The following is a 121,166-nucleotide window of genomic DNA, read 5'->3' as shown; positions in this document are numbered from 1 at the left end:
AACTGAGAATGTACATGACTGTAAGGTGTCTCTTTGTTTTTCTCAATCACTCTCCATCTCTTTCTCCTCTTCCGTCAGTCTGGAGTGCTGTTCCATCTGTGGCCACCAGGTGGAGTGAGAAGATCATGTAGAAACACATAGAACACCAACCAGCGCCATTAAACAACACACATCTTTCAGTTTAAATTAAATGTTTATTCTGTGATTCTCCTCATAGTTTCGACAATAAAAATAAAAAGAAAATAAACAGAAATGTCTATTTAGCTTTGCAACATAAAGGTATAAAGACACTGACACACATCAGTTCACGTTGATACAGCCTCCCTATGCTATGTGGTGTAATCCAGGCAGTATTATGTGGTGTAATCCAGGCAGTATTATGTGGTGTAATCCAGGCAGTACTATGTGGTGTAATCCAGGCAGTATTATGTGGTGTAATCCAGGCAGTATTATGTGGTGTAATCCAGGCAGTATTATGTGGTATAATCCAGGCAGTATTATGTGGTGTAATCCAGGCAGTACTATGTGGTGTAATCCAGGCAGTATTATGTGGTGTAATCCAGGCAGTACTATGTGGTGTAATCCAGGCAGTACTATGTGGTGTAATCCAGGCAGTTCTATGTGGTGTAATCCAGGCAGTACTATGTGGTGTAATCCAGACAGTATTATGTGGTGTAATCCAGGCAGTATTATGTGGTGTAATCCAGGCAGTACTATGTGGTGTAATCCAGGCAGTATTATGTGGTGTAATCCAGGCAGTACTATGTGGTGTAATCCAGGCAGTATTATGTGGTGTAATCCAGGCAGTACTATGTGGTGTAATCCAGGCAGTACTATGTAGTGTAATCCACACAGTACTATGTAGTGTAATCCAGGCAGTTCTATGTGGTGTAATCCAGGCAGTTCTATGTGGTGTAATCCAGGCAGTATTATGTGGTGTAATCCAGGCAGTATTATGTGGTGTAATCCAGGCAGTACTATGTAGTGTAATCCAGGCAGTTCTTTGTGGTGTAATCCAGACAGTATTATGTGGTGTAATCCTGGCAGTACTATGTGGTGTAATCCAGGCAGTATTATGTGGTGTAATCCAGGCAGTTCTATGTGGTGTAATCCAGGCAGTACTATGTGGTGTAATCCAGGCAGTATTATGTGGTGTAATCCAGACAGTATTATGTGGTGTAATCCAGGCAGTACTATGTGGTGTAATCCAGGCAGTATTATGTGGTGTAATCCAGGCAGTATTATGTGGTGTAATCCAGACAGTATTATGTGGTGTAATCCAGGCAGTACTATGTGGTGTAATCCAGACAGTATTATGTGGTGTAATCCAGGCAGTACTCTGTGGGAGGGGGACATGAGGGAACAACACCACTGCTTTGTTTCAGTGTTATTGACAGCCTTTATTTATATCTGTTAAGTAGAAACAGCAGTAACAGGATATTAATAAATAGACCTTGACAGATAATATAAACAGGAGACAGTTCAAGTTTCAAGTCAGAAGAGGTGTAGAAGTGTTCTCAAAGGAAGAAATGGTTTAAATATAACATAAAAATATACACATTGCTATAATACAGTACCAAACTAATTCCTGGGGATTTTGACTCTTTATATGAGAAGAGAGACGGTGATGAGAGAGTTGTTGAGGCTGCTGGCCTTACAAGTTAGTATGTTGTGTTATACTACCAGTATTCAACTGTTGAGAGAGTTGTTGAGGCTGCTGGCCTTACACTTAGTATGTTGTGTTATCCTACCAGTATTCAACTGATGAGAGAGTTGTTGAGGCTGCTGGCCTTACAGTTAGTATGTTGTGTTATACTACCAGTATTCAACTGATGAGAGAGTTGTTGAGGCTGCTGGCCTTACAGTTAGTATGTTGTGTTATACTACCAGTATTCAACTGATGAGAGAGTTGTTGAGGCTGCTGGCCTTACAGTTAGTATGTTGTGTTATACTACCAGTATTCAACTGTTGAGAGAGTTGTTGAGGCTGCTGGCCTTACAGTTAGTATGTTGTGTTATCCTACCAGTATTCAACTGATGAGAGAGTTGTTGAGGCTGCTGGCCTTACAGTTAGTATGTTGTGTTATACTACCAGTATTCAACTGATGAGAGAGTTGTTGAGGCTGCTGGCCTTACAGTTAGTATGTTGTGTTATACTACCAGTATTCAACTGATGAGAGAGTTGTTGAGGCTGCTGGCCTTACAGTTAGTATGTTGTGTTACCCAGTATTCAGCTGTGTATTTATAAAGGGTACATCCTGAATGGCACCCTATTCCCTATAGGCCTATAGGGTGCCATTTGGGACTCAAAATACTATAAAGGTGGGTTCAGTCAGCACTCACCTTGCATTGTATCAGATAGAACACATATTCCCCTTAACAACAGGTGTTTTACTGAGAACAGATATTCCCCTTAACAACAGGTGTTTTACTGAGAACAGATATTCCCCTTAACAACAGGTGTTTTACTGAGAAAGATATTCCCCTTAACAACCCTCAGAATCAGGTTATAGCAAGGATCTTATTGAAGACATTTACAGTTGAAGTCAGAAGTTTACATACACCTTAGCCAAATACATTTAAACCCAAGCTTTACCATCCTGACTAATGTCTTGAGATGTTGCTTCAATATATCCACATAATTTTCATTCCTCATGTTTCCATCTATTTTGTGAAGTGCACCAGTCCCTCCTGCAGCAAAGCACCCCCACAACATGATGCTGCCACCCCCGTGCTTCACAGGTGGGATGGTGTTCTTCGGCTTGCAAGCATCCCCCTTTTTCCTCCAAACATAACGATAGTCATTATGGCTAAACAGTTCTATTTTTGTTTCATCCGACCAGAGGACATTTCTCCAAAAAATACAATCTTTGTCCTTATGTGCAGTTGCAAACCGTAGTCTGGCTTTTTTATGGCAGTTTTGGAGCAGTGGCTTCTTCCTTACTGAGCAGCCCTTCAGGTTATGTTGATATAGGACTCATTTTACTGTGGATATAGATACTTTTGTACCTGTTTCCTCCAGCATCATCACAAGGTCCTTTGCTGTTGTTCTATGATTGATTTGCACATTTCGCACCAAAGTACGTTCATCTCTAGGAGACAGAACGCGTCTCCTTCCTGAGCGGTATGACGGCTGCGTGGTCCCATGGTGTTTATACTTGTGTTCTATTTTTTGTACAGATGAATGTGGTACCTTCAGGTGTTTGGAAATTGCTCCCAAGGATGAACCAGACTTGTGGAGGTCTACAATCTTTTTCTAAGGTCTTGGCTGATTTCTTTAGATTTTCCCATGATGTCAAGCAAAGAGGCACTGAGTTTGAAGGTAGGCCTTGAAATACATCCATAGGTACACCTCCAATTGACTCAAGTTATGTCAATTAGCCTATCAGAAGCTTCAAATGTCATGACATCATTTTCTGGAATTTTCCAAGCTGTTTAAAGGCACAATCAACTTACTGTATGTAAACTTCTGACACACTGGAATTGTGATACAGTAATAAGTGAAATAATCTGTCTGTAAACAATTGTTGTAAAAATGACTTGTGTCATGCACAAAGTAGATGTCCTAACCGACTTGCCAAAACTATAGTTTGTTAACCAGAAATTTGTGGAGTGGTTGAACCTAAGTGAATGTAAACTTCTGACTTCAACTGTACATAATGAAGGAATTCAATAAACTCTTTGGTTATTCCATACCTCTTTTTGCACTAATCTGTACACAATCTCTTTAGGTGTTACAAACATGTACAGTTCATAGTTTGGAGTTGGAACCAGTTCACACAACCTGTCTGCATTTTGAGATGATCATATATTTGATCTTGTTTAAGTCTCTGTTTTACCTTAATGTTGTGTCTGATTGGTGACCAGTCTAGTAACTCCTCTACCACCTCTAACAGGTCTGATTGGTGACCAGTCTAGTAACTCCTTTAACACCTCTAACAGGTCTGATTGGTGACCAGTCTAGGAACTCATTTAACACCTCTAACAGGTCTGCTTGGTGACCAGTCTAGTAACTCCTTTAGCACCTCTAACAGGTCTGCTTGGTGACCAGTCTAGTAACTCATTTAACACCTCTAACAGGTCTGCTTGGTGACCAGTCTAGTAACTCCTTTAGCACCTCTAACAGGTCTGCTTGGTGACCAGTCTAGTAACTCCTTTAACACCTCTAACAGGTCTGATTGGTGACCAGTCTAGTAACCCCTTTACCACCTCTAACAGGTCTGCTTGGTGACCAGTCTAGTAACTCCTTTATCACCTCTAACAGGTCTGATTGGTGACCAGTCTAGTAACTCCTTTATCACCTCTAACAGGTCTGATTGGTGACCAGTCTAGTAACCCCTTTAACACCTCTAACAGGTCTGATTGGTGACCAGTCTAGTAACTCCTTTAGTACCTCTAACAGGTCTGATTGGTGACCAGTTGTAACGCCTGTCGTCTTCCTCCTCCTCGGACGAGGAGAGGAGAGAAGGATCGGTGGACCAATACGCAGCGAGGTATGTTGACATAATGAATTTATTGAAAAGACGAAGACTGACACGAAACTATACTTGACTTATACAAAATGACAAACAAACAACGTAGACAGACCTGATCATGGAACTTACATAAAACACGCAGAACTCACGAACAGGAACAGACTACAATAAACGAAACGAACGGCCAAACAGTCCCGTGTGGTGCGCAGACACAGACACGGAAGACAATCACCCACAAACAAACAGTGTGAACAGCCAACCTATATATGGTTCTCAATCAGAGGAAAACGTAAAACACCTGTCTCTGATTGAGAACCATATAAGGCTGATTACCAGACCTAAACATAGAAACACAAAACATAGAAATGCCCACCCACACTCACGCCCTGACCGACTAACACATACAAAACAACAGAAAATAGGTCAGGAACGTGACACCAGTCTAGTAACTCCTTTACCACCTCTAACAGGTCTGATTGGTGACCAGTCTAGTAACCCCTTTAACATCTCTAACAGGTTTGATTGGTGACCAGTCTAGTAACTCCTTTAACACCTCTAACAGGTCTGATTGGTGACCAGTCTAGTAACTCATTTAACAGCTCTAACAGGTCTGATTGGTGACCAGTCTAGTAACTCATTTAACAGCTCTAACAGGTCTGATTGGTGACCAGTCTAGTAACTCATTTAGCACCTCTAACAGGTCTGATTGGTGACCAGTCTAGTAACTCCTTTAACACCTCTAACAGGTCTGATTGGTGACCAGTCTAGTAACTCCTTTATCACCTCTAACAGGTCTGATTGGTGACCAGTCTAGTAACTCCTTTAACACCTCTAACAGGTCTGATTGGTGACCAGTCTAGTAACTCCTTTAACACCTCTAACAGGTCTGATTGGTGACCAGTCTAGTAACTCATTTAACACCTCTAACAGGTCTGATTGGTGACCAATCTAGTAACTCATTTAGCACCTCTAACAGGTCTGATTGGTGACCAGTCTAGGAACTCATTTAACACCTCTAACAGGTCTGCTTGGTGACCAGTCTAGTAACTCCTTTAGCACCTCTAACAGGTCTGCTTGGTGACCAGTCTAGTAACTCCTTTAACACCTCTAACAGGTCTGCTTGGTGACCAGTCTAGTAACTCCTTTAGCACCTCTAACAGGTCTGCTTGGTGACCAGTCTAGTAACTCCTTTAACACCTCTAACAGGTCTGATTGGTGACCAGTCTAGTAACCCCTTTACCACCTCTAACAGGTCTGCTTGGTGACCAGTCTAGTAACTCCTTTAGCACCTCTAACAGGTCTGATTGGTGACCAGTCTAGTAACTCCTTTAGTACCTCTAACAGGTCTGATTGGTGACCAGTCTAGTAACTCCTTTATCACCTTAAAACAGGTCTGATTGGTGACCAGTCTAGTAACTCCTTTATCACCTCTAACAGGTCTGATTGGTGACCAGTCTAGTAACTCCTTTATCACCTCTAACAGGTCTGATTGGTGACCAGTCTAGTAACCCCTTTAACACCTCTAACAGGTCTGATTGGTGACCAGTCTAGTAACTCCTTTAGTACCTCTAACAGGTCTGATTGGTGACCAGTTGTAACGCCTGTCGTCTTCCTCCTCCTCGGACGAGGAGAGGAGAGAAGGATCGGTGGACCAATACGCAGCGAGGTATGTTGACATAATGAATTTATTGAAAAGACGAAGACTGACACGAAACTATACTTGACTTATACAAAATGACAAACAAACAACGTAGACAGACCTGATCATGGAACTTACATAAAACACGCAGAACTCACGAACAGGAACAGACTACAATAAACGAAACGAACGGCCAAACAGTCCCGTGTGGTGCGCAGACACAGACACGGAAGACAATCACCCACAAACAAACAGTGTGAACAGCCAACCTATATATGGTTCTCAATCAGAGGAAAACGTAAAACACCTGTCTCTGATTGAGAACCATATAAGGCTGATTACCAGACCTAAACATAGAAACACAAAACATAGAAATGCCCACCCACACTCACGCCCTGACCGACTAACACATACAAAACAACAGAAAATAGGTCAGGAACGTGACACCAGTCTAGTAACTCCTTTACCACCTCTAACAGGTCTGATTGGTGACCAGTCTAGTAACCCCTTTAACATCTCTAACAGGTTTGATTGGTGACCAGTCTAGTAACTCCTTTAACACCTCTAACAGGTCTGATTGGTGACCAGTCTAGTAACTCATTTAACAGCTCTAACAGGTCTGATTGGTGACCAGTCTAGTAACTCATTTAACAGCTCTAACAGGTCTGATTGGTGACCAGTCTAGTAACTCATTTAGCACCTCTAACAGGTCTGATTGGTGACCAGTCTAGTAACTCCTTTATCACCTCTAACAGGTCTGATTGGTGACCAGTCTAGTAACTCCTTTAACACCTCTAACAGGTCTGATTGGTGACCAGTCTAGTAACTCCTTTAACACCTCTAACAGGTCTGATTGGTGACCAGTCTAGTAACTCATTTAACACCTCTAACAGGTCTGATTGGTGACCAATCTAGTAACTCATTTATCAGCTCTAACAGGTCTGATTGGTGACCAGTCTAGTAACTCATTTAACACCTCTAACAGGTCTGATTGGTGACCAGTCTAGTAACTCCTTTACCACCTCTAACAGGTCTGATTGGTGACCAGTCTAGTAACTCCTTTACCACCTCTAACAGGTCTGATTGGTGACCAGTCTAGTAACTCCTTTAACACCTCTAACAGGTATGATTGGTGACCAGTCTAGTAACTCCTTTAACACCTCTAACAGGTCTGATTGGTGACCAGTCTAGTAACTCATTTAACACCTCTAACAGGTCTGATTGGTGACCAGTCTAGTAACTCCTTTAACACCTCTAACAGGTCTGATTGGTGACCAGTCTAGTAACTCATTTAACACCTCTAACAGGTCTGATTGGTGACCAGTCTAGTAACTCCTTTAACAGCTCTAACAGGTCTGATTGGTGACCAGTCTAGTAACTCCTTTAACAGCTCTAACAGGTCTGATTGGTGACCAGTCTAGTAACTCCTTTAACAGCTCTAACAGGTCTGATTGGTGACCAGTCTAGTAACTCATTTAACAACTCTAACAGGTCTGATTGGTGACCAGTCTAGTAACTCCTTTAACAGCTCTAACAGGTCTGATTGGTGACCAGTCTAGTAACTCCTTTAACACCTCTAACAGGTCTGATTGGTGACCAGTCTAGTAACTCCTTTAGTACCTCTAACAGGTCTGATTGGTGACCAGTCTAGTAACTCCTTTAACACCTCTAACAGGTCTGATTGGTGACCAGTCTAGTAACTCATTTAACACCTCTAACAGGTCTGATTGGTGACCAGTCTAGTAACTCCTTTAACAGCTCTAACAGGTCTGATTGGTGACCAGTCTAGTAACTCCTTTAACAGCTCTAACAGGTCTGATTGGTGACCAGTCTAGTAACTCCTTTAACAGCTTTAACAGGTCTGATTGGTGACCAGTCTAGTAACTCATTTAACAGCTCTAACAGGTCTGATTGGTGACCAGTCTAGTAACTCCTTTAACAGCTCTAACAGGTCTGATTGGTGACCAGTCTAGTAACTCCTTTATCAGCTCTAACAGGTCTGATTGGTGACCAGTCTAGTAACTCCTTTAACAGCTCTAACAGGTCTGATTGGTGACCAGTCTAGTAACTCCTTTAACACCTCTAACAGGTCTGATTGGTGACCAGTCTAGTAACTCCTTTAACAGCTCTAACAGGTCTGATTGGTGACCAGTCTAGTAACTCCTTTAACACCTCTAACAGGTCTGATTGGTGACCAGTCTAGTAACTCCTTTAGTACCTCTAACAGGTCTGATTGGTGACCAGTCTAGTAACTCCTTTAACAGCTCTAACAGGTCTGATTGGTGACCAGTCTAGTAACTCCTTTACCACCTCTAACAGGTCTGATTGGTGACCAGTCTAGTAACTCCTTTAACACCTCTAACAGGTCTGATTGGTGACCAGTCTAGTAACTCCTTTATCAGCTCTAACAGGTCTGATTGGTGACCAGTCTAGTAACTCCTTTACCACCTCTAACAGGTCTGATTGGTGACCAGTCTAGTAACTCCTTTATCAGCTCTAACAGGTCTGATTGGTGACCAGTCTAGTAACTCCTTTAACACCTCTAACAGGTCTGATTGGTGACCAGTCTAGTAACTCCTTTAGTACCTCTAACAGGTCTGATTGGTGACCAGTCTAGTAACTCCTTTAACACCTCTAACAGGTCTGATTGGTGACCAGTCTAGTAACTCATTTAACACCTCTAACAGGTCTGATTGGTGACCAGTCTAGTAACTCCTTTAACAGCTCTAACAGGTCTGATTGGTGACCAGTCTAGTAACTCCTTTAACAGCTCTAACAGGTCTGATTGGTGACCAGTCTAGTAACTCCTTTAACAGCTCTAACAGGTCTGATTGGTGACCAGTCTAGTAACTCATTTAACAGCTCTAACAGGTCTGATTGGTGACCAGTCTAGTAACTCCTTTAACAGCTCTAACAGGTCTGATTGGTGACCAGTCTAGTAACTCCTTTAACAGCTCTAACAGGTCTGATTGGTGACCAGTCTAGTAACTCCTTTAACACCTCTAACAGGTCTGATTGGTGACCAGTCTAGTAACTCCTTTAACACCTCTAACAGGTCTGATTGGTGACCAGTCTAGTAACTCCTTTAGTACCTCTAACAGGTCTGATTGGTGACCAGTCTAGTAACTCCTTTAACAGCTCTAACAGGTCTGATTGGTGACCAGTCTAGTAACTCCTTTAACACCTCTAACAGGTCTGATTGGTGACCAGTCTAGTAACTCATTTAACACCTCTAACAGGTCTGATTGGTGACCAGTCTAGTAACTCCTTTAACAGCTCTAACAGGTCTGATTGGTGACCAGTCTAGTAACTCCTTTAACAGCTCTAACAGGTCTGATTGGTGACCAGTCTAGTAACTCCTTTAACAGCTCTAACAGGTCTGATTGGTGACCAGTCTAGTAACTCATTTAACAGCTCTAACAGGTCTGATTGGTGACCAGTCTAGTAACTCCTTTAACAGCTCTAACAGGTCTGATTGGTGACCAGTCTAGTAACTCCTTTAACAGCTCTAACAGGTCTGATTGGTGACCAGTCTAGTAACTCCTTTAACACCTCTAACAGGTCTGATTGGTGACCAGTCTAGTAACTCCTTTAGTACCTCTAACAGGTCTGATTGGTGACCAGTCTAGTAACTCCTTTAACAGCTCTAACAGGTCTGATTGGTGACCAGTCTAGTAACTCCTTTACCACCTCTAACAGGTCTGATTGGTGACCAGTCTAGTAACTCCTTTAACACCTCTAACAGGTCTGATTGGTGACCAGTCTAGTAACTCCTTTATCAGCTCTAACAGGTCTGATTGGTGACCAGTCTAGTAACTCCTTTAACACCTCTAACAGGTCTGATTGGTGACCGGTCTAGTAACTCCTTTATCAGCTCTAACAGGTCTGATTGGTGACCAGTCTAGTAACTCCTTTAACACCTCTAACAGGTCTGATTGGTGACCAGTCTAGTAACTCCTTTAACAGCTCTAACAGGTCTGATTGGTGACCAGTCTAGTAACTCCTTTAACACCTCTAACAGGTCTGATTGGTGACCAGTCTAGTAACTCCTTTAGTACCTCTAACAGGTCTGATTGGTGACCAGTCTAGTAACTCCTTTAACAGCTCTAACAGGTCTGATTGGTGACCAGTCTAGTAACTCCTTTACCACCTCTAACAGGTCTGATTGGTGACCAGTCTAGTAACTCCTTTAACACCTCTAACAGGTCTGATTGGTGACCAGTCTAGTAACTCCTTTATCAGCTCTAACAGGTCTGATTGGTGACCAGTCTAGTAACTCCTTTACCACCTCTAACAGGTCTGATTGGTGACCAGTCTAGTAACTCCTTTATCAGCTCTAACAGGTCTGATTGGTGACCAGTCTAGTAACTCCTTTATCACCTCTAACAGGTCTGATTGGTGACCAGTCTAGTAACTCCTTTAACACCTCTAACAGGTCTGATTGGTGACCAGTCTAGTAACTCCTTTATCAGCTCTAACAGGTCTGATTGGTGACCAGTCTAGTAACTCCTTTACCACCTCTAACAGGTCTGATTGGTGACCAGTCTAGTAACTCCTTTATCAGCTCTAACAGGTCTGATTGGTGACCAGTCTAGTAACTCCTTTATCACCTCTAACAGGTCTGATTGGTGACCAGTCTAGTAACTCCTTTATCACCTCTAACAGGTCTGATTGGTGACCAGTCTAGTAACTCCTTTATCAGCTCTAACAGGTGCTAAAGGAGGAACAAAAGTTACATGCAAAAATAACATGCAAGAAAAAAAGAGGAGGGGCTTATAACAGAACCTGAATGACGGGTTGCTACTACACACACACACACACACACACACACACACACACACACACACACACACACACACACACACACACACACACACACACACACACACACACACACACACACACACACACACACACACACACACACACACACACACACACACACACACACACACACACACACACACACACACACACACACACACACACACACACAGGCAGCAAAGCTTGCAGATCATCCAATCATCTTCTCACACGGCCTCATACAGATCTACACGGACATCGAGCACCAGAAAATAGAGATTACATTTATTTTAAAACACCAGGTACAGTAAAAACATTTTATGTGCTTTTTTGTGATCTGGTCTGTCTTTACTAAACACGTTAGATCTAGTCTGTCCTTACTAAACAAGTTAGGTCTAGTCTGTCCTTACTAAACAAGTTAGATCTAGTCTGTCCTTACTAAACAAGTTAGGTCTTGTCTGTCCTTACTAAACAAGTTAGATCTTGTCTGTCCTTACTAAACAAGTTAGATCTAGCCTGTCCTTACTAAACAAGTTAGATCTAGTCTGTCCTTACTAAACACGCTAGATCTAGTTTGTGATGTATTTTTCGTAATTTTCTCTCTAGGAAGGAATATGCCCGAATCTAGCTCACAATTAACAACTTGATACTTTATTTGATCTAATCTGAGTTCATCTAGGTCTGCTCTAATCTGAGTTCAATCTAGGTCTGCTCTAATCTGAGTTAATCTAGGTCTGCTCTAATCTGAGTTAATCTATGTCTGCTCTAATCTGAGTTCAATCTAGGTCTGCTCTAATCTGAGTATATCTAGGTCTGATCTAATCTGAGTTCATCTAGGTCTGCTCTAATCTGAGTTCAATCTAGGTCTGCTCTAATCTGAGTTCATTTAGGTCTGCTCTAATCTGAGTTCATCTAGGTCTGATCTAATTGAGTTCATCTAGGTCTGCTCTAATCTGAGTTCATCTAGGTCTGATCTAATCTGAGTTCATCTAGGTCTGATCTAATCTGAGTTCAATCTAGGTCTGCTCTAATCTGAGTTCATTGAGGTCTGCTCTAATCTGAGGTCATCTAAATCTGATCTAATCTGAGTTCATCGAGGTCTGCTCTCCAGTCTTGAGTTGTTTATGATCAGATACAACAACAGTTGTAATCAATTATATATATATATATACACTGAGTGTACAAACCATTAGGAACACCTTCCTAATATTGAGTTGCACCCCCTTTGTCCTCAGAACAGCTCAAGTCACCGGGGCATGGACTCTACAAGGTGTCAAAAGTGTTCCACACTACCCGACCCCGTTCAGAGGCACATAAATATTTTATCTTCCCCATTCACCCTCTGAATGGCAACACATACACAATCCATGTTTCAATTGTCTCAAGGCTTAAACATCCTTCTTTAACCTGTCTCCTCCCCTTCATCATCACACTGATTGAAGTGGATTTAACAAGTGGCATTAATAAGGGATCATATCTTTCACCTGGATTCAACTGGTCAGTCTATGTAATGGATACAACAGGTGTTCTTAATGTTTTGTCCACTCAGTGAATATTTATATCCTTTTTTTACATTAAGTTTTTCCAGAATAATAAAGCAGTACTATCAAAATGTATTAACATTTAATAAATTGACATTACCTGAAACCTGACAGATTGTGGTTGAAAATATATAGAGTATCAACCCATTTTTTCTGCATTAAAACATGGTACGGTAAAGGTGACAGATTTCCCCTTCTGTTTATGACGTTCACTTTTAACTTTAACAGGTATACTGTTTTGTAACTATTTAAACCTCGCATTCATTGTCATGTAGTTAAATATTTTCTTCCCCTTCAGTTTCATGTTCCTGGATCCTTCAGGAGATTACATTTCAAACTAACACTTGACTCATCCAGGAGTGGTCCCAAATGACACCCTATTCTCTATTGGGCCCTGTTCAAAAGAAGGGCACTATATAGGGAATAGGGTGGCATTTGGAACTCATGTACAGTATATTGTCTCTTGATGGATGTGCTGCCAAATGAAAATGTGCTCAAACCTGCTGGGCTGTTCATGTTGATGACGTTTCATGATAATCGTCAAGAGGGCTCACGTTACTAGGTTACCACAGTTGTTTTAGTCCAACGATAACAACTGTCCTACTGTCACTAGTAGAAAGAGGAGGAAGGGAAGCGCTACTAAGGTACACTATAGTACATTTTGGTAGATAGAAGGTGCTCTTTGGTAAAAGGGGTGAATTGGTCATAAAATAGAAAGGAGGACCAAGGCACTCTTCATATAATTCATTAAAATGCCTTTATTTGTATAGCATGTTCAATAGAAACAAAGTTTTAAAAATCGACATGTTTCGGCTGCATGGCCTTCGTCAGGGAGTATGGCCTTCGTCAGGGAGTATGGCGTCCGTCAGGGAGTATGGCCTCCGTCAGGGAGTATGGCCTCCGTCAGGGAGTATGGCCTCCGTCAGGGAGTATGGCCTCCGTCAGGGAGTATGGCCTCCGTCAGGGAGTATGGCCTCCGTCAGTGTGTATGGCCTCCGTCAGGGAGTATGGCCTCCGTCAGGGAGTATGGCCTTCGTCAGGGAGTATGGCCTCCGTCAGGGAGTATGGCCTCCGTCAGGGATTTGATTTCGTCTGATTTTTTAAACTTTGTTTCTATTGAACATACCATACAAATAAAGGTAATTTAATTAATGATATGAAGAGTGCCTTGGTCCTCCTTTCTATTTGATGTCCTATTGTCACGTTCCACAGCAAGAAAACCAAATATGTCACTGAAACAGAAGGGGGAACTAAAAGTCAATGACAACAACCAAAACGACACGGCTGGGGTTTTAGGAGGGGTTCTGAGAGACACTCATGGTGTCCACTGAACGTTGACTAGCAACAACAACTGGATCCTAAAAGACTTCCACCATGAGACCCACTAAATTCACCAAGAACAGGCAAACAAAATGAAAACACACACCAAACATAAAGACATGAAGTAAACCACAACTAAAGGAGTTAACCCTCCACATCTATCAAGACAACTAAAGGAGTTAACCCTCCACATCTCTCAAGACAACTAGAGTAGTTAACCCTCCACATCTATCAAGACAACTAGAGGAGTTAACCCTCCACATCTATCAAGACAACTAGAGGAGTTAACCCTCCACATCTATCAAGACAACTAGAGGAGTTAACCCTCCACATCTATCAAGACAACTAGAGGAGTTAACCCTCCACATCTATCAAGACAACTAGAGGAGTTAACCCTCCACATCTATCAAGACAACTAAAGGAGTTAACCCTCCACATATCTCAAGACAACTAGAGTAGTTAACCCTCCACATCTATCAAGACAACTAGAGTAGTTAACCCTCCACATCTATCATGACAACTAGAGGAGTTAACCCTCCACATCTATCAAGACAACTAGAGGAGTTAACCCTCCACATCTATCAAGACAACTAGAGGAGTTAACCCTCCACATCTATCAAGACAACTAGAGGAGTTAACCCTCCACATCTATCAAGACAACTAGAGGAGTTAACCCTCCACATCTACCAAGACAACTAGAGGAGTTAACCCTCCACATCTATCAAGACAACTAGAGGAGTTAACCCTCCACATCTATCAAGACAACTAGAGGAGTTAAACCTCCACATCTACCAAGACAACTAGAGGAGTTAACCCTCCACATCTATCAAGACAACTAGAGGAGTTAACCCTCCATATCTATCAAGACAACTAAAGGAGTTAACCCTCCACATCTATCAAGACAACTAAAGGAGTTAACCCTCCACATCTACCAAGACAACTAGAGGAGTTAACCCTCCACATCTATTAAGACAACTAGAGGAGTTAACCCTCCACATCTACCAAGACAACTAAAGGAGTTAACCCTCCACATCTATCAAGACAACTAAAGGAGTTAACCCTCCACATCTATCAAGACAACTAGAGGAGTTAACCCTCCACATCTACCAAGACAACTAGAGGAGTTAACCCTCCACATCTATCAAGACAACTAGAGGAGTTAACCCTCCACAACTATCAAGACAACTAAAGGAGTTAACCCTCCACATCTATAAAGACAACTAAAGGAGTTAACCCTCCACATCTACCAAGACAACTAAAGGTGTTAACCCTCCACATCTACCAAGACAACTAGAGGAGTAAACCCTCCACATCTACCAAGACAACTAGAGGAGTTAACCCTCCACATCTACCAAGACAACTAGAGGAGTTAACCCTCCACATCTACCAAGACAACTAAAGGAGTTAACCCTCCACATCTACTAAGACAACTAGAGGAGTTAACCCTCCACATCTACCAAGACAACTAGAGGAGTTAACCCTCCACATCTATCAAGACAACTAAAGGAGTTAACCCTCCACATCTATCAAGACAACTAAAGGAGTTAACCCTCCACATCTACCAAGACAACTAGAGGAGTTAACACTCCACATCTATCAAGACAACTAGAGGAGTTAACCCTCCACATCTACCAAGACAACTAGAGGAGTTAACCCTCCACATCTACCAAGACAACTAAAGGAGTTAACCCTCCACATCTACCAAGACAACTAAATGAGTTAACCCTCCACATCTCTCAAGACAACTAGAGGAGTTAACCCTCCACATCTATCAAGACAACTAGAGGAGTTAACCCTCCACATCTATCAAGACAACTTGAGGAGTTAACCCTCCACATCTACCAAGACAACTAGAGGAGTTAACCCTCCACATCTACCAAGACAACTAAAGGAGTTAACCCTCCACATCTACCAAGACAACTAAAGGAGTTAACCCTCCACATCTCTCAAGACAACTAAAGGAGTTAACCCTCCACATCTATCAAGACAACTAGAGGAGTTAACCCTCCACATCTATCAAGACAACTTGAGGAGTTAACCCTCCACATCTACCAAGACAACTAGAGGAGTTAACCCTCCACATCTACCAAGACAACTAAAGGAGTTAACCCTCCACATCTACCAAGACAACTAAAGGAGTTAACCCTCCACATCTCTCAAGACAACTAAAGGAGTTAACCCTCCACATCTACCAAGACAACTAGAGGAGTTAACCCTCCACATCTACCAAGACAACTAAAGGAGTTAACCCTCCACATCTACCAAGACAACTAGAGGAGTTAACCCTCCACATCTACCAAGACAACTAAAGGTTCAGTTCTAATTGACTCAACGGACAAAAAAATCTTAACCAGATGTAATTCTTCCCAAATGTTCAATACAGCTCCTTTCAGACATAACATCTTTCCACCACAAATATATATATACTCCAATGTAGGCACTCCTCCTTCTCTCCAATCCTTTCAACTTTTATGGTTTAACAGGAAGACGAAGTGACAGAGTAATAAACCGTTCCGTCTCCCTTAACCCTTAAGGTGACCTGACCTCAACCCACTTGATGTCTAAACCAAAGGTCTCCACCCATAGTTAGTTACTCACCTATAGTTCTCCCGTGACTTCCCCCCGTCCACCCAGCACATTCCTACAGATAACCATTAACTTCTGATGTAAAACCAGTCTCTATCCCCCCCCAGATACTATAGTATTACTGATGTAACAACCAGTCTCTATCCCCCCTCAGATACTATAGTATTACTGATGTAACCAGTCTCTATCCCCCCTCAGATACTATAGTATTACTGATGTAACAACCAGTCTCTATCCCCCTCAGATACTATAGTATTACTGATGTAACAACCAGTCTCTATCCCCCTCAGATACTATAGTATTACTGATGTAACAACCAGTCTCTATCCCCCCTCAGATACTATAGTATTACTGATGTAACAACCAGTCTCTATCCCCCTCAGATACTATAGTATTACTGATGTAACAACCAGTCTCTATCCCCCCTCAGATACTATAGTATTACTGATGTAACAACCAGTCTCTATCACTCCTCAGATACTATAGTATTACTGATGTAACAACCAGTCTCTCTCCCCCCTCAGATACTATAGTATTACTGATGTAACAACCAGTCTCTATCCCCCCTCGGGTACTATAGTATTACTGATGTAACAACCAGTCTCTATCCCCCCTGAGATACTATAGTATTACTGATGTAACAACCAGTCTCTATCCCCCCTCAGATACTATAGTATTACTGATGTAACCAGTCTCTATCCCCCCTCAGATACTATAGTATTACTGATGTAACAACCAGTCTCTATCCCCCTCAGATACTATAGTATTACTGATGTAACAACCAGTCTCTATCCCCCCTCAGATACTATAGTATTACTGATGTAACAACCAGTCTCTATCCCCCCTCAGATACTATAGTATTACTGATGTAACAACCAGTCTCTATCCCCCCTCAGATACTATAGTATTACTGATGTAACAACCAGTCTCGATCCCCCTCAGATACTATAGTATTACTGATGTAACAACCAGTCTCTATCCCCCCTCAGGTACTATAGTATTACTGATGTAACAACCAGTCTCTATCCCCCTCAGATACTATAGTATTACTTCAACCAGTCTCTATCCCCCCTCAGATACTATAGTATTACTGATGTAACAACCAGTCTCTATCCCCCCTCAGATACTATAGTATTACTGATGGAACAACCAGTCTCTATCCCCCCCCAGATACTATAGTATTACTGATGTAACAACAAGTCTCTATCCCCCCTCAGATACTATAGTATTACTGATGTAACAACCAGTCTCTATCCCCACTCAGATACTATAGTATTACTGATGTAACAACCAGTCTTTATCCCCCCTCAGATACTATAGTAATACTGATGTAACAACCAGTCTCTATCCCCCCTCAGATACTATAGTATTACTGATGTAACAACCAGTCTCTATCCCCCCTCAGGTACTATAGTATTACTGATGTAACAACCAGTCTCTATCCCCCCTCAGGTACTATAGTATTACTGATGTAACAACCAGTCTCTATCCCCCCTCAGATACTATAGTATTACTGATGTAACAACCAGTCTCTATCCCCCCTCAGGTACTATAGTATTACTGATGTAACAACCAGTCTCTATCCCCCCTCAGATACTATAGTATTACTGATGTAACAACCATTCTCTATCCCCCCTCAGGTACTATAGTATTACTGATGTAACAACCAGTCTCTTTCCCCCCTCAGATACTATAGTATTACTGATGTAACAACCAGTCTCTATCCCCCATCAGGTACTATAGTATTACTGATGTAACAACCAGTCTCTTTCCCCCCTCAGATACTATAGTATTACTGATGTAACAACCAGTCTCTATCACCCCTCAGATACTATAGTATTACTGATGTAACAACCAGTCTCTATCCCCCCTCAGATTCTATAGTTTTACTGATGTAACAACCAGTCTCTATCCCCCTCAGATACTATAGTATTACTGATGTAAAAACCAGTCTCTATCCCCCCTCAGATACTATAGTATTACTGATGTAACAACCAGTCTCTATCCCCCCTCAGATACTATAGTATTACTGATGTAACAACCAGTCTCTATCCCCCCCCCCCAGATACTATAGTATTACTGATGTAACAACCAGTCTCTATTCCCCCTCAGATACTATAGTTTTACTGATGTAACAACCAGTCTCTCTCCCCCCTCAGGTACTATAGTATTACTGATGTAACAACCAGTCTCTCTCCCCCCTCAGGTACTATAGTATTACTGATGTAACAACAAGTCTCTATCACCCCTCAGATACTGTAGTATTATTGATGTAACAACCAGTCTCTATCACCCCTCAGATACTATAGTATTACTGATGTAACAACCAGTCTCTCTCCCCCCTCAGGTACTATAGTATTACTGATGTAACAACCAGTCTCTATCCCCCCTCAGGTACTATAGTATTACTGATGTAACAACCAGTCTCTATCCCCCCTCAGATACTATAGTATTACTGATGTAACAACCAGTCTCTAACCCCCCTCAGATACTATAGTATTACTGATGTAACAACCAGTCTCTTTCCCCCCTCAGATACTATAGTATTACTGATGTAACAACCAGTCTCTATCCCCCCTCAGGTACTATAGTATTACTGATGTAACAACCAGTCTCTATCCCCCCTCAGATACTATAGTATTACTGATGTAACAACCAGTCTCTATCCCCCCTCAGATACTATAGTATTACTGATGTAACAACCAGTCTCTATCCCCCCTCAGAAACTATAGTATTACTGATGTATCAGCCAGTCTCTATCCCCCCTCAGATACTATAGTATTACTGATGTAACAACCAGTCTCTATCCCCCCTCAGGTACTATAGTATTACTGATGTAACAACCAGTCTCTATCACCCCTCAGATACTATAGTATTACTGATGTAACAACCAGTCTCTATCACCCCTCAGATACTATAGTATTACTGATGTAACAACCAGTCTCTATCCCCCCTCAGATACTATAGTATTACTGATGTAACAACCAGTCTCTATCCCCCCTCAGATACTATAGTATTACTGATGTAACAACCAGTCTCTTTCCCCCCTCAGAAACTATAATATTACTGATCTAACAACCAGTCTCTATCCCCCCTCAGATACTATAGTATTACTGATGTAACAACCAGTCTCTATCCCCCCTCAGATACTACAGTAATACTCATGTAACAACCAGTCTCTATCCCCCCTCAGATACTATAGTAATACTGATGTAACAACCAGTCTCTATCCCCCCTCAGATACTATAGTAATACTGATGTAACAACCAGTCTCTATCCCCCCTCAGATACTATAGTAATACTGATGTAACAACCAGTCTCTTTCCCCCCTCAGATTCTATAGTTTTACTGATGTAACAACCAGTCTCTATCCCCCCTCAGATACTATAGTATTACTGATGTAACAACCAGTCTCTATCCCCCCTCAGATACTATAGTAGTACTGATGTAACAACCAGTCTCTTTCCCCCCTCAGAAACTATAATATTACTGATCTAACAACCAGTCTCTATCCCCCCTCAGATACTATAGTATTACTGATGTAACAACCAGTCTCTATCCCCCCTCAGATACTACAGTAATACTCATGTAACAACCAGTCTCTATCCCCCCTCAGATACTATAGTAATACTGATGTAACAACCAGTCTCTATCCCCCCTCAGATACTATAGTAATACTGATGTAACAACCAGTCTCTATCCCCCCTCAGATACTATAGTAATACTGATGTAACAACCAGTCTCTTTCCCCCCTCAGATTCTATAGTTTTACTGATGTAACAACCAGTCTCTATCCCCCCTCAGATACTATAGTATTACTGATGTAACAACCAGTCTCTATCCCCCCTCAGATACTATAGTATTACTGATGTAACAACCAGTCTCTATCCCCCCTCAGATACTATAGTAATACTGATGTAACAACCAGTCTCTTTCCCCCCTCAGATTCTATAGTTTTACTGATGTAACAACCAGTCTCTATCCCCCCTCAGATACTATAGTATTACTGATGTAACAACCAGTCTCTATCCCCCCTCAGATACTATAGTATTACTGATGTAACAACCAGTCTCTATCCCCCCTCAGATACTATAGTATTACTGATGTAACAACCAGTCTCTATCCCCCCTCAGATACTATAGTATTACTGATGTAACAACCAGTCTCTATCCCCCCTCAGATACTATAGTATTACTGATGTAACAACCAGTCTCTATCCCCCCTCAGATACTATAGTATTACTGATGTAACAACCAGTCTCTATCCCCCCTCAGATACTATAGTAATACTGATGTAACAACCAGTCTCTTTCCCCCCTCAGAAAATATAATATTACTTCTGATCTATCATGTCTCTAATTCACGTATAACACAGAATCCAACAGTGCCAACCCTCCACATCTATCAAGACAACTGAAGCACTTGGCCAGCCACTCTTAAATAGGACCTGGGCCAGCCACTCTTAAATATCACCTGGGCCAGCCACTCTTAAATAGCACCTGGGCCAGCCACTCTTAAATAGCACCTGGGCCAGCCACTCTTAAATATCACCTGGGCAAGCCACTCTTAAATATCACCTGGGCAGCCGCTCTTAAATATCACCTGGGCCAGACGCTCTTAAATATAACCTGGGCCAGCCACTCTTAAATATCACCTGGGCCAGCCACTCTTAAATATCACCTGGGCCAGCCACTCTTAAATATCACCTGGGCCAGCCACTCTTAAATATCACCTGGGCCAGCCACTCTTAAATATCACCTGGGCCAGACTCTCTTAAATAGCACCTGGGCCAGCCACTCTTAAATAGCACCTGGGCCAGCCACTCTTAAATATCACCTGGGCCAGCCACTCTTAAATATCACCTGGGCAGCCGCTCTTAAATATCACCTGGGCCAGACGCTCTTAAATATAACCTGGGCCAGCCACTCTTAAATATCACCTGGGCCAGCCACTCTTAAATATCACCTGGGCCAGCCACTCTTAAATATCACCTGGGCCAGACTCTCTTAAATATCACCTGGGCCAGCCACTCTTAAATAGCACCTGGGCCAGCCACTCTTAAATATCACCTGGGCCAGACGCTCTTAAATATCACCTGGGCCAGCCACTCTTAAATATCACCTGCGCCAGCCACTCTTAAATATCACCTGGGCCAGCCACTCTTAAATATCACCTGGGCCAGACGCTCTTAAATATCACCTTGGCCAGCCACTCTTAAATATCACCTGGGCCAGCCACTCTTAAATATCACCTGGGCCAGCCACTCTTAAATATCACCTGGGCCAGACTCTCTTAAATAGCACCTGGGCCAGCCACTCTTAAATATCACCTGGGCCAGCCACTCTTAAATATCACCTTGGCCAGCCACTCTTAAATATCACCTGGGCCAGACTCTCTTAAATAGCACCTGGGCCAGCCACTCTTAAATATCACCTGGGCCAGCCACTCTTAAATATCACCTGGGCCAGACTCTCTTAAATATCACCTGGGCCAGCCACTCTTAAATAGCACCTGGGCCAGCCACTCTTAAATATCACCTGGGCCAGACGCTCTTAAATATCACCTGGGCCAGCCACTCTTAAATATCACCTGGGCCAGCCACTCTTAAATATCACCTGGGCCAGCCACTCTTAAATATCACCTTGGCCAGCCACTCTTAAATATCACCTGGGCCAGCCACTCTTAAATATCACCTGGGCCAGCCACTCTTAAATATAACCTGGGCCAGACGCTCTTAAATATCACCTGGGCCAGCCACTCTTAAATATAACCTGGGCCAGCACAGGTGAAGCACCTTCTAATTAACGAGATGGACAAGCCAGCACAGGTGTAACACAAACTGACTAACGAGGTGACACCAATTGGTGCGTTCTACGTGCTAACATCCAACCTCGAAATAGAAAAATAAAATTAAACAGCCTGTAACACTTTTGCCAGTGTAGTGATGTAGGGAACAGCCACATTAGTGCACTCCAACGCCATTAAGGTCCAGACCTCTTAGCAGAGGCGTATACTGTATATGGAAGGTAACTTAACTGTATCATCGTGAACTGTATTGTTTAATGCTGTCTGTTTTCTCTCTCTCCCCCTCTCTATATCCATCTTTCTCCCTCTCTCTCCCCCTCCCTCTCCCTCTCTCCCCCTCCCTCTCCCTCTCTCCCCCTCCCTCTCCCTCTCTCTCTCCCTCTCTCCCTCTCTCTCTCTATTCATCTCTCTCTCTCTCTCTCTCTCTATTCATCTCTCTCTCTCTCTCTCTCTACCCATCCCCCTCTCTCTCTCTCCCTCTTTCCCTCTCTCTCTCTCTCTCTCTCTCTCCCTCCCCCAGGGGTACCATGGTACGAACATTGAACAATATGGAGGAGCTGAGAGGTTCTGGGTTTGGTCGTCCCTGGCCGAGGCACGGACTCAAGCTCCTTTTCTGGTTCGCCAAAGATTACATCGTCATCAAAAATGACAACCAGATAGTTGCAAATTACAACCCCAACAAGGGAGACTTTGGTTTCCATCACTTCCAGAACAGACTTCAGTGTGACAACAACATCTGCAAGAAGCTGCTTCCTGATGGTGGCTACCCATTCTATGAGGTGGGCAACCTCCACCTCCCAGCATCTGATTCCATGCCTGAGTATGTCAGGAAGGGTTACACTCATCACATAGATACCAGCAACATGGACCGCCTCATCATCAGTATGCGTCCAGACATGATAGTGGATAAGGTCTATGTGACCCAGCACGAGGACCTGAGGAACTTCGCCCCACTCAACACATATTGCATCAGCAGGGAGTTGCTCATGATCATATGTGGCCATCCATTGAGTAACTTCCTGGAACAGGCGGGCTATTCCACCCATGAGCAAAATGTAATTATGTATCAGGGCATCGCCCCCAGGGAGTCTGGGGATACCAAGATTGATATGGAAGGTGGATCCAGAGCTCCACCCAGAGCTCCACCCAGAGTTCCACCCAGAGCTGCACCAGGCTTCTGGGAAAGCTACTGTACCATACTGTAACCAGGCTTCTGGGAAAGCTACTGTACCATACTGTAACCAGGCTTCTGGGAAAGCTACTGTACCATACTGTAACCAGGCTTCTGGGAAAGCTACTGTACCATACTGTAACCAGGCTTCTGGTAAAGCTACTGTACCATACTGTAACCAGGCTTCTGGGAAAGCTACTGTACCATACTGTAACCAGGCTTCTGGTAAAGCTACTGTACCATACTGTAACCAGGCTTCTGGGAAAGGTTTGGGCCAGATCTATGTTCATTTTCACTAATACATTTGGTCATTTATCAGACACTCTTATCCAGAGTGATTTCAGTGCATTCAACTGAGGCAGATAAACAGCAACATACTGTATCACAGTCAGAGCAAGTCAACTGTTTCTGTTACCATTACTGAGAGGGTTGTTGCTGGTGGGGCCTGCTACTGGATAATGTACTTCTGTATTTGGTAGTATTTGGTAGTTTATTTTTCAAAGATTGATCTTTATGTTATTTTTTGTTGTTGTATTTTGACATTTTTCACCTTCCCTGGTTGTAATCAATGTAGTTTCCTCTTCACTTTAACCCAAAACATAAATGTGATGACATTAAATCAATGTGGAAAGCTGATTGGATTTGCAAATCAACTACGTAAGAACATTTCATCTAGTGGCCGACAACGAATGCAACAAGTAATCATTCTCAAATTCTTTAGAGGCTAATTCATTGAGTCTATATACCAAATCTAGAGTCAATCTGATCTATGGTTCATGAGTAAATGTTTAAAGTATGTTTTAGCATTAGCATGTGTGCTAACATGCGTCTATAGGTAGAGTGCGGCCATATTTGAATGTAGCAACTATTTTTTCTCAAAACTATTAAAGACAAACATCTGAACTGAATCTGATGTATGGTTCATAAAGGAGAACATGATTCCAGATGGTTTTGAACATCAGTTGTAAATAATGATTTGTTAATAGTTTCCATGTTTTTCTTTTAGAGATCTCAGTACAACATTCAGTGTGGTTCATCTTAGAGACGTCCATCATAGTGCTGACAAGTTTCAAGTTGATATGCCACTGTGGAGTGGATTTACAGGGATTTAAATGGCCACGTAAAATCAGCTATCTGTTGATCATGTCGTACCCACAGCAACGATAAAAACATTCCCAAACCAGAAACCGTGGATTGACGGCAGCATTCGCGTGAAACTGAAAGCGCGAACCACTGCTTTTAACCAGGGCAAGGTGACCGGAAGCATGACCGAATACAAACAGTGTAGCTATTCTCTCCGCAAGGCAATCAAACAGGCTAAGTCTCAGTACAGAGACAAAATCGAGTCGAAATTCAACAGCTCAGACACAAGAGGTATGTGGCAGGGTCTACAGTCAATCACGGATTACAAAAAGAAAACCAGCCCCGTCGAGGACCAGGATGTCTTGCTCCCAGACAGGCTAAACAACTTTTTTGCCCGCTTTGAGGACAATACAGTGCCACTGACACGGCCCCCTACCAAAACCTGCGGGCTCTCCTTCACTGCAGCCGAGGTGAGTAAAACATTTAAACGTGTTAACCCTCGCAAGGCTGCAGGCCCAGACGGCATTCCCAGCCGCGTCCTCAGAGCATGCGCAGACCAGCTGGCTGGTGTGTTTACGGACATATTCAATCAATCCTTATCCCAGTCTGCTGTTCCCACATGCTTCAAGAGGGCCACCATTGTTCCTGTTCCCAAGAAAGCTAAGGTAACTGAGCTAAACGACTACCGCCCCGTAGCACTCACTTCCGTCATCATGAAGTGCTTTGAGAGACTAGTCAAGGACCATATCACCTCCACCCTACCGGACACCCTAGACCCACTCCAATTTGCTTACCGACCCAATAGGTCCACAGACGACGCAATCGCAACCACACTGCACACTGCCCTAACCCATCTGGACAAGAGGAATACCCATGTGAGAATGCTGTTCATCGATTACAGCTCAGCATTTAACACCATAGTACCCTCCAAACTCGTCATCAAGCTCGAGACCCTGGGTCTCGACCCCGCCCTGTGCAACTGGGTCCTGGACTTCCTGACGGGCCGCCCCCAGGTGGTGAGGGTAGGTAACAACATCTCCACCCCGCTGATCCTCAACACTGGGGCCCCACAAGGGTGCGTTCTGAGCCCTCTCCTGTACTCCCTGTTCACCCACGACTGCGTGGCCATGCACGCCTCCAACTCAATCATCAAGTTTGCGGATGACACTACAGTGGTAGGCTTGATCACCAACAACGACGAGACGGCCTACAGGGAGGAGGTGAGGGCCCTCGGAGTGTGGTGTCAGGAAAATAACCTCATACTCAACGTCAACAAAACAAAGGAGATGATTGTGGACTTCAGGAAACAGCAGAGGGAGCACCCCCCTATCCACATCGACGGGTCAGTAGTGGAGAAGGTGGAAAGTTTTAAGTTCCTCGGTGTACACATCACGGACAAACTGAACTGGTCCACCCACACAGACAGCGTTGTGAAGAAGGCGCAGCAGCGCCTCTTCAACCTCAGGAGGCTGAAGAAATTCGGCTTGTCACCAAAAGCACTCACAAACTTCTACAGATGCACAATCGAGAGCATCCTGTCGGGCTGTATCACCGCCTGGTACGGCAACTGCTCCGCCCACAACCGTAAGGCTCTCCAGAGGGTAGTGAGGTCTGCAGAACGCATCACCAGGGGCAAACTACCTGCCCTCCAGGACACCTACACCACCCGATGTCACAGGAAGGCCATAAAGATCATCAAGGACAACAACCACCCAAGCCACTGCCTGTTCACCCCGCTATCATCCAGAAGGCGAGGTCAGTACAGGTGCATCAAAGCAGGGACCGAGAGACTGAAAAACAGCTTCTATCTCAAGGCCATCAGACTGTTAAACAGCCACCACTAACATTTAGCGGCCGCTGCCAACATACTGACTCAACTCCAGCCACCTTAAAAATGGGAATTGATGGAAATTATGTAAAAATGTACCACTAGCCACTTTAAGCAATGCCACTTAATACAATGTTTACATACCCTACATTACCCATCTCATATGTATATATACTGTACTCTATATCATCTACTGCATCTTGCCATCTTTATGCAATACATGTACCACTAGCCACTTTAAACTATGCCACTTTATGTTTACATACCCTACAGTACTCATCTCATATGTATATACCGTACTCTATACCATCTACTGCATCTGCCATGCCGTTCTGTACCACCACTCATTCATATATCTTTATGTACATATTCTTTATCCCTTTACACTTGTGTGTGTGTGTAAGGTAGTAGTGTGGAATTGTTAGGTTAGATTACTGTTGGTTATTACTGCATTGTCGGAACTAGAAGCACAAGCATTTCGCTACACTCGCATTAACATCTGCTAACCATGTGTATGTGACTAATAAAATTTGATTTGATTTGATGTGTTTCTACATGATCTTCTCACTCCACCTTGTGGCCACAGATGGAACAGCACTCCAGACTGACGAAAGAGGAGAAAGAGATGGAGAGTGATGGAGAAAAACAAAGAGAGATATGAAGACGCCGACACACATCAGTTCACGTTGATACAGCCTCCCTGTGCTATGTGGTGTAATCCAGGCAGTATTATGTGGTGTAATCCAGGCAGTTCTATGTTGTGTAATCCTGGCAGTACTATGTGGTGTAATCCAGGCAGTATTATGTGGTGTAATCCAGGCAGTACTATGTGGTGTAATCCAGGCAGTACTATGTGGTGTAATCCAGGCAGTACTATGTGGTGTAATCCAGGCAGTATTATGTGGTGTAATCCAGGCAATACTATGTGGTGTAATCCAGGCAATACTATGTGGTGTAATCCAGACAGTATTATGTGGTGTAATCCAGACAGTATTATGTGGTGTAATCCAGACAGTATTATGTGGTGTAATCCAGACAGTATTATGTGGTGTAATCCAGGCAGTACTATGTGGTGTAATCCAGGCAGTACTATGTGGTGTAATCCAGGCAGTATTATGTGGTGTAATCCAGGCAATACTATGTGGTGTAATCCAGACAGTATTATGTGGTGTAATCCAGACAGTATTATGTGGTGTAATCCAGACAGTATTATGTGGTGTAATCCAGACAGTATTATGTGGTGTAATCCAGGCAGTACTATGTGGTGTAATCCAGGCAGTACTATGTGGTGTAATCCAGGCAGTATTATGTGGTGTAATCCAGGCAATACTATGTGGTGTAATCCAGACAGTATTATGTGGTGTAATCCAGACAGTATTATGTGGTGTAATCCAGACAGTATTATGTGGTGTAATCCAGATAGTATTATGTGGTGTAATCCAGGCAGTATTATGTGGTGTAATCCAGGCAGTACTATGTGGTGTAATCCAGGCAGTATTATGTGGTGTAATCCATGCAGTACTATGTGGTGTAATCCGGGCAGTGCTATGTGGTGTAATCCAGACAGTATTATGTGGTGTAATCCAGGCAGTGTTATGTGGTGTAATCCAGACAGTATTATGTGGTGTAATCCAGGCAGTACACACATTCCCCTTAACAACAGGTGTTTTACTGAGAACACATTCCCCTTAACAACAGGTGTTTTATTGAGAACACACATTCCCCTTAACAACAGGTGTTTTACTGAGAACACATTCCCCTTAACAACAGGTGTTTTATTGAGAACACACATTTCCCTTAACAACAGGTATTTTATTGAGAACACACATTCCCCTTAACAACAGGTATTTTATTGAGAACACACATTCCCCTTAACAACAGGTGTTTTATTGAGAACACACATTCCCCTTAACAACAGGTATTTTACTGAGAACAGACATTCCCCTTAACAACAGGTGTTTTATTGAGAACACACATTCCCCTTAACAACAGGTGTTTTACTGAGAACACACATTCCCCTTAACAGGTGTTTTACTGAGAACACATTCCCCTTAACAACAGGTGTTTTACTGAGAACACATTCCCCTTAACAACAGGTGTTTTACTTAGAACACACATTCCCCTTAACAACAGGTGTTTTACTGAGAACACATTCCCCTTAACAACAGGTGTTTTATTGAGAACACATTACCCTTAACAACAGGTGTTTTACTGAGAACACATTCCCCTTAACAACAGGTGTTTTATTGAGAACAGATATTCCCCTTAACAACAGGTGTTTTACTGAGAACACACATTCCCCTTAACAACAGGTATTTTATTGAGAACACACATTCCCCTTAACAACAGGTGTTTTATTGAGAACACACATTCCCCTTAACAACAGGTGTTTTATTGAGAACACATTCCCCTTAACAACAGGTATTTTATTGAGAACACACATTCCCCTTAACAACAGGTGTTTTATTGAGAACACATTCCCCTTAACAACAGGTGTTTTACTGAGAACACATTACCCTTAACAACAGGTATTTTATTGAGAACACACATTCCCCTTAACAACAGGTATTTTATTGAGAACACACATTCCCCTTAACAACAGGTATTTTATTGAGAACACACATTCCCCTTAACAACAGGTGTTTTACTGAGAACACACATTCCCCTTAACAACAGGTGTTTTACTGAGAACACATTCCCCTTAACAACAGGTATTTTATTGAGAACACACATTCCCCTTAACAACAGGTGTTTTATTGAGAACACATTCCCCTTAACAACAGGTGTTTTACTGAGAACACATTACCCTTAACAACAGGTATTTTATTGAGAACACACATTCCCCTTAACAACAGGTATTTTATTGAGAACACACATTCCCCTTAACAACAGGTATTTTATTGAGAACACACATTCCCCTTAACAACAGGTGTTTTACTGAGAACACACATTCCCCTTAACAACAGGTGTTTTACTGAGAACAGACATTCCCCTTAACAACAGGTGTTTTACTGAGAACACATTACCCTTAACAACAGGTGTTTTACTGAGAACACATTCCCCTTAACAACAGGTGTTTTACTGAGAACACATTACCCTTAACAACAGGTGTTTTACTGAGAACACATTCCCCTTAACAACAGGTGTTTTACTGAGAACACATTACCCTTAACAACAGGTGTTTTATTGAGAACACACATTCCCCTTAACAACAGGTGTTTTATTGAGAACACACATTCCCCTTAACAACAGGTGTTTTACTGAGAACACACATTCCCCTTAACAACAGGTATTTTATTGAGAACACACATTCCCCTTAACAACAGGTGTTTTACTGAGAACACATTCCCCTTAACAACAGGTGTTTTATTGAGAACACACATTCCCCTTAACAACAGGTGTTTTATTGAGAACACATTCCCCTTAACAACAGGTGTTTTATTGAGAACACACATTCCCCTTAACAACAGGTGTTTTACTGAGAACACATTCCCCTTAACAACAGGTGTTTTACTGAGAACACATTACCCTTAACAACAGGTGTTTTACTGAGAACACATTCCCCTTAACAACAGGTGTTTTACTGAGAACACATTCCCCTTAACAACAGGTGTTTTACTGAGAACACATTCCCCTTAACAACAGGTGTTTTATTGAGAACACACATTCCCCTTAACAACAGGTGTTTTACTGAGAACACATTCCCCTTAACAACAGGTGTTTTATTGAGAACACATTCCCCTTAACAACAGGTGTTTTACTGAGAACACATTCCCCTTAACAACAGGTGTTTTACTGAGAACAGACATTCCCCTTAACAACAGGTGTTTTACTGAGAACACATTCCCCTTAACAACAGGTGTTTTACTGAGAACACATTCCCCTTAACAACAGGTGTTTTATTGAGAACACACATTCCCCTTAACAACAGGTGTTTTACTGAGAACAGACATTCCCCTTAACAACAGGTGTTTTATTGAGAACACACATTCTCCTTAACAACAGGTGTTTTATTGAGAACACACATTCCCCTTAACAACAGGTGTTTTATTGAGAACACATTCCCCTTAACAACAGGTGTTTTACTGAGAACACATTCCCCTTAACAACAGGTGTTTTACTGAGAACACACATTCCCCTTAACAACAGGTGTTTTATTGAGAACACATTCCCCTTAACAACAGGTGTTTTACTGAGAACACATTCCCCTTAACAACAGGTGTTTTACTGAGAACACATTCCCCTTAACAACAGGTGTTTTATTGAGAACACACATTCCCCTTAACAACAGGTGTTTTATTGAGAACAGATATTCCCCTTAACAACAGGTGTTTTACTGAGAACAGATATTCCCCTTAACAACAGGTGTTTTATTGAGAACACACATTCCCCTTAACAACAGGTGTTTTATTGAGAACACATTCCCCTTAACAACAGGTGTTTTAGTAACTCCTTTACCACCTCTAGCAGGTCTGATTGGTGACCAGTCTAGAAGCCCCTTCAGGACCATTTAAGGTGTGTGTGTGTGTTGCGTATTGCTTTTTGTATGTGTGTTGCGTGTTGTGTTTTGTGTGTGTGTTGCATATTGCTTTTTGTGTGTCTGTTGTGTGTTGTGTTTTGTGTGTGTGTTGAGTTTTGTGTGTGTGTTGCGTTTTGTGTGTGTGTTGCGTTTTGTGTTTTGTGTGTGTGTTGCGTTTTGTGTTTTGTGTGTGTGTTGTGTTTTGTGTTTTGTGTGTGTGTTGTGTTTTGTGTGTGTGTTGCGTTTTGTGTGTGTGTTGCGTTTTGTGTGTGTGTTGCGTTTTGTGTGTGTGTGTGTGTGTGTTGCGTTTTGTGTGTGTGTTGCGTTTTGTGTGTGTTTTGCGTTTTGTGTGTGTGTTGCGTTTTGTGTGTGTGTTGCATGCTGTATATGTGCACATGTGTGTTGCTGATAATTTACTTCCTGGCTGAGCATCTGTTTATCAAGCGCCCCTCTCATTCATTCATCCCTCCATCCTCTCCTCCTCTTCTCCTCGTGCATCCGTCACATAATACTGCCTCATCACAAGGCCATGAGAGGTCAGTAGCATCCTATGATGTCATATCCTGTCCCAGTAGTTCAAAGTCAAAAAGCTTAATGTCCAACGAAGGGTTACACAAAGTAAATGTCCCAAATGGCACCCTATTCCCTATACAGTGCACTACTTTATACCAGGGCCCAATGGCACCCTATTCCCTACAAAGTGCACTACTTTTGACCATGGCCCATAATTCGGCCGGCATTTGGGACGCAAACAGACAGCCTCAAACACAATCCGATCCCCACATCAGCCCTACGTCATTCTCATCCCTCTTCTGTCTTCAAGCTTCACTCCTCACAATCCGATCCCCACATCAGCCCTCACAATCCGATCCCCACATCAGCCCTACGTCATCCTCATCCCTCTTCTGTCTTCAAGCTTCACTCCTCATATCCTTTCACAAAATATATTTTTTTAAATGAAAGGAGTTTTATTTCTGTAGCTCTTTGTCTTTAGTAGAGTATTTACTCCCCTGGTGTCTCTGGCCGTTTGATCACTTCTGGCCCCTCCAGCCCTGGTGGTGGGGAAGGGGTGACGTGGCTGGGTTTACCCGATTCAGGAGCCTCCTGGCTGGGGAGGGCTCAGACCAGGCCAGCCTCCCTACACATCAGGTAGAACTGACCTCTCTCTGAGATGAGGTTGGAGGGAGAGTCCATCTCTGTGATCAGACCTCGGTCCATCACTATCACCCTGCAGAGAGGGAGAGGGAGGGAGAGAGAGAGAGGTTGATGTAGAGAGAGAAGTAGAGGGAGAGAGAGGGAGGAAGGGAGAGAGAGGGAGAGAGAGAGAGTGAAGTGAGGGAAAGAGAGGGAGAGAGAGAGGGGAGAGAGGGAGAGAGGGAAGAAGAGAGAGAGGGAGAGAGAAGTAGAGAGAGATACCAGTCACTCTGATGTGTGTATGTATATATATATATATATATACACTGAGTGTACAAAACATTATGAACACCTGTTCTTTCCATGACATAGACTGACCAGGTGAATCCAGGTGAAAGCTATGATATCTTATTGATGTTACCTGTTAAATCCACTTCAATCAGTGTAGAGGAAGGGGAGGAGACAGGTTAAAGAAGGATTTTTTGCCTTGAGACAAATGAGACATGGATTGTGTATGTGTGCCATTCAGAGGGTGAATGGGCAAGACAAAATATCTAAGTGCCTTGAAACGGGGTATGGTAGTAGGTGCCAGGCGCACCGGTTTGTGTCAAGAACTGCAACGCTGCTGGGTTTTTCCACGCTCAACAGTTTCCCGTGTGTATCAAGAATGGTCCACCACCCAAAGGACATCCAGACAACTGGACACCACTGTGAGAAGTATTGGGCCAATATGGGCCAGGATCCCTGTGGAACGCTTTCAACACCTTGTAGAGTCCATGACCTGACGAATTGAGACTGTTCTGAGGGCAAACGGGGTGCAACTCAATATTAGGAAGGTGTTCCTAATGTTTTGTACACGCAGTGTATAGAAGTGTATATTACCTGGTTTAGTCCATGATAGTATTGAGTCTGTGTATATATTACCTGGTGTAGTCCATGATAGTATTGAGTCTGTGTGTATATTACCTGGTGTAGTCCATGATAGTATTGAGTCTGTGTATATATTACCTGGTGTAGTCCATGATAGTATTGAGTCTGTGTATATATTACCTGGTGTAGTCCATGATAGTATTGAGTCTGTGTGTATATTACCTGGTGTAGTCCATGATAGTATTGAGTCTGTGTATATATTAACAGGTGTAGTCCATGATAGTATTGAGTCTGTGTATATATTACCTGGTGTAGTCCATGATAGTATTGAGTCTGTGTATATATTACCTGGTGTAGTCCATGATAGTATTGAGTCTGTGTATATATTACCTGGTGTAGTCCATGATAGTATTGAGTCTGTGTATATATTAACAGGTGTAGTCCATGATAGTATTGAGTCTGTGTATATATTACCTGGTGTAGTCCATGATAGTACTGAGTCTGTGTTTATATTACCTGTTGTAGTCCATGATAGTACTGAGTCTATGTATATATTACCTGGTGTAGTCCATGATAGTATTGAGTCTGTGTATATATTACCTGGTGTAGTCCATGATAGTATTGAGTCTGTGTGTATATTACCTGGTGTAGTCCATGATAGTATTGAGTCTGTGTGCGATGGTCAGGACAGTGCAGTCATCAAACTGGGTTCTGATGGTGGACTGGATCAGGTTGTCTGTCTCCAGGTCCACAGCAGCCGTGGCCTCATCCAGAACCAGGATCTTCGTCTTCCTCAGGAGGGCTCGGGCCAGACACACCAGCTGGCGCTGACCCAGACTGGAGAGAGGAGAGATGTTTATAAAAGAGGAGAGAGATTATGTTAATGAGAGAGAGGGAGGATGTTAATGAGAGAGAGAGGGATGATGTTAATGAGAGAGAGGGAGAGAGAGAAGAGAGAGATATTATGTTAATGAGAGAGAGAGAGAGAGAGAGAGAGAGAGAGAGAGAGAGAGAGAGGTGGAAGGAGGTGCAAAGAGAGGAGAAAGGGAAGAGAAGAGAGGTAAGAAATGAGGAGAGAGGGAAGAGCGGAGGATGAGAGGAGAGAAAGAAGGAGGGAAGAAGCGAGGGAAGAGAGAGATGAGAAAGTTAAGATGAGAAGGAGAGAGGGATGAGAGAGAGAGGACCAGATGACATCACAAGGAGGAATCAGGGGGGGTGAGGAGAAAGAGAGTAACAGATATAGGAAAGTTAAATAGAGGGATACAGAGGTTTGTGTACCTGAGGTTCTCTCCCCCCTCTGAACACTCGTGGTTGAGTTTGTCCGGTAGGCCCGACACAAAGCTCTTGAGATGGGAGAGCTCCAGGGCTCTCCACACCTCCTCATCAGAGTAGCCATCGAAGGGGTCCAGATTCATCCTCAGAGACCCAGAGAACAGCACTGGGTCCTGGAGGGGGGAGGGAGAGAGAGAGGGGGGGGGGGGGAGAAGAGAGAGAGAGAGAGAACATTGCCAAGCATACCATAATTATCTCAATGTTAAGGGACATCACAGAAGGCTTGTAGTAAGTGTTTTTACCTGGGGTGTGTGTGATTATTATATGTGTGTGTTTATTATGTGTGTGTGTGTGTTACCTGTGGTATGATGGTGATCCTGGAGCGTAGCTCGTGCAGTCCGATCTGAGCGATGTTTATCCCGTCTATATAGATCTCTCCCTTCGCTGCTTCCAGAATCCGGAATATTCCCAATGCCAGGGACGACTTCCCTGCTCCAGTCCTGCCCACTATCCCAACCTGGAGAGAGGAGGGAGAGAGAGGAGGGAGAGAGAGGACGGAGAGAGAGAAGGAGAGAGTGGGAGGGAGAGAGAGGAGGGAGAGAGAGAAGGAGAGAGTGGGAGGGAGAGAGAGGAGGGAGAGAGAGGAGGGAGAGAGAGAGGAAGGGAGAGAGGAGGAGAGAGTGGGAGGGAGAGAGAGGAGGGAGAGAGAGAAGGAGAGAGTGGGAGGGAGAGAGTGGGAGGGAGAGAGAGAAGGAGAGAGTGGGAGGGAGAGAGTGGGAGGGAGAGAGAGAAGGAGAGAGTGGGAGAGAGGAGGAGAGAGAGAGAGAAGGAGCGAGTGGGAGGGAGGGGAGGAGAGAGAGAGAGAAGGAGAGAGTGGGAGGGAGAGAGAGGAGGGAGAGAGAGGAGGGAGAGAGAAGGAGAGAGTGGGAGGGAGAGAGAGGAGAGAGAGAGAGAAGGAGAGAGTGGGAGGGAGAGAGAGTTTAGAAAGAATGAAACCTAACATTATCTCACCATAACACCATCAAACTGAGGATGCTTCCCAAAGGACCTGGTCAAAAGTAGTGCACTATTTAGGGAATAGGGTGCTCTGGTAAACCAGTATCTCTAACCCCTACCTTATCTCTCTCCTGCCCAGTCCTATACCCTCCATTATCTCCCTATAACACAGTATCTCTAACCCCTACCTTATCTCTCTCCTGTCCAGTCCTATATCCTCCATTATCTCCCTATAACACAGTATCTCTAACCCCTACCTTATCTCTCTCCTGTCCAGTCCTATACCCTCCATTATCTCCCTATAACACAGTATCTCTAACCCCTACCTTATCTCTCTCCTGTCCAGTCCTATACCCTCCATTATCTCCCTATAACACAGTATCTCTAACCCCTACCTTATCTCTCTCCTGTCCAGTCCTATACTCTCCATTATCTCCCTATAACACAGTATCTCTAACCCCTACCGTATCTCTCTCCTGTCCAGTCCTATACACATATCATCCTAACAACCTCATTACTCCATTATCTCCCTAAAACACAGTATATCTATCTCCTACCTTATCTCTCTCCTGTCCAGTCCTTTATCCATATCATCCTAACAACCTCATTACTCCATTATCTCCCTATAACACAGTATCTCTAACCCCTACCTTATCTCTCTCCTGCCCAGTCCTATACCCTCCATTATCTCCCTATAACACAGTATCTCTATCTCCTACCTTATCTCTCTCCTGTCCAGTCCTATACCCATATCATCCTAACAACCTTATTACTCCATTATCTCCCTAAAACACAGTATCTCTACCCCCGACCTTCTCTTTCTCCTGAATGCTGAGGGAAATTCCTTTCAGGGCCCAGTCCAGTCCTTTGCGGTACTGCAGTCCGTATTCCTCCAGTTCTATGGTACCGTGGGTGGGCCAGGCCAGGGGGAGCATGCTGCCTTCTATGGTCCATGGAGCCTGGGCAGGGGAGGAGGGAGAGGAGGGAGACAGGTGATGGCATCCATAGAATTACATATTAAAACACATTCATTTAATGGGATCTCTGTGATGGCATCTATAGAATTACATTTTAAAACACTGGATCTCTGTGATGGCATCCATAGAATTACATATTAAAACACTGGATCTCTGTGATGTCATCTATAGAATTACATATTAGAACACTGGCTCTCTGTGATGTTGTAAGTCGCTCTGGATAAGAGCGTCTGCTAAATGACTTAAAATGTAAAAATGTAAATGTCATCTATAGAATTACATATTAGAACACTGGATCTCTGTGATGGCATCCATAGAATTACATATTAGAACACTGGATCTCTGTGATGTCATCTATAGAATTACATATTAGAACACTGGATCTCTGTGATGGCATCCATAGAATTACATATTAAAACACTGGATCTCTGTGATGTCATCTATAGAATTACATATTAGAACACTGGATCTCTGTGATGTCATCTATAGAATTACATATTAGAACACTGGATCTCTGTGATGGCATCCATAGAATTACATATTAAAACACTGGATCTCTGTGATGGCATCTATATAATTACATATTAAAACACTGGATCTCTGTGATGTCATCTATAGAATTACATATTAGAACACTGGATCTCTGTGATGTCATCTATAGAATTACATATTAAAACACTGGATCTCTGTGATGTCATCTATAGAATTACATATTAAAACACTGGATCTCTGTGATGTCATCTATAGAATTACATATTAGAACACTGGATCTCTGTGATGTCATCTATAGAATTACATATTAAAACACTGGATCTCTGTGATGTCATCTATAGAATTACATATTAGAACACTGGATCTCTGTGATGTCATCTATAGAATTACATATTAAAACACTGGATCTCTGTGATGTCATCTATAGAATTACATATTAAAACACTGGATCTCTGTGATGTCATCTATAGAATTACATATTAGAACACTGGATCTCTGTGATGTCATCTATAGAATTACATATTAAAACACTGGATCTCTGTGATGGCATCTATAGAATTACATATTAAAACACTGGATCTCTGTGATGGCATCTATAGAATTACATATTAGAACACTGGATCTCTGTGATGTCATCTATAGAATTACATATTAGAACACTGGATCTCTGTGATGTCATCTCCCATCAAGACCTCAGCAACAAGTGTTGGACTGCAACACAAGGTGCTGTTATTCATTTAAAGACATTTACTACATCAGAAACACAGACAGTTAATGAGAGCACAGAACAGTGAGATTGTGGCTAGAAATAAACACACATTTTCATTCATTAAAACTTTTTTTAAACTACGACTAAGTCACGACTTCCGCCGAAGTTGGCTCCTCTCCTTGTTTGGGCGACGTTCGGCAGTCGATGTCACCGGCTTCCTAGCCATCGCCGCTCCATTTTTCATTGTTCCATTTGTTTTGTCTTGTTCCCTGCACACCTGGTTTACATTCCCTAATCACACTGCATGTATTTATTCCTCTGTTCCCCCCCCCCCCCCCCATGTCTTTGTGTGAAATTGTTTTATTACATGTTTAGTTATGCGCCAGACTGGTTTTTCCCCCGGGTATCGTATTCTGACCCGTTGTATGTATTTATCATACATTTGTATATTTGCGAGTGTTTTCGCGCTTAATTACTTTTACCTGTGGCTGGAGGATTTTGGACGCTGTCTTTTGTGCTTCTGCCAAATAAAGTGTGCCTGATCACAACTGACTGCTCTTCTGCACCTGACTTCGTACCACTAGCGCACAACCTTGACAGACTATCCCATTGAGATAAATAATCTTTCATTCTTTAAAAGATCACATTTTCAAGTGGCAGCTGACCAGTGAACTAGATCCTCTCTTTGAGGGGTAGGATAGTATAGTTTACACCTGACCAGTAAACTAGATCCTCTCTTTGAGGGGTAGGAGGGTATAGTTTACACCTGACTGTCACGATCGTGTGGAGGAGAGACGGACCAAAACGCAGCATGAGGAAAATAAGCCATCTTCTTTTAATTAAACGAACGAAGATGAACATGAAACGAAAACACTATTACAAACAAACAAAACAACAAATGATCGTGAAGCTAAATAACGCAAGTGCCCAGACGAGCAACAAACGTTAAACAAGACAACTACCCACAAAAGCCTACTGCCTATGGCTACCTTAAATATGGCTCCCAATCAGAGACAAATGAATGACAGCTGTCTCTGATTGAGACCCAATCTAGGCAGCCATAGACATAACTAGACAACCTAACAATACTCTATCCCATACACATACAACACCCATAGACTAACCAAAACACACACAACATACAATGCCCACCCCAACTCACGCCCTGACCAACTAAACATAATCAAAATAACATAAAAATAGGTCAGGAACGTGACACTGACCAGTAAAGTATCTACTCTCTTTGAGGGGTAAGATAGTATAGTTTACACCTGACCAGTAAAGTATCTACTCTCTTTGAGGGGTAAGATAGTATAGTTTACACCTGACCAGTAAAGTATCTACTCTCTTTGAGGGGTAAGATAGTATAGTTTACACCTGACCAGTAAAGTATCTACTCTCTTTGAGGGGTAAGATAGTATAGTTTACACCTGACCAGTAAAGTATCTACTCTCTTTGAGGGGTAGGATAGTATAGTTTACACCTGACCAGTAAAGTATCTACTCTCTTTGAGGGGTAAGATAGTATAGTTTACACCTGACCAGTAAAGTATCTACTCTCTATGAGGGGTAGGATAGTATAGTTTACACCTGACCAGTAAAGTATCTACTCTCTATGAGGGGTAGGATAGTATAGTTTACACCTGACCAGTAAAGTATCTACTCTCTATGAGGGGTAGGATAGTATAGTTTACACCTGACCAGTAAAGTATCTACTCTCTTTGAGGGGTAGGATAGTATAGTTTACACCTGACCAGTAAAGTATCTACTCTCTTTGAGGGGTAGGATAGTATAGTTTACACCTGACCAGTAGAGTAGATCCTCTCTTTGAGGGGTAGGATAGTATAGTTTACACCTGACCAGTAGAGTAGATACATATTAGAATAGTAGGATAGTATAGTTTTACAGCCACTCACCTCCTTTGGTGTGTCGGCGTACTCCTTAACTCTCTCCACAGACACAATGTTGTTCTCTACATCAGTCCAGGACCTCACGATCCAGCTCAGAATACCTGTCACCTACACATTACATCACAGGTTACTGCTGTGTGTGTGTGTGTGTGTGTGTGTGTGTGTGTGTGTGTGTGTGTGTGTGTGTGTGTGTGTGTGTGTGTGTGTGTGTGTGTGTGTGTGTGTGTGTGTGTGTGTGTGTGTGTGTGTGTGTGTGTGTGTGTGTGTGTGTGTGTGTGTGTGTGTGTACGTACACACCTGTAGTGAGTGTGACACAGCCAGTCCTACTATACCAGGGCTCAGTGTGTCTCTGCCCATCACAGCCAAGGTGGCTGCTGCCAGCACCAACAGATTCCCCAGGAACTCTAGGTTCACCGCCAGCCACCTGCAGACAGCGCAGGACAGAGGTCAGGGGTTAAGATGACACAGGGTTCATAGCTCAGGTGCCTTATGTATCAAACATATCAGAGTAGTATCTAGGATCAGCTTTTTCCGTTTGGATCACAATGAAGAAGAATCCATGGACAGGAAGGGAACTGATCCTACACTCATAGAAAACAGGATTCCAAAAGGGCTTTTCGTCTGTCCCCATTGGGAAACGCCTTTTGGGTTCCAGGTAGAACCCTTTTTCAGTTCCAGGTAGAACCATCTGTAAAAAGGGTTCTACATGGAACCCAAAAGGGTTATACCTGCAACCTTAAAGGGTTCTTCAGCGGGTTCTCCTATCGGGACAGCCGAAGAACCGTTGAAGGTTCTAGATTAGCCCTCCTACTCTGAGATGCTTAGTACATACCACACCAGATTACAGTACTGCAGTTAGATAATACATACCACTCCAGATTACAGTGAATACTGCAGTTAGATAATACATACCACACCAGATTACAGTACTGCAGTTAGTTAGATAATACATACCACTCCAGATTACAGTACTGCAGTTAGTTAGATAATACATACCACACCAGATTACAGTGACTACTGCAGTTAGTTAGATAATACATACCACACCAGATTACAGTACTGCAGTTAGTTAGATAATACATACCACTCCAGATTACAGTGACTACTGCAGTTAGTTAGATAATACATACCACATCAGATTACAGTGACTACTGCAGTTAGTTAGATAATACATACCACATCAGATTACAGTGACTACTGCAGTTAGTTAGATAATACATACCACACCAGATTACAGTGAATACTGCAGTTAGATAATACATACCACATCAGATTACAGTGACTACTGCAGTTAGATAATACATACCACACCAGATTACAGTGACTACTGCAGTTAGATAATACATACCACATCAGATTACAGTACTGCAGTTAGTTAGATAATACATACCACTCCAGATTACAGTGACTACTGCAGTTAGTTAGATAATACATACCACATCAGATTACAGTGACTACTGCAGTTAGTTAGATAATACATACCACATCAGATTACAGTGACTACTGCAGTTAGTTAGATAATACATACCACATCAGATTACAGTGACTACTGCAGTTAGTTAGATAATACATACCACACCAGATTACAGTGAATACTGCAGTTAGATAATACATACCACATCAGATTACAGTGACTACTGCAGTTAGATAATACATACCACACCAGATTACAGTGACTACTGCAGTTAGATAATACATACCACATCAGATTACAGTACTGCAGTTAGTTAGATAATACATACCACTCCAGATTACAGTGACTACTGCAGTTAGTTAGATAATACATACCACATCAGATTACAGTGACTACTGCAGTTAGTTAGATAATACATACCACACCAGATTACAGTACTGCAGTTAGTTAGATAATACATACCACACCAGATTACAGTGAATACTGCAGTTAGATAATACATACCACTCCAGATTACAGTACTGCAGTTAGTTAGATAATACATACCACTCCAGATTACAGTGACTACTGCAGTTAGTTAGATAATACATACCACTCCAGATTACAGTGACTACTGCAGTTAGTTAGATAATACATACCACATCAGATTACAGTGACTACTGCAGTTAGTTAGATAATACATACCACACCAGATTACAGTACTGCAGTTAGTTAGATAATACATACCACTCCAGATTACAGTGACTACTGCAGTTAGTTAGATAATACATACCACATCAGATTACAGTGACTACTGCAGTTAGTTAGATAATACATACCACACCAGATTACAGTGAATACTGCAGTTAGATAATACATACCACATCAGATTACAGTGACTACTGCAGTTAGATAATACATACCACACCAGATTACAGTGACTACTGCAGTTAGATAATACATACCACATCAGATTACAGTGAATACTGCAGTTAGATAATACATACCACACCAGATTACAATGACTACTGCAGTTAGATAATACATACCACACCAGATTACAGTGACTACTGCCGTTAGTTAGATAATACATACCACATCAGATTATAGTGACTACTGCAGTTAGATAATACATACCACATCAGATTACAGTGACTACTGCAGTTAGTTAGATAATACATACCACATCAGATTACAGTGACTACTGCAGTTAGTTAGATAATACATACCACACCAGATTACAGTACTGCAGTTAGTTAGATAATACATACCACACCAGATTACAGTACTGCAGTTAGTTAGATAATACATACCACACCAGATTACAGTACTGCAGTTAGTTAGATAATACATACCACACCAGATTAAAGTACTGCAGTTAGTTAGATAATACATACCACATCAGATTATAGTGACTACTGCAGTTAGTTAGATAATACATACCACATCAGATTACAGTGACTACTGCAGTTAGTTAGATAATACATACCACACCAGATTACAGTACTGCCGTTAGTTAGACAATACATACCACCCCAGATTACAGTACTGGAGTTAGTTAGATAATACATACCACACCAGATTACAGTACTGTCGTTAGTTAGATTATACATACCACACCAGATTACAGTACTGCCGTTAGTTAGATAATACATACCACACCAGATTACAGTACTGCAGTTAGTTAGATAATACATACCACACCAGATTACAGTACTGCCGTTAGTTAGATAATACATACCACCCCAGATTACAGTACTGCAGTTAGTTAGATAATACATACCACACCAGATTACAGTGACTACTGCAGTTAGTTAGATAATACATACCACACCAGATTACAGTGACTACTGCAGTTAGTTAGATAATACCTACCACACCAGATTACAGTACTGCAGTTAGTTAGATAATACATACCACACCAGATTACAGTGACTACTGCAGTTAGTTAGATAATACATACCACATCAGATTACAGTGATTACTGCAGTTAGATAATACATACCACACCAGATTACTGTGACTACTGCAGTTAGTTAGACAATACATACCACACCAGATTACAGTGACTACTGCAGTTAGTTAGACAATACATACCACACCAGATTACAGTACTGCAGTTAGTTAGATAATACATACCACACCAGATTACAGTACTGCAGTTAGTTAGATAATACATACCACACCAGATTACAGTGATTACTGCAGTTAGATAATACATACCACACCAGATTACAGTACTGCAGTTAGTTAGATAATGCATACCACTCCAGATTACAATGATTACTGCAGTTAGATAATACATACCACACCAGATTACAGTGACTACTGCAGTTAGTTAGATAATACATACCACACCAGATTACAGTGACTACTGCCGGTAGTTAGATAATACATACCACACCAGATTACAGTGATTACTGCTGTTAGATAATACATACCACACCAGATTACAGTGATTACTGCAGTTAGATAATACATACCACCCCAGATTACAGTACTGCAGTTAGTTAGATAATACATACCACACCAGATTACAGTGACTACTGCAGTTAGTTAGATAATACATACCACACCAGATTACAGTACTGCAGTTAGATAGATAATACATACCACACCAGATTACAGTACTGCAGTTAGTTAGATAATACATACCACACCAGATTACAGTACTGCAGTTAGTTAGATAATACATACCACTCCAGATTACAGTACTGCAGTTAGTTAGATAATACATACCACATCAGATTACAGTGACTACTGCAGTTAGATAGATAATACATACCACACCAGATTACAGTACTGCAGTTAGTTAGATAATACATACCACACCAGATTACAGTACTGCAGTTAGTTAGATAATACATACCACATCAGATTACAGTACTGCAGTTAGTTAGATAATACATACCACACCAGATTACAGTGACTACTGCCGTTAGTCAGATAATACATATCACACCAGATTACAGTACTGCCGTTAGTTAGACAATACATACCACACCAGATTACAGTACTGCCGTTAGTTAGATAATACATACCACACCAGATTACAGTTAGTTAGATAATACATACCACACCAGATTACAGTACTGCAGTTAGTTAGATAATACATACCACTCCAGATTACAGTACTGCAGTTAGTTAGATAATACATACCACACCAGATTACAGTACTGCAGTTAGTTAGATAATACATACCACACCAGATTACAGTACTGCAGTTAGTTAGATAATACATACCACTCCAGATTACAGTACACCTACCTGGTGGCTACGAAGCGTGGGAAGTACGCTGTCTGGTTGTGGTCGATGCGTCCGTTAGCCTGCAGGATGAAGCGTTCCTGCTCTGAGAAGGCCCTGATCACACTGGCCCCCTGGACCGTCTCATTGAAGTGGGTGTAGATGGGAGAACGACTGACTGCCTCTAGCCGACGGAGCTGGCACGATGTAGCCACGTAAAACCTCTACAGGAAAGATGGCTGATATCTTAAAGTGCTGTACAGAAACGCAGCCTAAAACCCCAAACAGCAAGCAATGCAGGTGTAGAACCTGAAGTAGTACTAGTATTTAGTATTCGTATTTAGTAATAGTATTTGAACCCAGCTCTACTGTAATCCTTACCTGTATGAATGAAATAGTATTTGAACCCAGCTCTACTGTAATCCTTACCTGTATGAATGAAATAGTATTTGAACCCAGCTCTACTGTAATCCTACCTGTATGAATAAAATAGTATTTGAACCCAGCTCTACTGTAATCCTACCTGTATGAATGAAATAGTATTTGACCCCAGCTCTACTGTAATCCTACCTGTATGAATGAAATAGTATTTGAACCCAGCTCTACTGTAATCCTACCTGTATGAATGAAATAGTATTTGAACCCAGCTCTACTGTAATCCTACCTGTATGAATGAAATAGTATTTGAACCCAGCTCTACTGTAATCCTACCTGTATGAATGAAATAGTATTTGAACCCAGCTCTACTGTAATCCTACCTGTATGAATGAAATAATATTTGAACCCAGCTCTACTGTAATCCTACCTGTATGAATGAAGTAGTATTTGAACCCAGCTCTACTGTAATCCTACCTGTATGAATAAAATAGTATTTGAACCCAGCTCTACTGTAATCCTACCTGTATGAATGAAATAGTATTTGACCCCAGCTCTACTGTAATCCTACCTGTATGAATGAAATAGTATTTGAACCCAGCTCTACTGTAATCCTACCTGTATGAATGAAATAGTATTTGAACCCAGCTCTACTGTAATCCTACCTGTATGAATGAAATAGTATTTGAACCCAGCTCTACTGTAATCCTACCTGTATGAATGAAATAGTATTTGAACCCAGCTCTACTGTAATCCTACCTGTATGAATTAAATAGTATTTGAACCCAGCTCTACTGTAATCCTACCTGTATGAATGAAGTAGTATTTGAACCCAGCTCTACTGTAATCCTACCTGTATGAATGAAATAGTATTTGAACCCAGCTCTACTGTAATCCTACCTGTATGAATGAAATAGTATTTGAACCCAGCTCTACTGTAATCCTACCTGTATGAATGAAATAGTATTTGAACCCAGCTCTACTGTAATCCTACCTGTATGAATGAAGTAGTATTTGAACCCAGCTCTACTGTAATCCTACCTGTATGAATGAAATAGTATTTGAACCCAGCTCTACTGTAATCCTACCTGTATGAATGAAATAGTATTTGAACCCAGCTCTACTGTAATCCTACCTGTATGAATTAAATAGTATTTGAACCCAGCTCTACTGTAATCCTACCTGTATGAATGAAATAGTATTTGAACCCAGCTCTACTGTAATCCTACCTGTATGAATGAAATAGTATTTGACCCCAGCTCTACTGTAATTCTACCTGTATGAATGAAATAGTATTTGAACCCAGCTCTACTGTAATCCTACCTGTATGAATGAAGTAGTATTTGAACCCAGCTCTACTGTAATCCTTACCTGTATGAATGAAATAGTATTTGAACCCAGCTCTACTGTAATCCTACCTGTATGAATGAAGTAGTATTTGAACCCAGCTCTACTGTAATCCTACCTGTATGAATGAAGTAGTATTTGAACCCAGCTCTACTGTAATACTACCTGTATGAATGAAACAGTATTGAATCCAGCTCTACTGTAATCCTACCTGTATGAATGAAATAGTATTTGAACCCAGCTCTACTGTAATCCTACCTGTATGAATGAAATAGTATTTGACCCCAGCTCTACTGTAATCCTACCTGTATGAATGAAATAGTATTTGACTCCAGCTCTACTGTAATCCTACCTGTATGAATGAAATAGTATTTGAACCCAGCTCTACTGTAATCTTACCTGTTTGAATGAAATAGTATTTGAACCCAGCTCTACTGTAATCCTACCTGTATGAATGAAGTAGTATTCGAACCCAGCTCTACTGTAATCCTACCTGTATGAATGAAGTAGTATTTGAACCCAGCTCTACTGTAAACCTACCTGTATGAATGCGTAGAGCAGTGTGAGAGGCAGCAGAATCACCCCAGCAAAGGGCATGGCCACCAGAACGATGATGCAGACCTCTAGCAGTTTGAACAGGTATCCCAGCATCATCTTCAGACCATCAGGGATCATACAATCAATGGCATCCACCTAGAATAATTATTACAATACATGGTATTTAGCATACGAGTTACATGTACTTTGACGACTATCACTACTACTACTATTACTACTACTACTACTACTACTACTACTACTACTACTACTACTACTACTACTATTACAGCTACTACAACTACTACTACTATTACAACTACTACTAATATTACAACTACTACTACAATTACAACTACTACTATTACAACTACTACTATTACAACTACTACTACTACTACTACAACTACTACTACTACTACTACTACTACAATTACAACAACAACTACTACTATTACAACTACTATTATTACTACTACTACTATTACAACTACTACTAATACTACTACTACTACTATTACAACTACTACTACTACTACTACTATTACAACTACTACTACTACTACTACTACAATTACAACAACAACTACTACTATTACAACTACTATTATTACTACTACTACTATTACAACTACTATTACACATACTACTATTACTACTACTACTACTACTACTACTATTACAACTAATACTACTACTACTACAATTACAACAACAACTACTACTATTACAACTACTACTACTACTACTACTACTAAAATTACAACAACAACTACTACTATTACAACTACTACTACAATTACAACTACTACTATTACAACTACTACTATTACTATTACAACAACTACTACTACTATTACAATTACTACTACAATTACAACTATTACAACTACTACTACTATTACAACTACTACTACTATTACAACTACTACTATTACAACTACTACTATTACTATTACAACAACTACTATTACAACTACTACTATTACTATTACAACAACTACTATTACAACAACTACTACTACAATTACAACTACTACTACAAATACAACTACTACTATTACAACTACTACTATTACTATTACAACAACTACTATTACAACAACTACTACTACAATTACAACTACTACTATTACAACTACTATTACAACTACTACTACTAAAATTACAACAACACCTTTTACAACTACTATTAAAATTACAACAACAACTACAATTACAACTACTACAACTACTACCACTTTTACGACTACTACTATTACTACTACTACTACTACTACTATTATGACTACTAGTGTATTGGTGACCCCAGCTGGGGTGGAATCCACCTCTCTTGGAAAAGCTGTTGAGGAGGTTCCCTGAGGATGTGTCTTTGAAAAAGGCCATGGGGAAACTAAGCACACACACACACACACACACACACACACACACACACACACACACACACACACACACACACACACACACACACACACACACACACACACACACACACACACACACACACACACACACACTGAACCCACCTCCTTGGAAAAGCGGTTCAGCAGGTTTCCTGAGGGTGTGACCTCGAAGAAGGCCATGGGGGAATGCAGGACGTTGTTGAGGAGGTCTAGGTGGAGCTGACGAGAAGCGATTATCCCCCCCAGAGAGATGGCCACTGTGGTGCCAAAGATAGACACACCTAGATGGGGAGAGATAGGGAGAGGGGTTAGAGAAATGAAGGAATGGGGGGAGATATAGGGAGAGGGGTTAGAGAAATGAAGGAATGGGGGGGAGATAGGGAGAGGGGTTAGAGAAATGAAGGAATGGGGGAGAGGTAAAGGGGTTAGAGAAATTAAGGAATGTGAGAGAAATGAAGGAGTGGCGGGAGAGAGGGGGACCACACCTGTCTAACCACACCTATCTAACCACACCTGTCCAACCACACCTGTCCAACCACACCTGTCCAACCACACCTGTCCAACCACACCTATCTAACCACACCTGTCCAACCACACCTGTCCAACCACACCTATCTAACCTTACCTGTCCAACCACACCTGTCCAACCACACCTATCTAACCTTACCTGTCCAACCCACCTGTCCAACCACACCTATCTAACCTTACCTGTCCAACCACACCTGTCCAACCACACCTATCTAACCTTACCTGTCCAACCACACCTGTCTAACCACACCTCTCTAACCACACCTGTCCAACAACACCTGTCCAACCACACATGTTTAACCACACCTGTCTAACCACACCTGTCTAACCACACCTGTCTAACCACACCTGTCCAACCACACCTGTCTAACCACACCTACCTAACCATACCTGTCCAACCACACCTGTCTAACCACACCTGTCTAACCACACCTACCTAACCATACCTGTCCAACCACACCTGTCTAACCACACCTGTCTAACCACACCTACATAACCACACCTGTCTAACCACACCTGTCTAACCACACCTGTCTAACCACACCTGTCTAACCACACCTACCTAACCACACCTGTCCAACCACACCTGTCTAACCACACCTGTCCAACCACACCTACCTAACCATACCTACCTAACCATACCTGTCCAACAACACTTGTCCAACCACGCCTGTCCAACCACACCTACCTAACCATACCTGTCTAACCACACCTACCTAACCATACCTGTTCAACAACACTTGTCCAACTACACCTGTCCAACAACACTTGTCCAACCACACCTGTCCAACCCTGCAGATCAGGTACAGGTCTTTAGTGACATCATCATAACCCTCCTTGCCCCGCCCCTAACCCACCTTGAGCGAACCCCAGGGCTCCGAACACGCCCAGTTTCAGGTCTGTGTCGATCTGGGTGCCGTTGATGATTGGATCGTCGGCCCAGACGCTAAGCCAATAGTTGTAGGCGAGGGAGGCGGCCTGCTGGAATGCATACAGGAAGACTATGGGGATGATCAGAGCCAGACCGATGGTCCTGAAGTACTCCACATACATCTCTAGTTTCACCTAGAGGGAGAGAGGGAGAGAGAGAGGGAGAGAGGGGGAGAGGGGGAGAGGGGGGAGGGGGGAGAGAGGGAGAGGGGGAGAGGGGGAGAGGGGGGAGAGATGGGGAGAGGGACACAGTAATTACTTCAGTACTCACCTTTCCTATGTTAGCCTTGTCTGTAGTCTGTCAGTACTGTACTGCTCACCTTGTCTGTGGTCTGTCTGTACTGTACTACTCACCTTGTCTGTAGTCTGTCAGTACTGTACTGCTCACCTTGTCTGTAGTCTGTCTGTACTGTACTACTCACCTTGTCTGTGGTCTGTCAGTACTGTACTGCTCACCTTGTCTGTGGTCTGTCAGTACTGTACTGCTCACCTTGTCTGTGGTCTGTCAGTACGGTACTGCTCACCTTGTCTGTAGTCTGTCAGTACTGTACTGCTCACCTTGTCTGTAGTCTGTCAGTACTGTACTGCTCACCTTGTCTGTAGTCTGTCAGTACTGTACTGCTCACCTTGTCTGTAGTCTGTCAGTACTGTACTGCTCACCTTGTCTGTAGTCTGTCAGTACTGTACTGCTCACCTTGTCTGTAGTCTGTCAGTACTGTACTGCTCACCTTGTCTGTAGTCTGTCAGTACTGTACTGCTCACCTTGTCTGTAGTCTGTCAGTACTGTACTGCTCACCTTGTCTGTAGTCGGCCAGTACTGTACTGCTCACCTTGTCTGTAGTCTGCCAGTACCGTACTGCTCACCTTGTCTGTAGTCTGTCTGTACTGTACTGCTCACCTTGTCTGTAGTCTGTCAGTACTGTACTGCTCACCTTGTCTGTAGTCTGTCAGTACTGTACTACTCACCTTGTCTGTAGCCTGTCAGTACTGTACTGCTCACCTTGTCTGTAGTCTGTCAGTACTGTACTACTCACCCTGTCTGTAGTCTGTCAGTACCGTACTGCTCACCTTGTCTGTAGTCTGTCAGTAGGTATGTGTCAGTACTGTACTACTCACCTTGTCTGTCAGTAGTTATGTGTCAGTACTGTACTGCTTACCCTTCCTGTGTTGGCCTTGTCAGCCTCTGTCAGTTTCCCCAGGACTTCCTGTTCCTGGTCCTCTGTGTCTGAGATGGCCTCCATGGTCTGAATACTGGCACTACTCATCATGTCTCCACTGAGAGAAAGAGAAAGAGAGAAGATAGAAAATAGAGAGAAAAAATATATATATATAAAGAGAGAGAGAGAAGATAGAAAATATAGAGAGAGAGAAGATATAAAATATAGAGAGAGAGAAGATATAAAATAGAGAGAGAAAATAGAGAGAAAATAGAGAGAGAAAGAAAGAGAGTAGGCAAAAAGGAGAATTGATAAGACCCAGGGAGCTTTCTTGGAGCAGTGTTAAGCTGTCTGGCTCATGAACCTGGTACTGCCAACCACAAATACCACAGCTACTGAACCCTCCTGCTGCGGTCTCTCAGTGTGTTTGTTGAAGGTCAGGAGTTATACCTAATGAGCTGCTCCTGAGACAGATCTATGGAGAAGTCTGTCATACTCAGATGAGATACCGACTTCCTGGTTCCTGTAAACAACAACAACAACATGATGTCAGCACAGTTTAGACATGGGTCCTTCCTGCCTTTCAGATCACGGTTCAGTTTGGTTGTAATATCATGACAGAGTTTGGGCTAGGTAATGAAATGAGGAGCTCAGTTTGGTAGTAATATCATGACAGAGTTCGGGCTAGGTAATGAAATGAGGAGTTCAGTTTGGTAGTAATATCATGACAGAGTTCGGGCTAGGTAATGAAATGAGGAGCTCAGTTTGGTAGTAATATCATGACAGAGTTCGGGCTAGGTAATGAAATGAGGAGCTCAGTTTGGTAGTAATATCATGACAGAGTTCGGGCTAGGTAATGAAATGAGGAGCTCAGTTTGGTAGTAATATCATGACAGAGTTCGGGCTAGGTAATGAAATGAGGAGCTCAGTTTGGTAGTAATATCATGACAGAGTTCGGGCTAGGTAATGAAATGAGGAGTTCAGTTTGGTAGTAATATCATGACAGAGTTCGGGCTAGGTAATGAAATGAGGAGCTCAGTTTGGTAGTAATATCATGACAGAGTTCTTGGGCTAGGTAATGAAATGACGAGCTCAGTTTGGTAGTAATATCATGACAGAGTTCGGGCTAGGTAATGAAATGAGGAGCTCAGTTTGGTAGTAATATCATGACAGAGTTCGGCCTAGGTAATGAAATGAGGAGCTCTACTACACACCAGCTTCAAGGTTATTTTTTACATATATAGGATCTTAATTTGATCACTCTTTTGTTGCTGAGAATTTTTCTGCACCGCAGGACATGCAGATGAGCTTCATGATTTAAATAAATTCACCGAAAACCTGCACCAACACACGGTTATGTTAACAGTATTGGACTTTTCATGCAGCCTCATTTTGGCCAGCTAATAGCCTAACCACCAATCAAGAAAAATGATTGACTGAACGTTCAAATCCTTTTGTTGCAGGATTATTTTGCGGCGACAATAATGGTCAAATTAAGATCCTACATATGTAGTTTGTTTTGAATAAACTTCTACTAAACACCTCTCTAGCCAATGGAAACACTGCTTGATCACCAGGTGGTTGTAGCCTGTTGAGAGTGTTCCGTCTCTCTCCTCACCTCTGTGTGACCGCTCCTTGCGCTCGTTCCCGGCGAAGAGTCTGATGAACTCAGCGAAGGCCCCGTCACGTGCCATCAGTTCCAGGTAGGAGCCCCTCTCAGTGATCTCTCCCTCCACCATCACCAGGATCAGATCTGCCTGGGGCAGGAAGTTCAGACCGTGGGTCACCAGGACACGAGTCTGAAGGTTTAGAGAGAACACATGGTAGTCTGAAGGTTTAGAGAGAACACATGGTAGTCTGAAGGTTTAGAGAGAACACATGGTGGTCTGAAGGTTTAGAGAGAACACATGGTAGTCTGAAGGTTTAGAGAACACATGGTAGTCTGAAGGTTTAGAGAACACATGGTAGTCTGAAGGTTTAGAGAGAACACATGGTAGTCTGAAGGTTTAGAGAGAACACATGGTAGTCTGAAGGTTTAGAGAGAACACATGGTAGTCTGAAGGTTTAGAGAACACATGGTAGTCTGAAGGTTTAGAGAACACATGGTAGTCTGAAGGTTTAGAGAGAACACATGGTAGTCTGAAGGTTTAGAGAACACATGGTAGTCTGAAGGTTTAGAGAACACATGGTAGTCTGAAGGTTTAGAGAACACATGGTAGTCTGAAGGTTTAGAGAGAACACATGGTAGTCTGAAGGTTTAGAGAACACATGGTAGTCTGAAGGTTTAGAGAACACATGGTAGTCTGAAGGTTTAGAGAACACATGGTAGTCTGAAGGTTTAGAGAGAACACATGGTAGTCTGAAGGTTTAGAGAGAACACATGGTAGTCTGAAGGTTTAGAGAGAACACATGGTAGTCTGAAGGTTTAGAGAGAACACATGGTAGTCTGAAGGTTTAGAGAGAGAACACATGGTAGTCTGAAGGTTTAGAGAGAATACATGGTAGTCTGAAGGTTTAGAGAACACATGGTAGTCTGAAGGTTTAGAGAACACATGGTAGTCTGAAGGTTTAGATAGAACACATGGTAGTCTGAAGGTTTAGAGAACACATGGTGGTCTGAAGGTTTAGAGAACACATGGTATTCTGAAGGTTTAGAGAACACATGGTAGTCTGAAGGTTTAGAGAACACATGGTGGTCTGAAGGTTTAGAGAGAACACATGGTAGTCTGAAGGTTTAGAGAACACATGGTAGTCTGAAGGTTTAGAGAGAACACATGGTAGTCTGAAGGTTTAGAGAGAACACATGGTAGTCTGAAGGTTTAGAGAGAACACATGGTAGTCTGAAGGTTTAGAGAGAACACATGGTAGTCTGAAGGTTTAGAGAGAACACATGGTAGTCTGAAGGTTTAGAGAACACATGGTAGTCTGAAGGTTTAGAGAGAACACATGGTAGTCTGAAGGTTTAGAGAGAACACATGGTAGTCTGAAGGTTTAGAGAGAACACATGGTAGTCTGAAGGTTTAGAGAGAACACATGGTAGTCTGAAGGTTTAGAGAACACATGGTAGTCTGAAGGTTTAGAGAGAACACATATGGTAGTCTGACTGCATAAATCAGAAACAGACTTAGGCCGGGATTCAGCAGACAATGAACACACAGACACTGAACACACAGACTCTGAACACACAGACACTGAACACACAGACACTGAACACACAGACACTGAACACACAGATACTGAACACACAGACACTGAACACACAGACACTGAACACGCAGACACTGAACACGCAGACACTGAACACACAGACACTGAACACACAGACACTGAACACACAGACACTGAACACGCAGACACTGAACACGCAGACACTGAACACGCAGACACTGAACACACAGACACTGAACACACAGACACTGAACACGCAGACACTGAACACACAGACACTGAACACACAACTGTTAGATCATATCTATCCATTTCAGTAGCTGGAGGAGACTGACAGGAACCTGCTTGTAGTTTATGTCTTTATGGAACATTTACACACATGAATGTTGTACACACACGGTTGCCTGTTAAATAATAACCTGGTCTTTGAGCAGTCCTTTAGGACCAAACACCCTCTCAAAGATGTGTTGACCCACGTGGGCGTCGACGGCAGACAGAGGGTCGTCTAGGAGATAGACGTCAGCCTTCCTGTACACGGCCCTGGCCAGACTGACTCTCTGCTTCTGACCCCCTGATAGATTCAGACCCTGGGATGGGGGAGGAGGAGAGGGAGAGAGAGGAGGAGAGGGAGTGTGAGGGGGAGGGAGAGAGCGGGGAGGGAGGGAGAGAGGGGGGAGGAGTGTGAGGGGGAGGGAGAGAGAGGGGAGGAAGGGAGAGAGGGGGGAGGAGGAGAAGGGGGAGGAGGAGGAGGAGAAGGAGTGTGAGGGGGAGGGAGAGAGAGGGGAGGGAGGGGAGGGAGGGAGAGAGGGGGGGAGAGAAGGGGGAGGAGGATAAGGAGTGTGAGGGGAAGGGAGAGATGGGGGAGGGAGGGAGGGAGGGGGGAGGAGGGGAAGGAGTGTGAGGGGGAGGGAGAGAGGGGAGGGAGGGAGGGAGAGAGAGAGGGGGGAGAAGGAGGGAGAGTATGGGAGGAGGGAGAGGGAGAGACAGAAGGGAGACAGAGAGAGAACATATCAATTAGTGGCCAGACTGACTCTCTGCTTCTGACCCCCTGATAGGTTCAGACTCTGGGGAGAGAAAGGACAACCTTCATTTAATGATTAGTTTCTCTATCTGCAGGATGAAACCTTCCTGTGGTAAAGTACACTATACTCGTATAAGAAAATGAACGAATGAATGGGCGTATACATGAATGAACTAATGAATGAATGAATCAACTAATCAATCAATCAACTGATCAACCAATCAAACAAACAGGGATCTGTAACGGCTGTCTATCTCTTCCTCCTCATCTGACGAGGAGAGGCGAGGAGGATCGGAGGACCAATACGCAGAGTGGTAAGTGTCCATGTTTTAATAATATACACTGAACACTACACAAATAACAAAATAACAAATGTGAACAAACCGAAACAGTACCGTGTGGCGACAAACACTGACACGGAAGACAAACACCCACAAACCAACAGTGAAAACAGGCAACCTAAATATGGCTCCCAATCAGAGACAATGCAAAACACCTGCCTCTGATTGAGAACCATATCAGGCTAAATGAACAAACCTAAACATAGAAACAAATAACATAGACTGCCCACCCCGACTCACGCCCTGACCATACTAAATAAAGACAAAACAAGGGAAAATAAAGGTCAGAACGTGACAGGATCACACAGTAAAGAACAGGGATGTTGTTGTACCTTCTCCCTGATCTAACCCTAACCCTAACCTTAACCTTAACCCTAACCTTTAACACCCAGCAGACCCCCTCCTGTCCTCACCTTCTCCCTGATCTAACCCTAACCCCTCTCCTGTCCTCACCTTCTCCCTGATCTAAACCTAAGCCTAACCCTAACCTTAACCCTAACCTTTAACACCCAGCAGACCCCCTCCTGTCCTCACCTTCTCCCTGATCTAACCCTAACCTCCACTAGACCCCCTCCTGTCCTCACCTTCTCCCTGATCTAACCCTAACCCCCAGCAGACCCCCTCCTTTCCTCACCTTCTCCCTGATCTAACCCTAACCCCCAGCAGACCCCCTCCTTTCCTCACCTTCTCCCTGATCTAACCCTAACCCCCACCAGACCCCCTCCTGTCCTCACCTTCTCCCCGATCTCAGTGCTATCTCCAGCAGGCAGGATCTCCAGGTCTGGCAGCAGGGCGCAGGCCTCCACAACTCTGTGGTACCAGCTCTCCTTCCTCTCCTGACCAAACACTATGTTGTCTTTCAGGGTGGCATTCTGGATCCACGCCTGCTGAGGTACATAGGCCACAGAGCCCTAGAGAGAGAGAGAGGAGAGAGAGGAGAGAGAAAGAGAAAGAGAGAGAGAGACAGAGAGAGAGACACAGAAAGAGAGAGAGACACACAGAGAGAGAGAGAGAGAGAGAGAGAGACACAGAGAGAGAGAGAGAGACACACACAGAGAGAGAGAGAGAGAGAGAGAGAGAGAGACAGAGACACAGAGAGAGAGAGAGAGAGAGAGAGAGAGAGAGAGAGAGAGAGAGAGAGAGAGAGAGAGAGAGAGAGAGAGAGAGAGAGAGAGAGAGAGAGAGAGAGAGAGAGAGAGAGAGAGAGAGAGAGAGAGAGAGAGAGAGAGAGAGAGAGAGAGAGACACCAGGTAGGTGATATTAATTATCAGGTAGAACAGAAAACCAGCAGTACTCTGGTCCTCCAGGAATCCAGTTTGACACCCTTGCACTAAGGTATTGTAGCAGTACCCACCTTGACTGAGACGTGACCACTCCTCTTCTCTGTCTCCCCAAGCATGGCTGATAGCAGGGAGGACTTCCCACTCCCTACATGTCCCACCACAGCTACCAGAGACCCCTTCTTCACCCTCACGTTGATCCTCATCAGGCAGGGAGGACCTTCCTTAGACCAGCCAAACGTACCTCTGTCTATCACCACCCCATCACCATCTGGGAGGGAGAGGGAGGGAGAAGGAGAGGCAGGGAGGGGAGGGAGGGAGAGGCAGGGAGGGGAGGGGAGGGAGAGGGAGAGGGAGAGGGAGAGGGAGAGGGAGAGGGAGAGGGAGAGGGAGAGGCAGGGAGAGGAGGGGGAGGGGAGGAGAGGAGAGGGGGAGGAGAGGGTAGAGAAAGAGAGATATGTAGTAAAAAAATAAAAATTAAAACATATCACAGCTTTGTGTGTGTGTGTGTGTGTGTGTGTGTGTGTGTGTGTGTGTGTGTGTGTGTGTGTGTGTGTGTGTGTGTGTGTGTGTGTGTGTGTGTGTGTGTGTGTGTGTGTGTGTGTGTGTGTGTGTGTGTGTGTTCTCACCAGGGCTGTATGGTTCTCTATCTACGTCGTCAGGCTTCAGCTCATCCTGGCATAGGAACTTTCCCAGGCGCCTCAGGGAGACAATGGCCTGCACACACAAGTACTTGAATGAAAGACATTTCAAATGATTTTCAATCATCCATTAATGACAAACCTTGCCAGGGCCACATTGTTTTGTTTGGTCCCTTAGTGATGACATCACCATGGCGTGACCCCTGACTGACCTGCATGGTGGTGCTCATAGCGAAGGGCAGCTGGCTGAGGGGTGTCTTCAAAATGTTGATGAGAGCCATGGAAACGAACACCTTCTGGGCGTCGAGGATGTTCTTATCGTCGATGAGGACGTAGACGCCGAACATGGCGAACGCTATCTGTAGGAGCACAGGACATGGTTATGACAGCCTTATGAAGGGTTATGTAGCCTTATGTAGTAGTCTCTTATGTAGTCTCAGGTCAGGAAACAGTTTCGGAGTTAAGTGGAGATGGAGAATTGATAAATTATTGATAGTGACATCTGTAATGTTTATGACAGGCTTACGAAGGCTCTACGACAGGTTATAACTCACCAGGAAGGATGAGGAGTTGAAGGAGGCGATGGAGATGGAGTAGAGGACCTGGGATCTCTTCAGGGCATTGAGTTCTTTCTCCCGGTAACCCAGAACCCTCTCCAGGAAGGCCTGTTCCCAGGCGTAGAACTTCAGGATCTTAATCCCACTCAGGATCTCATTCATCAGCTTGATCCTGCTGTCTGTGTACCGCATCTGGACCTCCTGGGAACAGAGTAGGGAATTAGTACGGAATATGGAATTCAGAACACTGAATATGGAATACTGAATATGGAATTCAGAACACTGAATATGGAATTCAGAACACTGAATAAGGAAAACACTGAATATGGAATTCAGAACACTGAATATGGAATTCAGAACACTGAATATGGAATACTGAATATGGAATTCAGAACACTGAATATGGAATTCAGAACACTGAATATGGAACACTGAATATGGAATTCAGAACACTGAATATGGAATTCAGAACACTGAATATGGAATTCAGAACACTGAATATGGAACACTGAATATGGAATTCAGAACACTGAATATGGAATTCAGAACACTGAATATGGAATTCAGAACACTGAATATGGAATTCAGAACGGAATTCAGAACACTGAATATGGAATTCAGAACACTGAATATGGAATTCAGAACACTGAATATGGAATTCAGAACATTGAATATGGAATAAGGAATACTGAATATGGAATTTTTACCCCCAAGCCAGAAGACTCCTGAACAGGTAATCAAATGGCTGAGAGTCTGTTTATAATAGTAGTATTACTGCCAACGATCGATTATCTGACTACATAAATGAAAGAATCTCTGGGTTTTATTGGGTTCTGTTTTGCGTGGTTATTCTTCGATTCTAGTGTGTGTGTGAGTGCGTGCGTGCGTGCGTGCGTGCGTGCGTGCGTGCGTGTGTGTGCGTGTGTGTGTGCGTGTGTGCGTGTTTCTGTTTTTACTATCCAAGTGGGGACCAGAATTTCTAGGAGTCAGGGTCAGGGGTTGGGGTCAGGAGTCAGGGTTAGAGGTTGGGGTCAGGAGTCAGGGTTAGGGGTCAGGGTTAGGGGTCAGGGTTAGGGGTTAGGGTTAGGAGTCAGGGTCAGGGTTAGGGGTTAGGGGTTGGGGGTCAGGGTTAGGGGTTGGGGTTAGGGGTCAGGGTTAGGGGTTGGGGTCAGGAGTCAGGGTTAGGGGTTGGGGTCAGGAGTCAGGGTTAGGGGTTAGGGTTAGGGGTCAGGGTTAGGGGTTAGGGTTAGGAGTCAGGGTCAGGGTTAGGGGTTAGGGGTTGGGGGTCAGGGTTAGGGGTTGGGGTTAGGGGTCAGGGTTAGGGGTTGGGGTTAGGGGTCAGGGTGAGGGGTTAGGGTGAGGGGTCAGGGTTAGGGGTTGGGGGTCAGGGTTAGGGGGAGGGGTTGGGGTCAGGGTGAGGGGTTAGGGTGAGGGGTCAGGGTCAGGGTTAGGGTGAGAGGTTAGGGTGAAGGGTCAGGGTCAGGGTTAGGGTGAGGGGTTAGGGTGAAGGGTCAGGGTCAGGGTGAGGTCCCGTGTGTCTCAGTTGGTAGAGCATTGCTCTTGCAACACCAGGGTTGTGTGTTTGATTCCCACGGGGGACCAGTAAGAATGAAAATGTACTCACTCACTACTGTAAGTCTCTCTGGATAAGAGCGTCTGCTAAGTGACCTATGTGTTTAAGGTTAGAGGGTAAGTCTAGGAATGGGAATCAACTGTTTGGTCATCACGAGGATAGTAAAACAAACGTGTGTGTGTGTGTGTGTGTGTGTGTGTGTGTGTGTGTGTGTGTGTGTGTGTGTGTGTGTGTGTGTGTGTGTGTGTGTGTGTGTGTGTGTGTGTGTGTGTGTGTGTGTGTGTGTGTGTGTCTGTGTGCGTGTGCGTGTGCATGTGCGAGTGTGTCTGTGAGTGTGTGTGTGTGTGTGAACTGACCTGCAGCTTGCTCCTCATCTTGGCGATGAAGCCGTTGAGAGGAAAGATAAGGATCACCGTGGCGATGCCGGCTAGGGCTGACGGACCCAGAAGCTGTTAGATACAAGAGAGGGGTAACAACAGTGTGTGTGTACCTGTGTGTGTGTACCTGCGTGTGTTCTACCTACCTGCCACAGGGAGAAGAGACAGAGAGCTATCTCAATGGGAGCAGGAGAGGGGTAACAACAGTGTGTGTGTACCTGTGTGTGTGTACCTGTGTGTGTTCTACCTACCTGCCACAGGAAGAAGAGACAGAGAGCTATCTCAATGGGAGCCACCCACACAGCGTTGAAATAGACCACCATGTCCATGAGCTTCTGAGTGTCAGCCGACACCAGGTTAACAATCTGTCCCACGGTACAGGACTGCCTCGCTGCACTGCTGATCACTAGAGACTACAGGGGGAGGGAGGAGGGGGGGGCAGACAGAGAGAGAGTGTTCAATTCCACAACCACCTAAAAGGAAGTGACCCCCCCTCCCGTCACTTTGTATGTTGTATTTTGATCATTTGTTTGTTGTTTTCTTCTTGTTTGAAATGTGCAAATTGTTATAAATAATTTCCATTCAGCCTTTGCTGCCATTGATACTCTGTAATGCTTCTAAAATGGTGTGATAAAAAACCATCCTCTCTCTCTTCTCGTTCTCTCTCTTGTCGTTGTCTCTTTCTCTCTCTGCATACCTTCCTGTAGACCAGGCCCATGACAGCGGTCTTCACCCTCATTCCCACGGTGAAGCAGGAGTACATGTACTGATGGTTGAACAGGGACTGGAGGCTGGACAGGAGGAACAACAGGAAGGCGAACATGAAGCCCTTCCACAGGTCGCTGTCCTGGTCACGCATGAACCCCAGGAGGAGGCTGGGAGGGGGACGAGGAGAAACAGGGTTTAATGATGCTGGAGGGGGATGAGGAAGAACAGGGTTTAATGATGCTGGAGGGGGACGAGGAAGAACAGGGTTTAATGATGCTGGAGGGGGATGAGGAAAAACAGGGGTTTAATGATGCTGGAGGGGGACGAGGAAGAACAGGGTTTAATGATGCTGGAGGGGGACGAAGAAGAACATGGTTTAATGATGCTGGAGGGGGACGAGGAAGAACAGGGTTTAATGATGCTGGAGGGGGACGAGGAGAAACAGGGTTTAATGATGCTGGAGGGGGACGGGGAAGAACAGGGTTTAATGATGCTGGAGGGGGACGAGGAAGAACAGGGTTTAATGATGCTGGAGGGGGACGAGGAAGAACAGGGTTTAATGATGCTGGAGGGGGATGAGGAAGAACAGGGTTTAATGATGCTGGAGGGGGATGAGGAAGAACAGGGTTTAATGATGCTGGAGGGGGACGGGGAGAAACAGGGTTTAATGATGCTGGAGGGGGACGAGGAAGAACAGGGTTTAATGATGCTGGAGGGGGACGAGGAAGAACAGGGTTTAATGATGCTGGAGGGGGACGAGGAGAAACAGGGTTTAATGATGCTGGAGGGGGACGAGGAAAAACAGGGGTTTAATGATGCTGGAGGGGGATGATGAAGAACAGGGGTTTAATGATGCTGGAGGGGGATGAGGAAGAACAGGGTTTAATGATGCTGGAGGGGGACGAGGAAAAACAGGGTTTAATGATGCTGGAGGGGGACGAGGAAAAACAGGGGTTTAATGATGCTGGAGGGGGATGAGGAAGAACAGGGTTTAATGATGCTGGAGGGGGACGAGGAAGAACAGGGTTTAATGATGCTGGAGGGGGACGAGGAAGAACAGGGTTTAATGATGCTGGAGGGGGACGAGGAAGAACAGGGGTTTAATGATGCTGGAGGGGGACGAGGAAGAACAGGGTTTAATGATGCTGGAGGGGGACGAGGAAAAACAGGGTTTAATGATGCTGGAGGGGGACGAGGAAAAACAGGGTTTAATGATGCTGGAGGGGGACGGGGAGGAACAGGGTTTAATGATGCTGGAGGGGGACGAGGAAGAACAGGGTTTAATGATGCTGGAGGGGGACGAGGAAGAACAGGGGTTTAATGATGCTGGAGGGGGACGAGGAAGAACAGGGGTTAATGATGCTGGAGGGGGATGAGGAAGAACAGGGTTTAATGATGCTGGAGGGGGACGGGGAAGAACAGGGTTTAATGATGCTGGAGGGGGACGAGGAAGAACAGGGTTTAATGATGCTGGGGGGACGAGGAAGAACAGGGGTTTAATGATGCTGGAGGGGGATGAGGAAAAACAGGGTTTAATGATGCTGGAGGGGGACGAGGAAGAACAGGGTTTAATGATGCTGGAGGGGGACGGGGAAGAACAGGGTTTAATGATGCTGGAGGGGGACGAGGAAGAACAGGGTTTAATGATGCTGGAGGGGGATGAGGAAGAACAGGGTTTAATGATGCTGGAGGGGGACGGGGAAGAACAGGGTTTAATGATGCTGGAGGGGGACGAGGAAGAACAGGGTTTAATGATGCTGGGGGGGGGCGAGGAAGAACACAGGGTTTAATGATGCTGGAGGGGGACGAGGAAGAACAGGGTTTAATGATGCTGGATGGGGACGAGGAAGAACAGGGGTTTAATGATGCTGGAGGGGGACGGGGAAGAACAGGGTTTAATGATGCTGGAGGGGGACGAGGAAGAACAGGGGTTAATGATGCTGGCGGGGGACGGGGAAGAACAGGGTTTAATGATGCTGGAGGGGGACGAGGAAGACCAGGGGTTTAATGATGCTGGAGGGGGACGAGGAAGAACAGGGGTTAATGATGCTGGAGGGGGGCGGGGAAGAACAGGGGTTTAATGATGCTTGAGGGGGACGAGGAAGAACAGGGGTTTAATGATGCTGGAGGGGGACGAGGAAGAACAGGGTTTAATGATGCTGGAGGGGGACGGGGAAGAACAGGGGTTAATGATGCTGGAGGGGGACGAGGAAGAACAGGGTTTAATGATGCTGGAGGGGGACGAGGAAGAACAGGGTTTAATGATGCTGGAGGGGGACGAGGAAAAACAGGGTTTAATGATGCTGGAGGGGGACGAGGAAAAACAGGGGTTTAATGATGCTGGAGGGGGACGAGGAAAAACAGGGGTTTAATGATGCTGGAGGGGGACGAGGAAAAACAGGGTTTAATGATGCTGTGTTAGAGAGACAAACTGACTGAGATGTACTTCAGTAATTTGGGCTGTATACTGCGACACACCTGTTTTGATGCACAGGGCCCATATACTCTCTCCTGGGTCAACGTAGTGTCCTACCTTTGACCAGGGTCCATATACTCTCTCCTGGGTCAACGTAGTGTCCTACCTTTGACCAGGGCCCATATACTCTCTCCTGGGTCAACGTAGTGTCCTACCTTTGACCAGGGTCCATATACTCTCTCCTGGGTCAACGTAGTGTCCTACCTTTGACCAGGGTCCATATACTCTCTCCTGGGTCAACGTAGTGTCCTACCTTTGACCAGGGTCCATATACTCTTTCCTGGGTCAACGTAGTGTCCTACCTTTGACCAGGGTCCATACACTCTCTCCTGGGTCAACGTAGTGTCCTACCTTTGACCAGGGTCCATATACTCTCTCCTGGGTCAACGTAGTGTCCTACCTTTGACCAGGGTCCATATACTCTTTCCTGGGTCAACGTAGTGTCCTACCTTTGACCAGGGTCCATACACTCTCTCCTGGGTCAATGTAGTGTCCTACCTTTGACCAGGGTCCATACACTCTCTCCTGGGTCAATGTAGTGTCCTACCTTTGACCAGGGTCCATACACTCTGGGTCTCACCTGAGCACCTGTGGTATGGAGAACATGAAGGCGTCGTGGAAGATGAGGAAGAGGGTCCCTTTGAGGAAGAAAGGTCCGAAGCTCCGAGCCAGGACCCTGAAGAGACAGAACCCTGAGTTCTGTTCTTGTCTCAGCTTCTTCAACAGCTGGGTCTGTTCTGTCAGTTTAGGGCCGGTAGGACGGCAGTCAGACAGACTGCAGTCCATTCTGGTGGAGGGAGAGAGAAACAGAGAGGTTAGATATTAAACAGCTGGGTCTGTTCTGTCAGTTTAGGGCCTGTAGGACGGCAGCCAGACAGACTACAGTCCATTCTGGTGGAGGGAGAGAGAAACAGAGAGGTTAGATATTAAACAGCTGGGTCTGTTCTGTCAGTTTAGGACTCACCGTATGTAGGGTGTAGTGTGTAGGGTGTAGTGTGTAGGGTGTAGTGTGTAGGGTGTAGTGTGTGGGTTGTAGTGTGTAGGGTGTAGTGTGTGGGTTGTAGTGTGTAAGGTGTAGTGTGTGGGTTGTAGTGTGTAGGGTGTAGTGTGTGGGTTGTAGTGTGTAGGGTGTAGTGTGTGGGTTGTAGTGTGTAGGGTGTAGTGTGTGGGTTGTAGTGCGTAGGGTGTAGTGTGTGGGTTGTAGTGTGTAGGGTGTAGTGTGTGGGGTGTAGTGTGTGGGTTGTAGTGCGTAGGGTGTAGTGTGTGGGTTGTAGTGTGTAGGGTGTAGTGTGTGGGTTGTAGTGTGTAGGGTGTAGGGTGTAGTGTGTAGTGTGTGGGTTGTAGTGTGTATGGTGTAGTGTGTAGTGTCTAGGGTGTAGTGTGTGGGGTGTAGTGCGTAGGGTGTAGTGTGTAGGGTGTATGGTGTAGTGTGTGGGGTGTAGTGTGTAGGGTGTAGTGTGTAGTGTGTGGGTTGTAGTGTGTGGGTTGTAGTGTGTAGGGTGTAGTGTGTAGGGTGTAGTGTGTAGGGTGTATGGTGTAGTGTGTAGGGTGTAGTGTGTAGGGTGTAGTGTGTAGTGTGTGGGTTGTAGTGTGTAGGGTGTAGTGTGTAGGGTGTAGTGTGTGGGGTGTAGTGCGTAGGGTGTAGTATGTAGTGTAGCAGTCTTACTGTTGTAGATTAGTACACTCCCTGGCCCAGTCTTTCTCCAGGTCTGCTATGATACAGTCTGAAGAGTCTTCTTCTCTAAGACACCAAAGATCCTCTGCCTGCAGGGGAGTACGATAACCCCTAATAACCAACCTGAGAGAGGGGAGGAGGAGGAGGAGGAGGAGGAGGCGGGGGAGGGAAGGAGGAGGAGGAAGAGGGGAGGAGGAGGAGAAGGAGGAGGCGGGAGGAGGAGGAAGAGGGGAGGAGGAGGAGGAGGGGAGGAGGAGGAGAAGGAAGAGGGGAGGAGGAGGGGGAGGAGGAGGAGGAAGAGGTGGGAGGAGGAGGAGGAGGCGGGGGAGGAGGAGGAGGAGGAGGAGAAGGAGGAGGCGGGAGGAAGAGGAAGAGGGGAGGAGGAGGAGGAAGGAGGAGGGGAGGAGGAGGAGAAGGAAGAGGGGAGGAGGAGGGGGAGGAGGAGGAGGAGGAGGAGGAGGTGTGAGGAGGAGGAGGAGGAGGAGGAGGAGGAGGAGGAGGAGGAGGAGGGGGAGGAGGAGGAGGAGGGGGAGGAGGACGAGGAGGAGGAAGGAGGAGGAGAGGGCGAGGACGAGAATGAGGAGGAGGGTAGGACGAGGAGGACGAGGAGGGAGGGGAGGGGAGAGAGGGGGAGGAGGGAGGGAGAGTGAAAAGGAGATTAATTAAAAGCATCTGATGAATGGCATATATTGATTATTCAGTTTCCCCTATAATTACACATCTCATATCCATCATTGTAACAATTTAAGGCTGCTCAGTCTTACCCTCCAAACCACCAGAAGAGCATCTTAGAGAGGAAAGAGGCATCCTCCACTGGACAGGGGTTCTGTAGGGTATAACACACAGGGTCTTAGGCCCAGATTCATTCAACGCACCTTCTACCACTGTGAAAGCCCCTTCTACTGCTGTGAAAGAATCTTCTACCACTGTGAAAGCACCTTCTACCACTGTGAAAGCACATTCTACCACTGTGAAAGCACCTTCTACCACTGTGAAAGCACCTTCTACCACTGTGAAAGCACATTCTACCACTGTGAAAGCACCTTCTACAACTGTGAAAGCACATTCTACCACTGTGAAAGCACCTTCTACCGCTGTGAAAGCACCTTCTACCACTGTGAAAGCACATTCTACAAATGTGAAAGCACCTTCTACAACTGTGAAAGCACCTTCTACCACTGTGAAAGCACCTTCTACCACTGTGAAAGCACCTTCTACCACTCTGGAAGCACCTTCTACCACTGTGAAAGCACCTTCTACCGCTGTGAAAGCACCTTCTACCGCTGTGAAAGCACCTTCTACCACTGGGAAAGCCTCTTCTACCACTGTGAAAGCCCCTTCTACCGCTGTGAAAGCACCTTCTACCACTGTGAAAGCCCCTTCTACCGCTGTGAAAGCACCTTCTACCGCTGTGAAAGCACCTTCTACCGCTGTGAAAGCACCTTCTACCACTGTGAAAGCACCTTCTACCGCTGTGAAAGCACCTTCTACCACTGTGAAAGCACCGTCTACCGCTGTGAAAGTCCATTCTACCGCTGTGAAAGCACCTTCTACCACTCTGAAAGCACCGTCTACCGCTGTGAAAGTCCCTTCTACCGCTGTGAAAGCACCTTCTACCGCTGTGAAGCACCTTCTACCACTGTGAAAGCACATTCTACCACTGTGAAATCACCTTCTACCACTGTGAAAGCACCTTATACCGCTGTGAAAGCACCTTCTACCGCTGTGAAAGCACCTTTTACTGCTGTGAAAGCACCTTCTACCGCTGTGAAAGCACCTTTTACTGCTGTGAAAGCACATTCTACCGCTGTGAAAGCACATTCTACCACTTTACAGAACCTTCTACCACTGTGAAAGCACCTTATACCGCTGTGAAAGCACCTTCTACCGCTGTGAAAGCACCTTTTACTGCTGTGAAAGCACCTTCTACCACTGTGAAAGCACCTTATACCACTGTGAAAGCACCTTCTACCACTGTGAAAGCACCTTATACCGATGTGAAAGCACCTTCTACCACTGTGAAAGCACCTTCTACCACTTTACAGAACCTTCTACCACTTTTACAGAACCTTCTACCACTGTGTAAGCCCCTTCTACAACTGTGAAATCACCTTCTACCACTCTGAAAGCACCTTCTACCACTGTGAAAGCACCTTCTACCACTGTGAAAGCACCTTCTACCGCTGTGAAAGCACCTTCTACCACTGTGAAAGCACCTTCTACTGCTGTGAAAGCACTTTCTACCACTGTGAAAGCACCTTCTACCGCTGTGAAAGCACCGTCTACCACTTTTACATAACCTTCTACCACTGTGAAAGCACCTTCTACCACTCTGAAAGCACCTTCTACCACTGTGAAAGCACCTTCTACCACTGTGAAAGCACCTTCTACCACTGTGAAAGCACCTTCTACCGCTGTGAAAGCACCTTCTACCGCTGTGAAAGCCCCTTCTACCACTGTGAAAGCACATTATACCACTCTGAAAGCACCTTCTACCACTGTGAAAGCACCTTCTACCACTGTGAAAGCACCTTCTACCACTGTGAAAGCACCTTCTACCGCTGTGAAAGCACCGTCTACCACTGTGAAAGCACCTTCTACTGCTGTGAAAGCACCTTCTACCACTGTGAAAGCACCTTCTACCACTGTGAAAGCACCTTCTACTGCTGTGAAAGCACCTTCTACCACTGTGAAAGCACCTTCTACCGCTGTGAAAGCACCGTCTACCACTTTTACATAACCTTCTACCACTGTGAAAGCACCTTCTACCACTCTGAAAGCACCTTCTACCACTGTGAAAGCACCTTCTACCACTGTGAAAGCACCTTCTACCACTGTGAAAGCACCTTCTACCACTGTGAAAGCACCTTCTACCACTGTGAAAGCACATTCTACCACTGTGAAAGCACCTTCTACCACTGTGAAAGCACCTTCTACCACTGTGAAAGCACCTTCTACCACTGTGAAAGCACCTTCTACCACTGTGAAAGCACATTCTACCACTGTGAAAGCACCTTCTACCACTGTGAAAGCATGAAAGCACCTTCTACCACTGTGAAAGCACATTCTACCACTGTGAAAGCACCTTCTACCACTGTGAAAGCATGAAAGCACATTCTACCACTGTGAAAGCACCTTCTACCGCTGTGAAAGCACCTTCTACCACTGTGAAAGCACCTTCTACCACTGTGAAAGCCCCTTCTACCACTGTGAAAGCCCCTTCTACCGCTGTGAAAGCCCCTTCTCCCGCTGTGAAAGCCCCTTCTACCGCTGTGAAAGCGTGTTTTACCACTGCACACTGAGCTACCCACAATACGCCGTGTAAAGGGCATTTCCCCAACCTTCGCAGAGATCCCCATTCATGATAAACGCTGCAGCTGTTGGCTCAAGTGTAAATTACCTTTAAAAGTCACTTCCTACATGGCCTGAACAAGAGCCATGTGTGTGTCTGTCAATGCAGTCTGGATTGAATCCTGGCCTTGGTGTCTTCATGTAACCCTGATTCTATTCAAATGAATATAAAGCTGACTACTAAAAACCACATCCTTTAGGATTTCTAACCTCACTCCTACCTTTTTGTTGCTGTGTTTGTCTGTGTTTGTCTGTGTTTGCCTGTGTTTGCCTGTGTTTGTCTGTGTTTGCCTGTGTTTGTCTGTGTTTGTCTGTGTTTGTCTGTGTTTGTGTTTGTCTACATTTGGCTGTGTTGGGTACCTTTCTGTAGGTGTGTGTGTGCTGGGTACCTTTCTGTAGGTGTGTGTGTCTGTGTTGGGTACCTGTCTGTAGGTGTGTGTGTCTGTGTTGGGTACCTGTCTGTAGGTGTGTGTGTCTGTGTTGGGTACCTGTCTGTAGGTGTGTGTGTCTGTGTTGGGTACCTGTCTGTAGGTGTGTGTGTCTGTGCTGGGTACCTGTCTGTAGGTGTGTGTGCCTGTGCTGGGTACCTGTCTGTAGGTGTGTGTGTCTGTGCTGGGTACCTGTCTGTAGGTGTGTGTGTCTGTGCTGGAGCGTTGGTCAGAGAAGCAGCTGAGGATGAGCTGGGTCAGCTGCAGGGAGAAGTAGACGAAGAATGCTATGAAGCGCATCGTGTCTGTGAAGAACCCCTACATCACAGGAAGAGGGTGATTGGTTATTGACAGAATGTGTGTGAGAGAGAGAGAGAGAGAGAGAGAGAGAGAGAGAGAGAGAGAGAGAGAGAGAGAGAGAGAGAGAGAGAGAGAGAGAGAGAGAGAGAGAGAGAGAGAGAGAGAGAGAGAGAGAGAAAAAGAAAGAGAGAGAGAGAGAGAGAGAGAGAGAGAGAGAGAGAGAGAGAGAGAGAGAGAGAGAGAGAGAGAGAGAAAGAGAGACAGAGAGAGCGAGAGAGCGAGAGAGCGAGAGAGCGAGAGAGCGAGAGAGCGAGAGAGAGAGAGGGAGAGAGAGAGAGAGAGAGAGAGAGAGAAAAAGAAAGAGAGAGAGAGAGAGAGAGAGAGAGAGAGAGAGAGAGAGAGAGAGAGAGAGAGAAAGAGAGACAGAGAGAGCGAGAGAGCGAGAGAGCGAGAGAGCGAGAGAGCGAGAGAGAGAGAGAGAGAGAGAGAGAGAGAGAGAGAGAATGAATAATGGTGAAGATGACCGTTATTTAGTTATAAGTTAGTTATAGTTTCATTTTTTTATTACATTATATTCGATTATTGACTGTTACCATTTTATTGTTACTATTTTTATATTTAATTTTGTATTATTATTTACTGCCATTCTATATTATTATTTGTCATTGTTTATAATTTTATTACAATGTATATTGTATACATTGTTGCTTTGGCAATATTGACACAATGTTTTTCATGCCAATAAAGCAGCTTGAATTTGAATTTGAGAGAGAGAGAGGGTGACTGTTCCAACTGTACTCTCAGACTTCCAACTGTACTCTCAGTGTTCCCACTGGACCTAAAGCCTGTAAACCTAACTGGCTCCTACTGGACCTAAAGCCTGTTAACCTGACTGGTTCCTACTGGACCTAAAGCCTGTAAACCTAACTGGTTCCTACTGGACCTAAAGCCTGTTAACCTGACTGGCTCCTACTGGACCTAAAGCCTGTTAACCTGACTGGTTCCTACTGGACCTAAAGCCTGTTAACCTGACTGGTTCCTACTGGACCTAAAGCCTGTAAACTGAACTGGTTCCTACTGGACCTAAAGCCTGTTAACCTGACTGGTTCCTACTGGACCTAAAGCCTGTTAACCTAACTGGTTCTGCATTCAACAACGCCACATTGTTTGTGAATGTTTGTATGTGTTAAACCAAGCAAGTCAGCCACCTAAACCACACAATTCTTCTACTGTAACAGATATGATATGTTAACTCAATGAAACCTGAGACTAGACTAACCCGCCCAGGACAAACAGATAGTAATTACATACCCCAACCCTCCGTATGTCACATATATACTGTAGATCATTCATAGCGTGAGATTTAGGGCCACATTTGTGTGAGGGAACCAGATGTTGATTGCTGTGTGTGTTGGCGTAATGAGAGAGGGCGAGAACAGCAGAAGACGGATGGAGAGATAGAGGAGAGATGGAGGAGAGAGAAGATGGAGGAGAGAGCAGATGGAGGGATGACTGTGGACCCACAGACTGGAAAAGCCTCCACGGCCCACAGCGGGGTGAGTGTCTGTGTCACACACATACACACACACACACACACACACACACACACACACACACACACACACACACACACACACACACACACACACACACACACACACACACACACACACACACACACACACACACACACACACACACACACACACCTCTTCTATGATCTGCTGTATGTTGGCTCTGAGTGGAACGAGGGAGCAGACCACTGCCAGAGTCCAGAAGAGGAAGAGAAGAACAGAAGAACGACATCCCTTCATCCTCTCGCACTGGATCACACACACTGCCAGGAGCTGGAGAGAGAATGAGGAGAGAGATGGATCACACACACTGCCAGGAGCTGGAGAGAGAATGAGGAGAGAGATGGATCACACACACTGCCAGGAGCTGGAGAGAGAATGAGGAGAGAGATGGATCACACACACTGCCAGGAGCTGGAGAGAGAATGAGGAGAGAGATGGATCACACACACTGCCAGGAGCTGGAGAGAGAATGAGGAGAGAGATGGATCACACACACTGCCAGGAGCTGGAGAGAGAATGAGGAGAGAGATGGATCACACACACTGCCAGGAGCTGGAGAGAGAATGAGGAGAGAGATGGATCACACACACTGCCAGGAGCTGGAGAGAGAATGAGGAGAGAGATGGATCACACACACTGCCAGGAGCTGGAGAGAGAATGAGGAGAGAGATGGATCACACACACTGCCAGGAGCTGGAGAGAGAATGAGGAGAGAGATGGATCACACACACTGCCAGGAGCTGGAGAGAGAATGAGGAGAGAGATGGATCACACACACTGCCAGGAGCTGGAGAGAGAATGAGGAGAGAGATGGATCACACACACTGCCAGGAGCTGGAGAGAGAATGAGGAGAGAGATGGATCACACACACTGCCAGGAGCTGGAGAGAGAATGAGGAGAGAGATGGATCACACACACTGCCAGGAGCTGGAGAGAGAATGAGGAGAGAGATGGATCACACACACTGCCAGGAGCTGGAGAGAGAATGAGGAGAGAGATGGATCACACACACTGCCAGGAGCTGGAGAGAGAATGAGGAGAGAGATGGATCACACACACTGCCAGGAGCTGGAGAGAGAATGAGGAGAGAGATGGATCACACACACTGCCAGGAGCTGGAGAGAGAATGAGGAGAGAGATGGATCACACACACTGCCAGGAGCTGGAGAGAGAATGAGGAGAGAGATGGATCACACACACTGCCAGGAGCTGGAGAGAGAATGAGGAGAGAGATGGATCACACACACTGCCAGGAGCTGGAGAGAGAATGAGGAGAGAGATGGATCACACACACTGCCAGGAGCTGGAGAGAGAATGAGGAGAGAGATGGATCACACACACTGCCAGGAGCTGGAGAGAGAATGAGGAGAGAGATGGATCACACACACTGCCAGGAGCTGGAGAGAGAATGAGGAGAGAGATGGATCACACACACTGCCAGGAGCTGGAGAGAGAATGAGGAGAGAGATGGATCACACACACTGCCAGGAGCTGGAGAGAGAATGAGGAGAGAGATGGATCACACACACTGCCAGGAGCTGGAGAGAGAATGAGGAGAGAGATGGATCACACACACTGCCAGGAGCTGGAGAGAGAATGAGGAGAGAGATGGATCACACACACTGCCAGGAGCTGGAGAGAGAATGAGGAGAGAGATGGATCACACACACTGCCAGGAGCTGGAGAGAGAATGAGGAGAGAGATGGATCACACACACTGCCAGGAGCTGGAGAGAGAATGAGGAGAGAGATGGATCACACACACTGCCAGGAGCTGGAGAGAGAATGAGGAGAGAGATGGATCACACACACTGCCAGGAGCTGGAGAGAGAATGAGGAGAGAGATGAGATGGAGACATTGACCAGAAGAGATTTAAAAATATATATATATTTTTATGAATAAAAAATAAAAATATATTTATTGAATATTCGAAACATACAATATACTTGCAGTGAAGCCGCTCAATAACTACATCACACCAGTCATCCAACAGATTCCCAATCAGAGAGACACACAGAAGCATCCAGGGTCAATGCCCTGCTCAAGGGCATGTTGACCGATCTACCACCAGGCCAAAAAACGTGAACCCGAACCCTCCAAGACCCCCCCACAGTTCCCCAATAGCTGTCCCTCAACCAATCGAGACCCCTCCCACAGTCCCCCCCAGGAATAAAAATAAAATAAAAAATGCGATTAATTCCATTCCCCACCCCCAATAATCCCCCAATGCACCAACAACCAAGAAGAGACTGACCAGAAGAGATTGACCAGAAGAGATTGACCAGAAGAGATTGTGGTTGTGGTTAGTGTGTAGATAGTGTGTGTGTGTAGTGTGTAGTGTGTGTGTGTGTGTAGTGTGTCTGTGTCTGTGTGTGTGTGTGTACTGTATGCGTGTATTTATAAAGCTCCTTAACTGTAACGTGTTAGACTGTGGTGTCTGCAGCACCAACCACGGCTATGGATAATTCACAGTTTGTGTTGTCTGTCTGTTTCCCTAACTGATGGGACCTTGTCCCTGACACACTTGGCTCCGGCTCAGGGTTCAGTTTGTCAGGGTGGTCCTAGTTCAGAATGTGTGTCAGGGTAGGTACGTTATTCTGGGGGAGCTCTCCTTCTAGCTCTTTATCTCTCTCTTCTCTCTCCACATAACTTTATCTCTCTCTCTCTTCTTCTCTCTCCCTGACTACCTTTATCTCTCTCTCTTCTTCTCTCTCCCTGACTACCTTTATCTCTCTCTCTCTTCTTCTCTCTCCCTGACTACCTTTATCTCTCTCTTCTTCTCTCTCCCTGACTACCTTTATCTCTCTCTCTCTTCTTCTCTCTAAATAACTTTATCCCTCTCTCTTCTTCTTCTCTCTCTACATAACCTTATCTCTTCTTCTCTCTCCCTGACTACCTTTCTCTCTCTCTTCTCTCTCCCTGACTACCTTTCTCTCTCTCTTCTCTCTCCCTGACTACCTTTCTCTCTCTCTTCTCTCTCCCTGACTACCTTTCTCTCTCTCTTCTCTCTCCCTGACTACCTTTCTCTCTCTCTTCTCTCTCCCCGACTACCTTTATCTCTCTCTCTCTTCTTCTCTCTCTACATAACTTTATCTCTTCTTCTCTCTCCCTGACTACATGTATCTCTCTCTCTCTCTCTCTCTCTCTGCTTCTCTCTCTGTCTCTCTACATACATACCTTTATCTCTCTCTCTCTCTCCACTCTCTCTCATGGAAGACCATGTGTTGGTGTATCCCTCCCTCCCTCCCTCCCTCCCTCCCTCCCTCCCTCCCTCTCCTTACCATAGTAAGGCTGCGTATAACAGGGCTAAGCAGGAAGACCATGTGTTGGTGTATCTCTGCACTCCTCTCCACCAGCACGTAGAACACCTCTAGGAAGCCAAAGGATACCAAACACAGACCCAGCACCTACAGAGAGGGGACAGGAGTTAGTTTAAACACAAACAACGAGGGGATTATAAACACAAGTACAATAAATATCCTGATCAGTATGTAGACGCAATGTTCTGTCAGATGGTAGCAGGATATAGATGTAATATGTCAGATGGTAGCAGGATATAGATGTAATATGTTATGTTAGATGGTAGCAGGATATAGATGTAATATGTCAGATGGTAGCAGGATATAGATGTAATATGTCAGATGGTAGCAGGATATAGATGTAATATGTCAGATGGTAGCAGGATATAGATGTAATATGTCAGATGGTAGCAGGATATAGATGTAATATGTCAGATGGTAGCAGGATATAGATGTAATATGTCAGATGGTAGCAGGATATAGATGTAATATGTCAGATGGTAGCAGGATATAGATGTAATATGTCAGATGGTAGCAGGATATAGATGTAATATGTCAGATGGTAGCAGGATATAGATGTAATATGTCAGATGGTAGCAGGATATAGATGTAATATGTCAGATGGTAGCAGGATATAGATGTAATATGTCAGATGGTAGCAGGATATAGATGTAATGTTCTGTTAGATGGTAGCAGGATATAGATGTAATATGTCAGATGGTAGCAGGATATAGATGTAATATGTCAGATGGTAGCAGGATATAGATGTAATATGTCAGATGGTAGCAGGATATAGATGTAATGTCCTGTTAGATGGTAGCAGGATATAGATGTAATATGTCAGATGGTAGCAGGATATAGATGTAATATGTCAGATGGTAGCAGGATATAGATGTAATATGTCAGATGGTAGCAGGATATAGATGTAATATGTCAGATGGTAGCAGGATATAGATGTAATGTCCTGTTAGATGGTAGCAGGATATAGATGTAATATGTCAGATGGTAGCAGGATATAGATGTAATATGTCAGATGGTAGCAGGATATAGATGTAATATGTCAGATGGTAGCAGGATATAGATGTAATATGTCAGATGGTAGCAGGATATAGATGTAATGTCCTGTTAGATGGTAGCAGGATATAGATGTAATATGTCAGATGGTAGCAGGATATAGATGTAATATGTCAGATGGTAGCAGGATATATATGTAATATGTCAGATGGTAGCAGGATATAGATGTAATATGTCAGATGGTAGCAGGATATAGATGTAATATGTCAGATGGTAGCAGGATATAGATGTAATATGTCAGATGGTAGCAGGATATAGATGTAATGTCCTGTTAGATGGTAGCAGGATATAGATGTAATATGTCAGATGGTAGCAGGATATAGATGTAATATGTCAGATGGTAGCAGGATATAGATGTAATATGTCATGTCAGTTGTTTGTAATTAATTTGTATTATTTTGGTTTCCTTCTGAATCTATACAGGAGGAGAAAGGACGTCCTACTTCTACTGAAGACCAGTGAAATTAACTGATCAGTCTTTCACCTGAATTGGTATTGTATGACAGCTGGAGAAGGTATCCTCTTACACACGTTCTCTTCAGTAGGCATCATGTAAAGCAACATGTGATAACAGTCATCTACACATGTGAAAACGTGTTTTTTCTGTAAGGGGTGTGTGTGTGTGTGTGTGTGTCTGTCTGTCTGTCTGTCTGTCTGTCTGTGTGTCTGTGTGACACAGACACTCACAGTTTTGGCACAGCAGAGGCTGGTCAGAGAGATGCCTCCCTGGCCAGTGAACCAGAGGTAGACCAGGTAGAGAGGACCGCAGGACCACAGGTACATACAGGGGAACCACACCAGGACCGTATGCTGGAAACACTGGGTCAGGTCTGGGTGGGGGGTGTACCAGGTCAGGTTCCAGTCCTGAGAGAGAGAGGGAGGGATGGATGGATGGAGGGAGAGTGTTAGAATATGTAACAGACAAATGGGGGCATTGGGTCAGGTCTGGGTGGGGGGTGTACCAGGTCAGGTTCCAGTCCTGAGAGAGAGAGAGAGAGAGAGAGGGAGGGATGGATGGATGGAGGGAGAGTGTTAGAATATGTAACAGACAAATGGGGGCATTGGGTCAGCTCTGGGTGGGGGGGTATACCAGGTCAGATTCCAGTCTTAAGAGCGAGAGAATGTGACAAACAAATGGAAGCTTTGGGTCAATACAAAACAGATGTTTTGTTGTCACATACACCAGACAGGTGCAGTGAAATGTGTTGTTTTACAGGGCCAGTCATAGTAGTACAGCCCCTGGAGTAGATTAGGGTGAAGTGTCTTTCTCAAGGTCACATTACCAGCCTGCCACCTTGTCAGCCCAGGTATCTGAACCATTAGCCCCTCAGTTATTGGCCCAACTCTCTAACCGCTAGGCTACCTGTCTCTAACCGCTAGGCTACCTGCCTCTAACCGCTAGGCTACCTGTCTCTAACCGCTAGGCTACCTGTCTCTAACCGCTAGGCTACCTGTCTCTAACCGCTAGGCTACCTATCACCCCTCTAACCGCTAGGCTACCTGTCTCTAACCGCTAGACTACCTGTCTCTAACCGCTAGGGTACCTGTCTCTAACCGCTAGGCTACCTGTCTCTAACCGCTAGGCTACCTGTCACCCCTCTAACCACTAGGCTACCTGTCTCTAACCGCTAGGCTACCTGTCTCTAACCGCTAGGCTACCTGTCTCTAACCGCTAGGCTACCTGTCTCTAACCGCTAGGCTACCTGTCTCTAACCGCTAGGCTACCTGTCTCTAACCGCTAGGCTACCTGTCTCTAACCGCTAGGCTACCTGTCTCTAACCACTAGGCTACCTGTCACCCCTCTAACCGCTAGGCTACCTGTCTCTAACCGCTAGGTTACCTGTCTCTAACCGCTAGGCTACCTGTCTCTAACCGCTAGGCTACCTGTCTCTAACCGCTAGGCTACCTGTCTCTAACCGCTAGGCTACCTGTCTCTAACTGCTAGGCTACCTGTCTCTAACCGCTAGGCTACCTGTCTCTAACCGCTAGGCTACCTGTCACCCTAGGATACAGATGTCATATGTAATATCATAGAGAGGGAGAGATAGAGAGAGAGAGGTAGGGATGTAGATGGAGGGAGAGAGAGAGAGATGTAAGGATAGAGATGGAGGGAGAGAGAGAGAGATGTAAGGATAGAGATGGATGGAGAGAGAGAGAGGTAGGGATAGAGATGGATGGAGAGAGAGAGGTAGGTAGGGTCTGTGTCTATATTCCTCTCACTCTCTCCCTCCCCCTTCTGTCTCTCTCTCTCTCTCCTTCTCCAGAGCCCAGACTGTATACCAGCAGTAACTCCTAACCCAACCAGTAAATATAGTAGTGATAATGATGTCAAGATGTCTTCAACCCCGAACCTCCAGCTCAGGGTTGAACTTCACTACAGTTTCCTCTGTAGCCCATAGACCTTCTCTTGGTCTACCTTTTTAATCATGGTGACGACAACCAATGTTCCCCAAAGTGGTAGATGAGCACCCCTCCAATGATAAATCCCTCCTGGTTTGTGACATCCTGTGTAGACACGTATAACATTAGTTATATGTCTGGGTATGTGATCCCTGCTGGGAGTGAACCCACAACCTTGGCCACTCAAGACCACACACCAGACCCCATGGTACTGCTTACTTTGTGGCTCACAAGACACAAGACAACTTTTCGGGAAGCTTTAAATTGGGTAAACAATTTCGGGACCCACTGTTTGCTTTCCTCACCTCTCAACCCTCAATGATAGTGCAGGAAAACAATGTTTGCGTCCTAATTTGCACCCTATTCCCTATAAGCCTTGGTTAAGAGTAGTGCACTACATAAGGAACATGGTGTCATTGGGCTCTGGTCTAAAGTAGTGCACTACATAAGGAACATGGTGTCATTGGGCCCTGATCTAAAGTTGTGCACTACATAAGGAACATGGTGTCATTGGGCCCTGATCTAAAGTTGTGCACTATAGAGGGAAAAGGGCTCTGGTCTAAAGTTGTGCACTACATAAGGAACATGGTGTCATTGGGCCCTGATCTAAAGTTGTGCACTATAGAGGGAAAAGGGCTCTGGTCTAAAGTAGTGCACTACATAAGGAACATGGTGTCATTGGGCCCTGATCTAAAGTTGTGCACTATAGAGGGAAAAGGGCTCTGGTCTAAAGTTGTGCACTACATAAGGAACATGGTGTCATTGGGCCCTGATCTAAAGTAGTGCACTACATAGGGAATAGGGTGCCATTGGGTCCTGGTATAACGTTGTGCACTACATAGGGAATAGGGTGCCATTGGGTCCTGGTATAAAGTTGTGCACTATAGAGGGAATAGGGTGCCATTTGGGACTCAAGCATTGTTTGTGAACCACCGTTCGTCTCGTAAATCTAGGTCTTGTGATAAGCGCGTTGAATCACGGTGTGTTTAGCGTGTTGAATCACGGTGTGTTTAGCGTGTTGAATCACGGTGTGTTTAGCGTGTTGAATCACGGTGTGTTTAGCGTGTTGAATCACGGTGTGTTAAGCGTGTTGAATCACGGTGTGTTTAGCGTGTTGAATCACGGTGTGTTTAGCGTGTTGAATCACGGTGTGATAAGCGTGTTGAATCACGGTGTGTTGAGCGTGTTGAATCACGGTGTGTTAAGCGTGTTGAATCACGGTGTGTTTAGTGTGTTGAATCACGGTGTGTTTAGCGTGTTGAATCACGGTGTGTTTAGCGTGTTGAATCACGGTGTGTTTAGCGTGTTGAATCACGGTGTGTTTAGCGTGTTGAATCACGGTGTGTTTAGCGTGTTGAATCACGGTGTGTTAAGCGTGTTGAATCACGGTGTGTTTAGCGTGTTGAATCACGGTGTGTTTAGCGTGTTGTATCACGGTGTGTTAAGCGTGTTGACTCACGGTGTGTTAAGCGTGTTGTATCACAGTGTGTTAAGCGTATTGAATCACAGTGTGTTAAGCGTGATTCAACAAGACTACACCTCTTGACTGTCTCTGTCTTCAATAGCCTAACTATCAAGGCACAAGGCGAGACCCAAATGCAGACTCAGGAGGCAGATGGTTGGAGTCTTACAATGTTTATTAATCCAAAGGAGTAGGCAAGAGAATGGTCGTGGACAGGCAAAAGGTCAAAACCAGATCAGAGTCCAGGAGGTACAGAGTGGCAGAAAGGCTCGTGGTCAAGGCAGGCAGGTACAGCGTCCAGAAACAGGCAAGGGTCAAAACCGGGAGGACTAGAAAAAGGAGAATAGCAAAAAGCAGGAGAACGGGAAAAACGCTGGTTGACTTGGAAACATACAAGACGAACTGGCACACTCTCTGTGCCAGTTCGTCTTGTATGTTTCCAAGTCAACCAGCGTTTTTCCCGTTCAATGTACAGAAAACACAGGGATAAATACACTGGCACAGAGAGACAGGAAACACAGGGATAAATACACTGGAACAGAGAGACAGGAAACATAGGGATAAATACACTGGAACAGAGAGACAGGAAACACAGGGATAAATACACTGGAACAGAGAGACAGGAAACACAGGGATAAATACACTGGAACAGAGAGACAGGAAACACAGGGATAAATACACTGGCACAGAGAGACAGGAAACACAGGGATAAATACACTGGAACAGAGAGACAGGAAACACAGGGATAAATACACTGGAACAGAGAGACAGGAAACACAGGGATAAATACACTGGAACAGAGAGACAGGAAACACAGGGATAAATACACTGGCGCAGAGAGACAGGAAACACAGGGATAAATACACTGGCACAGAGAGACAGGAAACACAGGGATAAATACACAGGGGAAAATAAGAGACACCTGGTGGGGGTGGAGACAATCACAAGGACAGGTGAAACAGATCAGGGTGTTATACATTATACCTCTTGACTGTCTCTGTCTTCAATCACCTAACAACATCATACAACACTACACCTCTTGACTGTCTCTGTCTTCAACGAGCTTCTACAAATATACAAGACAACAGCTCGACTGTCTCTGTATTCAATAAGCTTCTAATATTATACAAGACAACAGCACTTGTATACAAAGAGAGAAACACACAGAAAAAGAGAGACTTATAGAGAGAGAGAGATAGAGAGAGAGAGAGAGAGAGAGATTCTGAAATGTCTTTATTCTTTTGGAACTTTTGTGAGTGTAATGTTTACTGTTCATTTAAAAAAAAGTTTATTTAACGTTTGTTTATTATCTATTTCACCTGTTTTGGCAATGTTAACATATGTTTCCATGCCAATATAGCCCCTTGAATTGAAAATTGAGAGAGAAAGAGATTCTATTATTGCTTTGGGTGTAACGATCGTCTGTTGAATTAGCTGTTTTATTTAAACAGAACACTAAACAAAATAACAAAGAGAATGAACGAAAACGAAACAGTCCTGTCAGGTGCAGCAACACAAAACAGAAAACAACTACCCACCAACACAGGTCGGAAAAGGCTACCTAAGTATGGTTCTCAATCAGAGACAACGATAGACAGCTGCCTCTGATTGAGAACCACACCCAGCCAAACACACAGAAATAGAAAACATAGAACACAAACATAGAATGCCCACCCCAACTCACGCCCTGACCAAACCAAAATACAGACATAAAAAGGATCTCTAAGGTCAGGGAGTGACAATGGGAAAGCTGAATGAATAGTAAATTACAATGGGAAAGCTGAATGGAGAGTAAATGACAATGGGAAAGCTGAATGGAGAGTAAATGACAATGGGAAAACTGAATGAATAGTAAATTACAATGGGAAAGCTGAATGGAGAGTAAATGACAATGGGAAAGCTGAATGGAGAGTAAATGACAATGGGAAAACTGAATGAATAGTAAATTACAATGGGAAAGCTGAATGGAGAGTAAATGACAATGGGAAAGCTGAATGGAGAGTAAATGACAATGGGAAAGCTGAATGGAGAGTAAATGACAATGGGAAAGCTGAATGGAGAGTAAATGACAATGGGAAAGCTGAATGGAGAGTAAATTACAATGGGAAAGCTGAATGGAGAGTAAATTACTATGGGAAAGCTGAATGGAGAGTAAATGACAATGGGAAAGCTGAATGGAGAGTAAATGACAATGGGAAAGCTGAATGGAGAGTAAATGACAATGGGAAAGCTGAATGGAGAGTAAATGACAATGGGAAAGCTGAATGAATAGTAAATTACAATGGGAAAGCTGAATGGAGAGTAAATGACAATGGGAAAGCTGAATGGAGAGTAAATGACAATGGGAAAACTGAATGAATAGTAAATTACAATGGGAAAGCTGAATGGAGAGTAAATGACAATGGGAAAGCTGAATGGAGAGTAAATGACAATGGGAAAACTGAATGAATAGTAAATTACAATGGGAAAGCTGAATGGAGAGTAAATGACAATGGGAAAGCTGAATGGAGAGTAAATGACAATGGGAAAGCTGAATGGAGAGTAAATGACAATGGGAAAGCTGAATGGAGAGTAAATGACAATGGGAAAGCTGAATGGAGAGTAAATTACAATGGGAAAGCTGAATGGAGAGTAAATTACTATGGGAAAGCTGAATGGAGAGTAAATGACAATGGGAAAGCTGAATGGAGAGTAAATGACAATGGGAAAGCTGAATGGAGAGTAAATGACAATGGGAAAGCTGAATGGAGAGTAAATTACAATGGGAAAGCTGAATGGAGAGTAAATTACTATGGGAAAGCTGAATGGAGAGTAAATGACAATGGGAAAGCTGAATGGAGAGTAAATGACAATGGGAAAGCTGAATGGAGAGTAAATTACTATGGGAAAGCTGAATGGAGAGTAAATGACAATGGGAAAGCTGAATGGAGAGTAAATTACTATGGGAAAGCGGAATGGAGAGTAAATTACTATGGGAAAGCTGACAACATTCATTGGACAGATGAGTCTATAGGCAGTTTGGTGAGTATACAGCTAGGTGAGTATACAGCTAGGTGGGTATACAGCTAGGTGAGTATACAGCTAGGTGAGTATACAGCCAGGTGAGTATACAGCTAGGTGAGTATACAGCTAGGTGAGTATACAGCCAGGTGAGTATACAGCTAGGTGAGTATACAGCTAGGTGAGTATACAGCTAGGTGAGTATACAGCTAGGTGAGTATACAGCTAGGTGAGTATACAGCTAGGTGGGTATACAGCTAGGTGAGTATACAGCTAGGTGAGTATACAGCTAGGTGAGTATACAGCTAGGTGAGTATACAGCTAGGTGAGTATACAGCCAGGTGAGTATACAGCTAGGTGAGTATACAGCTAGGTGAGTATACAGCTAGGTGAGTATACAGCTAGGTGAGTATACAGCTAGGTGAGTATACAGCTAGGTGAGTATACAGCTAGGTGAGTATACAGCTAGGTGAGTATACAGCTAGGTGAGTATACAGCTAGGTGTGTATAGGCCAGGGTACCGTCAGCAGTATTCTGGGGCAGAGGTGCTGAATGCCCAAGACTGACTCACTGTGCAGGACATAATCAAGGGGATGGCATCACCAACGTGCTGCTTCTAGCAGATATAGACCCTGAGACCATGCTGACTGGTCTACTGTGGTGTTAATAACCATATAGACCCTCAGTAGACCATGCTGACTGTTCTACTGTGGTGTTATAGACCCTGAGACCGTGCTGACTGTTCTACTGTGGTGTTATAGACCCTGAGACCATGTTGACTGTTCTACTGTGGTGTTATAGACCCTGAGACCGTGCTGACTGTTCTACTGTGGTGTTATAGACCCTGAGACCATGTTGACTGTTCTACTGTGGTGTTAATAACCATATAGACCCTCAGTAGACCATGCTGACTGTTCTACTGTGGTGTTATAGACCCTGAGACCGTGCTGACTGTTCTACTGTGGTGTTATAGACCCTGAGACCATGTTGACTGTTCTACTGTGGTGTTATAGACCCTGTGACCATGTTGACTGTTCTACTGTGGTGTTATAGACCCTGAGACCATGCTGACTGTTCTACTGTGGTGTTATAGACCCTGAGACCATGTTGACTGTTCTACTGTGGTGTTATAGACCCTGAGACCATGCTGACTGTTCTACTGTGGTGTTATAGACCCTGACACCATGTTGACTGTTCTACTGTGGTGTTATAGACCCTGAGACCATGCTGACTGTTCTACTGTGGTGTTATAGACCCTGATACCATGCTGACTGTTCTACTGTGGTGTTATAGACCCTGAGACCATGCTGACTGTTCTACTGTGGTGTTATAGACCCTGACACCATGTTGACTGTTCTACTGTGGTGTTATAGACCCTGAGACCATGCTGACTGTTCTACTGTGGTGTTAATAACCATATAGACCCTGAGACCATGCTGACTGTTCTACTGTGGTGTTATAGACCCTGAGACCATGCTGACTGTTCTACTGTGGTGTTAATAACCATATAGACCCTGAGACCATGTTGACTGTTATACTGTGGTGTTATAGACCCTGAGACCATGCTGCCTGTTCTACTGTGGTGTTATAGACCCTGAGACCGTGCTGACTGTTCTACTGTGGTGTTATAGACCCTGACACCATGCTGACTGTTCTACTGTGGTGTTATAGACCCTGAGACCATGTTGACTGTTCTACTGTGGTGTTATAGACCCTCAGTAGACCATGTTGACTGTTCTACTGTGGTGTTAATAACCATGTAGACCCTGAGACCATGCTGACTGTTCTACTGTGGTGTTATAGACCCTCAGTCGACCATACTGACTGTTCTACTGTGGTGTTATAGACCCTGAGACCGTGCTGACTGTTCTACTGTGGTGTTATAGACCCTGAGACCATGTTGACTGTTCTACTGTGGTGTTATAGACCCTGTGACCATGTTGACTGTTCTACTGTGGTGTTATAGACCCTGAGACCATGCTGACTGTTCTACTGTGGTGTTATAGACCCTGACACCATGTTGACTGTTCTACTGTGGTGTTATAGACCCTGAGACCATGCTGACTGTTCTACTGTGGTGTTATAGACCCTGACACCATGTTGACTGTTCTACTGTGGTGTTATAGACCCTCAGTAGACAATGCTGACTGTTATACTGTGGTGTTAATAACCATATAGACCCTCAGTCGACCATGTTGACTGTTCTACTGTGGTGTTAATAACCATATGGACCCTCAGTCGACCATGTTGACTGTTCTACTGTGGTGTTAATAACCATATGGACCCTCAGTCGACCATACTGACTGTTCTACTGTGGTGTTATAGACCCTCAGTAGACAATGCTGACTGTTATACTGTGGTGTTAATAACCATATAGACCCTCAGTCGACCATGTTGACTGTTCTACTGTGGTGTTAATAACCATATGGACCCTCAGTCGACCATACTGACTGTTCTACTGTGGTGTTATAGACCCTGAGACCATGTTGACTGTTCTACTGTGGTGTTATAGACCCTGAGACCATACTGACTGTTCTACTGTGGTGTTATAGACCCTCAGTTGACCATGTTGACTGTTCTACTGTGGTGTTATAGACCCTGAGACCATGTTGACTGTTCTACTGTGGTGTTATAGACCCTCAGTCGACCATGTTGACTGTTCTACTGTGGTGTTATAGACCCTGAGACCATACTGACTGTTCTACTGTGGTGTTATAGACCCTCAGTCGACCATGTTGACTGTTCTACTGTGGTGTTATAGACCCTGAGACCGTGCTGACTGTTCTACTGTGGTGTTATAGACCCTGAGACCATGTTGACTGTTCTACTGTGGTGTTAATAACCATATAGACCCTCAGTAGACCATGCTGACTGTTCTACTGTGGTGTTATAGACCCTGAGACCGTGCTGACTGTTCTACTGTGGTGTTATAGACCCTGAGACCATGTTGACTGTTCTACTGTGGTGTTATAGACCCTGTGACCATGTTGACTGTTCTACTGTGGTGTTATAGACCCTGAGACCATGCTGACTGTTCTACTGTGGTGTTATAGACCCTGACACCATGTTGACTGTTCTACTGTGGTGTTATAGACCCTGAGACCATGCTGACTGTTCTACTGTGGTGTTATAGACCCTGACACCATGCTGACTGTTCTACTGTGGTGTTATAGACCCTGACACCATGCTGACTGTTCTACTGTGGTGTTATAGACCCTGAGACCATGCTGACTGTTCTACTGTGGTGTTAATAACCATATAGACCCTGAGACCATGCTGACTGTTCTACTGTGGTGTTATAGACCCTGAGACCATGCTGACTGTTCTACTGTGGTGTTATAGACCCTGAGACCATGCTGACTGTTCTACTGTGGTGTTAATAACCATATAGACCCTGAGACCATGTTGACTGTTCTACTGTGGTGTTATAGACCCTGAGACCGTGCTGACTGTTCTACTGTGGTGTTATAGACCCTGACACCATGCTGACTGTTCTACTGTGGTGTTATAGACCCTGAGACCATGTTGACTGGTCTACTGTGGTGTTGTAGACCCTGAGACCGTGCTGACTGTTCTACTGTGGTGTTATAGACCCTGAGACCATGTTGACTGTTCTACTGTGGTGGTATAGACCCTGACACCATGCTGACTGTTCTACTGTGGTGTTATAGACCCTGAGACCATGTTGACTGTTCTGCTGTGGTGTTATAGACCCTGACACCATGCTGACTGTTCTACTGTGGTGTTATAGACCCTGAGACCATGTTGACTGTTCTACTGTGGTGGTATAGACCCTGAGACCATGTTGACTGTTCTACTGTGGTGTTATAGACCCTCAGTAGACCATGTTGACTGTTCTACTGTGGTGTTAATAACCATGTAGACCCTGAGACCATGCTGACTGTTCTACTGTGGTGTTAATAACCATATAGACCCTCAGTAGACCATGCTGACTGTTCTACTGTGGTGTTATAGACCCTGAGACCGTGCTGACTGTTCTACTGTGGTGTTATAGACCCTGAGACCATGTTGACTGTTCTACTGTGGTGTTATAGACCCTGTGACCATGTTGACTGTTCTACTGTGGTGTTATAGACCCTGAGACCATGCTGACTGTTCTACTGTGGTGTTATAGACCCTGACACCATGTTGACTGTTCTACTGTGGTGTTATAGACCCTGAGACCATGTTGACTGTTCTACTGTGGTGTTATAGACCCTGAGACCATGCTGACTGTTCTACTGTGGTGTTATAGACCCTGAGACCATGCTGACTGTTCTACTGTGGTGTTATAGACCCTGACACCATGCTGACTGTTCTACTGTGGTGTTATAGACCCTGAGACCATGCTGACTGTTCTACTGTGGTGTTATAGACCCTGAGACCATGCTGACTGTTCTACTGTGGTGTTAATAACCATATAGACCCTGAGACCATGTTGACTGTTATACTGTGGTGTTATAGACCCTGAGACCGTGCTGACTGTTCTACTGTGGTGTTATAGACCCTGACACCATGCTGACTGTTCTACTGTGGTGTTATAGACCCTGAGACCATGTTGACTGGTCTACTGTGGTGTTGTAGACCCTGAGACCGTGCTGACTGTTCTACTGTGGTGTTATAGACCCTGAGACCATGTTGACTGTTCTACTGTGGTGGTATAGACCCTGACACCATGCTGACTGTTCTACTGTGGTGTTATAGACCCTGAGACCATGTTGACTGTTCTGCTGTGGTGTTATAGACCCTGACACCATGCTGACTGTTCTACTGTGGTGTTATAGACCCTGAGACCATGTTGACTGTTCTACTGTGGTGGTATAGACCCTGAGACCATGTTGACTGTTCTACTGTGGTGTTATAGACCCTCAGTAGACCATGTTGACTGTTCTACTGTGGTGTTATAGACCCTGAGACCATGTTGACTGTTCTACTGTGGTGTTATAGACCCTGAGACCATACTGACTGTTCTACTGTGGTGTTATAGACCCTCAGTCGACCATGTTGACTGTTCTACTGTGGTGTTATAGACCCTCAGTCGACCATGTTGACTGTTCTACTGTGGTGTTAATAACCATATAGACCCTCAGTAGACCATGTTGACTGTTCTACTGTGGTGTTAATAACCATATGGACCCTCAGTCGACCATACTGACTGTTCTACTGTGGTGTTATAGACCCTCAGTTGACCATGTTGACTGTTCTACTGTGGTGTTATAGACCCTCAGTTCACCATACTGACTGTTCTACTGTGGTGTTAATAACCAGCCTGCTTCTCCTTACTTTCTGGGCCAGTTTCCCGGACACTGATTAAGCATGTGTATAATGTGTTTATGTGGATCCTCGTTAGCCTTTACCTTAGCAACAGCACTTCCTCTACCTGAGGACAGCAACACACTGACACCCAGTCTACTGAGGGTCTATAACACCACCCAGGCTCTATTCAATACGCTTAGCGGACGTTCAGCGTTACAGAGGGATTGAAATTTAAAGGCAATGTTCTCGCGTTAGCGGAGACTGCATTCACGGTAAACGCTGTAAACTGTAAACGCTAGTTAGTTAGTTAGTTAGTTAGTTAGTTAGTTAGTTAGTCAGGGTTTGTGAGTGTGATGTTTACTTATGTTTGCCTTGTTTATTTCCCTTTTGTTTATTGTCTATTCCATTTGCTTTGGAAATGTAAACATATGTTTTTAATGCCAAAAAAGCCCCTTGAATTGAGAGACAGAGAGCGGGAGAGAGAGTGTTTGCTGATGATCTGTCACCAACCAAGGAGGGCCTACAGCAGCACCTAGATCTTCTGGACAGATTCTGTCAGACCTGGGCCCTGACAGTAAATCTCAGTAAGACCAAAATAATGGTGTTCCAAAAATGGTCCAGTTGCCAGGACCACAAATGCAAATTCCATCTAGACACCGTTGCCCTAGAGCACATAAAAAACTATACATACCTCATCCTAAACATCAGCGCCACAGGTAACTTCCACAAAGCTGTGAACAATCTGAGAGACAAGGCATGAAGGGCCTTCTATGCCATCAAAAGGAACATCAAATTCGACATACCAATTAGGATCTGGCTAAAAATACTTGAATCAGTCATAGATAGAACCCATTGTCCTTTATGGTTGTGAGGTCTGGGGTCCGCTCACCAACCAAGAATTCACAAAATGAGACAAACACCAAATTGAGACTCTGCATGCAGAATAATGCAGAGCAGAATTAGGCCGATATCCGCGAATTATCAAAATCCAGAAAAGAGACATTAAATTTTACAACCACCTAAAAGGAAGCGATTCTCAAACCTTCCATAACAAAGCCATCACCCACAGAGAGATGAACCTGGAGAAGAGTCCCCTAAGCAAGCTGGTCCTAGGGCTCTGTTCAAAAACACAAACAGACCCCACAGAGCCCCAGGACATCAATACAATCAGACCCATCCAAATCATGAGAAAACAAAAAGATAATTACTTGACACATTGGAAAGAATGAACAAAAAAACAGAGTAAACTAGAATGCTATTTGGCCCTAAACAGAGAGTACACAGTGGCAGAATACCTGACCACTGTGACTGACCCAAACTTAAGGAAAGCTTTGACTATGTACAGACTCAGTGAGCATAGCCTTGCTATTGAGAAAGGCCGCCGTAGGCAGACCTGGCTCTCAAGAGAAGACAGGCTATGTGCACACTGCCCACAAAATGAGGTGGAAACTGAGCTGCACTTCCTAACCTCCTCCCAAATATATGACCATATTAGAGAGACATATTTCCCTCAGATTACACAGATCTACAAATAATTAGAAAACAAACCCGATTTTGATAAACTCCCATATCTACTGGGTGCCCACAAGAAAAGGGCAACCTTTGTGAAGAACAAACACCATTGTAAATACAACCCATTTTATGTTTATTTTTTTAATCTTTTGTACTTTAACCATTTATACATCATTACAACACTGTATATATGCATAATATGACATTTGTAATGTCTTTATTCTTTTGGAACTTCTGTGAGTGTAATGTTTACTGTTCATTTTTATTGTTTATTTCACTTTTGTTAATTATCTATCTCACTTGCTTTGGCAATGTTAACATATGTTTCCCATGCCAATAAAGCCCTGAGAGAGAGAGAGAGAGAGAGAGAGAGAGAGAGAGAGAGAGAGAGAGAGAGAGAGAGAGAGAGAGAGAGAGAGAGAGAGAGAGAGAGAGAGAGAGAGAGAGAGAGAGAGAGAGAGAGAGAGAGAGAGAGAGAGAGAGAGAGAGAGAGAGAGAGAGAGAGAGAGAGAGAGAGAGAGAGAGAGAGAGAGAGAGAGAGAGAGAGAGATGAGCTAGGTGTGACTCATGGAGGAATGCAGGTCAATGGTAAAAACAATCATCACTTCCCACATTCAATCAGCATACGCACACACACACACACACACACACACACACACACACACACACACACACACACACACACACACACACACACACACACACACACACACACACACACACACACACACACACACACACACACACACACACACACACACACACACACACACACACACACACCCATCCATGTCATCTCTCCACCTCTCTGTTCATGGTCTGTCTGATAAACCTACTGTCATCTCTCATAAACCTACTGTCCTCTCTCCACCTCTCTGTTCATGGTCTGTCTGATAAACCTACTGTCATCTCTCCACCTCTCTGTTCATGGTCTGTCTGATAAACCTACTGTCCTCTCTCCACCTCTCTGTTCATGGTCTGTCTGGTAAACCTACTGTCCTCTCTCCACCTCTCTGTTCATGGTCTGTCTGATAAACCTACTGTCATCTCTCATAAACCTACTGTCCTCTCTCCACCTCTCTGTTCATGGTCTGTCTGATAAACCTACTGTCCTCTCTCATAAACTACTGTCATATCTCTCCACCTCTCTGTTCATGGTCTGTCTGATAAACCTACTGTCCTCTCTCATAAACCTACTGTCCTCTCTCATAAACCTACTGTCATCTCTCATAAACCTACTGTCCTCTCTCCACCTCTCTGTTCACGGTCTGTCTGATAAACCTACTGTCATCTCTCATAAACCTACTGTCCTCTCTATCACTCCTTCATTATCTCTCTCTCTACCTCTATCTCTCTCTATCTCTCCTTCATTCTCTCTCTCTACCTCTCCTTCATTCTCTCTCTCTCTACCTCTCCTTCATTATCTCTCTCTCTACCTCTATCTCTCTCTATCTCTCCTTCATTATCTCTCTCTCTCCATCTCTCCTTCATTCTCTCTCTCTCCCTACCTCTCCTTCATTCTCTCTCTCTCTATCTCTCCTTCATTCTCTCTCTCTCTGGTACAGTAGGTCACTCACCCATAGTGGATCCAGTCCACTGAGGCTGCACAGATTGTCCATCCTGCCTTCTGTTTTCCTTCTCTTTTCTTCCTCCACCTTCTCCTCCTCCTTTTCTTAAATATTGTTTTCCTTTCAGTAAATCCAGATTGTCCCGGTAAGGAAGTGAATCACTCTTCTCCTCTTTCCCCCCTCCGTTTCTCAAGGTGTTGGTCTTATGTTTGGTGAATCTCTTCTTCTCTCTCTCTGTGTGTGTCTGGTAAGAAAACTAATTTCCCTCCTGCACTCCTTTTTTCTCCCTAGGATGTGTGTGTTATTCTCAGTTTTTCTCCCAAGTTCCACTCGGTGAGTCAAGTTTTTCAGTGTGCACACAGACTCTGTTCAGTCTCACACACTCAGTATCACACTCTGTTCTGCTCAGTCTCACACACTCTGTCTCCACTCTGCTCCGCTCAGTCTCTACTCGGTCTCAAACACACTCCAGTGTCTCTCTGAGCTCAGTCTCACAGTGTGGGTCCAGTTTTTGAGTGCTAGCCAGCCAACAACTCTCCCTCCTTGTAGGTGGGTGGAAAGACAACTCTCCTATCTCTCTCTCTCTTTCCCTCTCTCTCCTGCTCTCTCTCCTGCTCTCTCTCTCTCTTTCCCTCTCTCCTGCTCTCTCTCTCTCCTGCTCTCTCTCTCTCTCTTTCCCTCTCTCCTGCTCTCTCTCTCTCTCTTTCCCTCTCTCTCCTGCTCTCTCTCTCTCTTTCCCTCTCTCTCCTGCTCTCTCTCTCTCTCTCTCTCTCTCTCTCTCTCTCTCTCTCTCTCTCTCTCTCTCTCTCTCTCTCTCTCTCTCTCTTTCTCTACCACCTGAACCCCTCCTTCCCCCCCCTACGTCCTCCAAACATATAGCTAATGATTCCATCACCATCCCATCAAAACACACACACACACACACACACACACACACACACACACACACACACACACACACACACACACACACACACACACACACACACACACACACACACACACACACACACACACACACACACACACACACACACACACACACACACTTGTGCTAGAGGCCACCTGAAAATAATATTTACAGTTTTTAACAATCACTTTGGCACTAATTTCAGAACCTTGTGGTCATTTTTCAAAACTCTAGACACAAAACTCAAAACGGTCATCACTTGTAACACAGGCTGTCCAATGTTCAAAACATTGCATTGTGCATTCATATCTTTAAAGAAACCTTGCACTTGCAGAATAATTGGTTCAAATAACTCATTAATCATGAAATACCATCGGAACATTAATTTAGATCACCCACACACAAGATACCGATAGTTTCACTGTGTAGTTGTTCGTACAATCATTAAATATTTTAGTACAAAATATGTGATACATGTTTCATTATGCTACTACACGTAAATACATCACTGTAAAAGGACTAGTAGAGAGAATACTACAGACACAGTGGAATCATTGAACAAAATATGACATTTATTGATGAAGTACAATAAAATCACAACATAGGTTTCTTTTAATCAAAACAAAAATAATTAGCTACAAAAAAAGAAACAACAGTTAACGGTCAACTGCAGTTTTCCTCATCTGGCTTACTGTAAAACATCAACTGCAGTGTTCCTCACCTGGCTTACTGTAAAACATCAACTGCAGTGTTCCTCACCTGGCTTACTGTAAAACATCAACTGCAGTGTTCCTCACCTGGCTTACTGTAAAACATCAACTGCAGTGTTCCTCACCTGGCTTACTGTAAAACATCAACTGCAGTGTTCCTCACCTGGCTTACTGTAAAACATCAACTGCAGTGTTCCTCACCTGGCTTACTGTAAAACATCAACTGCAGTGTTCCTCACCTGGCTTACTGTAAAACATCAACTGCAGTGTTCCTCATCTGGCTTACTGTAAAACATCAACTGCAGTGTTCCTCACCTGGCTTACTGTAAAACATCAACTGCAGTGTTCCTCACCTGGCTTACTGTACAACATCAACTGCAGTGTTCCTCACCTGGCTTACTGTAAAACATCAACTGCAGTGTTCCTCACCTGGCTTACTGTAAAACATCAACTGCAGTGTTCCTCACCTGGCTTACTGTAAAACATCAACTGCAATGTTCCTCACCTGGCTTACTGTAAAACATCAACTGCAATGTTCCTCACCTGGCTTACTGTAAAACATCAACTGCAGTGTTCCTCACCTGGCTTACTGTAAAACATCAACTGCAGTGTTCCTCACCTGGCTTACTGTAAAACATCAACTGCAGTGTTCCTCACCTGGCTTACTGTAAAAAGCAAAACAAAAGATTGATTACTGTACTTCTATATTTCCATCAACCCTGTCTTGTGGATTTGGCCACAGGTTCTCATCCACATCACAATGGATGTTTTCATTGGCCAAACATCTTGGGAAGAATCTTCTGGCGAATCCAGGCCTGACACTGGTCTGCCGTGATGTCATTGCACGCGTCATCCATGGCCTGGAGAAGGGCGGCTTTTTCGCGAGGGCGCCTATCATATACCTTCCACCTCCATGTGGAGAAAAATTCCTCAATCGGGTTCAGAAAAGGAGAGTATGGGGGTAAGTACAGGGTGGTAAATTGTGCATGCTCAAATGCTCAAATAACAGCTGTTTAAAACAGTGGTGTGCAGAAGGGCATCTCTTAACGTACAACACCGTGAATAAATCAGGCTGTGGAGGAGGGTCCTACCCAGTACTAGATAGGTGTACCTAATAAAGTGGCCGGTGAGTGTACAGTAATGTCAAATCTGAAAACATGGTCTGGAAAAGTGGTACATGGGACCATAGAAACAGTGTCTGATAAAGAATGATGATGAAATATTACATCCATAGATAATGTAGTCCGATTGGTTCATGTTCCACAGTAATTGGTGTCAATGGATCTCGTTATACTGAAACTTTGATGATCTAAACACGGAATATTGTTTGTCAGTTTCCATAAAACTATGCATTAAGAGTAATGCAACAGTTACTTATCATTTTGATCAATTGTATTAATTGGTAGTTAGATCATTGTAATGAAATGAATAGACAGTCATCTCAGATGTAATGTGTGAATTGCATTTTGAAATGGTAATACTTTGATAAGTTGTGTCATTTTGAACAGGTGATTTTAGTTCAAGGAACAAATTATCTTAGCTTTATATGTACTGTATCCAAGCAATTGGAAAAAGTGTTAGAGTTTAGAAAAATTTGCATTTTAATCATCGGTTGTGAGTTTTGTGTCTAAAAATGACATCAAGGTTCCCGATATTAAAGTGACTGTTAAAAACAGAACAATGCCATACAGAACTCTCCTGGTTTTGAACTGATTCTCTAAATGACCTCACAATGAAAGACCATGTTGTGAAATCGTGATGCGATGACTACTTTGCTGCAGAGTAATATAAAAAAATTCCCCCGCCACCACAAGCTAATCTGTTTGTGACAGCAATTAACCACCGGTTGAATAACAGTACATTCCTCCTTGTCTAGGTTGTCACGTAGCTAGGAGGAGTGATGGGTGTGGAGTCAGGCGCAGTGAGCAGAGGTTTCGGGAAAAAAACGTATTTATTTCGGTTGTAATGGTCACGCCAAAAACAACAGGCGAAAAATAAAGACCGACACAAAACAGGACACCAAACAGTCCGGAAAATACAAAACATAACCATCCACAAACAAAACAGAGAACAAGCCCGCACAAAAGCAGGCGGCATAAAAGGCTTAAATAGCCCTGAAACAACCCCCAAACAAGAAACAGGTGAAACCAATACAGACATAACCAACAGAAAAAGAAAAGGGAATCGGTGGCAGCTAGTAGCCCGGTGACGACGACCGCCGAGCGCCGCCCGAACAGGAAGAGGAGCCACCTACGGTGGAAGTCGTGACATGCAGTAGAGGTCTGAAACAACCGGCAGTCAAATTTAGCAGACACTTTTATCCAGAGAGACTTCCAGTGAATGTATTCACCTACGTGGATGGGACTGTTGGGGAACCCCAGAATAGATGTCTGAGGGGCTCATTCTACTGTTTTATCATTGATTCATCTAAATTACAAACCTGACCATTAACATGAACCTGAGAATGGACTCTGCATCTACTTGCTGTGTGTGTGTGTGTGTGTGTGTGTGTGTGTGTGTGTGTGTGTGTGTGTGTGTGTGTGTGTGTGTGTGTGTGTGTGTGTGTGTGTGTGTGTGTGTCTCTGTGTGTGTGTGTGTGTGTGTGTCTCTGTGTGTGTGTGTGTGTGTGTCTCTGTGCGTTTGTGCGTACGTGCATGTCTGTGTATGTATGTGTGTGTGTGTGTGTGTCTCTGTGTGTGTGTGTGTGTCTCTGTGCGTACGTGCATGTGTGTGTGTGTGTGTGTGTGTGTGTGTGTGTGTGTGTGTGTGTGTGTGTGTGTGTGTGTGTGTGTGTGTGTGTGTGTGTGTGTGTGTGTGTGTGTGTGTGTGTGTGTGTGTGTGTGTGTGTGTGTGTGTGTGTGTGTGTGTGTGTGTGTGTGTGTGTTCTCCTGGTCTAGTTAGGGAGTAGTGTCTGTTCTCCAGGTCTAGTTAGGGAGTAGTATCTGTTCTCCCGGTCTAGTTAGGGAGTAGTGTCTGTTCTCCTGGTCTAGTTAAGCAGTAGTGTCTGTTCTCCCGGTCTAGTTAAGCAGTAGTGTCTGTTCTCCCGGTCTAGTTAGGGAGTAGTGTCTGTTCTCCAGGTCTAGTTAGGGAGTAGTATCTGTTCTCCTGGTCTAGTTAGGGAGTAGTGCCTGTTCTCCAGGTCTAGTTAGGGAGTAGTGTCTGTTCTCCTGGTCTAGTTAGGGAGTAGTATCTGTTCTCCTGGTCTAGTTAGGGAGTAGTGTCTGTTCTCCTGGTCTGGTTTGGGAGTAGTGTCTGTTCTCTATATTTTTCACTTTGGAATTGCCTGTCCGAATTACTTCAACTGGGTTGCAAGCAATTACATAAATTACCTGCAAATCAAGAAATTCCAGTGGTTCAACAACATGAAGTACTCCAGACGGATCTTTACTTAAAACTTTCAGATTTATTGGCCACAATGTCGTAGTCAAATTCCCGTTTTAGATTAAAGGTCTTACTCACGTAGGCTACGGAGAGCGTGATCACACAGTCGTCCGGAACAGCTGATGCTCTCATGCATGCCTCAGTGTTGCTTGCCTCGAAGCGATCATAGAAGTGATTTAGCTCGTCTGGTATGCTCGTGTCACTGGGCAGCTCGCGGCTGTACTTCCCTTAGTAGTCTGTAATAGTTTGCAAGCCCTGCCACATAAGATGAGCGTCGGAGCCGGTGTAGTATGATTCAATCTTAGCCCTGTATTGACGCTTTACCTGTGTGATGGTTCGTCGCAGGGCATAGCAGGATTTCTTATAAGCTTCCGGGTTAGAGTCCCGCACCTTGAAAGCGGCAGCTCTACCCTTTAGCTCAGTGCGAATGTTGCCATAGAGTCTTGTCTTTAGGTTGCGTAGGGAGAGAGAGAGCGAGGGAGAGAGGGAGAGAGAGGGAAAGAGAGAGAGAGGGAGAGGGGGAGAGAAGGAGAGAGAGAGAGAGAGCGAGGGAGAGAGAGAGGGAGAGAGGGAGAGAGAGAGAGAGGGAGAGGAGGAGAGAGGGAGAGAGGGAGAGAGGGAGAGAGGGAGAGGAACACAGTAATTACTTCAGTACTCACCTTTCCTATGTTAGCCTTGAGCGAGAAACAGTCAGGTCACCAATTCTGAGAAAAGTAATGTGCACACAAGGTTGTAACATAAGAACATTCTATGTGTTAGAAGCTTAGATGTTTGAAAATATACCACTTACATCTGGAATATGTGTCAAAGTGATTGAAAAAAACCTGTAATCTCACAGACACTGCTCCCTAACTAGACTCTGGGATAACACACACACACACACACACACGCACGCACGCACGCACGCACGCACGCACGCATGCACGCATGCACGCACGCGCATGTACAGACACTACTCCCTAACTAGACTCTGGGTAAACACACACACACATACACACACACACACACACGCACACGCATGCGCACACACACACGTAAACACACACGTACACACAAAGTACACACACACATACACACACAGACACTACTCCCTAACTAGACTCTGGGAAAACACACGCAGATTTCCAGAAGAGAGCATTGACTTGTTGCATTCCCCATGCCACTGACAGAGGTCAGAGGTTATTGTTGTCTTCTCATAGTGACAAGTCCTGGAGGCACTGATTGGTACAGCCTTTGGTTCATTCAACCTATTCTATTCCATTTGTCTGACAATTTGACAGATGGGTTTTTTAATTTAACAAACGCTTTTTTAAATTGGGGGCAGTGTAGCGGCAGCAGCCTATCAGAAGAGGAGGTGTGGCTTATTTGGGGCGTGGCTTTCATTATAAAAATGTTTCCACTAGTGAGAGTGTATTTCATTCAAGATAATCTGTCTTTTGTATTCAACATGCAGAGTTTTGCTTGTACACTGCCCGCACTTCTCTAGGGTAGGTGGGACGCTAGCGTCACACCTGGCCAACATCCGGTGAAATTGCAGAGCGCCAAATTCAAATTACAGAAATAGTAATAATAAACATTCATAATGATACAAGTGTTATACATCGGCTTAAAGATGAATTTCTTGTTAATCCTGCCGCTGTGCCAGATTTCAAAAAGGCTTTACGGCGAAAGCATACCATGCGATATCTGAGGACAGCGCCCCACTTACAAAAGCATACAAACATTTTCCAGCCAAGTAGAGGAGTCACAAAAGTCAGAAATAGCGATAAAAGTAATCACTTACCTTTGATGATCTTCATATGGTTGCACTAACAAGACTCCCTGTTACACAATAAATGTTTGTTTTGTTCGATAAAGTCCCTCTTTATGTCCCAAAAAGGAGGACCGAGCACGCCCCCATTCTCATCGATGGGGCTGTAGTGGAGCAGGTTGAGAGCTTCAAGTTCCTTGGTGTCCACATCAACAACAAACTAGAATGGTCCAAACACACCAAGACAGTCGTGAAGAGGGCACGACAAAGCCTATTCCCCCTCAGGAAACTAAAAAGATTTGGCATGGGTCCTGAGATCCTCAAAAGGTTCTACAGCTGCAACATCGAGAGCATCCTGCGGCGTCTGACTGCAAGGCACTACAAAGGGTAGTGCGTACGGCCCAGTACATCACTGGGGCTAAGCTGCCTGCCATCCAAGGACCTCTACACCAGGCGGTGTCAGAGGAAGGCCCTAAAAATAGTCAAAGACCCCAGCCACCCCAGTCATAGACTGTTCTCTCTTCTACCGCATGGCAAGAGGTACCGGAGTGCCAAGTCTAGGACAAAAAGGCTTCTCAACAGTTTTTACCCCCAAGCCATAAGACTCCTGAACAGGTAATCAAATGGCTACCCGGACTATTTGCATTGTGAGCCCCACCCCCCGCACCCCCTCTTTTTACGCTGCTGCTACTCTCTGTTTATCATATATGCATAGTCACTATAACTATACACTCATGTATATACTACCTCAATTGGGTCGACCAACCACTGCTCCCGCACATTGGCTAACCGGGCTATCTGCATTGTGTCCCACCCACCAACCCCTCTTTTACGCTACTGCTACTCTCTGTTCATCATATATGCATAGTCACTTTAACCATACCTACATGTACATACTACCTCAATCAGCCTGACTTACCGGTACTCGCTACGGTATATAGCCTGTCTTTTTTTACTGTTGTTTTATTTCTTTACCTACCTATTGTTCACCTAATAAATTTATTGCACTATTGGTTAGAGCCTGTAAGTAAGCATTTCAAGGTCTACACCTGTTGTATTCGGCGCACGTGAAAAATATACTTTGATTTGATTTGATATGGTCTCACTGTCTCTCTTTTTCTCTCCCTCCCCCCTCCTCAACCTAAAGATAAGACACTATGGTCTCACTGTCTCTCTCCCTCCCCCCTCCTCAACCTAAAGACAAGACACTATGGTCTCACTGTCTCTCTCCCTCCCCCCTCCTCAACCTAAAGCTAGAAGCCCTGGGTTTGAACCCCGCCCTGTGCAACTGGGTCCTGGACTTCCTGACGGGCCGCCCCCAGGTGGTGAAGGTATGAAACATCACCTCCACCCCGCTGATCCTCAACACTGGGGCCCCACAAGGGTGCGTTCTCAGCCCCCTCCTGTACTCCCTGTTCACCCACGACTGCGTGGCCATGCACACGTCCAACTCATTCACCAAGTTTCCAGACGACACAACAGTAGTGGGCTTGATTACCAACGATGACGAGACAGCCTACAGGGAGGAGGTGAGGGCTCTGGGAGTAGGGTGCCTGGAAAACAACCTCTCACTCGACGTCAACAAAACAAAGGAGATGATCGTGGACTATCTACATCGACGGGACCTCAGTGGAGAAGGTGGAAAGTTTTAAGTTCCTTGGTGTACACATCACTGACAAACTGAAATACACCACCCACACAGACAGTGTGGTGAAGAAGGTGCAACAGAGCCTCTTCAACCTCAGGAGGCTACAGAAATTTGGCTTGTCACCTAAAACCCTCACAAACTTTTACAGATGCACAATTAAAAGCATCCTGTCGGGCTTTATCACCGCCTGGTATGGCAACTGCACCGCCTGCAACCGCAAGGCTCTCTAGAGGGTGGTGCGGTCTGCCAAACACATTACCGGGGGCAAACTACCCGCCCTCCAGGACACCTACAGCACCCGATGTCACAGGAAGGCCAAAAACATCAAGGACATCAACCACTCGAGTCACTGCCTGTTCTCCCCGCTATCACCCAGTAGGCGAGGTCAGTACAGGCGCATCAAAGCTGGGACCGAGAGACTGAAAAACAGCTTCTATCTCAAGGCCATCATACTGTTTAACAGCCATCACTAGCACATCAGGCTGCTGCCTATAGGCATGGACTAGAAATCACTGGCACCTTTAAGGAATAGAACACTAGTCACTTTAACAATGTTTACATATCTGGCATTACTCATCTCATATGTACAGTATATACTGTATTCTATACTATTCTACGGTATCTTAGTCACTTAATAATGTTACATATTTTGTATTACTCATCTCATATGTATATAATGTTTTCTATAGTACTCTCTCTCTGTCTGTCTCTCTCTCTCTCTGCCCCCCCTCAACCTAAAGACAAGACACTATGGTCTCTCTCTCTCTGTCTCTCTCTCTCTGTCTCTCTGTCTCTCTCTCTCTACCTCCCCCCTCCTCTAAAGACAAGACACTATGGCCTCACTGTCTCTCTCTCTCTCTACCTCCCCCCTCCTCTAAAGACAAGACACTATGGCCTCACTGTCTCTGTCTGTCTCTCTCTCTCTCTCTGCCCCCTCCTCAACCTTAAGGAACAAATGAATAAATCAGACTACATATGGTCCTGTGTGTGTGTGTGTGTGTGTGTGTGTGTGTGTGTGTGTGTGTGTGTGTGTGTGTGTGTGTGTGTGTGTGTGTGTGTGTGTGTGTGTGTGTGTGTGTGTGTGTGTGTGTGTGTGTGTGTGTGTGTGTGTGTGTGTGTGTGTGTGTGTGTGTGTCCTCACTACATATGGTTCTGTTTATTTCAACCTTCAGGCTGTAACCCCATGGCCGTCCAGTAACAACACTTTGTAGTCTGGGCCAAGGGGAAATTTCCTCTTGAACCCAGGGCTGATAATGGTTTTGAAGTGGCAGGCAAGGCTACCTCATCACCAGCCCATGAGCCTGACTCATGCCTGCTAAAAGGGCATAATGTAGGTCATCAACTATTTTCCTTACAGACAGACAGACTGACAGAAAGACATACAGGGAGAGATAAGTACAGACAGACTGACAGACTGACATACAGGCAGAGAAAAGGACAGACTGACTGACAGAAATACATACAGGCAGAGAAAAGGACAGACTGACAGCGAAAAGGACAGAGACTGAAATACAGGCAGAGAGAAGGACAGACAGACAGGAATTATTGTAGACACTCTCATCCAGAGGAATTAGGGTTAAGTGCCTTGCTCAAGGGCACATCAACAGATGTTTCACCTAAGAGACTTGAACCAGCAACCTGCCGGTTCCTGGCCCAACACTCTTACAGACAGACAGACAGACAGACAGACAGACAGACAGACAGACAGACAGACAGACAGACAGGCAGGCAGGCAGGCAGGCAGGCAGGCAGGCCAGGCAGGCAGGCAGGCAGGCAGACAGACAGACAGACAGACAGACAGACAGGCAGGCAGGCAGGCAGGCAGGCAGGCAGGCCAGGCAGGCAGGCAGACAGACAGACAGACAGACAGACAGACAAAATGGCCGCCACCACAATGAGCTGCTGTTGAGCTGAAAACAGACCAGTGTCCAACTGGCAAAAAAATAATGGTGGTTTCTGGAAGCTTTAGGACTTTACTCTTCTCTTCAGAGAGAGACAGACTGCATCATGAAAACTAAGTAATGAAGTGATCAACAGAGAGCCTTCTTCTGTTTCAGTCCCCAATGGCACCCTATTCCCTATATAGTGTAATACTTTTGACCAGGACCACACACACACACACTTCCCTTTGCTGTGCACTTCTTTTGAATTAGTCCACACTCTTTTCCCTATGTAGTGCACTTTTTTTTGGACCAGAGCCCATACAAAGCGCCATTTGGGTCTGAAGCAGAAGAATGTTCCAGGTTCTCTGTTGATCTCTGCATTACTTCGTTGTCATGGTGACATTCATAAAACTGGGATGCTAGTTGGAGTGCCACTCTGAAATGCCAACGCATTTTAAATTCAACTCAAAGTCAATGAAAAGTCATTATTACTTCAAATATTTACGTGGTACTGACTCAAAATGAAATGAGAAGTCACACCAACTCAATTTTTAAAAGTTATTATAACAAATTCACTTTTTTCCCAGCATGCTCTATTGCAGGTTCATTTTTAGGAATTATTTTTAATATCTGTGTTTTTGCATGTACATTGATTGATTAATCTCATGTTACACAAAGATAAATAACATACATTTTTACATAAAAAAGTAGAATTTTTGCACCCATTACTGAAATGGCTGTTCCAGTTTAGAAAGTCTCCTCCCACTGTTCCTAACCCTGGATGTTGCGGGTGAATACAAATGTTCACTGTTTGACATCCTAACTCTGACTGGATTCCAATAGGGATTACACATCACTTTACCAGCCAGCATAATGTGACTTGCAGGTAGGGTTGCACAAATCTGGCACATTTCCCAGGTTTTCCAGTAATCCTGGTTGGAAGGTTCCAGGAAATCATTCAACCAGTTTTTTTTTTTTTTATCTGTGAATTTGGGGAAAGTTACTGGAATTTTGGAACCTTTACTTGCAGGCCTGATGTGGCCTGTAAACCATGACTTTCATGCCACTGTATTAGGTTACAGCTTGGCCTCAAAATAAGGCCTCATGAGATATTTAATGTATTGTAATAAAGAGTTTAATTATAATGATAACATTCACCTTGGAACTCACTTACAGAAGGCTACAGTACTGGAAATGAATGAATTCAACAAGGATGTCTCTGTCACTAACAAATACAGTCATGGGTGGTAACTCTACGATTCAGTCATGGGTGGTAACTCTACGATTCAGTCATGGGTGGTAACTCTACGATTCAGTCATGGGTGGTAACTCTACGATACAGTCATGGGTGGTAACTCTACGATTCAGTCATGGGTGGTAACTCTACGATTCAGTCATGGGTGGTAACTCTACGATTCAGTCATGGGTGGTAACTCTACGATTCAGTCATGGGTGGTAACTCTACGATTCAGTCATGGGTGGTGACTCTACGATTAATTCACAATAAGCCAAGGCTCACTGGGAAATGATATTGATGGAGTAGCTTAGTGGGGCCATTCATCAAAATGAAATCCGGACCCCCATACAGGGTCACAGTGACTCTATCAGTTTGAGGAATGACTAAATCATCACTTTATGTAACTGGACTGAGATATATTTAGTTCAACAGGTTTCCTCAGAAGGTTATGAGTAATGACAGCACATTGGGGTTTACAGTGAGGGGAGACGGGGGGAGGGGAGACGGGGGAGGGGAGACGGGGGAGGGGAGACGGGGGGAGGGGATACGGGGGGAGGGGAGAGAGGGCCGGGACACTGCTGACTTGGGCCGATCAACTACGTAAACGTTACTCATGTCTCAACCGCTCTCAGCTCTCTCTGAGCTCGAGGCTGAAGCCAAAGGAAGACAGAACGCTTCTGAACTTTAGCTTTTTGAGGGTAGTTAACTAACTGTTTTTTATTTACTGATTATATTTAAGTTAAGGCTAATTGATACAATTTAGGTCATCAGTTTCCTCCCCAAAAATTAAGTGAACTTTCAGTTATATTTGAGTCATGGTAAATTATCATTTCTAAGGTGGACTTTGCTAAACTCAAACAGTTAGAGTAACTGCAACTTATACTTATTAAGTGACTTTGACTTAAAAAATATTATGTTGTGTTCACATCACCATATTGATTTAATTTAACTAGTGTTTTTAAGGTATAGGGAAATGAAAATAACTAAGTTGATTTACATGAAAAAATGTGAGTATAACTTACTCAGAAAACGGCATTGTTTTACTCATAAGAAGATAGCACTGCACACTTCAGTTTCTTAACATTTTGTTGTTGTTGAGTTAATCAGTTTCCAAAATGTTTGAGTAGCCAGAACTTATCCAGGTTTACAGTGTGTAACAGATCATCATCAAATGTGTCAGTGCGTACGGCAGGCCGGAGGGAAACGTCTATATGACACACAGACATACACACCGATCACACACCACACACACACCGATCACACACACACACACACACCGATCACACACACACACCGATCACACACACACACACACACCGATCACACACCACACACACACCGATCACACCGATCACACACACACACACACACACACACACACACACACACACACACACACACACACACACACACACACACACACACACACACACACACACACACACACACCGATCACACACACACACCGATCACACACCGATCACACACACACACACACACAACAATGACAAAACAAGAAAGAAAGAGAGGGAGGAGAAGAGAGGGGAGAGAACGAAAGGAAAGAAGAAAGACAGAGAAAATGGAGAATGAGGGATGAAGAGAGATAGAGAAGAGTTTGAGGGTCTGGAAGTGCAGGTTGAGAGTTTATTTTGGAGGATCCAGAGTGTTGTTTATCTCTGACCACAAACCAGAGGTGAAGAAAGTAGAGGAATGTCAAAGCAGCAGGGTGTCACAAAGATGTGTGTGTCTGTCTGTCTGCCCGACCCAGCTGGAGAGGGGGTGTCGTGGGGAACCAAAGCTGGGTCAGCTTCTCTCTCCTGATTTGAGAAAGAACCCAGAGCCCAGAAATGGTGTCTGATTTGAGAAAGAACCCAGAGCCCAGAAATGGTGTCTGATTTGAGAAAGAACCCAGAGCCCAGAAATGGTGTCTGATTTGAGAAAGAACCCAGAGCCCAGAAATGGTGTCTGATTTGAGAAAGAACCCAGAGCCCAGAAGTGGTGTCTGATTTGAGAAAGAGCTCAGAGCCCAGAAGTGGTGTCTGATTTGAGAAAGAGCCCAGAGCCCAGAAGTGGTGTCTGATTTGAGAAAGAGCCCAGAGCCCAGAAATGGTGTCTGATTTGAGAAAGAGCTCATAGCTCATAAGTGGTGTCTGATTTGAGAAATAGCCCATAGCCCAGAAGTGATGTCTTTGATTTGAGAAAGACCCAAGAGCCCAGATGTGGTGTCTCTGATTTGAGACATGGTATGACAGACCAGTGTTTATATGGTGCCTCCTGACTCAAACACAGACATGACATGACAGACCAGTGTTTATCAGGTGCCTCCTGACTCAAACACTGACATGACATGACAGACCAGTGTTTATCAGGTGCCTCCTGACTCAAACACTGACATGACATGACAGACCCGTGTTTATATGGTGCCTCCTGACTCAAACACTGACATGACATGACAGACCCGTGTTTATCAGGTGCCTCCTGACTCAAACACTGACATGGCAAGACAGACCAGTGTTTAGTTGGTGCCTCCTGACTCAAACACTGACATGGCATGATAGACCAGTGTTTATCTGGTGCCTCCTGACTCAAACACTGACATGCCATGACAGACCAGTGTTTAGTTGGTGCCTCCTGACTCAAACACTGACATGGCAAGACAGACCAGTGTTTAGTTGGTGCCTCCTGACTCAAACACTGACATGGATTTATTTTATACATACAAAGACCTTGGAAGTTGTCAGCCACTCAGGCTTGTTAAAATACTCCAAACCAGAAGGTGGCAGTAGCGTTGTTTGGCAATGCACATCAGCTAATGTTGCTATTTAATACAAAGTCCTTGTTGATAATAGCCTGATGGCCACAGCTAGATAACTACCGAGTAAGATGAAAAATAAACCATTTCATTCACTTTCCATAATCCCATACTGCCAGTGCCAGCCCATAGCCAAATGTTTAGCTAGTTAACTAACATTATCCTATTCACTAGCTAGCACAGCATAGCTAGCTAGCTAAGGACACTACACTAACTTGGCAGCTAACACAGGCTGTGGTTTCATGGAAACTAGCTAATCCATTGTGATTTCATTATAATGACAATACCAACTACAGTTAGCTAGCTTGGAGGAAGTATTTAGTATTGTGTGCATTGTGCCTGTGCACTTAGCTAGCTACCATCCCATAGCCTACATATGAAGTGTGACTGGCTCATCTGTAGTATGGACAAAAGGCCAAATTTTTATTTTATTTTTAAATGTCATTGGCTCCCCCACGTTTGTGCTCTCTGATTGGCTCAAAGTCAAGTTGTTGTCCACTGACGAGTGTTGGGATTCTACAAGTAGAATCGATAGGTTTGTCACTACCGGTTCGGCACGCAAGCAGGTGCCACTTTTTTTCTAGCACGAGAAGGAACAGCCTCTCACTGTGATAAGTACCTATTGGCAGTGAGCTTCTCAGTGTGTTTCATGCTTTACAATACACACACGTATGCCCAGAGTCATATACACTGAGTATACCAAACGTTAGGAACACCTTCCTAGTATTGCGTTGCACCCCACCTCCTCCTTTGCCCTCAGAACAGCCTCAATTCGTCAGGTCATGGACTCTACAAGGTGTTGAAAGCGTTCCACAGGGATGTTGGCCCATGTTGACTCCAATGCTTCCCACAGTTGTGTCAAGTTGTCTGGATGTCCTTTGGATGGTGGACCATTCTTGATACACACAGGAAACTGTTGAGCGGGAAAAACCCTGCAGCGTTGCAGTTCTTGACACAAACCGGTGCGCCTGGTACCTACCACCATACCCCTTCAAAGGCACTTAAATCTTTTGTCTTGCCCATTCACCCTCTGAATGGCAACACATACACAATCCACGTCTCAATTGTCTCAAGGCTTAAAAATCCTTCTTCAACCAGGTCTCCTCCCCTTCATCTAGACTGACTGAAGTGGATTTAACAAGTGACATCAATAAGGGATCATATCTTTCACCTGGATTCACCTGGTCAGTCTATGTCATGGAAAGATGAGGGAGGACATTTTTATTTTTCATGAACATGGCCTTATTTCTATTACAGTATATTGGATGACTGTCATTCATATTCCATTCACCCAGTTCAATGTAACATCAATAGGTTTAGGCTACTACATGATACTAGAATTCCCCCTATACCCTTTATGAGGTTGCTACAACCTAGCCTATGAATGACAGTTTACAACATGTTGAGATAAATTTGAGTAATCAGACAGACAGACATTGACACATTGAATACCGCGTTGCACAATCTTGCCTGCATCCAGCTGATCTAGGGTGTAATCATTAGTCCAACTGACGCAAACACGAATTTAGTTTCATTTGTTTCCGTTTAAGAAACGTTTTTCAACTTATCGTGAAATAAATACACACCTGTTCACACACAAAAAACAAACAAATTAACTTTCATTTAGAGTACCACAGTATGAGTCATAATACCCATAAAACCCAGCGGTCAAACAGGGAAATGGATCCAATAGTTTTCCACCATTCATTTTTCCCAAAGGGGATTTCAGAAACACTTAAAATAAGGGCTGTGTTTCGTGTAGGCCCTGGCGTGACGTTTTGATAACCCTAACCCAATTTGTACGTCGCTCTGGATAAGAGCGTCTGCTAAATGACTTAAATGTATGTAAATGTGTCAATCTCTCCCGAACAAGGTCACTTTTTGTTTAGTATAGTTCTATATTAAAAGGTACATTTTTAAAATATTTAACCTTTTTTATTTATATGATATTCACTGAGGAGGATGGTCCTCCCCTTCCTCCTCTGAGGAGCTTCCACTGGTTGAGAATAACGGAGCTAACATGGCGTCCATTTTAAAAACCTGGCCCAACTCTCTTAATGGATGACTCTGAACCATGAAAGGGTCATATGTTCCACCACACCCATCACAACGCTGCCTAAATTAGAGACTGTTTTATATCATTACTGATAATTAGATTGGGACACTCCTCAACACACCACAGACTGTACCCCTCTTGTTGCCTTGACAAAGAAACATATCCTCTCAACTAGGGGTCTAGGCATAAATATTTGGACTGTAGGAAAACCCAGCCAGTCTGGCGGACCGGCCACGGTGGTTAGGTGGGTGGAGCATCACTCTCATTACAACATCCTAGTCTGTGTCCCACATGACATCCTATTCACCATATTGTGTACTCTTTTTGACTAGGGTCCAGGTCACAAGTAGTGGACTATGTAGGGAATAGGTTGCCATTTGGAATGGCATTACAAGCTCCTACTGTAGTTATCTCATCTAGGGGTTTTAGGTTGCCATTTGGAATGCAAGCATTACAAGCTCCTACTGTAGTTATCTCATCGAGGGGGGTTTTCCTTTTGTCAACCAGAGCAGCAGTAGGTACTGGTCTGTGTGGTGAAGTCAGGACATCTACGCATGGGACAGGAGGAAACTGGTGGATTCAATGAAAAGCAGTTACAGTGTGTTGTTCATCACATGGTCAAAACCAAATGGCCAACGTTCTGTGGACCTCTGGATTTGACCACTTTTGTTTTTATCTCTAAAGTAAAGATTTGTGTTTATTGGGTATGTGTCATAAAATTGTTAGATAATATCTTGTTAGATATTACTGCCCTGTTGGAACTAGAAGCATTTCACTACACCCGCAATAACATCTGATAAACACGTGTATGTGACCAATAACATTTGATTTGATCTGATTTGAAATGTGCTTTTCATTATTTTAATGTTTTTTTTTTTAAGAGTAACCTCTTCTGTCTGCAGTCTCTGTTTAAGTTGACAGTAGAGGCTAAATCTAGTGTAGGTTGAGCTCACCACATAGTGTACGTCCCAAATGGCACCCTATTCCCCAGAGTGCACTACTTCTGACCAAAACCCTGGTTTAAAAGTAGTGGACTACTTTTACTACTACTACTGCTACTACTACTACTACTACTACTACTACTACTACTACTACTACTACTTCTGATACTACTACTACTACTACTACTACTACTGCTGCTACTACTACTACTAGTACTACTACAACTACTACTACTACTACTACTGATACTACTACTACTACACCTACTACTACTACTACTACTACTACTGATACTACTACTACTGCTGCTACTACTACTACTGCTGCTACTACTACTACTAGTACTACTACTAGTACTACTACTACTACTACTACTACTACTGATACTATTAGGCCTACTAAGAAGATGAGTGTGTGAGCGTCAGCAGTAGGACTAGTTTGTAAAAAAAAAAGAAAAAAAAAAGAGACATTTCTTAAACATTGTTGACGTTTTGTACTCCGCATTAGGAACGTGGTCCCTTCCTCTCTCCCTGTGTCTCGCTCTCTCTCTCTCCCTCCCTCTCCCTCCCTCTCCCTCTCTCTCCCTCCCTCCCTCTCCCTCCCCACCTCTTTCCCTCACACCCACGCTCCCTCTCTCTCTCTCACTCTTCCTTCATTCAAACAGGAGTGTAGTGTAATCTCACCCCATATGCATGATGTGGTTTCTGACACCTGTTCCTTAGTAACGATAACCTCCGTCACAACAACAACAACAACATGTAGATGACTCAACATTGTGAAAGCATGCGGCTTGGTTGTCTTGGTTACCCTGTGGTCGGTGAAATAAACGCCTCCTCTGGAACATTCCTCCTGTCCAACCTGGTATTATGTAACCCATACAGTAATGTATTAATACAGTGTACACGCTGGTTTCCCAGACACAGATTCCTCCTGTCCAACCTGGTATTATGTAACCCATACAGTAATGTATTAATACAGTGTACACACTGGTTTCCCAGACACAGATTAATCCTAGTCCATGTTCAACTGAAAACTGTTTTAGTACTATATTTCTTGACACAATGATGAAAATAATCATGGCCTCTAAACCTGCCAGCTGCATACTGGACCCTATTCCAACTAAACTACTGAAAGAGCTGCTTCCTGTGCTTGGCCCTCCTATGTTGAACATAATAAACGGCTCTCTATCCACCGGATGTGTACCAAACTCACTAAAAGTGGCAGTAATAAAGCCTCTCTTGAAAAAGCCAAACCTTGACCAAGAAAATATAAAAAACTATCGGCCTATATCGAATCTTCCATTCGTCTCAATTTTTTTTGAAAAAGCTGTTGCGCAGCAACTCACTGCCGTCCTGAAGACAAACAATGTATACAAAACACTTCAGTCTGGTTTTAGACCCCATCATAGCACTGAGACTGCACTTGTGAAGGTGGTAAATTACCTTTTAAATGGCGTCAGACCGAGGCTCTGCATCTGTCCTCGTGCTCCTAGACCTTAGTGCTGCTTTTGATACCATCGATCACCACATTCTTTTGGGGAGATTGGAAACCAAAATTGGTCTACACGGACAAGTTCTGGCCTGGTTTAGATCTTATCTGTCGGAAAGATATCAGTTTGTCTCTGTGAATGGTTTGTCCTCTGACAAATCAACTGTACATTTCGGTGTTCCTCAAGGTTCCGTTTGAGGACCACTATTGTTTTCACGATATATTTGACCTCTTGGGGATGTCATTTGAAAACATAATGTTAACTTTCACTGCTATGCGGATGACACACAGCTGTACATTTCAATGAAACATGATGAAGCCCCAAAATTGCCCTCGCTAGAAGCCTGTGTTTCAGACATAAAGAAGTGGATGGCTGCAAACTTTCTACTTTTAAAATCGGACAAAACAGAGATGCTTGTTCTAGGTCCCAAGAAGCAAAGAGATCTTCTGTTGAATCTGACAATTAATCTTGATGGTTGTACAGTCGTCTCAAATAAAACTGTGAAGGACCTCGGCGTTACTCTGGACCCTGATCTCTCTTTTGACTAACATATCAAGACTGTTTCAAGGACAGCTTTTTTCCATCTACGTAACATTGCAAAAATCAGAAACTTTCTGTCCAAAAATGATGCAGAAAAATGAATCCATGCTTTTGTTACTTCTAGGTTAGACTACTGCAATGCTCTACTTTCCGGCTACCCGGATAAAGCACTAAATAAACTTCAGTTAGTGCTAAATACGGCTGCTAGAATCCTGACTAGAACCAAAAAATTTGATCATATTACTCCAGTGCTAGCCTCCCTACACTGGCTTCCTGTTAAGGCAAGGGCTGATTTCAAGGTTTTACTGCTAACCTACAAAGCATTACATGGGCTTGCTCCTACCTATCTTTCCGATTTGGTCCTGCCGTACATACCTACACGTACGTTACGATTACAAGACACAGGCCTCCTAATGTCCCTAGAATTTCTAAGCAAACAGCTGGAGGCAGGGCTTTCTCCTATAGAGCTCCATTTTTATGGAATGGTCTGCCTACCCATGTGAGAGACGCAGACTCGGTCTCAACCTTTAAGTCTTTACTGAAGACTCATCTCTTCAGTGAGTCATATGATTGAGTGTAGTCTGGCCCAGGAATGTGAAGGTGAATGGAAAGGCTCTGGAGCAACGAACCGCCCTTGCTGTCTCTGCCTGGCCAGTTCCCCTCTCTCCACTGGGATTCTCTGCGTCTAACCCTATTACAGGGGCTGAGTCACTGGCTTACTGGTGCTCTTCCATGCCGTCCCTAGGAGGGGTGCGTCACTTGAGTGGGTTGAGTCACTGACGTGATCTTCCTGTCTGGGTTGGCGCCCCCCCTTGGGTTGTGCCGTGGCGGAGATCTTTGTGGGCTATACTCGGCCTTGTCTCAGGATGGTAAGTTGGTGGTTGAAGATATCCCTCTAGTGGTGTGGGGGCTGTGCGTTGGAAAAGTGGGTGGGGTTATATCCCTCCTGTTTGGCCCTATCCGGGGGTATCATCGGATGGGGCCACAGTGTCTTCTGACCCCTCCTGTCTCAGCCTCCAGTATTTATGCTGCAGTAGTTTATGTGTCGGGGGCTAGGGTCAGTCTGTTATATCTGTAGTACTTCACCTGTCTTATCCGGTGTCCTGTGTGAATTTAAGTATGCACTCTCTAATTCTCTCTTTCTCTCTTTCTTTCTTTCTCTCTCTCGGAGGACCTGAGCCCTAGGACATGCCTCAAGACTACCTGGCATGATGACTCCTTGCTGTCCCCAGTCCACCTGGCCGTGCTCCAGTTTCAACTGTTCTGCCTGCGGCTATGGAACCCTGACCTGTTCACCGATCGTGCTACCTGTCCCAGACCTGCTGTTTTCAACTCTCGAGAGACAGCAGGAGCGGTAGAGATACTCTTACTGATCGGCTATGAAAAGCCAACTGACATTTACTCCTGAGGTACTGACTTGTTGCACCCTCGACAACTACTGTGATTATTATTATTTGACCATGCTGGTCATTTATGAACATTTGATCATCTTGGCCATGTTCTGTTATAATCTCCACCCGGCACAGCCAGAAGAGGACTGGCCACCCCTCAAAGCCTGGTTCCTCTCTAGGTTTCTTCCTAGGTTTTGGCCTTTCTAGGGAGTTTTTCCTAGCCACCGTGCTTCTTCACCTGCATTGCTTGCTGTTTGGGGTTTTAGGCTGGGTTTCTGTACAGCACTTTGAGATATCAGCTGATGTAAGAAGGGCTATATAAATACATTTGACTTGATTTGATTTGAAAATGTCCATTGACAGTGCTTTTTAGTCCAGGACTAGGCTTAATCAATGTCTGGGAAACCATCCCGTGGTGGACAGGTGAGCTCCGGGGTGAAGTTTCCCCTCCCATCAGTTTGCCCTCCCCCAATCCTAAACTTAACCATTTGTGGGTAAAATGCTAAACTGACCCAAGATCAGCGTCTAGGGACAACTTCACCCTACACCGTACAGGTTTTTACCACGGACCACAGGATTGACCAAGGCTGCATCCCAAATGGAACACTGTTCTCTATATAGTGCACTACTTTTGACCAGAACAATATTCTCCTAATATACTAAAACCATGACATAAACCCAGTCCCCAACCCTCAGGGACAGTTTCCCAGACACAGACGAAGCCTGGACTGAAACAACTCTTTCAGATGAGATTCTCCACAGAGCTTTTTGTCCAGAACTAAACTTAATCGGTGTCCGGGAAACTGCTAAGGCTCAGATGTGATCACTGACAAGTAATATAAACATTAGAGAAGCCTATAAATATCTATGTTTTTGCAGTAAGTTACCTTTGAATTCTGAGCTGGTTCATATAATCCAGCTGGTTCATATAATACAGCTGGTTCATATAATACAGCTGGTTCATACAATACAGCTGGTCCATAGAGTCCAGCTGGTTCATACAATACAGCTGGTTCATATAATACAGCTGGTTAATAGAGTCCAGCTGGTTCATATAATACAGCTGGTTCATATAATACACCTGGTTCATATAATACAGCTGGTTCATATAATACAGCTGGTTCATAGAGTCCAGCTGGTTCATACAATACAGCTGGTTCATACAATACAGCTGGTTCATATAATACAGCTGGTTCATATAGTACAGCTGGTTCATATAATACAGCTGGTTAATAGAGTCCAGCTGGTTCATATAATACAGCTGGTTCATATAATACAGCTGGTTCATAGAGTCCAGCTGGTTCATATAATACAGCTGGTTCATATAATAGAGCTGGTTAATAGAGTCCAGCTGGTTCATATAATACAGCTGGTTCATATAATACAGCTGGTTAATAGAGTCCAGCTGGTTCATATAATACAGCTGGTTCATATAATACAGCTGGTTCATATAATACAGCTGGTTCATATAATACAGCTGGTTCATAGAGTCCAGCTGGTTCATACAATACAGCTGGTTCATACAATACAGCTGGTTCATACAGCTGGTTCATATAGTACAGCTGGTTCATAGAGCTGGTTCATATAATACAGCTGGTTCATACAATACAGCTGGTTCATACAGCTGGTTCATACAGCTGGTTCATATAGTACAGCTGGTTCATAGAGCTGGTTCATATAATACAGCTGGTTCATATAATACAGATGGTCCATACAGCTGGTTCATATAGTACAGCTGGTTCATATAGTACAGCTGGTCCATACAGCTGGTTCATATAGTACAGCTGGTTCATATAGTACAGCTGGTTCATACAGCTGGTTCATATAGTACAGCTGGTTCATATAGTACAGCTGGTTCATATAGTACAGCTGGTTCATACAGCTGGTTCATATAGTACAGCTGGTTCATACAGCTGGTTCATATAGTACAGCTGGTTCATATAATACAGCTGGTTCATAGAGTTCAGCTGGTTCATACAATACAGCTGGTTCATATAGTACAGCTGGTTCATATAATACAGCTGGTTCATATAATACAGCTGGTTCATATAGTACAGCTGGTTCATATAATACAGCTGGTTCATAGAGTTCAGCTGGTTCATACAATACAGCTGGTTCATATAATACAGCTGGTTCATATAGTACAGCTGGTTCATACAATACAGCTGGCTCATATAGTACAGCTGGTTCATACAGCTGGTTCATACAATACAGCTGGCTCATATAGTACAGCTGGTTCATACAGCTGGTTCATATAATACAGCTGGTTCATACAGCTGGTTCATATAATACAGCTGGTTCATAGAGCTGGTTCATATAATACAGCTGGTTCATAGAGCTGGTTCATATAGTACAGTCGTCTGAACTTGATGAGAGTACAAGAGAATGTATGGATAAAACATCTATGTACAAAACGTTTATTTGTGCAAGACTGCCCTCTGCAGTTTTACTAGGATTAATGCAGATTAATGGTTTGATTCTGACCGTATCAACAACTGGAATAATTCATTTGAACATCAGTTAGTACTTTTAAGATAATGGAATTCATAATACGTTTTTCTGTTAGCAATTAGATTGAACATGCATGTTTTGTCAGAGGGTAACTATTATCTTTTGAAACAAGGGTGTCACCAAAGCTGTGCTGTATTCAGTAGGTAAGTCTGAGCTCATTTTCAAAGATGCATTGTCATACATTACAAGCTCAAAACAAAAGTGACAACCATGACAGTAACTGTGGCCATATGCAAGACAATTCATTGGAAGCCAGCCGCACCAACGTGTCGGAGGAAACCTTGTACAACTGGCCACCGAGTCAGCGTTCATGCATCCGGCCCGCCACAAGGAGTCGCTAGAGCACGATGGGACAAGGACATCCCGGCCGGCCAAACCCTCCCCTAACCCGGATGACGCTGGGCCAATCGTGCGCCACCTCATGGGTCTCCCGGTCGCGGCCGGCTGCGACACAGCCTGGGATCGAACCCGGGTCTATGATGCAGTGCCTTAGACCGCTGCGCCACTCGGGAGGCACTCCCAATCCTCAACTTAACCAGTAGTGGGTAAAATGCTAAACTGACCCAAGATCAGTGTCTAGGGACAACTTCACCCTAACGGCTTAGGATCGTGCAGTAAGACGTGATGCATATGCATGTATTCACCACTAAAGGGCAGCATTACTGTAGAGTCCCATCACTGACTGAACAGCATGACCAGCTGAGAACACTGTACTGTAGAGTCCCACTACTGACGGACCAGCATGACCAGCTGAGAACACTGTACTGTAGAATCCCATCACTGACTGACCAGCATTACCAGCTGAGAACACTGTACTGTAGAATCCCACCACTGACTGACCAGCTGAGAACACTGTACTGTAGAATCCCACCACTGACTGACCAGCTGAGAACACTGTACTGTAGAATCCCACCACTGACAGACCAGCTGTGAACACTGTACTGTAGAATCCCACCACTGACTGACCAGCTGAGAACACTGTACTGTAGAATCCCACCACTGACTGACCAGCTGAGAACACTGTACTGTACAATCCCTGTACTGTAGAATAATTTGAGCCGGATTCTGCCGGAACAGGATACTGCACCTCTCAGTTTTGGACTATTTTGTTCTAGAACCCATTTACCAGGATCCTGTACCTCTCCTGGCATGATTTATTTCCACTGTTTGCAATGTAACAATTCTAATAAAAGCAATCACAGTGAGTTTATATTGACTGCTCTGTAATTCTCCTGGCTGCCACCCCCCCAAAAAAACGTAATGTAAAAACAGGTCTGATATTGTAAGAATTGATTTGTGTTGGACTGGCCCGGGTTTATGGATTGCGCAACATTGTAGCCTATATATAGACCAAGGCGTGGCCATTGCTGTGGTGAGAGAGAGAGAAGAGCGCCTAAGTCTCTCACAGAACCAGAATGGGATTTCACTTTATATGAACTCTCTCCCACTCCCTGCTCTGAAAGACATGAACATGCAACTGAAATCTCTCCCACTCCCTGCTCTGAAAGACATGAACATGCAACTGAACTCTCTCCCACTCCCTGCTCTGAAAGACATGAACATGCAACTGAACTCTCTCCCACTCCCTGCTCTGAAAGACAGGAACATGCAACTGAACTCTCTCCCACTCCCTGCTCTGAAAGACAGGAACATGCAACTGAACTCTCTCCCACTCCCTGCTCTGAAAGACAGGAACATGCAACTGAACTCTCTCCCACTCCCTGCTCTGAAAGACAGGAACATGCAACTGAACTCTCTCCCACTCCCTGCTCTGAAAGACAGGAACATGCAACTGAACTCTCTCCCACTCCCTGCTCTGAAAGACAGGAACATGCAACTGAACTCTCTCCCACTCCCTGCTCTGAAAGACAGGAACATGCAACTGAACTCTCTCCCACTCCCTGCTCTGAAAGACAGGAACATGCAACTGAACTCTCTCCCACTCCCTGCTCTGAAAGACAGGAACATGCAACTGAACTCTCTCCCACTCCCTGCTCTGAAAGACAGGAACATGCAACTGAACTCTCTCCCACTCCCTGCTCTGAAAGACAGGAACATGCAACTGAACTCTCTCCCACTCCCTGCTCTGAAAGACAGGAACATGCAACTGAACTCTCTCCCACTCCCTGCTCTGAAAGACAGGAACATGCAACTGAACTCTCTCCCACTCCCTGCTCTGAAAGACAGGAACATGCAACTGAACTCTCTCCCACTCCCTGCTCTGAAAGACAGGAACATGCAACTGAACTCTCTCCCACTCCCTGCTCTGAAAGACAGGAACATGCAACTGAACTCTCTCCCACTCCCTGCTCTGAAAGACAGGAACATGCAACTGAACTCTCTCCCACTCCCTGCTCTGAAAGACAGGAACATGCAACTGAACTCTCTCCCACTCCCTGCTCTGAAAGACAGGAACATGCAACTGAACTCTCTCCCACTCCCTGCTCTGAAAGACATGAACATGCAACTGAACTCTCTCCCACTCCCTGCTCTGAAAGACAGGAACATGCAACTGAACTCTCTCCCACTCCCTGCTCTGAAAGACAGGAACATACAAATGAACTCTCTCCCACTCCCTGCTCTGAAAGACAGGAACATACAACTGAACTCTCTCCCACTCCCTGCTCTGAAAGACAGGAACATGCAACTGAACTCTCTCCCACTCCCTGCTCTGAAAGACAGGAACATGCAACTGAACTCTCTCCCACTCCCTGCTCTGAAAGACAGGAACATGCAACTGAACTCTCTCCCACTCCCTGCTCTGGAAGACAGGAACATGCAACTGAACTCTCTCCCACTCCCTGCTCTGAAAGACAGGAACATGCAACTGAACTCTCTCCCACTCCCTGCTCTGGAAGACAGGAACATGCAACTGAACTCTCTCCCACTCCCTGCTCTGAAAGACAGGAACATGCAACTGAACTCTCTCCCACTCCCTGCTCTGAAAGACAGGAACATGCAACTGAACTCTCGTAATCATGTGTTTCCTTATAGAATAATAGGCGCCGGAAGGGTTGCTGGAGGTGTCACAGCATCCATGATACATTCAAATACATTTGCGACAGTTCTAGAATTACTGCCGTCTGTTCAGAAAGAAATTAAATCATTCCGAGTACTACACCAGGAATAGGACTATAATTTAGCCACAGATCATCAATAGTTCATTATTTAAAATAGCCTAGCTGTGGATTGTGTGTAGCCCAATCACAAGGCATGCCTACAGTTGAGAACGCGCGGTAAATCAGTCAGTGAACAGCACGTAGTCAAAGCAGTCCTTTCGTGATATTTCAAAAACAATGGTGGGAAAACACTGATCCTGCTTTAAAGATAAGACTGATCTGTCTGTAGGCTACCACATTGTGAACTTCTAAATAGACCTATTGAACGAACAGTATTGTTTTAAAAAGTAAAACAACAGAGAGATAAGCTTTTGGTACTAGCTCATCGGCCAACGCCTGTGAGTCAGCTGCATCATTGGGTTAGTTAGTGAAACAGGAAAAGCTGTTTAAGTACAAACATGTCCTCCTCGTATTGTACAATACGTGTCTCCACACACCGAGGTCTGGGCTATTGATGGATTGAAGACAAGGTCGTTTTTATTGAGCTCTGATTCTCAGTTTGTCAGTGTCAAACTATAGCCTGTCATTTCGATCATTTGTGATATATTACAAACATTCTGCTGAAGGTCTCTCGTCATCTAAACTGATGTAGAATCGCATCAAATGCGTTTCAAATGTGTGTGTGCAACTTCAGCAAGCCCTCTCTACTGACTGCTCTATGCCAAGCTAATGAAACAGGTAAAGCGATGATAATGCATGCAATGCTTTATTATAATCGTTTTTGTTGTTCTAGTAGGCTACCTCAGAGCGCCTCAGGTCACCCCCCCCCCCTCTCGGGCTCACTTTTTGTTACTGCATCTACCAATTTACTAATTAAACACTGACCAGCTGAGAACACTGTACTGTAGAATCCCACCACTGACTGACCAGCTGAGAACACTGTACTGTAGAATCCCACCACTGACTGACCAGCTGAGAACACTGTACTGTACAATCCCACCACTGTCTGACCAGCTGAGAACACTGTACTGTAGAATCCCACCACTGACTGACCAGCATGACCAGCTGAGAACACTGTACTGTAGAATCCCACCACTGACTGACCAGCATGACCAGCTGAGAACACTGTACTGTAGAATCCCACCACTGACTGACCAGCTGAGAACACTGTACTGTAGAATCCCACCACTGACTGACCAGCATGACCAGCTGAGAACACTGTACTGTAGAATCCCACCACTGACTGACCAGCATGACCAGCTGAGAACACTGTACTGTAGAATCCCACCACTGACTGACCAGCTGAGAACACTGTACTGTAGAATCCCACCACTGACTGACCAGCATGACCAGCTGAGAACACTGTACTGTAGAATCCCATCACTGACTGACCAGCTGAGAACACTGTACTGTAGAATCCCACCACTGACTGACCAGCATGACCAGCTGAGAACACTGTACTGTAGAATCCCACCACTGACTGACCAGCATGACCAGCTGTGGTCTTAAGTAGTGCACTGTATAGGGAATGGGGTGCCATTTGGAATGCAATCACACATTCCTGCTTGTTCGTTGTTCTCACATCTTACTGAAACTAGAAGAACCTGTTTCTAACTTCTCATTAATTATACAGTATGTCATTAAAATGTTGTCAAAATCCTTTAAATTGACCACAAAGTGTTAGGCTAGAACGTGACCACCGGTATGTGAAGTCGAGCATGCCAAAGGTCTTATCTAGACATGCCAAGCCTTCCATACCAGTCATGCCTGTCTGGCTCTTATCACACATGGGGGGGGGCATGCCTGCCTGGGTCTTACCACATGGGGATAACGTGGTTATTAGATATTGAAGAAGGAGAGTAAATATTATTGGTCGTGAAATGGAGAGAGATAGCAAGATACTAACATTTAGATTTTCTTCAATGAGCCATCCTCATGATCCAATCTATTCTGCTGTTCCAAAAAAGGTCCAGTTTCCAGGACTAGAGAAACAAATTCCATCCAGACACCGTTGCCCGAGAGCAAATAAAAAACTACACAAACCTCTGACTTGACATCATCGCAACAGGTATGAACAGGCAAGAAGGGCCTTCTCTGCCATCAAAACGAACATAAAATTTGACATCCCAATTAGGGTATGGCAAAAGAGACTTGAATCAGTTATAGAACCCATTGCCCTTTATGGTTGTGAGGTCTGAGGTCCGCTCACCAAACAATAATTCACAAAATGGGACAAACACCAAATTGAGACTTTGCGTGCAGAATTCTGCCAAAACATCCTCCGTGTACAACGTAGAACACCAAATAATGCATGCAGAATTCTGCCAAAACATCCTCCGTGTACAACGGAGAACAGCACATAATGCATGCAGAGAAGAATTAGGACAATTCCTGCTAATTGTAAACATCCAGAAAAGAGACGTTAAATTCTACAACCACCTAAAAGGAAGCGATTCCCAAACCTTCCACAACAAAGCCATCAACTACAGAGAGATGAACCTGGAGAAGAGTCCCCTAAGCAAGCTGGTCCTGCGGCTCTGTTCACAAACACAAACAGACCCCACAGAGCCACAGGACAGCAACACAATTAGACCCAAACAAATCATGAGAAAACAAAATATAATTACTTAACACATTGGAAAGAATTAACAAAAAAAACAGAGTAAACTAGAATGCTATTTGGCCCTAAACAGAGAGTACACAGTGGCAGAATACCTGACCACTGTGACTGACCCACACTTAAGGAAAGCTTTGCCTTCTGTTCAGACTCAGTGAGCATAGCCTTGCTATTGAGAAAGGCCGCCGTAGGCAGACCTGCCTCGCAAGAGAAGACAGGCTATGTGCACACTGCAATTTTGATAAACTCCCATATCTATTTGGTGAAATACCACAGTGTGCCATCACAGCAGCAAGATGTGTGACCTCTTGCCACAAGAAAAGGGCAAACAGTGAGATCAAACACCATTGTAAATAGAACCCATATTATGTTTATTTATTTTCCATTTTGTACTTTAACTATTTGCACATCATTACAACACTGTAAATAGACATAATATGACATTTGCAATGTCTTTATTCTTTTGGAACTTCTATGAGTGTAATGTTTACTGTTCATTTCTTTATTGTTTATTTCACTTCTGTATATTATCTACCTCACTTGCTTTGGCAATGTTGACATATGTTTCCCATGCCAATAAAGCCCCTTAAATTGAATTGAAAGAGGGTGAGAGAAGTAAAGAGAGAAAGAGAGAGTGATAGAGAGAGTGAGAGAAGTAAAGAGAGAAAGAGAGAGTGATAGAGAGAGTGAGAGAAGTAAAGAGAGAAAGAGAGAGTGGTAGAGAGATGAAGAGATGATAGCAGCTGAGCTAGGCTCAAGGCCCTGGTTCCAAATGAAACCCTATCCCCTATGTAGTGCACTACGGGCCTGGTCAAAAGTAGTGCACTATATAGGGAATAGGGTGCCATTTGGGACGCATTGGGTAGAAGGGTTCTCTCTCCTCCCTTGGATTCCCATGACCTAATCTCTTTCCCAAGGAACACACACACACACACACACACACACACACACACACACACACACACACACACACACACACACACACACACACACACACACACACACACACACACACACTTGGAGAAGCCAGAACATTAGAAACCTGACCCCTTTAAGTATAAACAGTCATTGGCAGTGTGTTTAGGTTAGCTGTTGAGCACAGGAGGAGTGGAGGACTGTGTGTTAGTGTGTGTAATATAGTGAAGGGAGTTAGTGTGTGTAATATAGTGAAGGGAGTTAGTGTGTGTAATATAGTGAAGGGGGTTAGTGTGTGTAATATAGTGAAGGGAGTTAGTGTGTGTAATATAGTGAAGGGAGTTAGTGTCAAGCAGAAGAAAGATGATGCAACCCTCATGACTGGACATGAAATCTCTGTCTCTCTCTGTCTCTCTCTGTCTCTCTCTCTCTGTCTCTCTCTCTCTGTCTCTCTCTCTCTGTCTCTATCTCTCTCTCTCTCTCTCTCTCTCTCTCTCTCTCTCTCTCTCTCTCTCTCTCTCTCTCTCTCTCTCTCTCTCTCTCTCTCTCTCCTCTCTCTGTCTCTCTCTCTCTGTCTCTCTCTCTCTCTCTCTCTCTCTCTCTCTCTCTCTCTCTCTCTCTCTCTCTCTCTCTCTCTCTCTCTCTCTCTCTCTCTCCTCTCTCTCTCTCTCTCCTCTCTCTCTCTCTCTCTCTCCTCTCTCTCCTCTCTCTCTCTCTCTCTCTCTCTCTCTCTCTCTCTCCTCTCTCTCTCTCTCTCTCTCTCTCTCTCTCTCTCTCTCTCTCTCTCTCTCTCTCCTCTCTCCTCTCTCTCTCTCTCTCTCTCTCCTCTCCTCTCCCTCCCTCCTAACAGTTTCATTCCTGAACCCTCTAAAGGGGAAACCGTTTTTGTTTAATCCTCGAGGGGAATATTCTCAAGACCAGCCCAGATAAGAAATAATTGTCTGATGTGATCTTTCTTGGATAGACACACGTAAGATTGATGTTATAGCTGGCACAAGTTTGTATTACTAGGTTTAAGCTTGTGTCCAAATTATCACCCTATGCTACATCTAATGCTGCCAGCTGTCTGCCTCTCCTAGATTCAGCACGTCAAATCTTACTGTCTGAGACCCGTCTGTTTGAACAGTCTAAAAGCTTTGTGAATGAATTCATTCTAATGAATGACATCATAAAGGGCTTCCTAATTCCGTCCGTGAACTGCTAATGTTCTGGAATAGAATTCTGAGAATAAACCAGGCTTCAAAGGGGTTAATTAAGTAGACTTATCTCATCCTCTACATTCCCTCAACCATTTCACTCCCGCCTGAATTTGAAAGCAGCAACTGTTATTCTGTGTGTGGTGTGTGTGTGTGTGTGTGTGTGTGTGTGTGTGTGTGTGTGTGTGTGTGTGTGTGTGTGTGTGTGTGTGTGTGTGTGTGTGTGTGTGTGTGTGTGTGTGTGTGTGTGTGTGTGTGTGTGTGTGTGTGTGTGTGTGTGTGTGTGTGTGTGTGTGTGCGTTTGCATGTGTGTGTGTCTGCGTGTATGTGTGTGTGTTGCGTCTGTTTGTGGCTGCGATAGAATACTAAGGATGGTTCGACAACATTGTAGTTACTCCACAATACTAACCTAATTGAAAATTACAGAACAGTACAGAATAAAAAATATTCCAAAACATTCATCCTGTTTGTAATAAAGCACTAAAGTAATACTGCAAAAAATGTGGCAAAGCAATTACCTTTTTGTCCTGAATACAAAGTTTGGGGCAAATCCAAGACAACTGGCCATATTTTCAAGCAAAGTGGTGGCTGCATCATGTTATGGGTATGCTCGTAATCGTTAAGAACTGACGAGTTTTTCATGATAAAAAATAGACAGAATGGAGCTAGGCATGGGCAAAATCCTAGAGGAAAACCTGGTTCAGTCTCTCACCAGATACTGGGAGATTAATTCACCTTTCAGCAGGACAATAACCTACAACACAAGGCCAAATCTACGTTGAAGTTGCTCACCAAGAAGACAGTGAATGTTGCAGAGTTACAGTTTTGACTTAAATCTACTTGAAAATCTATGGCAAGACCTGAAAATAGCTGTCTAACAATGATCACCAACCAATTTGACAGAGCTTGAAGAATTTTGAAAAGAATAATGGGCAAATGATGCACAATCCAGGTGTGGAAAGCTCTTAGAGACTCACCCAGAAAGACTCACAGCTGTAATTTCTACTAAAGCTGATTCTACAATGTATTGACTC

At 44.3% G+C, this 121,166-nt stretch overlaps 2 protein-coding genes across 2 annotated transcripts; one reads left to right on the top strand and one right to left on the bottom strand.

Moving 5' to 3' along the window:
* The first annotated feature begins 11,064 nt into the window (after nucleotides 1–11,064).
* LOC139567735 (uncharacterized) lies at nucleotides 11,065–23,974 on the top strand. Its single transcript, XM_071389197.1, has 2 exons — nucleotides 11,065–11,218; nucleotides 22,688–23,974. The coding sequence occupies exon 2, from the start codon at nucleotides 22,695–22,697 to the stop codon at nucleotides 23,370–23,372; it is 678 nt and encodes a 225-aa protein (XP_071245298.1). The 5' UTR covers nucleotides 11,065–11,218; nucleotides 22,688–22,694; the 3' UTR covers nucleotides 23,373–23,974.
* A 7,651-nt stretch (nucleotides 23,975–31,625) lies between these two features.
* LOC139564351 (multidrug resistance-associated protein 1-like) lies at nucleotides 31,626–76,315 on the bottom strand. The gene is made up of 31 exons (XM_071387832.1): nucleotides 76,304–76,315; nucleotides 74,575–74,751; nucleotides 72,796–72,921; nucleotides 69,646–69,783; nucleotides 67,829–67,954; nucleotides 64,622–64,683; nucleotides 63,849–63,980; nucleotides 62,763–62,969; nucleotides 59,696–59,873; nucleotides 59,250–59,411; nucleotides 58,978–59,070; nucleotides 57,046–57,249; nucleotides 56,704–56,850; nucleotides 56,480–56,567; nucleotides 55,925–56,121; nucleotides 55,305–55,481; nucleotides 53,628–53,795; nucleotides 51,659–51,839; nucleotides 50,491–50,563; nucleotides 50,041–50,140; nucleotides 48,811–49,018; nucleotides 47,549–47,706; nucleotides 46,026–46,178; nucleotides 43,788–43,987; nucleotides 39,425–39,551; nucleotides 39,134–39,235; nucleotides 35,853–35,999; nucleotides 34,403–34,561; nucleotides 34,051–34,217; nucleotides 33,415–33,609; nucleotides 31,626–31,996 (listed from the first exon to the last, which is right to left on the bottom strand). Exons 1-31 carry the CDS (start codon nucleotides 76,313–76,315, stop codon nucleotides 31,888–31,890), a joined length of 4,473 nt encoding a protein of 1,490 aa, XP_071243933.1. The 3' UTR covers nucleotides 31,626–31,887.
* Nucleotides 76,316–121,166: the final 44,851 nt, after the last annotated feature.

The sequence above is a fragment of the Salvelinus alpinus genome, chromosome 1, assembly GCF_045679555.1.
Source record: "Salvelinus alpinus chromosome 1, SLU_Salpinus.1, whole genome shotgun sequence".
Taxonomy (NCBI): domain Eukaryota; kingdom Metazoa; phylum Chordata; class Actinopteri; order Salmoniformes; family Salmonidae; genus Salvelinus; species Salvelinus alpinus.
This window is presented reverse-complemented; position numbering and strand designations above follow the sequence as displayed.

What these genes read in the sequence shown, in the direction of transcription:
- LOC139564351 (XM_071387832.1), bottom strand. An exon ending in TAGAGAACCATACAGCCCTG is followed by an intron (nt 56,122 to 56,479) that starts GTGAGAACACAC and finishes TCTCCCTCCCAG; the next exon opens with ATGGTGATGGGGTGGTGATA. An exon ending in GGATCACCATCATACCACAG is followed by an intron (nt 34,218 to 34,402) that starts GTAACACACACA and finishes TCCCCCCTCCAG; the next exon opens with GACCCAGTGCTGTTCTCTGG.
- LOC139567735 (XM_071389197.1), top strand. Translation starts at nt 22,695, where the DNA reads ATGGTACGAACATTGAACAATATGGAGGAGCTGAGAGGTTCTGGGTTT.